Here is a 144179-nt window from a genome sequence, read left to right on the forward strand (position 1 = left end):
AGACATTTTAATTTTCCTGGAAATTACCTCTCAGAAAGGCTTCCTGGGATAGAAAGTTATATTTAAAAACCACTTCCCTGGGCCCGGCATGATGGCGTAGTGGTTAAGGTCCTAGCCTTGCACACGCCGGGATCCCATATGGGTGCCAGTTCTAATTCCGGCGGCCCCGCTTCCCATCCAGCTCCCTGCCTGTGGCCTGGGAACAGTCAAGGACGGCCCAAAGCTTTTGGGACCCTGCACCCACTTGGGAGACCCAGAAGAGGCTCCTGGCTCCGGATTGGCTCAGCTCCAGCCGTTGCGGCTGCTTGGGGAGTGAATCATTGGATGGATGATCTTCCTCTCTGTCTCTCCTCCTCTCTGTATATCTGCCTTTGCAATAAAAAAATAAAAAAATAATAAAATCTTTAAAAACCACTTCCCATTAATAAAATGTTATTTATTAAAGTTGTATACCTAATTGGAATTTTATGACATGAAAATAAGGATTTAGGTTAAGAAACATCAACAAAACAATAGAAAAGTGCTATAATTTCTGTTTGTGGTAAACTAGAGAAGTTTTATTTCAGCATTACTACTTATTCTATTTTTGATAATGTGTAACTTATCAAACTGAATCCTAACTGCCTGATGGGCTGTGTGTTAGATTACTAGAAGAGGAGTTAGTCTCAAAGTTGTAGCTGGGTGATTACACCCCTCATGATATCACAGTGAGTAGAAAAAGCACAGGTACCTATTGAGAAGAAGTGGAACAACCATGATTCATGATTAGTCAGTTAAAAGATGCTATATGAACTGATACTGTGGCCCAGTGAGCTAAGTTGCCACCAGTAAGGCTAGCATCTCATATTCAAGTGCCAGTTTTGCCCTGGATGCTCTACTTCAATCCAGTTTACTGTTAATGACCCTCAATCGCATCAGTCTGTGGCCATTTAACTATCTAATGCAGCTTAAAGACATGACCTGACTAAAAGATGGCTTATGAAAAATCACTGATGAGAGAAAATTAGCAAATGGATCTTAGAATGCATATGGAAATGCAGGGGACAGAATATAGCCAAAACAATCTTGATCAACAAGAACAAGAGTTGTGGATGCATGGTGTGTCACAGGAAGCTATTCGTTGAAGGAGTCAAGGTCAAAATGTCAGAAATGTAATATGACATTTTCAACCAAGAATGCTTGTACTTAAACCTTACTAGGTCCTTCCACAAGTGCTTCTTTGTAAGCATTTCACCATTTTCTTCACACAGTTTTGCCAAATAACTGTTTAGAGAAGATCCATTGAATAGATTTTTTATATATCACACATATCTTTAGAATAGAAGAATGCAATATGTCCATTATCTTTATATATTCAATTTTGGAGAAGAAAAATTCCACAAGACCCCTACTAAAATTCCAACAATATTGTTTGCAGCATTAGGAAAAACAATCTTAAAATTTATATGAAATCCCAGAAGACCCAGAATAGCCAAAGCAATCATGACCAACAAAAACAAAGCTGGAGACTTCACAATACCTAACTTGAAAGCATACTACAATGTTTATTTAAAAAATAAAAGAAGCGGCTGGCAGCAGGACAAGTTGGGGTGGATTCCGATCTTGGGGCTGGGGGCGGTCTGAAGAGGCATGTTACTAAGTGGGCAAACTGGGCTAACGGAGACGCTATGATGGACTATGTTGATCAGTGGAATCTCCAACAACCACATTGTGCTTGGAATGGTGAGAGTGGCAGCAATTCAGAACTGTTGAATTATTAGAACCACTTGGGCAAGACCTGCGGAGCATGCCCCACATCTGGGGTAGGTGGGAGTCTGGGCGGGGCTTCTTCCTTAAAATCTTCTTTTACATCAGATATATTAAGGAAACAATACAGAACTAGTTGTTTTGCACATCTTCCTGTAGTGCTTGAACCGTTTTACCCTAACTATGTCAAGATTGTCAAAATAATAAATTAAAAAATTCATAAAAAAAAGCAATGGATAGTGTACCATGAGGCATCACACCTACCTTCAAGGCATGCGTGCCACAATGCTCATTAAAAAGCAAACAAACAAACAAAAACAGAATGGAGGGTGTGCCGTGCTGAGGAGGGTGAAGGTACTGCTTAGGATCTCTGCATCCTACCACAGAGTGCTGGTTCTATTCTTGGCCACTCTGCTTCTGCCCCAGCTCTCTATTAATGTGCCTGGGAAGCAGTAGAGGATGTCTTCAGTACTTGAGTGCATTCCATCTGTGTGAATGTCTTAACTTTAGCATGGCCCTGCCCTGGCCACTATAGACACTTTGGATGGAAGATATGCCTTTCTATCTCACTCTACCTTTCAAAAATATTTTATTAAAATGATTGAATAGAACAGTATTGTGCTGTTTTATTTTGTGCTGGCATAAGGGCCGACATACAGATAAATGGAACAGAACAGAGAGCCCAGAAATGAATCCATACGTAGTGATCCAGCTGATGTTTGACAAAAGTGCAAAGAATATGCATGGAGCAAAGGACAGTCTTTGGTGTAGGCAACACTAGAAGTATATATATGTGGAAGAATAAAACTAGATTGCCTACTTTTCACCATAGCCCAAAAGTAACTCAAAGTGAATTAAAAGTCTAAATATAAGACCTGAATCCATGAAATTGGTAGAAGAAAATACAGGAGAAACACTCCAAGGCATTGGTATAGGTAATGTTCTTTTATGAAAGACCCCAAAAGAACACATATCAAGAACAAAACCAGGCAGATTGGATTATATCACACTCAGCAGCCCCTGTTCAGCAAAGAAAACCATCAACAGAGTGAAGATACTCACAGCATGAAAAGATACTTGCAAGCTACTCACCTGACAAAGGATTAACATGCAGAATCTATCAGCAAATCAAAAACGCAGCAACAATACAACCCATCCTATTAAGAAATGAGTAAGTGGCCTAAAGGGCCTGAACAGACTGTTCTCACAGGAAGAAATGCAAATGGCTAATAAATACCTCAGAGGTTGTTCTGTGTCACTAGCCATCAAGGGAATGCCAGTCAGAACTCCTTACCAAAAAAAAAAAAAAAGACAGAAAGTGACAAATAACAGCAAGGATATGGAGAAGGGAACTCAGGCACACTGTCGTGGGAAGGTAAATCAGTACAGCCATTGTAGCAGTCAATACTATACCTGCCACATGACCCATGAATCCCACTACAATTTGACATCATAATTCAGACACATGCCTGTCTCACCATGTTATTGCAGCACTTTCACAATGGCCAAGATACAGTAACAACCCAGGTTTCCATCATCATATGAAAGGATGAAGAAGATGTAATATATACATAAAACAATCCACCACATTCCAGCCATAAAAAGAAGAAAATCCTACAGTTACAGCAAAATGGATGGTACAAGAGGGCATCAGTTTCTATGAAGGAAGCAGAGACAGAAAAAGAAATACTGCCCGCCTCCCTATTGTGTGGGAGCTAAATAAGCAAATCAATCAATAAAAATCCTTAAAGTGAACCCAGAATGGAAGCCATCAAGGAAGTTGGCATTAAAAATATATATAGGCGAAGCTAGGTGTGGGTCAATAAATGTAGCAAATTCATCAGACTATTATTAGATGTTAGTAATTAGGGAAATCAGGTGTGGAGTCTAAAGAACTCATTAGATGTTGGTAAAGAGAGGAGCTCGGTGTGGCGTATAAAGAACTCTGTACTCTTTCACAATATTTGTCTTGCAAGCTGCAAACTATCCTGAAATAAACTGTGATGGGGATGATCCCCTTGAGACTCACCAAAAACAATGTGAATTTTAGGAACTCTTACTTATTGCTGGTGTTAACGAAAGTGGTGCAGGCATGTTGGAAGAAAGTGTGGCAGCTTTCTATAAAATACCCTTTCACTGAACAACCACTCTCTTGAGTACATTCCTGCATTTGCCTGTTCATAGCGACCTCATCATAATTGCCAGCACTTGTAAGCAGCCAGAGTGTTACTCAGTAGGTGAATAGGCCCAGAGCTTGCCGTACATTTGACAATAGCAAACTTCTCAGTGCTAAAAGGAGATGAGCTATCAAGTCAAGCAACACATGGAGGGATCCCAGAGGCATGTTACTACGTGGACGAACCCAGTCAATAAAAAGTGCATATTGTGTGATCCCACTCTAGAACATTCTGGGAAAGGCATAATTACAGAGAGCGTGAAATCATCAGTGGCTTCTGGGGGTTAGGACAAAAGAGGGCTGAACAGGTGGAACACAAAGGACAAGGCCTGACCTGTGAATACTAAATGAAACCACACCATGAGCATAAGTAAAACCATAATGCTGAGTAATAAGATATAGCCAGAAGAACAAGCAAGAATCATCAAAGGGAGTCATGCCTCTCACAGCGAGAAGCAATGGTGTCTTTAAAAAGTGTCTTCCTTTTAGAGGCAGAGAGTAGGAGAAAGACAGAGTGTTCCCATTCACTGTCTCGTTCTCAAAATGCCCACAACATTTAAGCATTGGCCATGCTGAGGCCAAGAGCCTAGAATTCACTCCAGGTGTTCCAACCACTTGAACCATTACCTTTCACTGGCCTCCTGGGCTGCAGGATTGGCTTCACTCAGCCTGTACTCCAGACCTTACCTCCAGTAAAATGTGTGCCACCAGGCTCTAGCTTATGTTTTTAGAGCTGTAATATCCCTCTGGAATAGTAATAGTATCAACTCAAAGGATTATTGTATAAGAACTAAATGAGAAAATCTGTGGCATGTAGTTTCTGTAGGCCTCGGTACAGGAGAAAACCAAGTAGTGCCCAGCAGCTACTTATTCATTATTAAAATTTTTTCAACTGCAATACATTAATATAGAAGAAGTCAAAAAGAAAAGAAAAGCTTAAGCAGTCAGTGATGCTAGGTGCCTGAACAGTTAGCCAAGGAAAGTACCAGAAATCCTTCGTTGAACTTAGGACAAAGAAGTAGTTAGCAAGCGTGACCAGAACACTCACAGTGCTGTCTTCACCATTTTGCCGTAGAACTCCATGTACATGATATTACTATTAGGAAACACCTGAGCTATTCCCTAAAAACAACTATGTACATGTTTTCTTCCTTTTCTGCATGCCATTTGATCTCTCTCCAAAAGGTTCCATATCTTACTTTGAAAGAAATGAAACCCTTGTCGTGTGCTGATAGTACTGTGACTTACGGGAAAGCTGCTGATAGAATCCAGGACCCTGCCGCCTAGAGAGGACATTTTGGATTTTGTGATACCTAAGCATCTTCCTCTTGGTAAATAAGGAAGATGCCAAAAGAGCTTCACGCAAGATACCGTCCTGTGCTCCTCTCTCTACAGGGTAAATTTCTGTGGCCATCTCTAAAAGGGCATAAAAGAGGTTGGTACAAAGTTCTACTTGACATCAAGACCCCAATTCTACACATGATGGCCCCTAATAAGACTGGGAGTGGTCATTCATCCCACATTTTCCAAGCACAAGACACTGGGATTGGGACTAAAGAATAATATAGTTGAGTTACAAGTTTTATCTTCATGCTCCACAACCTTAGGCTATGTTGTTGAAACTATACAGAATGTTCTTTGAGGTCTGGCATGTCTTTGCCACCTCTTCCCCTCCCTACTCAGCAGCAGTCATTAAACAACTGTCTGAATGCAGCATCTTCCTTTTGTAGCATACTTGGCCCTAGTCAAAACACCCCCTGGGTGAGAGCCCCAATAGGGCTCGGGTGCAGTTGTGGATGGCAAACAACTGGTTCACCTCTCCTTTTCCAAAGTGGAGCAAATGCGTCTCCTCATACATCACACATGAAAGGAAAAGAGAAAATGTGTTTGGGTTGCTTGTCTCCCTGCTTGTTTTCACCATGAGTTTCTTGTTGTTTACTCAACCTTTGCTTCAGAGAAAATCTGTGGGGGCTGGAATTCAACCTCGGGACAAAGTTCTGCACTGTTGTTTAGACACTGTTCAACCAACTGCAACCAAAGCACACAATTCTGAAGCTCCCTAAGCCTGGGGCTTGGATCCATTTGGAGAAGTTGCCTGCTTAGTGGCAGTCTCAGCCCCGATTCTGGAAGAAAACTATGGAGCCCCAAAGAGAGGACATGAAGACAGCGCTGCCATGGTCCTTGGGGAAGTACCACATTTCTGAAGAATGTGGATTTCTCCTTCCAAACCCACTGGTAAGGGGAGAGGCGTGGCCCGTGTCATAGAAAATTTTTGAGATGCCATTTGGTTTGTGTGTTTGCCGTTAATTGCATGTGTTTATTAATATCAAGATATTAACTTAAGAAAGACAAAGAAACGACTTACAGTGTAACTGTGAATAAAAGAGAAAGGAAAGCAACAGCAGAAGAGCATTCATAAGGAGTGTTTGTTCAAGTTTCTTCAACAAATTGTCAGGCAGACCAGAAAAGGATAAGAAAATCTGTAGAGGTCAAGAAAATAGATGCTGGACTTTGATATACTGCACAGGAAAGCAGAACCTCAGAAAAACAGAGTCCTTTCCAGGTATATTCTACCACATGGTATAGCATGGAGTTTCTACATCACAGAGCCAATCCTTGGCACTGAACACATGTTGGGAACGCAAACCCCTATCTCCACTTGCTGCTATGAGAAGAAAGGAGTGTGAAGGAGTAGTAGCAAATGCCGTTAGCGCTGGTCAAGGAGATGAGGCTGTCTTGGGAGTTCCCAAGAGACTTTGAGAACCACAGTGTCCACCTTTAGGTTTTATTGAGCTCAACCTGTAACACTCTGCTGCTTCTTCACCTAGTGCTTAGCAACACTGTTGTTCTCAGTAGATGTGGACTGAGGCCTAGAATATGAAAACCAAAAGAGGGGCCCGGCGGCGTGGCCTAGCGGCTAAAGTCCTCGCCTTGAACGCGCCCCGGGATCCCATATGGGTGCCGGTTCTAATCCCGGCAGCTCCGCTTGCCATCCAGCTCCCTGCTTGTGACCTGGGAAAGCAGTCGAGGATGGCCCAAAGCTTTGGGACCCTGCACCCACGTGCGAGACCCGGAAGAGGTTCCTGGTCCCGGCATCGGATTGGCACACACTGGCCCGTTGCGGCTCACTTGGGGAGTAAAACATCGGATGGAAGATCTTCCTTTCTGTCTCTCCTCCTCTCTGTATATCCGGCTTTCCAATAATAATAAAATCTTTAAAAAAAAAAAAAAGAAAAGAAAACCAAAGGAAAATGTACAGACCATCTGATTTTTCACATTTTCACTTTTTTTGTTGTTGTTTTTGTTTTTAAACTGGGCTGGATAAAGTCCAGATGAAGTGACTTGCTCAAAGTCATGTTAACCTTAAAAGCAGAACTAACAGCGAGAACACTGGACAGCTTCAGCAACATCATAAATGCGATCACCAAGAGAACAGTTAAAAATTTTTTGCAAAAAAGGGGATCCAAAATTGAAGTATTTATAGAAATTGTTTTAAGATTGATAGATTTTATTGGGAAGGTAGATTTATAGAAGTGAGAAAGAGAGACAGAAAGAGCGATTTTCTATCCAATGGTTCACTCCCCAAATGACCATGATGTCCAGAGTTGAGCTGATCTGAAGCCAGGAGCAATGAGATTCTTCAGTCTCATACATGGGTGCAGGGTCCCAAAGCTTTAGGCCATTCTCCACCGCTATCCCAGGCCATTAACAGGGAATTGGATGTGAAGCGCAGTGCCCAGGACATAAACTGGCACCTATATGGGATGCCAGTACATGGAGGTAGAGGATTCGCCAATTGAGCTATTTCACTGGACCCTGTAGAAACTTCTTAGACTAATGTTTGCCCTCCTCTAATTTCATTGGCAGTGTAACTATGATTAAAGAATAACCTGGATTTCAACAATGTTTCATTGAATACTCACTCTGACAGTTGCTTACTCTTGAGTGTTACTGGAGGAATAAAAGTGAAGATAAGGGACCTGGCACAATAGCCTAGTGGCTAAACTCCTTGCCTTACATGCAGCGAGATCCCATATGGGTGCCATTTTATGTCCCAGTTGCCCCATTTTTCATCCAGCACCCTGCTTGTGGCCTGGGAAAGCAGTAGAGGACTGCACAAAGCCTTTGGACCCTGCACCCGCATGGGAGACCTGGAAGAAGCTCCAGGTTCAAGCCTTCAGACTGGCTCAGCTCCGGCTATTGCGGACAGTTAGGGAGTAAACCAGCAGATGGAAGATGTTCCCCTCTGTCTCTCCTTCTCTCTGTAAATCTGACTTGTCGATAAAAATAAGTAAATTATTTATTTTAAAAAAAGAAAGAAATGAAGGTAAGAACTATTCACTATTCTCAAAACTTTGTCATAGAGAGACCAAACAACAGCTCAGCAAGTGACTTGCGTGTTGGAAGTTATGACACGGCGTGTGGGACAGAGGAGTGCTGTGGTGCAGACAATGCAGCCCTGTTCTCTGAGCAGCAGAACTTTACATGCTCAGCTAGGAAAGTCCTGGGCAAACTAGAGTGAGTCAGAGATTAATTTGTATTTTCTAGCTCTTGTGACCTTCGTACATTCCAAGCATTGATTCATCCACAGCTTTTGTGGAAGGTCTGGTGCCACTCCTGCTGGGTTGCCGTGGAACATGAATGTGAAAGGACTTCAATAAATCCAGTGTAAACTCCTACTCTTGGCCCTCAACCTAGTCCTTATTAAAATCTGCCTTTGGGGTTGGTTTAGTGGGTTAAGTGACTGCCTGTACCACTGGCAAATCACAGATTTGTTTTCATTTCCAACCCAGCTCCCCGCTAATGAGACTGGGAAAACAGTGGATAATGGTCCAAGGGTTTGGAACCCTAAGTCCATATGTGAAACCCAGAGGAAATTCCAAGTTCCTGACTTTGGACTGGCATAGCCACAGATGTTGTGGTCACTTGAGGGGAGCAAACCAGTGGATGGAGGATATCTCTCTCTAAGTCTGTGAATGCAGTTGTTTGGTCAGTTTCACCCTCAGCCCCATATCCTGTGCAGACGTACAGGTGCCTCAGGCTAACCCAATCCAGTCTTCCACAAACTCAGATCGCATTTATGATGTTGCCTTTAGGCACACCAGTGGGAACTGCAGCCCAGTCAGGGTAACCCCCAATAACCCAAGCAGGTCTATCTCCAGCCTAGTTCCTGCATGTGCTGCTATGTGCATGAGACTGGTCCAGCTTATTCCTCATTCTATCTAGATGTCATATACACCCATGGGTATGATGCTTAGCTCAGCCTGACCCCCCCACAGACCAGGCCCGCACATTTGCTTCCAATCCCAACATTTACTAGTGGATACTGTCACAAAGCCCAGCCAGGCCACGTTTATTCTGGCTCATGCATGTGACAGCAGATGCAGTGGCCCAGCCTAGTCTGGCCCTCCCTGCCAATCCAGCTCACATGTTGACCTATGGGTGTTGCAACTCTGCCTAGTCCAGCCCACCTACAGTCCCAGCTCTCATGTTCACCAGTGAGAATAGTGACCCAACAAGGGAGTCCCTGAAGCTCTCTCTCCCGGCCTGGGGTCTTACACATGCTGATGAGTGCTACATCCCAGTTTGGCATGGCCCACATCGCCTCATCATTAGCTGGCATGTGCTACAGCCTGACTCTATCCAGCCTGCCCCCAGTCCCAGCTCATGCTGGCAGGTGCCATAGCCTAGTTCAGTCTGGCCAGCCCACAGTCCTGGCCCTCATGTGAACTGGCATGTGTTGTGGCCCAACCTGGCCCAGCCTGCAACCCATCCTGACTCTCACATCTGCCAGCAAGTGCTGCAGATGGGCCTAGCCCAGTACATCGCCAGACTGGACCAACACTTACGTCAACAGATACTATAACCCAGACTGACCTTGGCTGCTCCAGCCTTGGCTCTTTTTTTTTTTCTAGGATTTATTTATTTTTATTGCAAAATCAGATATACAGAGAGAAGAGACAGAGTGGAAGATCTTCCATCCGATGATTCACTCCCCCAAGCGGCTGCAATGGATGGAGCTTAGCCAATCCGAAGCCAGGAGTCAGGAGCTTCTTCCAGGTCTCTCATGCTGGTGCAGGGTCCCAAGGCTTTGAGCCATCCTCGAAGGCTTTCCAAGCCCACAAGCATGGAGCTGGATGAGAATCAGGGCTGCTGGGATTAGAACCAGCGACCATATGGAATCTTGAGCATGCAAGGCGAGGACTTTAATCACTATGATACTGCGCCTGGCCCCGGCCTTGGCTCTTGAACTCAGCAATGGGGACTGAGTTCTAACAGGGAGTTCCGCAAGTTCCCCTATCAGACCAGCTCCCAATTGCAGATCTTACGTGCACCAGTGGGTGCTCAGCCCAGTCTGACATGGCTAGCCTCCAGTTCTGACAATTCACCAGTGGTTACTGTGACCCTGCCCAAGCGGCCCACATTCATTCGAGCTTTTAGCAGTGGGTGCTACAGCCCACATTCATTCGAGTTTTGAACATTAGGTGCTACAGGGCTCGGCAGCGTGGCCTAGTGGCTAAGGTCCTCGCCTTGATCCCATGTGGCCGCTGGTTCTAATCCCGGCAGCTCCACTTCCTCTCTGTCTCTCCTCCTCTCAGTATATCTGACTTTGTAATAAAAAAATAAAATAAATCTAAAAAAAAAAAAAAACAAACATTAGGTGCTACAGCCCAGACTCACCTGGTTCACTTGCAGACCTAACTCTCAAGTGGATCAGCAAGTGCCGCCATATAAACTAACTTGTTCTGCATCTGCTCTGGCTCTCTGGAGCACCAGCAAGTGCTTGGGGCCTAGCCTAGTCTGGCATGACCCTGGATTCAGCCCACACACATGCCAAAGGGCACTAGAGCCATGTTCAACCCAGTCCACCCTGGTCCTTGTACTCAACAGTGGGAAATACAACCTAATAGGGAAGTCCCTTCAGTTACCCTACCAGGCCCACTCCATCTCAGATCGTGTACCTGGAGGTGGTTGCTCTGACCCAGCCTAACATGGCCCAACCCCACACCCAGCACTTCCTGGCTGGGCTGCAGCCTAGCCCAGTCTGGCTCACCTCCAACCCTGGCTCTCATATGAACTAATGTAGTAGACTAGTCTGGCCTAGCCCACCCCCAGGCCTAGCTCTTTTGCTCACCAGGGGGAGCTACAGCCTAGTAGGGGAGATCCCCAAGTTCCCCCAGCAAGCCTGCTCCCAGCCCAGATCTCATGGGTGCCAGCAGGTGCCAGACAAAGCCCACCCCTACTCTTGACCTTTGTGTGTGCTCTTGGGTACTGAGGCCCAGCCTGTACTTGGACCCAGTTATCAAGCACTGTAACTTGGACCATCCCAGCCTGCTCCTAATGCCAGATCCGGTGAGTGTCAGTGAGCTCTGTGGTTGTGCCTGGTTCAGCCTGTCACCACCCTCAGCTCTTGTGCAAACCAAGGAATACTACAATCCCACAAAAAGTAAGCCCACATATCCCCTTCAAAATCTGTCCCCACATTGAGAGACCTGGTTCTCTCGTGTGCCAGTTAGTATCATGGCCAAGCCTCACATGGTCCACTCCCTGCCCTGACAGTCACTAGCAGGTACTGTGGTCTAGCCCTGCCAGGCAAGCCCTCCAGCTCTAGATTTGTGTGCGCTGGTGGGCAGCTCAAGATGCCATCTAGCCCAGCCCAGGTCTCCAATGTGGGTAAGTGCATTGGTCCGACCCAGACAAGTCTTCTGGTTTCTTCCCCCTTCAAGCCACCTGGTATCAGTTCCTTTGTTTATGTGAGAATGCAGTGGCCTGGTCTATGAAACCCCCAGAAGTCTTTCCACACTTGGTGATCACTAATCCCATACATCCCCAAATCTCTTCCCCCGGGCAATGCACAGCCCCCACATCAGTCACAGGTTCTGAATTTGCTCTTCCAGCAGCAGCCTGCCAGAGGTCAGAATGCTTTGTTCTCATGAAGATATATACACTGAGCTCAGGAATGAAAGCACGACAATATTGGCTAACATTGAACAGTACCACAATGGTCAAGTTCTCTTCTTCGATGCTTCCCTTTCACAGATATGGGAAGCCCAGAAAGAAACAGCAACCTGTCTTCTTGTCAGGCTTTTTTGACCTTCTGAGCCAGACAGAAATATGTGCTATGGCTTGGCATATGGAAACCTCTTAGAAATTTCCCTCATTGAAAAACAAGAAAAGATTCTAAGCCAACAATTTCAACTCTGTCCCAGTCATAACCATGAGGCATCTCAAAATACAGTTCTGTTTCAGTTTCAGTTTTTCCTATGCTGATTGAAGATTTTAAATCTCTCTTTTCTGGGAAGAAGTAGGGTTGATTGAAGGGGTGGGCATGCTGCCTGGTTGGCATGATAGTTCGTTATTGCCCTAATCAACACATCACCAGACAGCAGGTCAGCAACAAATCAGATCAGCAAGTAAGTTCTGGGGCTCAGCCAGGCGAGGCTCAGCATTGGTTCATGGCTGTTTCTTCCCAGCCACTGGTCTCAATGAAGCTCTCCCAACACCTCTTGATGCTACCTTTTGGTTTTCTTACTCTGTGCAGTTCCTTGCAAGTCCTTTTGTGGTCAAGCCAGTGGAAAAAAAAACATGCTGGCTGGGAATGAAGAGAATGTCTAGGTTTGAGATCAATCGTTTCCACGTTTTGATGCCTCACAGACCCATATGCAGAAATGTGCCACCAGAATTCTTTGCTAGGTCAGGGGTCCTAAGGCGATATGTGTGCAGCTGGGTCAGTGGTGTTGCAAAGGGAGACACTTTGTAGATACAAACAATCATCAAAGGGAATTCATTTGACAAAAAGTGAGCAGACAAGGTAGATTGGGGCAGGAATACCAGAAGAGGTGAGAACCCAGAGGTTTCCATGCCGAGCTCTGGACATTGGATTTAACACACCAGGTGAATGAAATAATTCAGCTGGAACTTAGCTGGTTCCTTGGCAGGGTGCTTTGGAGACCATTGAGGATTTCTATAGAAGGTCAATGCCACAGCCCCACTCACGGAACTCAAACTCTCTAGTCTATAACTGGCATCACTACCGCAAAGTGAGCAAAAGACAAATCATGGGCACCAACAAGGCACAGGGGAGCCCCATGGGGTGCCGTGACAAGGATAAGCAGCGAGTGGGGGTTGCAAGGACTTTACACAGTATCTTGAAGCGAAGGACACTTTCTTCCTGTACTACGGAGGTTAAGGAAAGGGCTGGTGCAGATCGTACAGCAGTGGGGTGCTGGAAGCTCTTTTCTCTTTTCTTTTTTTCTCACTTTTTTTTCTCCTTTCTTCTGTCTTCTTGATCCAACAACTACTCAGGCAAAAAAAAAAAAAAAAAAAACACTTTTGTGAGTGTCCTCCCCTGTGACAAGTCAAAGCACCGGGCAGAGGCAGGTAGTGAGAAACATAAGAAAGCTCATTGTTGTGGTAACAGCTCCCAGACACGATGGGGTACGGGTGAGAAGGGTTCTGCCATTTCCCTGAAAACTTCCTGCCTTCTCTCTAGTGACTGGAGTGTGCCTGATTATGTTGGATATGGGGTTGAGACAATGATGAAACTGTGGCAGGGACAGAGAAAAACATGTCTAATCTCATGGAAGTAATTCTGGACCGGGTGTTGATTTTGTTACTGCTGTTATGAGAGCCAAGAAAGGTGGACAAAGAGGAGGTGGACAGATGAGGATAAGAAAGTGGTAGTAGAAATTGCCAAGGTACTGTCCGGAAGCTGGAGTTTGAAATAATGAATCAGCCTTCACCGTTCCACAACTAGGTCAGCTGCCCTTGGAAGACACCAGAGAGGAAGGACAGAAAGGGAGAGGGTAACACAGATGAAACATGTGACACAAGAAATACCTCCCTGACACCAGGTCAACCCAAAACCCAGGCGACGGCAGGAGAGCACCTCAGAAAGCTCGCAGAAAAACAAATTTGTCAGAAAAAAAATTGAAATTCACTTACAGAAAAGTCTTCAAAAAGCTCATAAAATCCATGTTATTAAAAAGGTAGGCACGGATTTCAAATTTTCCTTTGCATCAAAGTGAACTTTTCATTTTTCCCCCCACAAACGTTTTGAAGTATTGTTTTAATTTTCCAGTATAGTCAGAATAAATCACCACAGTGTCTTATAATTCTATGTTCTGGAGTTCACTGTGTTAGGAGGTCCACACTCGGCCCTAAGGTTCTAGGGGATAATTTTCCTGGCCTCTTCCACATCTCTTTAAAGACTTATTTATTTATTTATTTATTTATTTATGTATATTTGTTTGTTGTTTGCGTATTGAAAAGGCAGAGTGACAGAGCAGAGAGATCGTCCACCTGCTGATTCACTCCCCAGCTGTCAGCAGCCAGGTCTGGGCCAAACTGAAGCCCACATCTAGGTGCTCAGAGAAGGTTTCCTACATGAGCAGCAGAGGCCCATGTGTGTGGGGCCATCACATATTGTCTCACCAGGTGCATCAGTAGGAAGCTGGATTGGAGCAGATGTGCAGGTGCTCTTATAGACACTGTCTGTGTTGCGAATGAATCCACTACAGAGATCCCACGCTTCTTCCATCTTCTGGGAGATCGGAAGTGCGTAGGTTGCACCCTCTGCTTGCAGCTTCACATGGTCCTTTTGGTGGCTATGCCTTTACCTGCACTATCTGTGTCCCCCTTTTGATAAGGATACGCATAGCTGGATTTTAAACTCACTGGCATCTCATCAAAGACTCTTTTTCCAAATAAGGTCACATCCAAGTTGATTTTTTGGGGGGAGGGGGACAGAAGTGGTGGTGGAGGATCAACAGTGTATAGAAAAGAAACTCTGGGTTGGAAGGGCTTCAGCAACTGTAACTAATACTGTGTTGCTCTGAGATTCCCTAACCTGGCCAAGAAATACTTGTATAGTTGCCTTGGTTAGTGTTGGTATTTCAAGGGCTGCTCTTGAGATGCCATTTTCTGCATAAGGTAAATTAGATGTCTTCCATCTTCTTCTGTCCACTGGAACAGATTCTACATCAGGTAACAGATGTTTCATAGATCTTTAGACCAAATACATTTTTTTAAAAAAAAATCTCTTTATTTGTTCATTTGAAAGGCAGAGTGACGGAATAGCACTCTGAAACAAGCTACTTTTGTTGTAGGGAGTAGATTAAGTTGCCTGTGCTCCAATGCCACCCCTAAATCACAAACATTTTAGATAGTCAAACCTAAAGTATTTTCCCCTCTACAATTCTTCATTATTTCACTTAATTTAAATACATTTAATAAAAATAACAATGCTTTATTCATGCTATTTTCTCATGTTTTGTCAGGAATTGAAATTTTCTTATATCCTGTTATATAACAAATCTTCCGAACATATAATATAGTAATAACTGTACAAAAATTGTGCTACAAAAGTTGTTTTATTCTTGTTACTGAACAATCCCCCAAACAAAATTGGGGTTTATTCTTTATGACCCTCAAACTGGGTCCAATTGCCCTAACCACAGAAAAGTCAATCTCTGCTATCGGGTTGGTGGAAGACAGTAGTCATTTATTGCAAAGTGCAGAGCAAAGAGCAAGGCAGCTATTCCTTAATTTCCAGCCTCTGTGAGGAATTAGGGACGAAGGTTCTTGTATATTGGAATTAGAACTGAGAGGTGTGTGATCAGCTTGTGTCCAAGTTCCTGGTTGGTCAGAGGGACTCATGACCTTCCTTTAATGCCATGCTCTTGAAGGAATTTGTAATGTCCAGGTGGGTTTCAGTTGATTTGTCCATTGCAGATTGTGGCCCACTACATTCTGCCCAGACCTGAAATTCCCCCAACTAAATGACTCCAGGACAACAATGGCCATTAAGATTCATACCCATTGGAGAAGCAAATGATTCCTTGAGTCACATTATTAAAAGTCTATAAGGCCTGTTGGATCAGCCCCTGAAGTCAGTGGTTCCTTCAGGTAAACAGCAGGTGGGACACCTGGGGCTAGGGGAAGGGGTCTTTGTCAGGTCACGCTTTTAAAGTATAGGCATTAGATTTCTTTCTGAGCAGTGCTAATCATGACCATTCATAGTTTATCAAATCCTTGCAATGATATTCACCATTTACGAAACAACACATTTGATGCTGAATGGACTCAAACATGTTTATCTTTGCTAGAACTTTTATTTCTGAACTTCTTTCACTAATATTTTAAAGGAGCCAACTGTTTATCTGAGTTTACTGCTTCCCTAAAGCACATTTAAAGCAGCTACTTTCCTTTATATTGTGTGTTAAGAATATTCAAAATCAAGTCAAAAACAATCTGTACTCCCTTTCAATATCTACAAATCTCACTTTAAATGCTTTAATCAATGATCTCCACCTGTTTGTTTCCTGCGTGACTTCTATTGATTGAGTTCAAGGGTCTAAAGTCACAAGTGAATTTATTGATTATACAGAAGAGTTGCAAATAATTTCTTCTGAATGGAAACCCTGACTCCTGTACTGATAAGCATCCTGCCTGGAAAGAACGAATGGGTTCCGGTTTTAACTGAGTCATTGCATTTCAACATTCCTTTTTGAAACCTCTGTGAATGTTCAGTTTATCAAGTGCTCTTGAAACTCGCTTTACCTCCTGCTACAATCAACATTAATGATCGTAAACGCACTTTTTGATACACTTCTTGCTTGTATGAGCCATTTATTTTAACTTTTTAGAAAGTGTATTTTGTAATAGAAATCTTACCCCCCCACACACAAACACACAAAAAGCAGGAACTTTGTTTTCATAAGGAAAGGAAGGCTGAAGATTTTAATATTTCTGTCCAATCCTGCCTGATGGTTCTGGCTTTTTCAAATAAGTGGTCACTTAAAGTTTTTGCAATTTACTGGCTTTTGCAATAGACATCCACCCTGTTCCTGGCCTTCGTTTGTATTTACTCAGAGGAGGACTTGGAAACTACCATGAATTTTGAGTCAGAGGAGATCTTTGCTGGCCACTAACCAGATGTGAAAACTGAAACAAATAGTCAGCTTTCTAAGTTCTAGCTTCCTCCGTTCCAACCTGCTGCTAATGAGATCAGAAAATGAAGCTAACAGAGAAGTTTATTTGGATGCAAAAACTTTTGAAGGACCTGTATAGTGTTGTTGTTGTTGTTGTTATAATATACAGGTTCTGTGACATTTTTCAAGAATGCTTATATGCACAAATTCCAACATCTTTTTGCAGCAAAAATAAACTTTTTGAAGTACCCTTCTAGGATATAAGTCGTAACACCTACAAAGCAAATGAAGACATCTGAAAGATTTACCCATCCATAATAAAACCAAAAATGATGTTGAGCTGGAGACAACTTGCTCAGTGTGACCTAAAATTTAGAAGCATGAACAAAATACTGATTTGTGGAGTAACAATTTCAAACACATACCCACACACACATGCAAAGGCCAAAGAATGTGACATGCTTTTGAAGCTCAGTAACACAAAATAGTGATGTTAAGTGTGAGTAACAAGAGTGATGATGTGTGTAAATTACATGCATTTACAGGTGAAATGTCTAGAAGATTATGCAAAAAAAACTTTCAAGGTTCAAAACTGCAAGACAGGGAGTTGAGAACTTGGACTCTTCTTCTCTGTTTCATAAACTCTGGGATGTTAGCAATGCTAGGCTGCAGGCACCCACCACCATGAGCTGGAATTAGGCACAGACTGAGCCTACCAGGCTGCATTTTCAGCCAGCAAATGCCAAGGTGAGATAGGTCATGCCAGACTGGGCTGCAGCAGTCACCAGTACACATGAGACCATAGGGGAAAGGTTGCAAGCCTGGAGCGGGTACTGCACGGGCTCCCGTGCTGGACAACTGTTCTCCCTGCACCCTTGCAAGGCCACATGTTTCATCCTGGCTGTTACTCTGCTTCCTCCAGTCTCGCATGACTGCAGCCTCTAACTACACTCCTCTCTGTTCTGTCCTCAGTCTCTCCCTCTTGCAGAGCAAAGTGGTAGACTGCTGCGGGTTCGTGCTTTTCAAAGGGAATCACTCTCAAACATAACTTCCTCCTGCTCCCTGTGAGGATGCATCTCCTAGAGATGTAACCTCTATTTTCTGACTCTCCTCTGTGTGGTAAAATTTGAATCATGCTTCCATGACCCAAGTCTTAATTACGGTGCTGCGAATGCAGACACTAAATGTATTTATGACTTCCTCATTTCTGTTTCTTTGACTTTGAAGTGCAGCAATCTTCCTTGAACTTCCCAGTCTGATTTGATTGACTCGGTTTCTATGAAACCCTCTCAGGCTTAGCTTCTGTAAGACCATTCTATTCCAGCTTACGGAACTTCCATAACCACAGTTCATTTTGTTGTTGTTTTGTTTTGTTTTGCTTTTTTCCTATCCGTGGATTCAGTTCCCCGGCAGGCTTAGTGATTGCTCTTCTGTGTGTAAAACAAGCTCTCTCCTCATTTGACTTTGTGTATTCCTCTGATTGACTGTATATACTTTCTAATTTTAACCACAAAGGGTGGTTTCTACTATAGTTCTGCTTTCTAATTGTGAAAATCTCTCTCTTCCTTCTTCCCTCCCTCCCTCTCTGGTTAAAAGGCAGAGATACAGAGAGAGGAGAGACAGACAAAAAAAAAGACATCTTCAGCAGCAGATTCAGTCTGCACATGGCCACAACAGCAGTGCCTGGATCAGGACCAAGCCAGGAACCTTGAACTTGTTCCAGGTAGTCCATTAGGTGGTAGAGGCCCAAGAAATCAGGTCATCTTATGCTGTTTTCCAGGTGTATTAACAGGGAGCTCAATAATAAGCAGAGCAGCTGGGACTCACATGACACTCCAATATACGATGAAAGTGCTGCAAGAAATAGCTTAACCTGCTGCGCTTTAACACTGGCCTCAAAATTGTGTACTTCTAAGAGAACTTCTCTCCAGAATTTTAAGTTGTATGTTAAAATACTCAGTGCATAGCCACACCTTTAGATTTCACACACATTTTAAACTCAATATGTTCTAAAATAACTCATTTTTATAAAGCCTACTCTTTGACTTTAGCCTGGATTTCTGTTCGAATCTAAGCTCCCATCCATTCAGTCAGTCAGCCACCCAATTCATGAACATGGAAACCATTCAGCCTTGTTCTTCTTAGCTCAGAAATGACAATCGGTTGCACAGGTTGTAAGCTGAAAAAGGAGAATAGACAGGGATTGATAAGCATATTTTTTAATGGCTGAACAGTAAGTACATTAAGATTTGTATTTCATTTCTGTTCTTTCATAACCTCCCAATTTTCAGCTGTCATACAAGAGTCACCACAGAAAATAAATGAATGAAAAGTGACCATCACCTCCTCCAACCCCGCCCCCCCCAAAAAATGTATTCACTCAGATAGGTGGAATGTGCCTTCTCCCAGCTTAAAGTTTGGGCCGTTGAAATCCAGACTAAGTTCTGTTTGGCTAACTGTGGGCCCGAGTGAGCAGACAAGTGGAGCTTCTGGGCCTGGAGAAGTTCTTGTTTGAAGTCTCACCTCCAAGCTACATCCTGCTAGCAATTCCACTTTAGTTTCCACATTGATCTTAATGACACGCCTTCTTTGCACATTCACAGCCACTACTAAAGTTTATTTCTTGAACAGTATTTCAAAAGCTTCCTTCCTCATCTCACTTTACATCTTAAACCCCCCAAACGTACTTACCTTTCTAAAATTCTAATCAAAACATGCCATCAACTTATCTAACAGGAAAATTCTCATGTATTCTACACAAAGTACGTTTCATCTGATTTTCTGGATTTATTTTCCATCATCCTTTCTCTTGAGTTTTTCGTCTTAGCAGCACTGTATCACTTTCAGACACGGAGGATGGGCTCGACACCATATTTTTGTAAGTAGTTTATGCCGGAGACCAGCTCCGGCTGACTCGAGAGCTTGCAAAAGGATGCGTGGATCAGCGAGAAGACAGGAAGTGGAGACATGGGCAGCTACAGTGTGATACTCACAACATTCAACCCAGAAAAGATGCCTGCTTTATTTATACACAAATCGTCACAAGCTTTTGCACAACATCCAATTGTTCCATTTTTACTTCATTATAAAAGAATGATTACAAAAACAATCCTAAAAAAATCATTATTATTATTTTACTTCAGAGAAAATATTTTCAGCAAGCTATTACTCATTCAAACCTGCAGTGACCTGGCTGAAGCCAGGAACTCCACGGTTGGCAGCACATGCGGTTACGTAGTGCCAAGTGGTTTACTTATATCCCAAATCAGCTTTCTCTAAGCCTAAACTAATATTACTTAAAATATCAAGAGTCAAGAATTAAAAGCAAAGCTCAAAAATGTAAGGAATTTATAAAGGCATATCTCATAGATTCTTTATTAAATCTTATAATCAATCATGCATTAATTAACATCACTTTCACTTAGTACTGATTCAATTGTTTTTTGTTCTTTTGTTAAAGCGCAGTGAAAGGAGTCAGGACAATTCAGTCTTTCTGCAAACAGAGAGCCTTTACAAAAAACTCCTTTTTGTCTTCATAAAGTTTCCTTTCCCTAAATATAAGTGCCAATATAAGGTAGAAATTTCAAACCATTTTCTCGTGAAGGCTCACGATATTTGTTTCCCTTAGAAGATGCCCCATATACTTTCTGCCAAAATGCGTCATTTCATGTAACGCAGCAGTGTGAGGTTGTGTGGTACATGAGCTATTTGTACCTCCACGATTGCCATCTACATGCAAGATATTATCAAGCCATTTCTCAATGAGATCATTACTTATATTAGGGTGTATTCCAGGACAAAGGTGAGCACGTAACAGGATATTTGGGGATGATGTGGGTGCAATGTTCTGTTGTATGCTTTTAGCTGTGTGTCATTGCCTTAAGTTGCTAGGGACTCTTTTACCATAACATGATTGATCCGTTTGAGGTGTTATACCAGTTACAGGAATCTTCACATCTGCAGAAAAACAGCAACACAGGAGAATTGTATGAAGTATCAGAGAGGTGACTGGGTGTCCTTATGCCGGGGTGAGGCAGCAATGAGGTGACCAGAGACATTCTGCCAGGCCTTGTCACGCAGCCAGAAATGCTGCATTAACCTTGCTAACTGAGGAGCGGTGCTAGTCACACCCTGCTCCATCTGTCCCAGCTGCATGGCTTCCCACAAGTTTAATTCCCCACATAGCTGACAACATTAACTAAAGTGCTTCCTCTTTCTCCTAAGATTGCACATGGTTTCACAATCAAGCATACCACTCCTCCCTTGGATACTCCGACTGTATGCATTTCTTCCTCACTATAAAATCATTTGTTTCATAAAAACAAGGTGTGTCTCAGCCACCCTTATGTCTGCAGTGTTTGGCCCGGGAAATGGTCAATGCTAGTTAAAGTGAACCGACTAGCACTGTGCTTTGGGAAGAAGTCAGAAGGCAGCAATTCCCCAAAGCTTTAAAATTGTGACGTGTTTCTCTCTCACATGCAGAAAGAACTTCCAGATCATTACAGGCCGTGGATGGAAATTGCCAAGAAGCTTGTACATTTAATTGAGAGTCACCAGCTACGAGCTCATGTGAACGAGGTAATTCATGTTTGACCCTTCTCCTTAACCCCTCTCACCATCTCATTGTCATTCCTCATGCCAGTTCCCTTTCTTAGCCGGAAGCAGGTAAGACAGTTGACCTGGGAACCTGTTAATGCTGCTGAGCTTGTCAACAAAGTTAGCTCATTCTTCTTGGTCATGGGTTTTCCCAGAATTCCTAGAGGTTGCACAAATGATACCTGGAACTTATTAGGAGCTCACCCCATAACTACATGAATAGAAATTTGGCTGGAATTTTTAAAAAGATTTATTTATTTTGGGGCCCGGCGGCGTGGCCTAGAGACTAAAGTCCTCGCCTTGAAAGCCCCGGGATCCCATATGGGCGCCGGTTCTAATCCCGGCAGCTCCACTTCCCATCCAGCTCCCTGCTTGTGGCCTGGGAAAGCAGTCGAGGACGGCCCAATGCATTGGGACCCTGCACCCATGTGGGAGACCTGGAAGAGGTTCCTGGTTCCCGGCATCGGATTGGCGCATACCGGCCCATTGCGGCTCACTTGGGGAGTGAAACATCGGATGAAAGATCTTCCTCTCTGTCTCTCCTCCTCTGTGTATATCTGGCTTTCCAATAACAATAAAATCTTTAAAAAAAAAAAGATGAATTCATTTTTATTGCAAAATCACGTATACGGAGAGGAGAAGAGACAGAGAGGAAGATCTTCCATCTGATGATTCACTCCCCAAACAGCCACAACAGACAGAGCTGAGTTGATCTGAAGCCAGGAGCCAGGAGTGCCGTATTGGCTCCCCTGAGTGGGTTTTATTGTGGCTGTTATAGAAGGGTTGAATTGAGAGGGTTACTGATTACAGAGACAGGGCTGACCAGAGAATTCATAGAAACAATTGATCATTTATGATGTTATAAAACTATCTTCATGTATTTATGTATTTCATGAACAAGATACAAAATGATCAATTTTTAACAAGAGGGTGTAGGGAATAGTGACAGTTCTTGGTCTCAGGAAAATGGCATTATTTCATGTGGAATAAGATGCTGGAATAGAAAGGAACACAGCTTTTGATTCAGAAGCCCTGGTTTGAATCTTGGTTGCTCTGCAGTCACAGGAAGAGTTACTTCGCCCTGTGATCCCACTTACTTCTCACATAAACTGATGGTAGTATGATTTAGACCAGCCCTAACACTGGTGAGCAGAGTTGTTATCAAATCCTCAAAACTGGGTCCAGTTACCTGCACATGCTGCAAGGCTATCACCCACACACGGAGGGTGAAAGAAAGAAGGTGTTTGTTGCAAAGTATAGAACACGTCACTGGTCAGACCTCACTTCATTCTTGATTTCCCGGAGGATTCAAGATGAAAGGGTCTTTTTTTTTTTTTTTTTAAAGATTTTACTATTATTGGAAAGCCGGATATACAGAGAGGAGGAGAGACAGAGAGGAAGATCTTCCATCCGATGTTTCACTCCCCAAGTGAGCCGCAACGGCCGATGCGCGCCAATCCGATGCCGGGACCAGGAACCTCTTCCGGGTCTCCCACACGGGTGCAGGGTCCCAATGCATTGGGCCGTCCTCAACTGCCTTCCCAGGCCACAGGCAGGGAGCTGGATGGCAAGCGGAGCTGCCGGGATTAGAACCGGCACCCATATGGGATCCCAGGGCTTTCAAGGCGAGGACTTTAGCTGCTAGGCCACGCCGCCGGGCCTGTGGATGAAGGGTCTTAACAGACTGAAGTAGTAATGGACTACCCAGGTTCCTAGTTACTCACTGCTTCTCTCGGCCTTCTTTGGATGGGTCAGCAACACTGTGTTCTGCAGGGAAATCCGATGATGGCCGAATCGGTTTCAGTCTCAGGTCAGTCACATACAGGTGCTAGCCACAATTGGTTCTGGGCCTAGAGTTACTGAAAAATTAGCCCTTCAAGGCAAAACAGATATACCAAGATGTTACCTAATGGGAAGGCAAACGACCTTATGAGTCCAGTGTGACATTCTTTAGGGTTGGTGATTAGGGACACATTTAGGGTCATCTGTCCCACTTCCTCATTTCAGCAAGCTAGTATTAATAAGAACACGGCCAGGAAGCTTTAAGCCAAGGGAGAAAGACTGGGAGACTGGGGGCATCTGCCTACAAGGCACTTTCTCCGGTTCCATTCCAAGACAAAAAGACTCTTGAAGTGGCCCTTTCATATCTTCTGCCATAGAATAATGTTCAAGGAATGTTCATGCTCCCTTCTATTTTCTTCATGAATCGTTTTAATCACATTCATTTATAGAGCTGCATGAGTCACGTTAGTTTATACAGCTGAATGATTTTAGAGATACACAACAATTTTTCGGTCATCTCATGTCTAATGACTGTAACTATAAGATTTCTTTTAAAAGTTTGTTGGATTTTTGTTCCATGCCCAGCACAGACTCCAAACTCTATGAAAGATGAACAAGAGATGGTTGAGGGAGACATCTATGAGGACAGCAAATGAAACCTAGCTATTTGTCTGTGGCATAAAAAGTTGCATTGGTGTAATCAAAGAAATACATAAAGAAGAGAAAAATAACCCAGTGAATAAGTTTAGAAAAATGAAAGAAAGTATTAATGACAGAATAAAAATTTGAAGAACTATTGTACCATGTTATGCAGAGTGTGTCTCAGATTTATGTCTGTGGCAGGCATTCAGCTGAAGCTAAGGAAAGCATTCCTCATAACCATCTCTCTCCCATATCAGCAAAGCAGAGAGGGAAGCCAAGGTTATCTGGGGCCATGGATGGGGGCAGGTGAGGAATCAACATGGAGTCCCTATGGTCCCAGGCCTGCTTTCTCCAGGTTTCAGTTAATTAAGATGCTGAAGAGCAAAGGAAGAACTTGTTAAACTGGCACTTCTTGCGGCACAAGACTGCCCTCAGTGCCTGAACATTTGCAGCAGCACCAACAGAGTCTCCCAGTCAGGGGCAAGTGTAATAGTTTCTAGAATCCCACTCAGCTATGACATCTGTCCTCTGGAGACCTTTACTTAGTACAGATGACACAGCAAGTGAATTGACAGCTTTGATTTAAAGCATGATCAGGCCAACCCCTCTAAACTTTAAGAGCCCTAACTTATTTTTTGTATATCTTGAAACAAAACTTACTCAATGCCTCAGACCATCTGCTTGCATTTCTCAGAAAGATCTGCTCCAGACAGCTATGCAAGAAGAACTTCAGCAGCATTCTAGAAATGCAATAACACAGTCACTAAGCTTCTAAATTTAAAAAAAATTTCAAAACCCTCCAATTATTAATATGAAGGATAAATATTAATAATATAAGGGAAATGGAGATTTCAAAATGGAGTGAATGGCTTACCGGGCATTCAAAGCCAGTAGCCTTCAATGAGTAACTAAAGATGCAACTGGAGTTGTTAATCCCTTAATTGGGATTCCAGTGTATTGCTTTCCCAAGTGAAGACTGAACTATTGGAAAGAAAGAAAAGAACTATTGGAAAGAACTATTAAAAAAGAACTATTGGAAAGAAAGATGTACTTATACAAAATAATCTCAACACAAACACAATTACATCAGTGATACATTAATTGTAAGACATATATAATGGCTTAGAGAAATATCATGAAGAATACAGCAAAAATCAAAGAAATGCAATCCTGTTAGAAAAATCAAAGTACATATAAAAATCAATTCAGATGGTCCAAATTCCATGTACTAGTTCCATGTCATAGAGGTCATACAAGCAGATTAATAGAAAAAGCAAAGCTTCAAACATGCAAAAACATTTTTTTTTCCAATCTTAAGAAATGTTTGAAGGACAATGTTTGGGGAGGGGAGGAATGGGAGGAAGGCTGATGTGATGTGTAAATTCCTTAATAACATCTGAGATTGCATAATAGTTTATGCAAATTCTGCAAATTCTCAGAAAACAATAAAAATGAAAAATAACTTATGTAGTAACCACAGACAGTTACCACACAGTTAACTTCTAGGTAACTAACTACAGGATTAGTCATCGATCATATCTGAAGGATGACTTGATACTTAAATGAACGCAATTTTAAAAAATGTAGTCACTACATTGCTGGAAATGGTCAGTATCTCACATGAAGAAATTGATTCATTACACAGCATGATAAAGCCAAATTAGAAGCCAGCTTGACAAGCTCTTCTGAAGTTAAGCATAGACCTATCACATAACCCAGCAACAGAATTCCTAAGTGTGGGTGAATTTATAGTAATCTTTTTCTTACCCAACAAAAACAAAAAACAAGAACTTCCAGCAATAATACGTCTCTCAGTAGGTGAACAGAAAAACTGAATGATGGCAATTCTATACAGTGAAGTATATGGTGGTATTGCATCCTCTCCACTGCTAAAACACAATGTTACATTCACCAGTGACAGGCACAACAAAATTTTATTACGAACAAAAGGCAAGGCAACCAACTGACTGACTGACCAGCCAACTGCCCAGCCAGGACCAACACGCCTTACTGGAGTGTGGCCCCAAATAGCACATTCAAAGGGTTTTTATAGGGGCAGTCCACAATAGAATGCAAGGTGAAGAGGAAATACCATACATTCCCTACCTATCTCAGCTGGACAGCCCATGCCTGGCTCTTCTCCAGCCCAGCAATTAAGGTAACCACCCACTTAATTACTTGGAGCACCCTATGAGACTTGGGACTTGATTTACGAGGATTGGGGCCCATCGATGCTAAACGTCACATATGCCGTTTGGCCTGCAAGCTCACCCAGTTTCTTCGTAATGAGCCATGTTTACTCCATTTTGCTTTCAATTCTGCAGAGGAACACTGTTCAGTGAGATAAATAGATGGACTGTGCCATACTGTAGTTGAACCTTACTTTCATGTACCTAAATAAAAGACATCAGACCCCCAAAACTATATAGTGTGTGATTCCACTTATATCCTGGAATAAGCAAAATGAAAAGCACAAAAAAACCAGATCATTATTTGCCAGAGATGGGCAAGGAAATGATAGTTGATTATAAAGAGATTTGTAGGGAGATGTCAAGAGTGATGTTTTGCATAGAACTCTCATGACGCACAGTTGAATCAAAAACCATAAACTGTAAGTCATAAGGAAGTAGTTCTCATATCTACATTTAAAAGATAACCCAGCATTTTTTGGGGGGGGGGGGAGGCGGTGGTAATGCAGGCTGTGACAAAGAAATTCGAAATGAAGCATGGATAGCAATAGGCAGCATAACCCCAAACAAAGAGAGATTAAGGAAGAGTGAGCTGACCCAAGCTACTTTGGAAAATAATGTTTCTGCTAGAAGGCCAAAGAAATAAAAAAGAACTACGTATAACCACTGTGCCCTAGCTGATATTTGGTTTGTGCTGGATATAGGTTAGTAATTCTGAAATTGCTTTACAAATACATGTTGATTGAACAGGTTAATGGAAACTGAATACCGTTTGACTTTAAGAGAGGAAGTTTATGGGGTGGGAGAAGCTAGAATTGAGGGTGGTGATGAGTTTCAGTTGGTGACATCGGCATGAAGTCAGTTGTAGACACATGGTCGACAGATACGTGCACATACAACATGTGGCATGCATGTACACACACACATCCCAGCTCTGTCCACTGCAAGGATCTGGAAGTAATAACATCCTGATATCAATGAGTAAACCCACTGCCCAGACGGTACAATTCTGTTCTACAACAACAACAAAAAGAATCAGAACGCTGGCTATAAACCTGAGCTATAGGAAGAAGACTATGACTGCAGAATATGCTATGCTGCCAGAAAGCAAGGGCAGCTTGGTGATAAGTCAATTAGAACACAAACATATCTTGAGAAAATGATATCATATTTCTACCATTGCCAATACCTACAATGCTATGATACACTTAAACAGCAGAATGTTAGACTTGTGGCTGTTGCTGAAGGATTACACTATTGTAATAACAGAGGGTAAACAGCTGGTGGGGTCGGGGGAGAACAGGCAGGGAGGTCCCTATACCTGCACAATTGTATCATGGAAAATAATAACAATTAAAAAAAACCACAAAAATTAAAAAGAAGGCATAAGAAGTGAGAGTCAAGGGGGATAGAATGTTTAAATTACTGAAATGTTATGGAGAGCAGGAGAGATTACACCAGACACAAGTGTGGGTTGTATGAGGGAGTCCTTATTAGCCAAGCTTTGTGATGGCAGCACCCGGTTAAACTCTAGGAATTATCAGCATGTTTGGAATCATACCTTCCTAATACTAGCTACAGTTCTCATCATCTGATGATAGCAGAAATTAGTAAATCAAAACCCTGAGACGAAGAATTGGTCATTACCATGAAATCCATCCATTAGACTGGACTATGTTCCGGCTTCCCAGCAATATCAAGTATGCTAAAAGACATGGAACCAACAACCTGGACATACTTACGTAACTGCAAACATCCACAAACTCATTCACCTTTTTCTGGCTTCTCTGCCCACATTCCATTGACGCTAGTAGTCTGCATAGGCCTCACTTTCCTGGAACTCGTGAAAGAGCACAAATTAGAAAGACAAAGTAGCTGGCCCAAACAGTGAACAGAGCGTGAGAAATACAGACATATGTGGGCCATGTTCAGTGGCTACTTCTGTCCTTGTAGTCCATCCATGGGAAAGCAATGAGTCAGTGCACAAGATGCCAAGAGCTGGAAGGATGAAGCAGGTTAAGAAGCAGAGAGAGCGACTCCCCTCCCCAAAGCAGGCTTGGGAGGGTAGTGATTATGCAATAATGCAACACAGCCCTTCCCCTCAGAGTGTGACTTCTAAAATCATGACCCTGAACTAGCTGCCTTAGACCATATCAGTATGAACTTCGTTATTTACATGTAAATAATATTGTAACAAAAATACAGAGAATTTTTGCAAGGTAAAACCAAAAACAAAACAAGAGGCAAACCATTGAATGTATAAAGTGCTGCGTAGAAATAAAAACCATTGAATAAGAAAGTGCATATAGGCTTGAAACAAGAACAGGAAATAAAAATGAATAAAAGATCTGTGAAAGATATTGTTATCAATAAAATGAAAATTAAACCTCAATGGAGTCATATTTTACAACCACACAAATGAAAAGGAAATCCATCCTCCCAGTGTTAGCAGGTTTATGAAACACCTGATCTCCCATGCATTCCCTACAAAGCCTCACAGCAATGCTGAAGAACCATGTTCCCATGATCCAGGGATCCCATGCACGGGAGTATAAATGCCTTGGCACTTCTAGGAATCTGTATACTCCGAGAGGCATGAATGTGGTGTTTGTCAGAGCTAAACAAAATTCAGTAATACTGAAGAAGGATGAACTACAGCGGCATGCAGCATTAGATGTTTTAGCCCTTTCCTGTTTGCTGCAACAAACCGGAACACCAGACTCAAAGGCTTTATTTCAGCAGGGTAGAAGCCATGGGACTGCAGCAGAGAGAGAGAGAGAGAGAGAGAGAGAGAGAGAGAGAGAGAGAGAGACGTTTCCTGCCATGGCGTCAAGAGGAGGCTCCAAGGGAGGGGGAGCAAGAAAGAGGATGAGGGAAGGGCAGCACGCAAAGGGAGGCTTGCACACAGCAGTGTGGCTTTTTGTGTGTGTGAGGGGGAGGCGGCATGGCCACCGGGGGTTGGTAGGTGTGGCTGTGGACAAGGACTACAGGGAGGAGGAGGAGCCATGAGGGGTTCCTGGAAAGGGCTGTCCAGCACAGCACCATGAGGTTACAGTGGATTGGTGGGAACTGGGTTATGTGAAGTTACAGTGGTTTGGCAGACAACCAAATTTTAACCTAAAGGGCACGCAAATCTTGAGGAAGCTGAGAGCTTCGGGAAGCAGACATTTAAAATCACATTGAGTCCAAAATGGGGCATTCAGGGCTGATGTTTGAGCCATTCCTCATGTGCAGTGATGAGGCAGAATACCATAAGGTAGCGTGGGAAAGGAATCAGTGACAGAATGCATTCAGTATGGATCGATCACAGAAAGTTCCTTCCAGCTACATAACAAGCTGCTTAGTGGCCATAGATACATGGATTTCACATGACATATGAATTGTTAGGGGGTGCCGCCAGTGATAGCCAGGACCCCTTGACAGTGGGCAAATGGAATGTGACTGTGTCCCCCACCCTCTGTCCTGAAGATGGGGTCTAATGGCAATGGAGGCCCTCAGCCACTCCCCCACCACCTAGGTGTTCCCTCCTGCCCACCTGTGACTCTCACCTATCATCTGAGAGGGGGCAGTATTGCATTGTTGTGTAACCACTCCCCTCACAAGCCCTTATAAAGGCTTATGATGAGGAGGGGCTCGCTCTCTTGATTGCTTCCATTGCTCTGGCCCTCCCCGGGACCGGTAATACCCTGCGCATGACCGTTCTGTGTCTGTGTTCCCCTCCCTCTGTCTACTGCTTAGGGAGAACAATGAAGTAGCAAGGTTGTTTCTCGTTTGCATGCTGTTGCAAGTTCCAGGAGAGGTGAGGCCTGATAGTAGTAGAATATGGGCAGAGAGGCCAGGTGGGGTGAATGTTTGCAGCTTTGTAAGTATGTCCAGGTTATTTGTTGCATGTCTGTTAGGATAACTTATTGTTGAGAAAGCTGGGACATGGGTCTTCAGCTTAATGGATGGACTTAACGGTAATGACCATTTGTTCCTCTTGGGGTTATGTTTGGATTGATTATGATTCATTGGATTATGATTGGTTGGATTGCCATATGGACTTATGATTTGCTATTTCTAGTGTGCTCTGTTATCACCAAGCTTGGTTGATAAAAACTCCTTCATAAACCTTAGACATGTCTGGTGTGATCTCACTCGCACTCCCCAATTTTTTTTTTTTTTTAAAACAGCAAGGGAATAAATACACGAGGCAGGAAATCAGCACTCCGGAGAAGTAGGCAGGGAGAGGTCACCAGTAGAAGCTCACACTTGAAAACGTTTTTGGTCAACTTGCATTTGTTAGGTTGGATGATGCATTTGTTTTTATATATGTCTTTGGACATGATCTTCAAGCTATCAACAGATCATACGGTTACTTAATTTGTATAGATATGACATAAGCCCCAAGTGTTTATAATATGTAAAAAAATGTGTAAGAAGCACATCCACGCGTTGAATGGGAAAATACGACATGCCATGTCACCCCAATTCTTGTGTGGACGCAGAGTAAGGTTCACATTGCACCTACAAACTCCTCATCCCGTGTGCTTGCTATAAGAGAGAGCGATGGTCTTGCACAGGGAGGGACTGCCTGGTACTCAGGTGCTTCAGTTGGACTTCAAAAAGAATTCAGAAGGAAGTCGGGGGATAACGACCAGCGGGCAGCAAATGTTTGGTAGGAAAAGCAAATGCAGTCCAAAGACCTGCTTCCAGCGTAGTGACCCCACTGCTGGGCTGCGTTTACCTTGAATTGGGTTCTTTAAGGGGAGAGAAATGCGTTCTAACAAAGGGGAAGTGTACTAGGTGGAGATTTCCTGAATCCAGCTACTGCCCCTTTGTGTTCCTTCTATAGTACAGATTTCCTGTCTGAGTGGCTGGCAGCTGCATCATATGTCGTGAAAGTATTCAAATAGGCTTCTTGGAACTCGGGGTCAATCTAGGGCACCCTTCGCCCCCCTAAGATATCTGAGCCCAATCCAAGCAGAAGGTCTGTTTGGCTTCACGGCAATAGGAACCAGACTCCTACCCAGTCAGGGATGGGAAGCTTTTTCTCCAAAATGGTGATTACCATTCCCTCCTCCCACCCCCAGATGCTGGTGAGATTTGACAGCCACGAGGCCCCCTCTGCTTCCTCTGCCTGCAGATAAAGAAGATTTTGTCCCGCTCATGTTCCTCCATACCTGGCCCTTCTACCCTAACGAAGACTCACACAGGCATGCATCCTCTGTTGTGTAAGCAATGTTAAAAATACAATAAAATAGAAGAGCCATTTGAAGTCTTATAATTAAATCCTTTACAACAAAGTGATCAACTGGAAAGCTTGGCATGCTTTCCCTAGGTTTACTGCATTTCTAGTTCTGCCTCTGGCTGCCTTAGCAGTCCAAGGTTTCCCCACCTCAAATGCTACCTCTGCCTCCCCACCTCAAGACGACAGGCACAGGTCCTAACCTGCAACCGCAAACTGCCAAAATAGTAGTGCAGACTCACTGAGGAAGACAAGCATTCACTGGTAATGAACATTAGCCCTACCAAGGAAATTCACACAGGAGTTTCCTTTCATTTTCTATCTTACATCATTTACACAAAAATCCACAAAATTGGGTCCAGTCTGGTAGCTTAGCAGCTAAAGTCCTTGCCTTGAATCTGCCAAGATCCCATATGAGTGCCGGTTCTAATCCCAGCAGCCCTGCTTCCCATCCAGCTCCCTGCTTGCAGCCTGGGAAAGCAGTGGAGGACAGCCCAAAGCCTTGAGACCCTACATCCATGTGGGAGACCCGGAGGAGACTCTGGGTTCCTGGCCTCAGCTCAGCTCAGCTCTGGCCATTACAGTCACTTGGGGAGTGAATTATCAGATAGAAGATCGTCCTTTCTGTCTTTCCTCCTCTCTGTATATCTGACTTTGCAATAAAAATAAGTAAATCTTAAAAAAAAAACTCCACAAATTGCAATACCCCTTTGGCGGACACTTAGAGTCATAGGTGGCTTAAGAGTAAAATGGAATTGATTCGGATTTCACTTTTTAAAAAAGTATGAACAATGACTCCTTAATATCTTTCCAATGCACTTGACTAATACAAATGTTTAGATAATTTCTCCAAACACATGACTAAAAAACATAGAAGGGGTCAGCTCTGTGGCATGGTGGGCAAAGCCAACGTTCGTGATGCCAGGGATCCTATTTTGATGCCAGTTCGAGTTTTGGCTGCTCTACTTGCAGTCCAGCTCCCTGTTGACCTAGGAAGGCTCTTGTCATTCACCTTACAAGTGCCGAGTTGCAGATGAAATGCCTAACTTCTAGTTGAGTTAGGCCCAGCCCTGGCCATTGCTGCCATCTGGCCATCCGCCATCAGTAGATAGAAGATTCTCCATCTCTGCTTCTTTCTCTCTAAACAAATCTAATTCCACCCCCTGCCCCCAAAAAAACTTTTTAAAAGACAAATAAGTACTTGTACAGTATATAAACTTAACATTTAATATGCTTGAAGCCCTGAGTCTGAGGAAGACATTTAGACTAGAACATGAAACGTAGCACTGAAAACATTTCGTTGTAAGTCTTACATGAGTCATAGTGTAGACAGAAAAACAATTAGGATAGCTGTGATTTGCAAGAACCCAGCATTTTATAGTATTCTAGCAAGGTTTCACAAAACTTCACACACTTTAGCACAGTGGCAAGTGACTAAACAATTGTACAGTTTTAGCAAGCCACATACTGACAATCGGAGAATGAAAGAGTCCAAAGTACATGTGCAGAGAAATCCCCAATAACTTGGCAAGCAAGGAAGACATGAACTCTGCATCAGGGCAGTGAGGGTGTCCTACCCCAGCGAAGTCTAGCAAAAACTAAAGAGAGAGATTGCCAAGCACAGGCTGAGCAGTTAGAGGCCAGTCACTTCCCCTTGGATATTCTGAACTATTTCTATCACCTGAGCTAATTTGAGGCTCCCAAGAGACCTTTATGGTTGCTGTAAGGTGAAGGGGGCAAGGAGTAAAGCCAGAGCTGAAAACAGAGAATGTTGCTCTCCTGTGTCCAAAAAGAAGTTTATGGGTTCCCTTCCACTTTGAGAACCACCCGGGACTCCTGGATGCTGATCCATTGTGTCACTGGAGCATGTGGCAGGCCTTGGGCTGCTTCAGTCCCATGTGGGAGATCCAATAGGACATGGCTGAGCCCAAAGTTCAGGACATTCAGATCTCCAAGGATCTCAGCAACATGAATAACCCATACCTATGGTTTACTGTTGAACTTTATCTGTAATGAATCCAATAGGTCTGTTGGAACCTAGAAGATGAAGCATCCATGGTTAGAATTATAAACCAACAAACATGTAGAGACATCTATATTTCACACAGCACTGTGAAACCATCTGTAGGATTTTGCACACACTTGTAATTTTTAGGCCTCTAGGCCTTGTTCACTAGGATCACAATTGTGAGTAATAACACAACAACATCATTAGACTTTTGTGACTTTTGGGCATTTGTATCAGCAGCAGTTGTTTGATCATTTCATTAGTATAACCTAAACTTTGTATCACTTCACATCTTGACAGTATCTTTAATATAATCCAAATAGCTTAATCAGTGGTCATCTCTACAAAATGAGAGAAAAATTCCCTGACATTTCCAGGAGGCCTCAAGGAAAATACCAAAGTGCACACATTTGAAACTTTTGAGCTTTTAAAAGACTGTCAAGGATGCCAAGAAGGCACAATATTAACCGGCACAAAGTGATCACTCAAATGCTTTCAATAAGTACACAACTTTTGCTATTTCTAAACAAAGAGAATTCGATGAAAGACAGAGAACACAAAGATTTCCTCAGTAGGACCCAAACTATGTATCTGGTTTGTCACCAAAATTTAAAAAATGAAAAAGAAGAACAACAACGTGAATAAGAGCTAGCACATTGGTTTATATCATACCTTGATGCTGCTTAACAGTCAGGACCAGAACTTACTGCAGCTAGCTAGATTTAGTCACCAATAAGCTGAAAATCACTTAAAAGGAAATATTAAAACTGTGTTGCTTTAACAGAGGGTCATGTAACAAAGATAAATATTTAAAATGTCGTAGACAATATGATCAATTATACCACACAGCCTTTAAGAATTTGCTGTTTTCCTATAGGACAAAATATCTTACAATGCTTTTTGCAGATAAAAACACATGCATTTAACCCAAAATGTGGAACAATTTTCCAATTAGAACACATCTTGACCAGCAAACATAAGCACTAATACACTTTAGCCACTTATGAAACTTTACCAAAGGCCCATATAACCATGTGAGTATTTGATGACTTTGGTAGAATTTGCTTCTCTTTATAACACAACTCTAGGTATAAGCAGTGTTAGGGCAACATATTTGGCATAATTTTATAACCTTACAATGTACTTTGCATGATCTGTGTTAACTCAAATGACTGTCATATCATCCAAGTTTAGTCTCTTTCTGTGAGAGTTCCAGGGATCCTACTGGCATCCACAAAGTCAGGAGAGTTGGTTTGCAACTTTGAAGAATTCAGAGGTCCAAAAAATTTTACAAAAATAAAGTGCATTTAACTGAGGATTTTAACAAATCTTACAGGCCAGATCTGATCCGATTAGGATAATATTTTTAAACTTATCTGTGAGTAACTAACTTCTTTCAGGATTCAATACCAGTAACAAGCACAGGGAGCCTTACAAGACACATGAAAGCTCATTACTGAAGTCAGTTATGATTGCAGAGAAACTGCAGAGAAAGGAGGAAAAAAGCATCCCCCAGGTTAGGAAAGGTTCATGGACTCGCCCCAGCTGGGGTGGGGAGTCCGGCCTGGCCAGTGGTTAACTAGCATCATTCCCCTTTTGTCCTGGAGATCAGTGACCAATGAGAGACAAAATGAGTTTGTATCTCCTGCTAGATATTTCTGATAATGCCTGAAGGGATACAGCCAAGAGACTTTGGCTAAAAGCAAGACAGAACAGGGAAGGGCCAAGGTGAGACTAACTCTTTTCATCCTATAGATTGTAGCAGGACCAGGCTGTGGTGTAGAAAAAGGTCACACACTTTCTCGTTAGATTCTTGGGGGAGTCAAAGGAATAAGCCCCAAGAGGGTGTTTGTGGTGGATGGCTTGTTTCCTGTCTGAAATGAGAGGACAGAAACAGAAGAGTCCTCAGTTCTTATCTCTCCCAAGTTTGAAATGTCTCTCGAACCTATAGCCAGCCTGTGGCGTTCAGGTGTGCACTGAAGCCCACAGGTAAGGTAGGAAGGTGAGGGTAATAATTAGATCCACGGTCACTCAGCCTTCCACTCCTTCTGGGATATGTCCATCAGAACAGCATGTTCCTGTCTCCTGTGCCATGCTAGATCTGGAACTCCTGCCTGGTCAGATATATCCTGGTCTTGCTTTGAGGATCTACAAATCATAACAGCATGTGCCAAGAGTAATCAGTTCCCATTTCCTGTGCCAGCTACATCTGGGACTCCTGTCTGATCAACTAGATCCTTGCTTTGCCTCGATAAGAAGTTGTTCTAACCTCGGGTTGACAGCAAGCTTGATTTCAATAATAAACCTTAGCAAAGGTGTTTAGAGCTGACAGGAATCAATCTGGTGTTTTCTGAAAGAGAATTACTAATGGTGGAGAACAAGAGTCTCCAAAGAACAGAAGCTAGAGAACAGTCCACTTGCTCACCATTCAATGAGGTGGCAGGATGTTCAGATGCTGGCTGGAGCTGAACTCAGCTTGTACTGGCAAAATCCATGTCACAGCAGCGAAACTGTTCCAGGGAAGAATGCAATGCAAAACATGGCAGCAATCTTATTTCTTATCTCACACAAAAGAATTTTCATCTGAACAACTCTAGTTTGCAAATCAGGATTTATTAAGGAAAAGGGGAGAAAAGGGCTCCTGCCGTAGTGATAGGAGGGGGCTCCAAGGGAGGAAACGTCTTAGGTATAGTAGAAACGGTGTCTTTTATGCACCCTCTCAGGGGAGTCACATAAAGGAAAAAGAAGAAGGAGGGGGAAAAAAAACACCTCATTCATAATGGGCAGGAAAGCTGAGCACCTTGTCCAGAACCAAAAACAATGGAATGGTGGGACTGGTAACTTCCTCCTCCTATTCTGATTATGATAAGAGAAGGGAAATTGATATGGTGATTCTGTCCTTTGGTTGCCCTCCAAGGGGAGAAGGTGCTTTGGGAAGGGTTAAAAACGGGAGAAGCACAGCTTCACCACGGACCAGAGATCCTAACAGACTACTTTCTGACTCTTCATAAAACCATTGAGTTTTTATAATTTATAGATATTTATGTAGCTAGATGATTATAACAATTTAAGCTTTGAATGGTGACTGTTCATAAAAGGGGTATCAAGTCTAAGATTTCAAAAAAGATTCATTAATTTACATATAGAGGAAGTGGATGACAAAGAGACCCCATCCTCAGTGGCACAACATAGCCAGGGCTGAGTCAAGGAGAAGTCAGGAGTCAGGAGCTGCTTCCGGGTCTCCCACATGGGTGGCAAGGGCCCAAGTACCTGGGCCATCTTCTACTGTTTTTAAAGCTGGATGGAAAGTAGAGCAGCAGTGACTTGTACTGCTGTGCATAGGGAAGCTGGCAGGTGGCAGCTTTGCATGCTATCCCACAACACTGGTCCCAAGAGAAGCCATTTCATACTTGGAAGGTGTGTCTGACTTGTATAGATATGAATCTGTATTTACTATTTTGGTAGGGACCTATTATTGTCACAACTTCAGAAATGACAACATTGTAAAAGCCATTCTCCAGAAAGTCCCTAGACACGCAATAAGAAAAAGGTGACTTGCAGACCTTTTTGGAGTTATAACCTCACACCAGCAAAAACAACTTCTTAGCTCACTGTTGAGATGTAGAAAGATTTTTTTTTTGTAGTTAAGTGAAACCAAACTTGACTGTCTCTGCAAAGAATATATTTTGCAATCTATACTGAAGCAACAAGGAGTCCAGTCAATTACCTTAGCTGAGAGAAAGAGGGGAAGAAAAAAAGGTTATTCCTCTCTCTCCAATCCCATCACCTTTGGAAAGGGAAAAATCAACTTCCACTACAAAATGTCTCCCTTTATGTTTATGTTTCTGTTTCTGTTTTAATTTCATGTAACAGGAAGATTCTAGAATGAGCCAGAAGTTTCCAGAGAAGTTTCTCTGTAATCAAGAGGAACATTCTCACCGCAGACTTCCTTCCTTGTCTCCAGGATACACGGTGTGTGGCCCTTGAAATGAAAATGAGACCAATCAAGAAGACACTGATTGGATTTTGAGGAAGTTGAAAGAGTGATGACAAAACAGCTTAATGATTTTCTGTTGATTTTGTGTTGATAACACTTAGATGTATTGACTGTGACAAACACATACATGCTTTTAAAGCTGATTCCATTAAAAAAAAGTAACAGTCAGCATTTGAAACTAATATATGGCACCTATTCTTTATAATAGAATAGCATGGGAGAAGGAATACAGAACAGAATTCAGTAGGAAAACACAGAGTATTGAGTAGAACAGTCCATTGAGTAGAATAAACAATAGAAAAGCTAGAATAGTAACATAGAAGGACAGAATGAAATATAGAATAGAAGAGACTAAATACAGGTGAGAGGAGACACGGAGCACTGAGCCTGAGCAGGCTGATGCAGGTGGTTCTCTGCCACAGGGCTTCTGCCCACCTGGACCAGGAGTGGGCAGGTTAGTGCTCTCCTGTTTGAATTGCCTTGTTGTGCCCAACATGAGGTGCCTGGGCTCAGTGAGTGGAAAATGCCATGTGTGGTTGTGACGGAGGTCAAAGAGGAGCCCTCCACTAAAAGAGAGCATTAACCAGTTAAAGTTTTGGCAACAGAAACTGTTAAGTCATGAGGCTTTAATAGTGCAATTCCAACAGAAAACGTGGATGGAACATGCTGTTATGTTACTACCTACAAAGCTCAGCCATACTTTGGGCTCTACTCAGTAGAAAATCCAACAAACAAGCTGACAAAAGACTTATTTCTTTTTACTTTCAAACGAATTTTTTTGGGGGGAATATTGAACAAGACTTCAAACCAGATCCGCAGTGTTGGATACCAGCAAAGAAAATAGGACAATTTAATGGGAATCTGATTTCTGATGAAAATGGACACATTCCTGGCTGGGTACCAGTGGAAAAAGACAACAAGCAGTGTGTGTTCTTGTGTGGTTAATTATGAATTTTGAATTGCCTTGGTGTTAAAGCATTACCCTGCAGATCCTGGGCCCTTGGAAGCCAGTGCAGTGCCACTAGCAGATCTCAGAACAAACACTGGAGCTCCGAGGAACAAATATCAATGGAAATCTATATGGATTGGGGAGCAGGAAGCATCTATTGCATCTTCTTATACTGCAAGGAGTATTTCAGATAGGAAATCTTACATTGAAGCACAGTGATCTATTGCCCTGGTTTGAAGGTTGCAGAGAAGGCAAAATTGAAAGAATAGTATAGCATTCGGAAATGGCTGTTAATGTCCATCAGCATCATCTTGGTTTACGCTGGCCAATTCCAGACATATACATAAATTCAAAACCAGTTGTTGTCAACATGAACTTGAATAAATATGACTGCACATTTGATACTAGGCATTTGTTTAGTTAATTTTCAAAAATAGATCATCAGAAATTTGGTAGACTCAAAGATAACACTTGATGTATAAATGGAAATATAATTAAAATTAGCTTTCTTACTATATTTGAATCCTAAATATTTTGTGTTCAAAAGGTGAAAAGATTGTGAAATATCAATATGTTTTCTAATTTTTGAAAAAAAATGATGTACCAGATGCAAATACCCATTCAAAATTTTATTTGACATTGACAAATTTTAATCCCTGGACATAAAAATGTATGTAACAGTACCTCCAAGCTTGTCCAAAGGGTAAATTCTGCTCACTCTAACTGGGTGAACATTTAAGGACGGCAAATGGAAACATCTGAAAATATTTACTTATAAATAAGCATATACAAAATCCTAGTTGTGAATGTTACAGTTGTTAAAGCTTTAAAAAAAAAACTGAATCCAAACACTATGAACATAGAGAAATTTTTTATCTTAGCTTATTTGAAAAATTTAAGTCTTCAAAATATAATTTTCTAATAAGTTAAAATTCCACAGAATTTTATTTGCTGAAAATTTCATTCACTTTTGTAATGGTACTATATAGAGAGGAAGAAATGCTTTAGTTGGGGTTTGCTTAATATCATGCAGAATTTTAACTTGTAAATAAGCAAAACTACTATTATTGAGGGATCTTAACATTTACAGAAATTATCAGGGCTGCATTTTCCATTTTCATACCATTCAGAAGCAACAAGGCTAGTTAATGTAACACCAAATTGCTCAGAATTTTTTTTAGCTTTTCTTCTAAGAGAATACATCTTTTTTAAACTTCTTCCTTATACTTATACTTTGGATCTTCAATTTCTTCAAAAAATGAAGGATCAAAATTTTCCAGTTTTTTCTTGAGCTATTTAATTTCATCCTAATAGAAATATATTGCCTTTAAAAGTCATGTACATGAATACACTTTGTATTTGAACTAAAGACATTTAATTATAAGAAAGCCAATGTAACCTAAATAGTAAATGTTATACGTGCAGTATTTTCTTAATATTGTTAATAAGGTGTCACTGTAATATAAGCAACATAATTGTCAAATGACGTATTCTGTGAGTTTGACTGAACAAATTGTTCAGCTTTTAGATTATGGTAGTATTTCACATAACATACTTACTGAAAGAAATGAAAAAATGTTAATCACGCCATGGGTATTTTGGTTGAATTCTTTAACTTCGTTTACATTTCCATTTGAGTTAAGTTTGTTTACATTTCCTCTTTAAATATTCTAATTGTTAATGAGTGGTGGTCAATTTTCATAAATATATTTATGATCAGGGAACTCCTGGGACTTCTGACTCTCTAAGTTAGGCATCTGGTGGGGATAGAGAATTTGAGCTTTAATGATTATTTAGAATAGCCTATTCCATTTCTGCATCCATGCTGTGTTGTTCAATTACATTGCCTTAAAAGAAGTAAAGCATAATAAAACTTTCAGGGTGATAACATCATCCCCAAAAGCTAATTAAGAAAGTATTCAAGTAATAAGCTATGTGTGTTACAATCTAAAAATAAATTTACCCTTTAATAAAAAATACAGATGAGAACAGGAGGACAGAATAGAATATAGAATAGAATAGGAAAAGAGAATAGGATAGGATAGGATGATAGCGTAATACAGACGATATGCTATAGAACAGAACAGAATGGAATATGAAATATAATGGGAAAGAACAGAGTGGAATGCAAAATAGATTAGAATAGGGCAGAAAATATAATGGACTAGAATACAGAATATAGTAGAATAATAAAATGTAGACTAGAACAGAATATAGAATAGAAAATAGAACAGAGTAGAATACAGTAAAATAGGATAGGATAGGATAGGATAGGATAGAATAGAATAGAATAGAATAGAATAGAATAGAATAGAATAGAATAGAATAGAATAGAATAGAATAGAACAGAACATAGAATAGAAGACAGCAACAGTAAAATGGGAAAGAGAAGGGAAGGAAAAGGGAAAGGAAGGATAGAATATAAAATTGAACAGAACGGAAAGGAAACAGGAGCGTGAACCCCATCGCAGCTAGCAGAGAGCAGAATGAAGTCAGCTCACCCGGCTCCTAACCCCGGGTGGGTCTCAGTTTCGCCCTGAGGCTTTGATGAGCCCTGCTTTCCACCATGGTCCATCGGGCTAGCCTAGTAAATGGCTGCAAACAAACTCTTCGCAAGCAACTGCTGTCACCTCGCTCAGCAGGTGCATCCCACAGCATCTCCCCCAGTCCCGCGCCCGGCATTGGCAGCCCAACGGGAGATGCGGGCAACAGGACGCTGGGGAGACACCGCATCCCGCGTGGGCGAAGGCCGCTGTGCAAGACCAGCCGGATGAGCTGGGAGGTCACTGAGGTCACCGCACGAACGACAGGGCTTTCACTCACGTATGAAAGTGTGGGTGGCAGGTGGAAGGAGGTGGGGGTGGGAGCAGATAACACGTGGAGGTATGCGGCTCTTGCCTTGAGACAGATCAGTTTCCTCACACCTGAAAGAGCACACCAGGACCCCTTCCACTTCTCTGGCCCCTGACCACCTCTGGGACTCTGCCGCCCATAGATGCCCCTGCTGAGCTGCGAGTTCCTGAGGAGTTACCGAGAGCAGCGCCTGGCACATCTGCTCCTGAGCTCTATAACCATGGGCTACGTGTGGCAGGAAGGAGAGGCTCAGCCCCCAGAGGTAAGATGTGCCACCTGGCAGGGCACCAGCACCTGCAGCTGCGTTGTACTTGGTCCTGGAATCTTGCAAAATGGGTGCTTTGCTCAGTTCTTGCTGGTTGCCCGTTGGAAGGAAGCAGAAAGACTCCATTGTAATGAAGGACTCTGTTTCCTGCCAGGAAGGCCAATTTTGATTTCTACTGGCAACCATTTCTCCATTTATTATTACTTCTCTAAGACAGGTGTTTTTTTTTTTTTTATGTTTATTTGATAGGCAGAATCGCAGAGAGAAGGAGAGACACAAAGAGGAATAGTCCATTTACTGTTTCATTCCCCCAATGTCTATAATGACTGGAGCTATGCTCACCCAAAACCAGGAGCCAGCAGCATCTTCTGGGTCTCGCCCATGGGTGCAGGGGGCCCAAGCACTTGAGCCATCCTCTGCTGCTTTCCCAAGGCCATCAGCGTGGAGCTCGATGGAAAGTGGAGCATCCAGAACATGAACTGTCGCCTGTATTAGATGCCAGTAGTGCAGGTGGAGGCTTGGCCTGCCAAGCCACCGCACCAGCCCTATTAGTTAGGTTTTGGACCTGTAGTTAGGCCTTCTCTGGCATCATTTTCCACAAACAAAAAGCTACGTTGAAAGGGGGATTCTGAAACATGGATTTCTCCACAGGTTCCTAGTCAGAAAGTCAGAAAGTGGCCAACATCACATTATTCCCACTGTATAGATGACAGAAGAGTACAAAAGTTAAATTCCTTGGCCACAGTCCGAGGGTGGGATGGAGAGGACAGTCATATTTACAATGCAGCCCTCCCAACCTCATAAACACAGCGTTCTCTCCACAGAACACACCCGTATTTGCAACATTGATCTTTTTCCAACACTGCTTTTCCCTTTAGCCAGTTGTCTCAACAGTACTTCAAAATCTCTCCAGGACCCGTGAATCACATTGCTTTGTGCCTAGGATCCAGCCGAGCTCTGTGTCCCGCGTTGTAGATTCTTTATCAGTATCCCTTTCCTGTAAGCAAGTGTGTGCCCTGTTTTAGGACACTCGTTGTGTTTGCTGAGTCAATGGTCCCTTGTGTGCCCTTCTGATAAACGCTTCAGCCTCTAGGAAAAGGAAAGTGCAGAGCTGCCTTGGGCATCTTCTGTGTCAGTCCTGCCACCCGGTGTCTGATGTCACCAAGACTGATGCCCAGCCCCACACGTGTGTGTGCTCCTGTACCATCTGCCCTCCAATTGTTCCAAGCAAGGAGTGGACAAGGGTGATGGGAGAGGCGGCCTCCTGCTCCTGCTGTGTCCAGGCTGTTCTAGGCTGGCTGCCGTGGAAGCTCTGCCTTTCCAGCTGCCCTTCCATTCCCCTCTGCCTTCACACAGGTTCAAATGTTCTCTTTCTTTCCATCTTCTCTCCATCTCCTGCCTTTGGAGGAAAGCTTGTCTTAGGCTCCAATTTCAAAACTCTTTAAAGTATTTCCATGTTTTCCAAACTAAACGTCTAAGGGAAAACAAGGGCCAAAGTGAAGCTCTCTTAGCAGGTATTTCTCTCTTGAGGAGAAATGAAAAGGCACATGAAGGAATGGGTGAAGGGATGACAGACAGTGGGAGGATGGCATTTCATTTTATTTTAGTCTATTTTATTCCATTGTTATGATTGTTATTATCGTTTTGGCATTGATGTTCGCTCAGCCTTGACCACGAGTAGAGATTCCATGGGTCCAAATGTTTTTTGGGGGGACCATGAGCAGGTAAGGCTTGTTGGAGGAATCCTCAGATAGAAGAAGGTGACTCCGCGTGTGATGGGGTAGCTTGCTGAAAGTGGTTGTTGGGTTTGATGGATGAAGCGGCTGACAGTGTTGGCTTCCACTGGACTCGAGAGGGTCTGTCTTCCTCCTTCCCCTCTCAGGTGCTCTGGTCTCCGTGATCGACACGTAATTGTACACACAGAGAGAGTTATTGATATATATCAATCTCCGTCCAGCACAGTTACAACACCACTTCTGATGCCTTTATCCTACATCACAATGCCTGTGCACTTAATTCTAGCTCCATGCTCAGTGCAGACCCTGGGAAACAACAGGTAATAATTCAAATAGTTGGGTCTCTGCTTCTCATGTAAAAGACTCAAATTGAGATCTTAGCTCCCCACTTTGGTCCTGGCCCAGACTCAACCCTTGACAGCATTTGGGGCAGGAGGCAGGCAGTGGTGAGGGTGTTACTGACAGATTTCACACTTGTATTGCTCCAAAGCATAAACTTACATTTTGCATTTCATTTTCCACAAGCAGTGCGAAACACAACGCTAGGCATAGCTTTCAGCATTTTTTCCCCCCAGCAAATTAAACTTACCTTTAAGTTCCGTTTTCTCCAAGGATTTTTAAAACACCTTGGTAAGTATGTGTGGACAGACTGTTAATTTCTATTGTCGGTCTACTCGGTCACAAGTTGATCTTCAAACGTTTTGGTAACACCTTACTTTGCATAGTCATTCTCCAAGGCTTATTGTACATTCTGTGTGTGTAAGTACGTTCCAGAATTGTCACTTCCACCCAACCTGCAGTGCACACTCATCAATCACAATTCTACGGAGTTGGTCACAGCAAGGCGTGTGTGATGTGTGCGAAGGTGGGACCCTTCTGGTGATGGAAGAAGCTTTCCGCCAGAGATTTCCGAGCTAAAAAACATCCATGACCGTTGTTTCCCCAGGAGGTGCTAACTGCCTGAGCTTCTTTCTGAAAGGTGCTGCCCAGAAATCTGGCCCTTCCATTTGTCGAAGTCTCCGGCATCTTGGGGCTCCCTCCTATTCTGGTCCACTCGGACTTGGTGTTGACGAACTGGATGAAGAGGAATCCAGAGGGGTAAGGAAAGGAAAAAAGGCTGCATGTGTGCACCAACTGAAGCTCAGCTCTTCCCGCAGCAAAGACCCAAGACTTTTCAGCTAGTGATGGTCAGGAAGCATTCATAGTTATTGCCTGTTTATGGTTCCAAAGAAAGAGATGAATTTAAACACAGGCTCAAAAAACAGGCTCAGGAGTGTCCATCCTGTATCTAGACTCATCCAAGCTGGTTTTCGCGTTTGCTCCACATCACAGCTGACTTTCAAGCTCCGGTATATCAGGCTGCACTCACATTTTTGATCAGCAGGTTGTTTATGCCTATCAGGTTCTCCATGCAAATCAGCTTAGGACAGAGATGAATGTAAGTGGTCATTATATTGTGGCCCAAACAGGAGATTGGGCTAGGACGGATCGGAGATGCTCCAGATCTGTCAGGTTGAGAATTTAGTTAATCATGTCATCTCTTCCACCTAGTGAACACCACCTCTCATCTTTACATTGGGTTGGAAATAGAACCCTTGGTTTGTAGCAGAAGAATGTGGGTTTTGATAGAAAGGAAAGGCAGTAGATAGAATGAAATGGAAGGCAAGCTGTTGCATTTCCCTTGGACTCCATTGCCACGGGTAAATTTAGTCAAGGCCGTAAGTGTAGGATACAGTGAAGAGCAGAAGGGTTGTAGGAACTCCGGAGCATGTGATGGGAATTAGTACTTGATTGGACAGGTTAGCTTTCAGGGCTAACCAGTGCGCCCCTGGGAAGAAGAAAGATGGGGGTTCATCTCATCTTTTTGATTCCTCTGGGCTCTGAAACTTTGTTCGTTGTCACAAAATTGAAGGCTACGAATCTGCCAAGAATTTGGAGGGAAAGAAGTTATACATATAATTGCATACATTATTCTGATCATGTCCTTTTTTAAAAAAAAAATTTTTATTTGAGAGGCAAGTTTTCCACCCACTGGTTCATTCCCCAAGTGGCAGAAACGGCTGGGTGAAGCTGAAGCCAAGAGCCTGGAACTTCCTCTAGGTCTCCCATGTGGGCTCAGGGGCCCATGCACTTGGGCCATCTTCCCTGCTCTTCCAGGCACAAATACCAAGGAGCTGAACTGGAAGTGAAGCAACTGGGATGCAAACCAGTGAGCCTATGGGATGCTGGTGCTACAGACAGTAACTTAACCTGTTGTGCCAGAGTCCCAGGTCTTTGAATGGTGACTAAATTGGATTCATGATTCCATGAGGAGAAGGGAAGAAGCGAAAGAGGAGAGGGAGACGGCCGTACTGAGCAGGCAACGTAGAAAGTGCAGCGACAAGGGAGATTCCTGGCATGTGAATGTGCACTCTAGTTTGATTCCAGAGGTGGATGTGGTCCTGGGTCTCGCCGGTTGCTTTTGCTAGATAATTACACTTTGGATTCTTTTACATATGCCTTGTACAGAGTAAGAGCTTGAAAGCGAGAGGCAATGGAAATAACAGGACACAGCAGCACACTGCGAATGCAGAGGCTGACCCACACGATGTGTCCTTGAGAATGTCCTAGAAATGACATGAGCACACACACTGGGCATCAGGAAAAATGGGATGAGAGGGCAGAATCTACCAAGAGCAAGGAGGAGCAGGAGTAGAATAGCTCCACTGAAGCATGTGAGTTCGTGCAATCAGAGGCATGTTAGAGGAGCGAAATGTTTCACCACAGCCACGGGCCATGCACTCCAGATTTGGCTCACTCTGGGATATTTGGCCCATGAGCCCACCATATGTGTGTGTGATGTGGCTGATGCATGTGCTTTGTACGAGTGTGCTCGTGTGTTCCTGTACGTGCAGCCCTAGGGGTAGACCTGGTTTACAAGCTGAATCGGTCTTGTCTTTTCTTTTTCTCTTTGTGGTTGTCAATAACCGGAATTTGGCTAGACCCCTGGAAATGAGGTGAGTTCTCAAAATTCCTTTTCTCACCTAAGCTATGACTTAAGAGCCTGAACCCACACGTATCTTTCAGTCCATCTTATATGCACATTTTAACGTAGGCTTCCTTATGTGCAACAGAATATCAGCTGCATAAAAACGCATGCAGAATAGCAGGGACAGTCCACATGTTATCAGTGGTGACTTCTGCCTTGCAGAAAGGAAGGGATGGCTTTCCTTTTTTATGTTTCCCTGTCAGTATGTAATAAAGCACATGAAGTATGTCACAAGAGAACACGAAAACCTGGCCATGTCTCTAAGGCTCTCTGAAGCCTGCCTGTCTGGAAGAGACTTCTCCTCTCAGCCCAGGTCTGTGAGCAGCCACTCGGCAGGCAGCGGCCACGGCTGCAGGAGCATCCCCAGGGATGCCCACTTACCGGTTACTGTGAGAAGTTACTGAGAACAGAGGGTTAGAAAAGGGAATAAGGAACCAGGAGTCGTAGGAAACCTGGCAGCTGGTCAGACAAATGGCACCTCCCTGAGCAAATGAGACTGGTGGTCAGGGAACACAGTGGATCCCATCCTCCCCTTGTCCCAGATAACCCCGTGAGAAGCTAGGACCAAGGAGCACATCCTCAGTGTGTAGCGTGAGGGCATGTGGTCATCACCTGTCCCCGCGGGTCGGGTCAACGCTATTGCTCGGCCGTCATACCTCCCAAGTGGCCAACATGATGGGAGTCACAAGGACTTGGAGCCCAGCAATACTCTCCATGAAAAATGAAGCCTGGGGCAGCGCGGAGCAGGGCTTCACTTTCCAGAGAGAGGCTTCCTTTTCTACCTGTTAAACAGCAAGCCTGGGACCTGCTGCTGGTTGACCCTTCACCTGGAGGGCTCTATAACTCCTGCCAAGGGTGTTGTGCTGGTCTGCAGCACTGGTCCGTCAAGCAGCCAGCAACACCTCTTGCTGAGCTCCACCCGCCATGCTTCGGCTGCAGGCAGGGACCAGAGAACCAGAAGCACCATGCTGGACTCTCTGGGCGTTCATGGCAAGGAGTTGGCCAGGGACTGCTCTGTCCTCTGTTGTGTGAGCACTAGCGAAGCTGGAAGTGCATCCTCAGGGCTGTGTTAGCACCAATTAATGGTGTTACCCGATGGTTACTTACAGATATCTAGCCGGCTCAGGTTGCCAGGCAGTCATGGCAGCCTCCAGAGGGCTAACCTTGTGACCATGTTCCTGCCCTAGGAACTTGGAGACCATCGTCTCATTCCCCGGAGGAGAGAGCCTGCGTGGCTTTATCTTGGTGACGGTTTTGGTGGAGAAGGCAGCAGTGCCCGGAATAATGGTATCTTTTTTTTAAAATGTATCTATTTATTTGAAAGTAAGAGCTATTGAAGCTACTGAAACGTGAGAGAGACACAGAGAAAAAAAAATCTCTGTTTACTGGTTCACGCCCCAAATGGCTGTCACAGCTAGAACTGAGCCAGACCAAAGTCAGGAGCTTCTTTTGGATCTCCTACGTGGGTGCAGGGCCAGCACCTGGGCCATCCTCCACTGCTTTCCCAAGCACGTTATCATGTGGCTGGATCAGTAGTGAAGACTGAGACTCGAATTGGCACCCATATGAGATGTTCTTGCTACACGCAGCTACCGGCCCCCAGGATAACAGCATCTTTACTTCACAGCCCTTTTTGTTTTTGCGTGAGAATCAGTCTGAGCTTCGATCCCTCTGTCCCCCTTTGCCCACAGTCCATTTCCCCCACAGAGGTGTTCATGGCTCTCTTTTCTCCTTTGCCGGTGACTGAGATAAGAGCCCTACATTGCAGCCCACAATATCAGCCCCTCTGTCTTGACTCATGGAGCTTGGAATTCACCATGTGGATTCAAAAAATGGACTGGGTCTAGGCAGTGGGAAATCAAGGCAAACAGCACGAACAGTCCCAGCCTCAACAGAAGCTGTTGCTCCAATGCAGGAAGACAGATGAACGTCGGGCAATAAGGGCACCAATGGGAATGTGACTGGCGCCAACTCTACCTCCAAGCTCAGCTAGGGCCTCCTGTGGGGAAACAGAGTCACACGAGTTATCTGTCCTCAGGGAGCAGGGTTGGGGGAGAGAATGGAAAGAGGAAAAGGAAGACAGGGAGGAAGGAGTGAGGAAGAGACTGGGAAGGGGAGAAAAGAGAGGAGAGAAGGGGGAGGAAGTTAAGAGAGGAAAGGAAAGATGTCAAGAGAAAATGAGATAGGAAGGAAGGAAGGAAGGAAGGAAGGAAGGAAGGAAGGAAAGAAAATAAAGGACGAAAGAAAGAATGGGGAGGGAGGAAGATGAGGATTGAGCAAGAGGAGGAGGGATGAGAGAGAATGAAGGGTGGGAGGGAGGGAGAGAGGGGAGGAAACCTACTTGGCAGGCACCAGAGAGAAATAAAACATTTAGAGGTGCAAGGCTTAGCACTTGAGGATTGCAAAGTTGAACTCAGCCAGGGGTTTTCAGGTACCAGACAAGCCAAATGGGAGACCAGGAAGTGGAGCTGCCAGCTTGGGCCCTGGCTCACCACCTTTCCTGTTAAGCACAGGCCAGAGCTAAGGGCAGGCCAGGGCAGTCTGTCACCGCCACCAGGAAGCTGCCGTGGTTGCTCGGGTTCCCACCATTGCGTCTAGTCATCAGTCCCCATAGGCAAGAGACAACTTCAAAGATGAGGAGCAACATTGTGTCTCGGCTCCGTGGGAGGGAGTGGGGCTGTGGCCTCGGGGGAAGTGGAAGGGACTCTGATGGGCTTCAAAGTTTGACCAAGTCCATGTGACCTAACATGGGATACATCCAGAGCAAGGACAAAGTGAGGGACAAGAAGTGGGCACCAGTAGAAGGATCCAGAACACCCAGGGGTGTGAGAGGGAGGGCCCCAGAGAGCTCCTGGCAGCCCCTACAACCCACCCCAGGACCCTGGAGAAGGCTGGTAAGTTGTGTGCACGTGGTCTGCTCTCCAGGCACTCATCCAGGCTCTGAACGCCGGCTCTCCGCCCCACCACGACACCCTGCTTCAGGCCCTGCAGCGGCTGAGAGGCTCCATCCAGGACATGACCAGAACCTTGGGACAAATGCACGGTACGATGGGCCAGCGGGTCCACCAGATGGCGCTGCTGCATCGCCTTAGGGACAGGAGGGCGCAGGTGCCGCTGGTGTCTGTGGTTTCGCCCTTTGCACTGTCCGTGGTTAGCACTCTTTTTGGTGGTCACACGTAGATTTCATTTGTTTCCTTGTAAATGTTCAGTCTTGCCTGAGGCTTGCGAGGAGTGCAGGGGTCCATAGTAATAGCAAAATCAGGCCGGGAACCCTTAAGCTTGTGCAGAGCAGAGATGGTGTAGCGTGAGGGAGCCTGTGTTAGCAACTATGACTTTTATTCTGTTCTCTGGGTTGGTTTCCACAATGGCTGACCTTGACTTTAAGGCTTCCCTAACGAATCATCCAATAGATGTTACCAGGAATGTGGCTCACACTGTGGGCTTGGTTAGAGCTTATTGTGGTCCTGCCTTCTGTCTCTTGCGCCTGGGAGGGTCAACTTTCGGTGTCAGAGGGGTCTAAAGAGCTTACCTAGAGAGTGCGTGAAGAAGTGTGGGACAGGGTGTGATGCATTAACCAGAGAGGCAGAGCCAGGCTTGTGTCTTCCCCATCAGGTGAGACCCCAACCCATCTGGCTCCTCCTGGGTGTGAGTCCCAGGTCCTCTTCCAATTCCAGCTTCCCATTGTTGTACACCCTCCTGGGAGGCAGCAGGCATGTGCTGGGTCGACTGAATCTCCATCAAACATATGGGAGACTTCTGTTCAATTTCTGGCTCCTATACATTTTCTCAGTGAATGAACCAATAGAAGTTCTTTCTGTCTCCCTGCCTCAATTTCCCTGTCTCTGTCTGCCTTTCAAGTAAATATAAATAAATATACATTTGAAGGTAAGAAAAAGCACCTGGCGTTGTGGTGCAGTGGGTAATGCCACTGCCTACGGAACTCACATCTTCTACTGGCGTGGGTTCGAGTCCTGGTTGCTCCACTTCCAATCCAGCTCCCTGCTAATGGCCTTGGAAGGTGGAGCAGAAGATGGCCCGAGTGCTTGGGCCACTGAACCCACATCCCTGGAGGGAGCTCCTGGCTCCTGCCCCAGCCCTGATCCCTGCAGCCATCCGGGGAGGGAAACAGCAGATAGGGGCTTTCTCTCTGTGTGTCTCTGCCTCTTTTTCTGTGTCTCTGACTGAAAAAGAAAAACCAAATAAATAAAAACAATAAAGAGCAGAAGCTATGTATCCATTTCTCTATGTCCTGCTCCAGGGAAGGCAGAAGGGGTCAGCACCGGTAATGGCTCTGCGGGAGTTTTGCCACCTCTAAGCAGTTTTGTATCCCAGGCTCTCTGCGTCAGAGAAAGCCTGTCCGAGGTCACACAGGATGCTTGCATTCAGTCTCCTGGCTCCTCGCTTTTGTATTTGTGTTTCTTCCCCTTTCCTTGACTGTAACTTCACAGTGCTTGTAATCACAACACACAGGTCTCTAGCTCAGTAATATCCCCTAGCTTGGTGAGATGCATTTCAGCTCTGTCAATGGCTCCCTGGCGACTCCACACTGCTGGCACAGGCTGTCCAGGTCACACAAGGGAGTGCTGGTGAGCTATGCAAGGATAGAGGTGATTCCCTTCATATCGCAGAACACCAACTGAAGCGCTCTCATGGAACTCAGTGGCACTAGTGAGTCCCCACTCAGCCCCAGCACTGCTCTGAGCATCCAGAAGGTCCCAGGTCTCCACAGAGAGAAGGGGACAGACAGAGAGAGGTTTCCCATTTGCCTGTTCAGTCTTCAGGTGCTGCACCTGCTGGGGCTGGGCCAGACTGAAACCAAGAGCCAGGAGCTTCTTCCAGGTCTCTCAAGCAAGGGACCAAAGCATCTTCCATCACCTTCTGGATGCATTAGCAGGGAGCTGGATCATAAGTGGAGCAACGGGACTTAAACTGGTGCCCATGAGGGACACAAGCAGCAGTTTTACCTGCTACACCACAGTACTGGCCTCACATTTTTTTTTCCTTTGGCAAAGCAGACAGTGTGGCCAACTGTGCTTTCCAAAGGCAATCACAACCACCCCCTCCAAACCATCGACCCCACACTGCTGTGCCATCCCACACACCCCTCCACAGCATCATGAGCAAAACAACCCTCCCTCCCCTCTGATGCCTCGGGGAAACCCCTCTGCGAGGAAGGGCAGAGGAGTATCCCCACAAAGGCCCCCGTCTCCCATATCTTGTCCAGAGCACTGGCCAGGAGCACAGAATCACTGCCGTACACCAAAGGGTTTTGAATGAGCCGTAATACAGCCATGGTACACACGAAGTCCCGAGCGCAGCTGTGCTGGAAGCCACAGGGTTAGCAGTCACTTGCTGACTTTCTCCTGCTGGCCCGCCTTCCCCTGCTTTCATTTCATCAAGAAATTGCTTCTGTTTTTTTTTAATTAAAAGAAAATCAAAATGCTTTATGAAGACATAATGAAAAGCTACATCTATAAAGTGAACCGTAACACTGATTATCCCTAAAGAGTAGGGATATGGGTGGCTCATTTTCATTTTTGCTGTTCTTGGTGTTTTTATAATTTTTAGATTTGACATCATATTATCTTTCATTAAGGCAAGCATATGATATCTGACCTTTTGGGATCGGCTCAGTTCCCTTAGCATAATGGTCTCCAGTTGGGCCCATTTGGCCACAAGCAAATGTGCAAGAAATTGCTTCTTTCAGAACCCAAGTTCAGCAAGAGTTGTGCTTGTACGCCCTCCTTCCACGAATGCCCCATTGTGCAGGCATGGAGGAGAGAAAACACGCCTCTGTTGAATTCTGACATGAGACCCAGGTCAGCAGGAGCGTCTGCAGCCTCCCACAGCACTGTGCATGGCTCGCAACCGACGGTAAACAGACCCTCTGCACACTCTGATGCTTCATACAGTGTGGCCAGAATCCCTAAGAGTGCTGGTGAGAATCCCCACCTGCCGCTTCGAGCTGCGTGTCTCCGCTGTTCATCTGCACGCTGAGTGTCTCAGCCACCTTCGCCTCCACGCTCCGCACAGCACCGAACTCGGCTGGTGCTCTGTTACTGCCACAACGCTGCTATCAGACTTGCAGCCATTTTTGATGAAGAACACACATGTTTAATTTAAAAAAATTATTTTATTTTTGTTGGAAAGGCAGACTTACAGAGGGAAGGAGAGACAAAGATGTTTTATCCATTTGTTCACTCCCCAAATGACTACAATGGCCAAAGCTGAGCTGATCTGCCGCCAGGAGCCAAGAACTTCTTCTGGGTCTCCCACACGGGTACAGGGTCTCAAGGCTCTGGGCCATCCTCGGCTGCTTTCCCAGGCCACACGCAGGCCACACGCAGCGAGCTGGATGGGAAGTGGAGCAGCCAGGATATGAAGCAGTGCCCATGTGGGATGCCAGTACTTCAGTCAGAGGATCAGTCAACTGAGCCATCACACTGACTCCACATGTTTAACTCCTGTTCTTAAGACATCATTTTCTTTACAACTTATATATATTTTTTCAAAACATCTTAGATGTCTTTGTCTTTATTTTCTTCTGAATCCAAAGGATTTCCAGCTTTCTGCTTGAACTATTGGCAACTCTGAGATTTTCTTTCAATAATTACGAGGAGTCAGGCTTCTCATCATTTGGTGGGCATGTTTCCTACAGAGAGAGTTGGGGGTACCCTGAACTGTGATCTTCTGCTAACTATCTTCTCCAACCAGTTCATCCAGTTGTGTTGGAGGGATTTTCCATTGTAACTGGTGAGTTTATTTTGTCTACAACGAACTGGAAAACAGTTAACAGTGGAATTTTTCTCTAGTAAATTCCATATGGTTACAAACTCATATTAGTATTTTCTTTCTTTTAAAAAAAGATTTATCTATTTGTATTGGAAAGTCAGATATACAGAAAGGAGGAGAGACAGAGAGGAAGAGCTTCTGTCCAATGATTCACTCCCCAAGTGAGCCGCAACAGCCAGAACTGAGACGATCCAAAGCCAGGAGCCTGGAGTCTCTTCCAGGTCTCCCATGTGCATGCAGGTGCAGGATCCCAAAGCTTTTGGCCATCCTTGACTGCTTTCCCAGGCCACAAGCAAGGAACTGGATGGGAAGTGGGGCTGCTGGGATTAGAACCGGTGCCCATACGGGATCCTGGCGTGTGACTTTAGCCGCTAGGCCACCTGCACCGGGCCCATTAGCATTATCTAATGTTAGTGTTTCCCAGGGATTAATCTTGCGATCTAAATGCTTACGTTAAACTATTAAGTCATCTCCAACTATACTGTGTCTGGGCATGGACTCTGGAAACACACAGACACAGATGATTAAGTTTCAAGACATTACAAAAGTTTGTGTATCTATGGAAGAGTTCTGAGTGAGACGGGAAGTATGTAAATTGTGAAACGTCGGGGCTGGCACTGTGGTGTAGAAAGCTAAGCAGCATGTGGGAACTCTGTATGTCTGTGTCTCAAAAGGAAAAAAATATTTTTACAAATGATCCCTGTTCTTCTTCTCTGTCGCTGTATATCTAACTTAGCAATAAAAATAAATAAATCTTCAAAAGGGGGAGTGGTGCGGTAGCCTAACAGCTAAAGTCCTCACATTGCAATCGCCAGGATCCTGTAGGAACACTGGTTCTTATCCCTATAACCCCGCTTCCCATCCAGCTCCCTGCTTGTGGCCTGGGAAAGCAGTCAAAGATGGCCCAAAGCGTTGGGACCCTGCACCCACATGGGAGACCTCGCAGAGGCTCCTGGCTCCTGGTTTTGGATTGGTTCAGCTGTGGCCATTGCAGTCACTTGGAGAGTGAATCAATGGACGGAAGATCTTCCTCTCTGTCTCTCCTCCTTTCTGTATATCTGACTTTCCAATGCAGATAAATAAACGTTAAAAAAAAAAAAAGGTCCCTATTGGGGCCAACATCATGGCATAGCAGGCTAATCCTCCAGCTTCCAATACCAGCCTCCCACATGGATGCCAGCTGCTCCACTTCCCATCCAGCTCCCTGCTTACCGTCTGGGAAAGCAGAGGAGGACAGCCCAAGGCCTTGGGACTCTGAATCCACGTGGGCAACCTGGAAGAAGCTCCTGGTTCCTGGCTCCTGGCTTTGACTGGCCCAGCTCCAGCCTTTACAGCCATGTAGGGAGATAACCAGCATATGGAAGATCTCACTATAACTCTGCTTTCAAAAAAATAAAATTAATATTTTTGAGTCAAAATGACAGAGAGAAGGAGACAGGTTCACTTCCCACATGTTCACAACAGTAAGGACTGGCTATGTCAAAGCTACAAGCCAGAAACTCATCCTGGTCTCATGTGGTTGGCAGGAACTCAAGTGTATGCTAATTCCTTAGAAGCCAGATGGAAAGCAAAGATGGGGCTCCATGTCAGGCACCCAGAACTGGCCTCCCAACCCACAGCTTGCCTTGCCTTCCTCTCCCACGAGCTTCTGTGCCGCGCTTAACCTCCTGCCCTGCTTCATCCACACTGTGGGAACCAGCCTGTCAAATTCTATGAAAACACAATCGTTATGGGGAATTTTGTCCACATTGCACAAAGTGTGTGTATTAATTTGAAGGGCAATTATAGGATTTGGAAATTATATCCAGCCTTCCTGTGTTTGGGGAACATGAAAAGACAAGGACGATCGTAAAATACTAACTCAGGTTCCTGGGTGGACTGCTGCGTATTTCTTAGCCTTGGCGTGGCCCCAAGGATGGCCAGCCAGCACTCTCCACATTTATCCTCTGTTGATACAGACACGTGTTGGTTAGTGAGCATTTTGTCTAAAGGCACCTTTTCCTTTATCCATTTTTTTCTTTTAAGGTTTTACCTATCTTTGTTTTTTTTTGAAACTTGCTTTGTTTGTATAGAATGGACCGATTTTACCTATTTTACCATGTAGATTTAGAAGCCTAATGATACTCCCAGCCAATCCTCCTTGCTGCCTGTATTCCCTACTTACTCTCCTTCCTTCTTTTTTTTAAAATTTTTTGTAAAGGAATACTTTCATTTAATTTCACAATCACAGGCTTAACACTCCATTGAGTAAAGATTTCAACAAGTAACAAGTAGGGGAAAAAAGCTCCACTATTCCTCAAGAGCCTAGACACAGGTCGTGAGCAGTAACCAAAGCATCAGATGCCAGGCTTGCTCAAACACATTACATTTTTTGTGCTCTGAGTACTAGTCATTACAGATTAGGGAAAACACACACTATTTGTCTTTTGGGGACTGGCTTATTTCACTCAGTGTAATGATTTCCAGTTGCACATAAAAGATAGGATTTTATTCTCTCATTTTTTTTAAAGTGGCTGAGTAGTATTCCATTGTGTGTGTGTGTTACACATTTTCCTAAGTCTTCCGTTTTAGCTAACTGCAGCTAAAACTGTCCCCAAACTGTTCATTGCTGCTTTATAAAATGACATTGATATTTGGATATTAACCATGAATGCAACATCTTGGCAAACACTATGTTTAATTCTAAAATAATTATGCATCAATTGTGCTTTCTGGATAGACATTATATTTAGGAAGAATGTTTTTTCATGTATAATACTGAAAACTTTTTTCTCTCTTCATTTTCTTTGGAATAAAATTTCTTAAAGAATATTGAGTTGAAATGCTAATCCTTGCTCAAATTCACACAACCAAAGAATTGTTTTCAACATTTTGTACCAGGTTAGGTGTATGCTGTGTGACTTCAAGCATCCTTAGTATCTACTGCAAGGTGTTTCCTTCTGCTGCTAACTAATAGGGTTTTTAAATTTTCAATTGAACTTTTTACATCTGTGGGTACGATTTTATGTGAAGGAAGAATGTGCCTCTGTGAAATGACTGTGTGGCTCATCACAAGGTCTTTCTTCAATGCGGAACCGAGAGACAAAGGAAGGGCATGGATAACATCAACCTGGGGCGTGCGACAGAGCTAAGAGGGAAAGAAATCCCCAAATAGGTGCATATGCTTCCTTATACAAAAGCTAATAAACTTGTGGACTCGGTTCCCCCAAGTGTTGCGTAGATTCAAGCAGAGCTTCAGGCACACATGCAGGGGAAGGCAGCTGGATCTGACCTGGGTGGCAGTCCCCAGGCAGGGACCACTGCGCCCATCTGTTCATTCCGCAGACTTCACAATGGCCTTGCTGGACTCGGTTTTCCCATTACAAAAGCCTGGGTCCAGCTTATTCCCTGATTTAGCTTCCAGCTTTTCCCACAGTCCCTCCAATCTAGTGTCTGTTAAAAATATTAAATGCTGAGAGATGACCTTGATTTCTCTCTTTGGTTGTTGTTGTTGTTGCTGCTGCTCTTGCTCAGTACAGAAAGAAAAATACCACAAATAGGAAAGCCAGCATATGGAATAGCTTAAAAGCGCAGGACACGCCCTTGAGGGAGACCACGGCAAGGAACATTCCTTGCTCCTTCCAGTTCTCTGTGCACATGCGACACAGGAGCCTGCCCTGGGGGAGCAGTGGGCCCACGCATGTGCAATCAATTGCCTTGTTTGCCTGCAGTGAAACTCACATGCTGATTGCTTTTTCAGATTATGTAGATCCAGACATATTTTATGCAGTCATCCGGATCTTTCTCTCTGGGTGAGTACAGGTCAGCTGTTTTCCCACGTGTTCCCACATGAGGCCTCGGAGCACTTTCCTTGTGCAGGAGGGAAGATGGAAGAAACTTCCTAGAGTAAGAAACAGTGCAGGTGGCCCCAACAAGCCATCGCTTGTAGGCATTCTTCTCAAAAGACGTGGGGGTTGAGGGGGAAACTGCCTGTGTGACCAGGGACCCCAAGGGCTCAACACTCAAGTTCAGAGAGATCCTCCTTATGCCATTTGAGATCAACTTTCTCAGAATTCCACTTTCAAAAGCCCCACAAGCACCAGTCCCATGGGACTGTTGCGCGTATCCATTCTCTGCTCCTGTAAGTGGCATTAGAGTTCTTTCCTAAGGATCTTGGGAGAGTCTCCTGCTGTGGCTAGAATGCATGCATTCCCTCTGCAAATGCTTTTTGCCACCAAGTCCCCCAGGAGATCCCATCAGAAAGTGAGGCTTCTAGGCGATGATTACACTCCGTGTGTTCTGCCATTAGCCGCTGGGATTAATATGTTACCAAGGTGCTGGAAGGACCAGCTGGCCTTCTGAGCCCCTTTATCCATCTGTTCTTCCACTGTGTGAGGACTCAGGCTTCAAGGGACCACCTTGCACCTCCCCCCAGCCCAGCCACAGAACTTTCCAGCACCTCGATCCTGGACTTTGCAACACTGAGAACCATGAAAAATAAATTTATAGTATTATGTACTACCCTGGGTGTGTACTTTTGTGATAGCAACAAGAATGGACCAAGACACTACCTCAGACTTTTTTTAAAATTTTTTTTCATATTCTAGAAATTCACTTTGTCACATCCCTTCACATTTCTCCAAGATACCAGACACATAATATTCCCTAAACGTGTTTCTCATTCTTACCTCAACAAGTTTGATTCAGGTTACCTACCGAGGAATGTCAGCCAAGATGAGCTAAGCTTGCTGGTTTCCCTTAAATGATGAGGTATGAGAGGCAGAGCTGGTAGATGGTGAGGCCCATGTCATCCAGCATCCCCCCTTGTTAACATGGAGATGCTGGAAGCTCTATCAATAGAATGTGAGGGCGCACCTGCACTCGGCAAAAGACAGCCTATATCGAGTTGATCACATAGTCCATAGGCTTAAGAAAGGAGTGGCAACATGCACTCAGCATTCTCTCCACATAAGGTAGGTCTGGAGAGTGAGACAATAGAAGGGTAGTCCAGCTTAGTGGGAGGGAATTCTTGGAGCAGGAGCCAACAGCAAGGATTCCAAAGAGTAACTTGAGAATATTGGTTATGGTTATGCAATTTATGGAACAAAACGGGAAAGGGAGGGGACAGGCAGGAATACGGGGGCATGTGGCTGGGTGGTTGAAAGACTCATGGTCTGTGTCAGAGTGCCTAAGCTTGGTACCTTGATTGCAGTGTCTGGACCACGCAGTCACATTCCTTCCAACCACAAGAGGAGACCTGGACAAAATAGCCAGCTTCAACCTCATTGCAGTCCTGGCTGTTGCGAGATGAGAAAGGTCTCTCTGCGTGTCTTGTTGCCTCTCAAATAAACAAAGAGAAAGGAAAATTAGAGAAGTGAAAATAGGAATTGAGTCTTAGAATTCAGTCTTATTCTACCTTTAGTAGAATTAGATAAAGAAGATAAGGGCCATTTTTTATGTGTACTATCATGCAGTCATCCTGCACTAGATGCAAAAATAGACTGGACATTAACACCTGCCCATTCTTGGAAAATCTCTGCACCTAATTTTGCCTTGTCTATATTAGTTTTGCATTGCTCTGTGACAAACAACCTCAGGTACGAGTTCCAAACAACATTCATCTGACAGTTCTGGAGACTAGAATTGTCAGGGGCCAATGCCGTGGGGTAGTGAGTTAGGCTGGGAATCTATGCCCAGCTGGGAATCTATGCTCACAAGGGTGAAATCAGGTACAAAAAGTTACCTGCTAGTTTAAGCTCTCCACAGAGGGCCTGGGGAAGCGTTTGCTGCCAAATTCACTTAGGGTTCTCCAGCTGAGACGTTCTTTCAGACGACAGCCATCCACACCCGGGGACCACATGCCTTCCCTGTGGGCGACTGCATCTCAGCTGTAACACACCTACACCTGCCTGTGAGGACTCTTGAATATCTCTGACCTCTCCTTTAAAAGAATGATTCATGCCAGGACTTAAAACGTGGGAGAGACTAGGAGGGTTGGGGGCCCATGGTCTCAGACCGCCACTCCATCATTTGCTGCTTTCCTAGGCACATTAGTGGGAAGCTGGGTTGGAGACAGACACTCCAACTGGCACTCTGACGTGAAATACAAGCATCACCATTGGCAGCCTAACTCACTACCCCATAACATTGGCCCCTGACGTCTTACGTCATTAACCAGTAAGAACACCCTTCTGTTTATATCTTACTTGTTAGATCAAGCTCACCTAAGGTAGTCGCAGATAACTTCCTGTATCATGGTCAGCTCATGAAGAGCCTGAATTATAATTGGCCCTTTTTGCCTTGCAATATAACATTACCATTTTAATAGCACAGAATCTCATAATATTATCAGTTTGGCATTAGCATTGGAATCTTGGGAAGTAATTTATAAGTTTACTTCCTGAAATCACTTTCAAGGGAATAAAGGAATTTTGATTATTCCTAATGTCAGAGGCATCCAAGGGGCCAAGTGTTCATTCCCAAACCTTTATGCTTGCATGGATGCCAGGGGTAACTTTAGTTTCATTGAATTATGTTCTGTGTCAGAGATGTGTTTTATCATGATCCATACAAATATTCCCCCGTGGATCTTCAAAATATGTTCCCTGTCGCCAAGTAGCCAGTAGCAAATCCTTGGGTACACTGATAAGCACAAATGACCCAAAACGTTTGGTTTGTTAAATATTCCCCATAGGGCTACACATTTGCCCCTTTGTTTTTGATTTGTTCCATGCTTGTTTTATAACTTGTTCACTTCAGTGAAAACATGTTTACTTAGAACAGTTGGGAGATGTCCTCTATAGATGAAATGTGTTTCTTTTAGATCCCACTCATGCTACATTTCTGGGGGAGCTAGTCAGCCTCTTGCAAAGAGAAATGACATCTCAGTGTTGTTTTCTGTTTAAGTTCTTGGAGCTGCTAGAAATATGCTGCAGCCAAGACTAAAAATAACATTGACAAGAGTAATTTGGAAGGCAAATCTTGTTCTTTCAAAAACAGCACCATAGGACCTTGGGGCCCAGGAGTAACCCTTTGTGGGACCTCCATGTTGGTGCTTTGTGTCTCCTTCAATGTGACTTGATTCTATCCTGCTCAGGGCGGGGTGCTATAAAACAGAGTCATGGCTTCCTTGGCCATTGGAGGTTTCTCATGGCTCCAGGAAACAGCCCCAACCCTGTCACATTCTGAGTCTGTAATTCAGACTTACAGAATGGTGTTGTTTTCACTTACCTTTTCATGATAAATACAGTGTCTTGGCAATATGGTGGGTGCTGGCAAGGGAGCTGTAAGACAAGATAGCTTCATCCCTCTGGGGTTTACACGGTAAAAATGGAGGAGAGACAGTAAACAAACAAACACATCTCTTCAAGGCAAACATCCTGTAAGGTGATACAGAAACAAGGTGGGATACAGGAGATTTGGGAGTGTTGCGTGTGGTGGCCGAGGTCTCATTTATCATGACGATTCAAGAAAGCCACAAAGCTAAGTGCCATTCCAAAAAAAACCAAAAAAAGCAGGTTTATTTTGTTTCTTTGAAACCAGAACTACAGAAAGACACGGGAAGTCAGAGATCTATCTACACGCTCGCTCCCCAAATGATTGCAATACCCCCGGCCAGCCAAAATCTGAAACTCCACTCGGACATCTCGTGTGAGTGGTAGGGGTCCAAGCATCTGTTCCATCACCCACTGCATCCAGGTACATTGGCGAGAACAGGAAGTAGGGCAGCTGGAACAGCCACTTCACCTGCAATGCCACAACACTGGCCCCACAGAGTTCCATTTGAACAGGTACCTTATGGCAGTGAGGCAGGGAGCAGAGTCACATCCCAAGCCAACAGAACAGCAATGGAGACGACTCCGAGATGGGAATACATTTGTCTGAAGTTTTCCCGCAGGCAGAGGCTGATGGCAACATTGGCAAGTTTTAAGAAGCATGACATGATTTGTCTCAAGTATCAAATCTGCATTGTATCTGCTGAGTGGCAAATATACACCGAGTGGCAACTTGAGACCCAGAACCCAGCAGGGCTCTGGGAGAGTCTTTCCCTGTGGTTGTGAGAAGATATTGAGACATATCAGACAGATCCCACATACAGACTGAAGAATTGGCTGTTGGATCAGACATGCAATTGAAGAGAGGGGTCAATTAAAGATGAATCTAAATTCCCTTGGCCAGATCCACCGATTGAGGAGTTGTTTACCATGACCGGGAAGAAAACAGGAGGTACACACTTATCAAAGGGGAGACCGAAGCCTAACGTGGGAGTGTACCCATCCCTGTGGGGGCATCAAGGGGGCAGCTAGGGACATGACTCTGGAACAGAGCTAGAGATGCACATTTGTAAACAGGATTTCTAAATCGGTGAGGCCACATAAGATCACTCGGGGAATGAAAGCCGTTGAGAGGCATAAGGACTGACTCCTGTGAGTGTCCAACATTTAGAACCAATCGCGATGGGAAGAGACTGAGCAGAAGGCCATTCTGCTGCTTAATCGGAAAGAAACTCAAGCCATCCCAGCCCCTTGGAGCCTTTGCCACCACAGGGTGTTGTTGAGAGAGCAAGCACAGCGTGCCGAGTCCTACACGCCTGCTGTACCTGTGGGTCCCTTCCCTCCAGCAAAATGACTTAGAATCACAGGAGGTAGCGAAACATCAGTGGATGTCTGTTATCTCAACTGCGGCGGAAGCAAAGGAAACGTGCTCCTGGTCATAAGAAGAAATGATTTTTTTTTTCTTTAGTGAAAAATAGAAAATCTGCACATGGGGAACTTGGGAAAATTAGAATTAGAATTAGAAAATTAGAACCCCTAAATTACATGTTTGGGGTTCAATTAGAACCCCTAATTACATGTTTGGGGTTCAAGCTCCGGTGTCACAGTTTCTAGCAAAGTGCACAGAAAACTGAGCTGATCTGAGGTTTCCAAAGCAACAGTGAGCGCCTGCCCAAGTCTGTGAGGGTGCTTCCAAAGGTCTGTGGAAAACACAGGAAAACAGGACTTCTCATCACTTGGCACAATTTTTTAAAAGATTTCTTCATTTTTATTACAGCCAGATATACACAGAGGAGGAGAGACAGAGAGGAAGATCTTCAGTCCGATGATTCACTCCCCAAGTGAGCTGCAACGGGCCGATGCGTGCTGATCTGAAGCCGGGAACCTGGAACCTCTTCCGGGTCTCCCACACATGGGTGCAGGGTCCCAAAACTTTGGGCCCTCCTCGACTGCTTTCCCAGGCCACAAGCAGGGAGCTGGATGGGAAGTGGAGCTGCCGGGATTAGAGCCGGAGCCCCTATGGGATCCCGGGGCTTTCAAGGCGAGGACTTTAGCCACTAGGCCACACCGCCGGGCCCACTTGGCACATTTTCTCCTAATTAAATATTATGCATGTAAGATAGATCTAGCAATATCACACAATGTGAGATTCACAACAAACATCATAAAGTGAGGGGAGAAGGACGTGCTATTTTTTATAAGGTGTAAGCCAATGAAGACAACATTCATAATTAGCTGAATAGTACCAAACAACATGGCATACATACTTTCTGTGTCTGGGTTATTCATTTAGTATAATAACATGCACGTTTTGTCCATTTCGTTGCAAATGTCAAAAATGTTGGTGCTTTATTGACGGTTGGATAGTATTCCTTCATGTAGATGCTCCACTTTTTTTTTTTTTGCATTCATCCATTTATGACGATGCAAATTGGTGCTTTTTGTTTGTCTGCTTTTGCTGTTGTAAGTTAGGCTTCAAGGAGCCTGGGAATGCAATTTTCTCTTTCTGGTATTGCCCTGGTATCTTTTGGATATGTTCGGCAATGTGGGATACCTGGCTGTAAACAGCTGTATTTTCAGATTTCTTTCGTAAGGATCTCATCACTGTCTTCCACCATGGTTGTATTAACTTGCGTTCAGAAGCACAGTGGCTGACGGTTCCCTTTTCCCCACGTCCTCACCTCACCAGCATTTGTTCTAACTTGACAGCAGTTGCATCTTCCTGATGGATAGTACTTTATTAATTTTGTTTTCATGTGTCTGATTGGCCTTTTGTATTTCTTTTGAAAAATGTTCAGACCTTCTCTGTATTGCTTAATTATGTTTCTTATTTATTGATGAATTTTGGAGTATTTATATATTTTATTATCTTTCATCATATTCGTAATTTGCAAATGCTTTCTCGTTCTGTAGATTGTATCTTCATCGTGTTGATTTTTTCCTTTGCTATGCAGGACCTTTTTCGTTTGAAATAATCTCATTTGTCTGTTTTTGCTTTTACTCTCTGTGATTGGAGAATCTTATTCAGGAAAATCTTTGCTTTTATCAGTGTCTTAGAGTGCTTTCCTTTAGAGGTCTCACGGTTTCAGGTATGGCCTTTAGATCTTTGAAATATTCTGAGTTGCTTTAGGCATAGCATGTACAATAGTGGTCTCATCTTCAACCTGCTTATGCAGAAATCCAATTTTCCAGTCAGTACTTACGGAAGACATTGTCCTTTGTCAGGAAGTGCCTTCAGCATGTGTGTTAAAGGTAAGCTGATGGAAAATGCGCTGGCTTGTTTGTGGGCTTTGTGTTTGGTTTCATCACTCTGCCTACAACCATGCTAGTATCATGCTGTCTTGGTTCCAACAGCCTTGTAGCAGGTCTTACAGACTGGTAATGGGATGCCTCTGGGTTTTTTTTTTTTTTATTATTATTTCCCGCAAAATTGTTTTGGCTGTTCTGGAGATGTCTGTTTTTCCATATGAATTTTAGGGGTTTGTTTGTTGTTGTTGCTGGTTTTCCTTAATCCTGTGAAGAAAGTCGTTGGTGTGTTGACAGGCAGTGCGCTGAATCTTTAAATCACTTTAGGCAGCCTGGATGATTTAACAACAGTTTCCCTTTCACTCCATGAGCATGAGAGGCCTTTCCATTTTTGTGTATTTTTTTTTAACATTTCTTCCATGTGTTTTGTAATCTTCTTTGTGGAGAACTTTCACAGCCAAGACATTTATTTCCTTTTCTACCTATTGTGAAGGAGATTACTCCCACCCGTAAGACCTTTTTCAGCAAGATAACAGAGGTGTACTTGTTGTGTGTTTGCTTTCCATCCTGCAGGATTCCTGAATTCTCTTATTAGTTCTAATAGTCTCGTGGCGGAGCCTGTCTGTAGAATTACATCACCTACACAAAGGGATAACTTGACTTCCTCCTTCCCTCTTTGTGTGCTTCTAAGTCCTTCTTGGACCGATGGCTCCAGATAAAACTCCCAGAACAATATTGAAGGTGAGTGCTGAGAGTGGGCTTGCTCGTCTGCTTCCAGACCTCAGTGGAAATGCTGCTACCTTCGGTCCACTCAGTACAATGCTGGCTGTGGGCTCGTCATACATAATCTGTATTGTGTTAAGGAATGCTCCCTTCAAATATTATTTATTGTTCTTTTGATTTGAAAAACACATTCGGAGAGAGATTGAGAGAGAGCGAGAGAAAAAAAAGTTCTTCTATTCATTGATTCATTCCCCAAACGGCAGAGCTGATCAAGGCTGGGAGCCAGGAGCTTCTTCCCAGTCTCTCAAATAGGTGCAAGGACCCAAGGACTTGAGCAACCTTCCTCCACTTTCCCAGGTTGAAAGTGGGAATCTGGATTGGAAGTGGAGCAGCTGAGACATGAACAGGTGCCCATATGGAATGCCAGCACTGGCAGGTGGAGGATTAGCCTGTTGAGTCATGGCACTGGCCCCAGTATATTCTTTCTCCACCTAATTTGTTTCAGGTTTTTAAAAGGAGTGGAATTTGTGGTTTAGCAAATGTTTTCTCTGAATCGATTGAGATGATCAGATGGCTTTTATCCTGCACTCTGTTGATGGCAGCATCCATGCTTCCTTGGGAAAAAGTGCAGTTGGTCACAGTGAAACATCTTTCTGATGCATTGGATTTGATTTGTCAGATTCTGTTTGGGATTTCAGCATCTATATTCAGCATAAATACTGATCTACGGTTTTTATTTTTAGGGTAGTCTTGTCTGGCTTTCAAATTAAGGCCGTGTGACCTCATAGGAGGAGTTTGGTTGGTTTTCCTTCGTTTTCATCATTCCAAACCATTTGAGAAGGATCTGTGTTAGCGCTTCCTTACAAGTTTGATAGAATTCATCGGTGAAACCATTTGGTCCCAGGTTTTCCATTGTTGTGAGACTATTAATGATTCAACTTCATCATGGACTATTGGTCTTACCTGGTTTTATGTGCCTTCACAACTTAGTTTACATAAGTTGCATGTCCAGAAATTCATCTGTTTCTGACTTATTGGCATATAATTATACTCAGCAGTTCTTAAATGGGGTGTGTGTGTGTGTGTGTTTCTGCAGTATCAATGTTATGTCTTCCTTTTAGTTTCTGACATAATTGATTTAAATAGTCTCTTTTTTCTTGGCTAATTTGTCTGACAGTTGATCAGTCTTGCTTAACTTTTCAGAGAACCAATTCTTCATTTAATTAATCTTTTATGGTTACTAAACTTCTGATTTTTCTCCAATTTTTATTCTTTTCCTGCTACTAATTTGTATTTGGTTTATTCTTCATTAAGTGTACTATTGGTTAATTATTTTATGCCCTTCCATTTCTTTTTTCTGTTGATGTAGGAACTTATTTATAAACTTTCCCATTAGCACTTCTTTTGCTGTATCATACATTAGCCACGTGATGTTCACATGTTCGCTTCTTTCAGCAAATTTTTTTAATTTCCCTTTTGATTTCTTTAGTGGCTCATTGTTCAGTCTTTGCGTGTTTGTCTAATTCCCTGATTTTTCTTTAGTTGGTAATATCCAGCTCTACCTCACTGTACTCAGAAAAGAGAACATCATATGATTTCAACTTTTTTTTTGAAAAGAAGTTTTGTTATAACTCTGTGTTAAGTCTATGGAATGTACCATGTGTAGAATGTAAATTATACAGATATAGAATGAATGGTCTGTTGATTACGTCCATTTCATCTACAGTGTAGATTAACTTTATTTTTGTTGCTTTATCCAGTTATCTGTTCATTTAATGAATCAGGAATATTGAAGTCTTCCAATAACAGTGCATTGGAATTCATACTTCCTTTTAAATTAAGTAATATTTCTTCTATAAAACTGGGGGTTCCAGCATTAGGTGTATGCACATGTATGATGATCATGTCTTTTTTTCAGTGACTGATTATTTGACCCTTATATAGTGATCTTGTTTCTTAGCAGCGTTGTCTGAGTGTATATTTTGTCTAGTGTAAGTATATCTACTCTTGCTCACTTTTGATTTCCGTTTGCATGGAAAATCTTTTCCATCTTGTCACTTTCAACCTGTGCCTTTGCAGGTGAAGTAACTTTCTTATAGGTAGTAGGTTATTGGGTCTTTTTAAAAATCCATTCAGTCAACCTGTAACCTTCAATTGGGAAATTTAATCATTTTCATTTAAAATGTTGATTGATAAGTGATATTTCTTATTGTGTTATTCTTACTTAAAAATTTATGTTGTTCAATTTGAATATCTTTTATTCTTTTTCTAGTAGTTTCCATAATTCTTTTCTAATGAAGGTTACTTTTCTTTGTGCCTCTGCATGCTACATCCCTAATATGATTTATAAAGCTGGTTATATGGTGGTAAATTCCTTCAGTTTTTACTTGCCTTGGGAAGTATTCCACCTTCATTTATGAAAAAAATGATTCCACCAGGTAAAAGATTCTGGGATGGACATCATTTTTTTCAGGACTTAGACTATCTCTAGCTGATCTTTCAATGTGACCAGATAGTTCAAAAATAAAATGTCCCCTGCGTGTTCTCCATTTTGAAAGTTTGTCTGCAGCGATGAGATGCTTGGCTGATCATGTCCCTTTGGGATCCTTCGAAGTGTTTGTATTTGGATGCTGCATCTTTTTCCAAATTTGGGGATTTTTCCGCCACTGAAAAAACTTTCTCAGCCGTTCCTTGTGTCTGTTCGTTTGGAGACTCTCACAACTTGAATGTTGGTTTGTTTGATGGTATCCCAGAGACACTGGACTCTGTTTACATTCTTCTCAGCTCTTTTTCTTTTGTTTTTCTGGCCCAACTGAGATATTTCAAAGACCTGTCTTCATGATAAGATATTCTGTCTCTGCAGGATCTAGTCTGTCATTGTGGTTTGAGGCTGTATTTTATATTTGCTTCACGTCTTTTATTTCTGTTTGCTTCTCAGTATTTTTCTCTTTGCTAAGTTACTCATTCATATCAAGCATTGGTTTCCTAAGTTCATTTAGTTGTCCATCCTCTTCTATCTTTGTCAGGCATTTCATCAATATCTCGTTTCGTGGTCTGAATTCAAAGCATGAACGTGTCCTTTGGGGGCATAATATTGCTTTGTTTTATTCGTATTTTTCATGTTCCTATGATGCCCTAGGGGAGTCTGGGGAATTGGCTGTTTCTGTCCCTTGTGGAGGATGGCTTTAGTGGCTTGAAGGTAGCTTCCTGAAGATACACCTTTAGATATGGATTTCCAGAGACATTTGGCTTGGGTTCTGGTTGTATTCTTCCTTTACTTATTTTTCTCGTAGTCCCAGCAGTGGCTCTAGGGATCTGGGATATTCTTGAGACCTCCTGAGGTTGCTGTGATCCCTGTCACACAAGGATGTGTCTCTCAAAGCTGGGACTGGAGTTAGGATCCCCTCAGTTGATGGGAGCAGGTCCTGCTGGTGCCACAAGGGGACCTGAGGCACAGGCTCCCACATGCTATACCAGGAGCCAGAGATCAGTTTCCAATTTTGGAGCCGACTTGACTCAAGACTCCTAACCACTGCTGGACTCAGGGCCCCAAGAGTAGTTCTAGTGCTTAAGCGGAGAAAACAAGTCCCTGAGATGCTGTCTGAGTGAATCCTTTGGCCTTAGGACAATGCAGCAAGCATCTGCAGACCCCTCTCAGTGAGCCTTGTGCTCAGCTGGGCAGGGTGCAGGGACCCCAGGTGAGAACCATGAGCAAGCAGCAGCACACTAGCCTTCTAAAGGTATAGACACCTGGCATCTTCTGAGAGGGATTGGAGCCCTGGTGTTGGACCTGGGCAGGGTGCATAAACCCAGAACCAGAGCTCCCAGCAAAGGAGCTGGCTCACAAGACAGCAGCAGCCCAGGAAACCTAAGCCAGAGCCCTGAATGACATGTTGTGTGCTCTGCTGGCAGGGACACAGAAAGCCCATGTCAAATCTAAGGCTGCTTAGGACCAGCAAATCCAGGGGCTGTATGTGGGGAAGGAGAGCCCAGGAAGGGTGGGGTCCAGAAGCCATGCTGAAAACTTTGGAACAAATACATATCGCTTGGACTGGCATTGTGGAATAGCAGGTAAACTGCCACCCACAATGCCAGCGTCCTATATGGACACCTATTCGAGTCCCAGCTGCTCCACTTTGGTCCTGCTGATGCGCTCGGGAAAGCAGCACAAGATGGCCCAAGTGTTTGGATCCCTGTCACCCACATGGAAGACCTAAAGAAGCTCCTGGCTCCTGACTTCCTCCTGGTCCAGCTCTGGGAATTTGGGAAATTAACCAATGGATGGAATATCTCTCTAGCTTCCTCTTTCTCTCCATCTGTGGAACTCGGCCTTTCAAATACATTAATAAATTTTAAAAATTGAAATCCATGCATACATCTTCAAAAAGTTGATGAAAGCTAGTATTACAGGATCAAAAACTGTGAATTTCAAAGATCTGGCAAACAACAAAGATAGAATGATCTTGTATCTATATTTTCCATGAAATCTTTCAAGTGCCTTTATACTCACAAGAGGTCAAATGAGGAAACAACGCCAAAGGTACTTTATAAAGTGCAAAGTATTGTAAATGCAAGTGTAATGTTTTCTTTTTGTGCCTGTTTTGTCTCATCTCGGAATCACACTCACTCTGTTATTGTCCAAGATGCCAAGAAAAGTCACTCTCAGAGAAACGAGGAAAACAGATGGAGACAGAAAGAGGGAGGACTAGAAGCCAACAGGGAAGGAAGGGGTCAAGGAGGGAGAAGGGAAGGAAAGGGAATGGCAGGCAGGGGGTTAAAGCTTAGTTAATGAGCATGACCAAGAGCCCCTGTCCCAGCCATCCTTACCTTCCCTGACCACGGCTTCTGTTGTTCTTGTCGGGGCACCTTACTATTTACCCTTAATCTCAACACCTGGAGGTGACAAAGTAGCTGACAAAGGCAATCTTACAAAGCCATCCAAGCACTGAGGTGGTTGTTTCAGGGAAGGGCAAAGGTGACTGTGTGGGTGCACCCATGTGCACATGTATGTGCAAGTGTGTTGTGTAAGTGCATGTATGCCCATGAGCACCTGTGCACACACCTCTGTAAGCACGCACATGTACGTGCATGTGGGTGCATGTGTGTATATGCATGAGTGTTCGCATGTGAGGCGACGTATGTGCATACCTGTGTTGCCCTTATGTATGAGCATGTGTATTCATGTATGTGCACCTTTGTGTCATGCACACATGTGTGTGAACCTGTGTATGTGTGCGTGCATGTGTGTTTGTGCCTCTCTGCGTTCATGCACACATGTGTGTGAACTTCTGTGTGTGTAGCTGCACGTGTGTGATTGTGTGTGTTTCTGTGCTGGTGAAGCTCAGGTGCCTGGTCATCAAGGTGGGGATCAGAAGAGAAGATGAAGGAGGTTTGCTAGGTCCCCTGAAGCATTCCTGGCGATCCACACCAACAGCACCTTTCCATCAAAGCCTCCTCAGTGGAGATGTCATGGCAGCAGGGCTGAACACTACACAGCTGTTGTTTCTCTGGGCGACACCTTCACGTGAGAATGGGAAGGGCCATGGTTTTAGGACCTTGCACGAAGCTGGGTCCAGGAGATGCTTCATATTTTTCCAGTACCAACCCCTTACCCCACAACCACCACTAGCAATGTGTTCACTTGCTATCTGCTCTCAATGTCTGTATCAGAAAACATACCACAGACCCTAGCACCCCCTTCTTCTCTCTGACTTCTGCTGTCCTGCAGATGGAAAGATAACCCCGCACTGCCTGCAGGGCTGATCTATGATGGCGTTTCCAGAGAGCCCTTACAGTATTCCGGAGGGAGCGCAGCTCAGAGCACCGTGCTACATGCCTTTGATGAGTTCTTGGGTGTTCACCATAGCCAGGAAAATGGTAAGCTACTTGATTTTCTTTTTTTTGCTTTTGCTTCCCCCCCCCCTTTTTTTCTCTTAAAGAGCAGAGGAAGGGAAAACCAGAGTGGCATTTCTAACCAAATGGTCAGATCGAGTCTTATGTAAAATGTTGTGAAGTCTCTACTTCCTTTAATCAGTCAGGAAGCTGTAGGTATGTCATGTGTGACTGGGTCGGGTCCACTAGTATATAATCTCAGTGGGTGTTAGGTTGCATTTCCACACCTGAATTCTCAACTATTGGCTGATGTGGGATGGGATTCCACGACACTAGATCTGTTATCTGAAATGGAAATGAGATCTGGAGTTGAAGCCTGGGAAGGTATGTTATATGTCATTGAGCCTGACTCTGGACTGCCTTGGGTCTCGCCTTGTCAGATGAAGCCCATCCCATCAACGATATAGACTACAGGGAAATCCTCTTGGACCAGACAAGGAGTTTGTCATTTCAGAGGCATGGAATTGGTCAACCTGAAAGCAAAGCTTTCACAGATGCGAAACAATTGAAAAAAAAAAAAGGAATCTCCTATTATGAAGTTTTCCAGTTGAATTAGGAAAAAAATGACTGGGACGTCATGTTAGAGTGTTCCGTGTCACCCACAAAAGGCCATTCTCTAGAACTGTGATAATTTTTCATGGATTTGTACTTTTGTTGATGTTAGTAGTTGATGTGCCATGAACAGTGGATTGTCTAACAACATCTGTTCTTTTTAAATGATTTGGCTTCCCAAGGCTGTTATGAAATGGCTGTGCATAATTTGTCTCTCTGCTGTTTTACACCCTATAACTTCCCTCCTCCTTAGCGCAAAGCAAAGTGCTTAGGAAATAAAATTCACCAGAACACTTAGCCTATCAGTTCAAAATCCATGTCTTATATTTGTGAATGCCTCTCCCAGTGGATAACAACTGGTAATGTGGCCCACCTTTGGTGGATGGTAATTATTTACACACTGGTTGGTGGATCTGGTTCCAACTCAGTTACCTGAGGTGTGCTTACTTCTTGTAACGTCCATGATCAATGATGATTACTCAAGTTGAATATCTGCAGTTTGCAAGCGAGAGGACACTAGCAACTGTGTCTGGTGCCTACCTGGCTATGAAAACAGGTAGGTTGCCCTGCATTTCCGTGTGCAGCTCTGACACTGCTCTGGCCTCTTTCAGCTGACTTCCTGTCTAGGATGAGAGACTACATGCCTCCTTCCCATAAGACCTTCCTGGAAGATATTCGCTCAGCTCCTTCCCTGAGGGACTACATCCTGTCCTCCGGCCACGGACCCCTGCGGACAGTCTATAATCAGTGTCTGGAAGCCCTGGCAGATCTGCGTAGCTATCACATTACCATAGTGACCAAATACTTCGTCACAGCAGCAAGGAAGGCCAAGAGCACAGGGCTGAACCACCTCCCTGAACCACCGCGGGCTTTGGAAGACAGGGGCACAGGAGGAACTGCAGTGATGAGCTTCCTGAAAAGTGTCAGAAACAGGACCTTGCAGATGATCCTCCAGCCCAGTGACTGAGCACCCACCTGCTCCCCAGCCTTGCAGGGCCCCTGGTGGAGGACAAGTTCCTGTTCTCCATTCTCAAGAGTTTGCACCACACAGAACATCCCCCTCCCGGCGCCCTGTCCCCATCAGTGCTTTACAGCGGGTAGCCTGGATGGTTCCCTGTTGAGAACCCTGAAGGGTAGGAGAGGTGGCCCATCCTCTGCCAAACCACAGAAACTGAAACTTCACCAGCCAAATAAAACCACCAATAGACATATTGCTTCTTCATTTCATTCACAAAGCAAATTTACTCAGCAATCTGGTGAATTCCTAGAGCACAGAGCAGATTTCTGCCCCTCATCCAGTGCTCTTCCCCCGAACAGGCTGGGATTCATGGCAGAAGGATGACAATGTGGAGGAAGGAGGATGTGGTCAATGCAGGCTTGAAAATCGCCTGCGCAAAAGAAATGTCCGTGATGGGGGAAGAGATGAGACTTTTCCACCTGGTAGACAGACTTGCAAAGTCTATGTTAACTCCTCTGTTTTGAGAAGAACCATTCTTTCTCCTTACACTGAAAAATCTGTCATTGCAAAATGAGCTAAGTGACTTTTTGAAAGTAAATACGTCAGATTGGAAGGGGTCAGGGATAGTCAATCCTCATGTTTAGTGTGTAGATAAGTGCAACTGTTATTATTGACTTAGTTTCTAGATCAAGATCTCACTCAGTCTGACAATACAAAACCAGAAATGTTGAGCCACACGAATTTCGAGTAAATTCTGTTCATTTGGAATTGCCTTCCTCCATGCACACAGAAATGGACTGGAATAGCATTTAAATGGCAGTGGCCTACCCAGTGTGACAGTGTCAGGGAGAGGCTCCTGACCACTGAGAAGGCTCTGCCCAAGCTGGTCTCTGTTAAGGAGTCCCATGGACATTGGTCATGTTGGACATCCGACATGCCCTCTCCTGCCCGAAGAAGACTTTGAGGGTCAGACATGGGTTAGGATGCCAAGATTTTTCATGGGTTGAATTCCAAGTCCGACTCCTGATTCCAACCTCAAGCACTTGCAGACTCTGGTAGACAAATGGCTCAAGAAGCTGGGTTTGGCTAGTTATGCCAGAGACCTGGATTGAGTTTCCTGGTATTGACCCTGACCCAAACTCTACATTGTGAACCTTTGGGGAGTAAACCAACACATAAGAGACCTCTTTCTCTTTCTGTCTCTCACCCTTTCAGATACAGAGATGTTTTTCAGTCCTCAGGGTCACACCATGACACTTGGGAAAATACGTTATTCCTTCTTATACTTCCCAGGAGTATTTGGATATCACAGGACTAGCTCTTGGCATCTGCCCAAGATCCATCGATATCACAATTGTTTCCACCCTCCAGTGCCAATGGGAGCAGGAGAAGTCTGACTGTCGTCACCTCTCAGGGCCCTTGACAGGAAGACATAAGCCAGTAACTTTCCCTTGGGTATTGGATGGCCTCTCGGTGTCCCTTATATCCAGGGTTTGATCTGACAAGTGCGTGGACATAGGCATGACAGAGCAAGTGCTTCTCATTAGCACCAGTGTTCCCTTCATCTGTCTGTGCTCTTTCTCCTGTAGCCAAAGAGAAGCATCTTCTGGAGTCTGAATGAATCAAGGAAAAACACTGCACGTGGTAATGTCTCCTTGACATTGATTACAAGAGGGCTTCAGCTCCAAATGATGTGGGATAAGCAAGTAGCTACGATAGAGTAGCTACAGGCCATACCGCCCTTCAGTCCATATCATCCTATCCACCCACCTGTCCTCCAGTGACTTCCCAGGAGATACTTCCCTTCACCTAAGATCTGGGGGTCATATCTCATGACTCCCCTTTCTGGTCAGGGAACCTGAGAAGAGAAAAGGGCTCTTTCTCTCTTTCCACGGGCACACTTGGTCTCTCTGCCCCCTCTATCCATAGGCATGACCCACGTGTATCTGATTTACTCACCTTCTCAAAAAAAAAAAAAAACTTTACACTTCATAGGTTGTTTTTTTTTTGCCTGAACTTAGAATGCTTTTCTAAGTAAGAGGTTAGAGCCTCCAACAGAGATTCTAGACCCAACCCAGTCCTAGCCCACTACCAAGACTTAGGTTGTCATATCTCAAAGCATCTGCTCACACCATATGCTGTCTTTGTCTTCTGTTTGAAAAACCCACTTTGAATTTGAAAAAAAAAAAAAGTGAGCATGGATGTGAGGCTCACTCTTAAAGTTGCCCTTGTGGCCTGCCTGGGCTGTGTGTGTGTGTGATGTAGGTCACCCAGGGCAGCCGACTGGCAGGAGGAAAGGAGGAGTATGTCGGTTGATGCTTCAACACTTTGTCTCTTGCTGTTCACAACCTTCGCACGAGGCCCTAGGTGTGAGTTCTGGCTTCCCACTTTGTTTTGTTGTCACAGTATGGCTTTTGATCGATTTCAGAAAATAGCTAATCCTCAGCTTCCTTTCTCTTACAAAACCAGGATGATCCGATGGGTAACAAGGAAATAAAATGACAGAAGGATGGTATCTGGCACACAGATTTCATGACTTAGCAGTACAGCCCAGGGTGGGATTCAGAGCATGGCACAGATCAAGACGTTCCCCAGACCTTTTGAGCTCACAGTCTGCAAGATAAAATAGCAATAATGATGCTGATTTGCCCTCTGAGGATGCTGGAAGAGGAAAGCGAGGAGTCCGCAGGTTGGAGTCCAGCTTTGTCACCTGCTCTGCCTACAGGCTTGTTGCTGAGGCTTTTGGAGCCACACTTCACTTGCTCACAAACAAGGGATCTTGCAGTTGCTGGAGAGAGCTAACATGGAGCAGGTGGTGAAACACGGCTGCTCTGCTGCTGCTCTTTCATCCTTGAACTTGAGAGAACCATTTTTAGGAGCTCCTAAGGGAGAGTGGCCCCAGGAGTCTGCCTCTCTGTGCTTGATGCAGAAACCAGATAACAAGATCCCCATGCAGGCAGAATCTGGATTATTTATTGAAACTATGTAGGTATTATGTGGTGAGCAATGACAAGAATCTTTGCAAACTCTGGAATGCCACAGCTCCTTCAGGCTTTGTCCCGCAGAGCAGCAGGATTAACGCAGAATCATCTTAAGCGGTTTACCTTGCACAGATTCAAGCCTTCTCAGAGACACCACAAAGCCTGACACATAATTTTCCACAGATGTTGGTTAAGTGGAAAACCAGACAGATCAAACAGTGTGGGAAGAGAGAAAGACCATGCCTTTTTTGTTCCCTTCAAAACATGTTTTTTGCTGTTTGTTGTCACTAGCCTTATACACGGGATGGAATACATGCAAATTTGTGGAGGGCTTTTGTATTTTAATGTTTGTGTTTTTAAATTTTAACCGTTTCAATATAATTAAATACAGTATGCAATTCCAAGAATATGACGATATTTCCTTTCTCCCCCCTCTCTTCTCTCTCAACTTACTCCCTCTCCCATTCCCCCTTCTCTCCTTCACTTTAGAGAGAACAAAGCTTTAAAGGTTTATTAACTTTAATTGGAAAGGCAGATCAGGTTTATGGAGAGAAGGAGAAACAGAAACAGCTTCTATCCCCTGGTTCACTCCCCAAATGACTCTAGCAGCCAGAGCTGAGCTGATCCAAAGCCAGGAGCCAGGAACTTCTTTCAGGTCTCCCAGGTGGCTGCAGCACCCCAAGGCTTTGGGCCATCCTCTACTGCTTTCCCAGCCATAAGTAGAAAGCTGGATAATAAGAGGAGCAGCTGAGACGTGAACAAGCACCCACATGGGATCTCAAGGGTGAGGATTTATCCATTGAACCGTTATTCTTGGCCTGAGCTAACAAAGTTTTAATTTTCATTGTTGGCAGGGGCTTAAAGTTCAAGCAAACAAAGAGTTCAACAAGTAAAAAGTAAAAACAAAACAAAACAAAACAAAAAAACCCACATAGCTTAGTGTAACTGTAGGCAACAGCTATAAGCAACAATCCAATGGAAAAATGACTGTATACACATGACTCACGTATTATGAATTTCAAAGTAATCCCAGATTATGAAAACTACAGTGGAATAGCATTCTTAGCCATTAATTTAAGCAAGGTGGAAAACAGGGTTTGACAAAAACCATTGCAAATGACAGTTTCTATTGTCTTTTCTCATGAGCTAGCGTGAGCCAGTAAACCTAGCTCTTGGATAAACGCAGCTGTGAAGTCCTCCATGACTTGGGTATGATGGTAAAAGCAAAGTTTCCAGCACATGAAAGACAAGATCTCCAGGGACAAAAGCAGTGCCCCTCAGTGAGGAAATGACTAACTGTGGAAATCGTGTCTTCTGTGTCGTGTGTGCATGCGTGGAGCCACAGGAGCAACAGTGTGTCGTGTGTGCATGCGTGGAGCCACAGGAGCAACAGTATCAGTTCTCAGTGTGTTGTTCGGGGCAGATATTTATTTGTAATGCAGGCTGTTGACTTGGCTTCATATTTCTGAGTGATGGTGATCTCATTTGTAAATGGTTTTCCTGGAAAATAAAGCTAATTACATTGTGGGACAGGAAGGCCTAGTAACCTAGAGCTGTGATGATACTCTCTGTTCCTTGATCTGGATAAAGTTTAACAGACCTTCAGAAAATGGTCCCAGCCTTACTGCTGTGGGTGAGCAGCATGCCTGTTTTTGTCCTATGTTAGTGGAAGGCTGGGAAGGGATTCCTGCTGGCTTGGCCAGGAGCTTCTGAGAGGAAAAGGGTCAGGTCCTGGACAGCCTGGCTTCGTTTACAACCAGAGGGTATCCACGTAAGGAGAGCTGTGCAGAAAGATAATGCTGTGCTTTAGCGAAAATAAACACTCAGAGGTCTGAGGTTGGCATTGTGGGGTACATATTGACCTTCGAATGAGATGCCAAGATTCACCTTTGCCCTGGCTGCCCACGCATCTAACCACTGCTGGTAGGAAACCCTGATCCCTTTTCTTCAGTGGAGATACAAAGAGAGAGAGAGAGAAAGAATGAGAGCAGCTGACATCCCCAAATGCCTGTGATGGCTGGGGCTTTGGCAGCCAGTAACTGACTCCCAGTCCTCTGCATGGGTGATGGAGACACAGCACTTTGAGCCATGGCCTGATGCCTTGCAGGGTCTGCGTGAGCAAACAGATAGAGGCGGGAACCAGAATCGAGGCTCTCTACTGTGGAACCTAGGCATGTTAACCACCCAACACTCATCCCTGACTCCTTTCAGTCTTAGTCTAACGTTCAACTGAGGCTAGCTGTAGTTAAAATTGAGGATGATTTTCAAGACAAGCGAGCAAGGACATTGACGGAACTGCCATTGGGCAGCATAGCTCATACATGACAGTTACTATGTGGCCCCTGGGCCACAGCAATGGGTGGACAGGACCCCCTTCAACTAAACATGGATACTGCTTACACAAGTGAAGTCATCACAGGGAAGCCACATCACAGCCTGAAACTTGCTGTTGTTGTCTCCACTGAAAGCAGAGCTAAAATTGAAGTTGAACTAACCAAGAAAGAAAGAAGAGAGGTAGACAGGAGGAGAGGGGAATTAAAGGGTGGAGAGAGGCATGGTGGGATGGAGAAGGGAGATACCTACAAAGATTAGGTCCCATTCAACTGAAGATCTGGAATATAGAACCTTGTATACCCTCAGGTGCCTTATGCCTCCCACAGCAGTCCCTTGTGTTTACTGAGTCTTGCCTTGCGTTTTCTAGTGTCCAGATGTCCTATTTGCTTTGCTAATGAAAGAAGTATTCTTTTCTTCTCTCTACCTGACAGTACACTTAATAAGGATGTTGGATATTGGCTATCCTACTTCCTACAGTTAATTTCTGCAGTTCAGCATCTGCTCCCCAGTAAAATTTTTAAGATTGGTTCTAGAGTGTAAACATCATCCAAAAAGAAATGCAGTTGTTTCTTGTTTTTTTTTTTTATGAAAACAATTTCCTTCATCAATTCACGAATCTGTTGAGCCACCAGCTTTGGCGACAGCTGTGTTGATACCAACCCAACTCTATGACACACTTGCCTCTTAGCATCTGTCAGCACTTTTCCTCCTTGTTCAAGATGCTGTTCTGAAGTTTCACCTGCACAGATGCTGGAAACCATACACAAGAGCGCCTGAGATCCAGTTCTCTCCGCCTAATACAAGGGCTCCTGGGCCCAAATGATTTGCCCTTGGGATGCCAACTGTTTAGACATCCAGCCAGGGACATGGATTAGCAGGCTCATAAGCTGACAAACCAAACCCCATGCTCGCAATTCAATCCATGGGCAGGGTCAAACTAACAGGGAAAGGATGCAATCGCCACAGGTTTCAGTCAAACACTTCAGTCACATCGCTCAGAATGAGCGACCTCTTCCTGAAAACCACACAATACAGCTACCAAAACCAGCTGTTGGGGGGACAACAAAGACAAGGGCTAGTTGTTGATTTAGCTTCTAATTCCCATTTTGCAGCCTGCCACACAGATACTGTACTTTTTCCTGAATTTGATGCGAGACCCTAAAGTAGGATTTTAGGGTCCTGCAGGGTGATTTTCCACAATATGGGACTTAATGCTAAGGCCAGGACTGACCTGTCAAGATATGTCAGTTGCCTGCCAAGAACCCATACCATCTTCAACACAATTGCCACCGCTGGATCACGTCCTGAATACCTGGAAAATTTCCACAGCGTGCACACCACAGCCTCCTCTCTCGCTTTGCCCTTGTCAGCACTGTTGTTATTTATTTGCCAGACTATGGAAGAAGGAGGAGGCTCTAGGGAGATGGGTGGGGTGTGTGTACAGATGGAACTTAGCCAGGTAGAAGCGGACGTCCACATGCATGGTGACACAGTCCTGGAGGCATTGCGAACCAGAGCCGAGTCGGGAAACTTGGAGCTGAGATCTGAGACCAGCCGCCTCCAGGTATCCATGTTTGAGATGCAATTCTAAGGAATCTGAGAATATAAATGTGAATGTTGGCTTCTTGGTCTTTATGCAAGTGAGAGTGCTAGGACATTTTTGTAGAGGTGGATTTTGTTGTTGCTGTTGTTCTTGTTTTTTGTTGTTTGTTTGCTTGTTTGTTTGTTTGTTTTTGTTTTCTAGAAATGGTATGCCACACTGTCCGGCAAGCATGAAGGCAATAGGGAATGGCCATCTGTGTATTGCAGCTTTGTCTTGCCTTGTAGGTCCGACCAATAACCACAAGAGGACAGTAGCAGACTGCAAAACTAAGCTCCACGCTCAGGCCAGATATATGTTCCTAAACCACCACATAGAGCAAAAAGTTTCCTTGATTCAAGAAAGATCTTTCGCCATAGTAGAACTGGGGGGATGAGGAGGGACTTTCAGAAGTTATCTGCCCAAGGTCCTTCCTCCAGATGGAAACACATTAAAACAACGCATTTGTATGTCACTGATTCCAAAGGGAAGTGGTATTTCATTTGCATACATTATAGGGATATTCTGGATAGTAAAATACTGATATTTCACATTCTGCTTTTCAATGTATTTCTTTATTGAAAAGGAAAAGTGCTACAATCTATCTGCTTGTTTCCATACATATGAAGTTGGACAAGATTTCTTCACCATACCTTAGTAGCTGGATTATCTGAGCAACTACGTTAGAGATGCTGAAATGCAATTGAACTGTGGAAAGAAGATGAGTAACGGGATGAGGTATGGAAAGGAACAGTCAAGCACAGCCCAACAGGAAAAATCAATGAATCACCTTGAGTTTTGATGGAGATTAGCTGGGTTTGTGTCTACAGGAATAGGCAAAGATTATCATGGAAATCAGGTCTCTCTTGTCTCCACACCAGTTCTAATGATGATGTGTTTGATGATGCATGACAACGAAAGAAAAACCCCCTGCTAGGTCAGTGGTGCGTTTGATATATGACCATCTTCTCAAAAATGTTCCCTGTGGCCATCACTGAAATTAGACCAGGGATGTGCTGTCTACCTAGTCTGTTCACTGTCCTCAAGTCGAACCTTTCTTTTGAAACACAAAATAAGCATGCAAGAACACCAGCTTCAAGAGTCCTTTTCCATCATCTGTCTTGACCCAATGACTCATCGGAATATAAACCAGAGAATGAAAATTTGCAAACAAAACTAATGAAAACAATACATCTAGCTGATGCACTGCTCAATCTCCATGGCCACGGAAAGAAAACAAGTCTGAGATTCGTGACAGCCATGCGGAGAGTGTAGCCTACGCAGTCCTTGTTGGGTATGGCAGCCTTGGCCTCTTGTCTTGCCTGCTCCTCTATTTGACACACTTGGAATACCTCAGGGCGTCAACGCTAGGGCAAGAGCAATAGTGAGACTGTGGAGAATGTTGATAAGAAAATGTAGAGCCACGTGTATGTGGAGCAAACCATATGCAACGAGTTGCTGCCACTCTTACTTAAAGGCATTGTTAGGGACATAATTAAGCAGTGTGGAAGGAAAGCTTGCTGCCTTGAATTCAAGACAGAAAGTCACTGCAGAGTTCCACTTCATTCTCTCCTCTCAGGTGGTACTTGAGAGAGAAGTTCAGGATCCAGCACCTCAGAGGAAGGTTGGAAAAATTAAGAACTGCCTGTGGATTGCCTTCTCGTCTTTGAGGGGAAATATTTCTCAGCACTGATTACTGTCATGTTTGTTACAACATTTATCCTAATCCTATCCACAAATTCCAAACGACATAAACCATCCTCTTTAAGTGTCAGACTGAAATGGTGTCTGTTTTATGGTGGGACATCATGATACTCTTAAGGGAACTGTAGATACTGTGGAATTGGAAGCAGTCTAAGCAAGGGTTTACAGAGCTGAAGACTCATCAAGACATTAGCAGGAGGTTGTGCTGAGTGAAGGAATGGGCCCAGAAGGTGGAAGTTCAGCTCTCATGCCTCTGACCTGCTTTTCTGTGCTCCCAGCACCCCAGATGGTGACATCACTGTCAGTGCAGGCAGCGTGATATTTTACATAATAAAAATAATATCAAAAACATAGATTGAAATTTGTTTGTGCCTCTTGTTTTAAAGCATCCAGGGAGGGAATGGTGGTGAGGTACCATTACTAGCGATTCCAAGTGTTTTCTCTATTGTGACATGCATTCTTCTACCTCACAGTTTAAGCAGGCTGTTGAAACTCCAGCCTTGGCATCTGCATTCCAAGATGTGGGAAGATAGAGACATGAAGATGAACTTCTCCTTTGCGAAGAGAGTACCAATAAGATCCCTACATATCTGTTGCTGTCTGTTGTCTATATCCTCACTTCTTCATTTCCCAGATACAAGGGAGAGGAGGCAACATAGAATTTCAATAGAACAACCAGGCGATCGGCCAAAAAGTAGAAAAGTTCTTTTCAAAAGAAAGGAAGACACAAGCGCACTCATGTTGCAGGAGGCAAGGGAAGCAATTTCTGTTTCATGCATCGTTCTTCATTTGTGCAATTTTCCAGTGCCCTTCTTGTTTCCTGAAAGGAATCTAAAACTCACTCCATTGCATAAGAGATGGATGCAAGGTGAAAGAATTAGCACTGCCTAAGGAACTCACACTTAATGGGATTGGAAATGAGGTAGAGTTTTCGCACTCTGCTTGGAAAATGTCAAGGGGAGAGAAGGGATTGCAGGCGGGGTCTGATAAGAATGCAGCACACACACCACTCACTCCTTCCCACTCAGCTGCACGGACAGTGGAGGCTCTGAGAAACAGCTGCCGTCACATTGCAAGAGAAGAGAGTGAATTTTGTTTCCACCCCCACAGTGTCACCATTTATTAAAGAAGATGCACCAGGTTTTAGTACCAGAAGAATTACGAACTACAGTAGGAAACACAGCAAACCATCTAGACAGCCAAGTTTCCCGTTTACAAACACATCCTCTTGCTGCGTTAGGAAACTGCAAAAATGTCAGCTGCCAAAACTACCAACCGCCCGTTACAAAGCTTTTTTGAGAACCATTTAAGGAACCGAATGATTGTCAGTATATAGACTTCATATACCCTCAGTGTAGATGAAGATACTCGGAAAGTGCAGCGGGATTGCCATATCTCATGGCGGTGTTGGGCCACTGTGACACCAGCATGTCATATGGGTGCCACTGTGAGTTCTGGATGCTTCTCTTCCAATCCAGCTCCCTGCTAATCCATCTGGCAAAGGAGCAGAAGGCGCCCCAAGTGGATATCCGCCCCTCACCCCACCTACGTGGGAGACTCTGCTAGAGTTCCTGCCTCCTGGCCCCGTCCTGGCTCAGTTCCAGTAGCTGTGGCCATTTGCAGATTGAACCAGCAGATCCAAGATCTCTCATTCTGCCACTCCTCCTTTCAAATAATTAAGCAAATCTATTTTTAAAGTGTATGGAAATGTCGACATAAAGATGGGCTTATGTTGACTTGGAAAATGTTGAAATTTATAGTTTTTTCGTAATGCTCGTTTTCCATAAGCTTTTTAAAGACTACTTCTTTGCATGAGTTTCAAGCATTTTTATACACTAAAACAACTGATTTTTTTTTTTCTTAAAAAAAAGTCTCACTTTAAAAGCTAAAATTGTGGGGAAGGCAAGGTGGAGAGGGAGAAAGAGATCGCCCAGTCTCTGGTTCATTCCCCAGATGGCTGTAATGACCATGGCTGAGACAGGCTGAAGCCAGAGACTAGGAGTCCCAGCCAGGCTCCCGCTTAGCTACAGGGCACCAAACACCAGGACCATCCTCTGTTGCTGCTCCCAGGACGTTACCATGGAGCTACGTGGAGAGGCAGAGCAGTCAGGACACGGATCATACAGTGCCCGTGAGGAATACCCGTGTCACAAGCAGTGACTTTACTCACTATGCCACAATGCTGGCCCCAACAAATGAGTTTTAAGTCCATGTGCCATGGTGTTTTAGAAATACCCACTTTGAACATAGCAGAGGACAAGAATTTGGTAGTTTCAGGAAAATATCAAAACAATAGAGTCTAAATTTTATGCTTCTCATCAAGGACATATTCCACATACCTGATCCTCAGAAAATTCATCTGTAGATCATCAACTGATCATATTCAGAGCACTGGATAAGCAGCACACACGTATGGGTCCATGCCTCTGGAGGTACACATGGGTCGATAGGTGTGCCTGCGTTCATGTATGAGTCTCAAAGCTTGCCACATGCAACATGTGGCCTTGACTTACGTCTTCAAAGTGTTGTTAGCCTCTCCCAGAGACCAGACGAACAGGGAGGCCCACATAGCTATGGACCCCTCTTCGAGCACTTTGGCTGATCTCTCTTACCTGGTACCTGCAGACCACAAGCCTTAGATACAAGATGACCATTGACCTTCCACCATCACACCGCGAGTAGTAAATACTGGAGCAGGGTTTGTGTTCTGGGTTGTGTTTCTGACTCATTTGTTGATGTCTTCATTCAGTTTTAAGGAGAGCAGGAAGCGAATTGACGACCTAAGATTTTTTCTATTTCCTTCCTAACTGTTTCGAGAAGCCTGCTCAGCTTGGCCTCCTCTGTCTGGTCTCTGTTTTCTCTTGACTCCTGGAGTCCTTCCTCTCCGTACATAAACCCTGGCACAAGTTAAATCTGTAGAAAGCCCTGTGTGACCCTGGGGAAGTTTAGACCTCTCTTTTGTCGTCCTTGGATGTTTTCTGCAGCCTTCTTACTCTGACATCTGTACCAAGCTGCTCCCGCTGTGGCCCCCTCCACATCACTGTTGCCCTTGGCATTTCCTGCTACAGATCTCTCTCACATTCTAACTCCTAATTCCCCACATACCACTTTGTAAGGCCACTAGGATTCATGTGAGAACAATTTTTCCCTCTTGTGTGTTCCCAGTGGGGCCAACGCCAGCTCCCTTGCCCTCTGAGTAAGCGCATGCCATGACCATGATAAACAGATCCTTCTGTGGCTCCTTCCACCCTGGATATGAGATTCCCATGGAACCCATCATACTCTTCTCTAATTTTTTAATGCCTAGCTGTTATACAGATTCAGGAAAATACAGCCTTAAAGCTGAATGTGGAAGGATATGGCTAAGAGCATCCCATTCAGCTTTCATACAGATCAATGGCTATCAAAACCTAGTTCGGCCCAGTGACCTCACTATCCAGCCCACACTTAATGCTGGCAGGTGCCAATGCCTGTCCAGCCAGACCCACCTCCCCAGACCTGGTTCCCATGCTCACCAGTGGGAGTTGCAGCCCATCAGATGGATGCCCACAATTTCGCTACTGGCCCCACTCCCATCTCTGGATCTTGCACTTTCCAGGCGGTCCTGCAGTCTAGCCTGACAGGACTTGCCCCCATTCCCAGCAATTGCGAGCTGATGCTGTGGCAAAAACCCAACCAAGCAGCACTTACTGTGACTCACGCATGCACCAGTGGTTACTTAGCCCAGCCTGGCTCACATGCAGGCTAATGGGTGTTGTAGTCCTTCCCAAACTGGTCTGCCCCCAGTCACAGTTCCATGCTCACCAGTGCAAGCAGTTGTCCAGCAGGGCAGTCCTCGCTGCCCCCACACCAGGCTTGCCCTCCAACCACACCACCGAGTCGTACTTGTGCTGGTGGTTGCTGTAGCCCAGTCTGGCATGTCTTGCCTCACCTTGCATCCACTGGCGGTTGCTACAGCCTAGCCCAGCCCAGACCAACCAGCCCCCCAGTCCCAGCTCTAACGTGAACTCTAGTGTTGTGGCCCAACCTGGTCTGGCCTGTACTCCATCTTGATTCTCAAGTCTGCTAGTGGGTGTTATGAACTTGCCCAGGTTGGCTCACCCCCAGACCTGACCATTACATATGCTGACATGTACTGTAACCCAACCTGGTCCAGGCTGCTCCAAGCCTTGGTTTTGTGTTTACCTGGAGCCTGCTTCAGCTTGGCAAAACCCAGACCCAGTGCATACCCATACCAGGTAATGCTACAGCCATGTACAGCCCAGTTTACTGCCCCCATTCCAGCTCTTGTGCTCGCTAGTGGGACCCGCCGCCTAGCTGGGGTGCCCTCTTAACTCCCCAACAAGACCTGCTCCCAGCAACAGACCTTGCATGTGCCAATGGTTGCTCTAACCCAGCCCAATATAACACATTACCCAGCTTGGCCTTTGCCATTGGATACTGCAGCCTGGCCTGGCCTGGTCTGCTCACAGTCTAAACTTTCACTGGTTGTTGCTGCAGCCTAACCCTGCCCAGCCTGCCTCCACCCCTAGCTTTCATGCAAACTGTAGGTGTGACAATCTAGCCTAGCCCATCATGGCCCACACCCCATCCTGCACCCTGTGCATGCCAGTGTGCTACAGTTTGTCCTAGCTCTGTTCAGTTCCCATCCCCCCGCCCACCACCAAGCCAACCCACACAACTGCCAACAAGTAAAGTCGCCCTGCCTGGCCTGTCCAAAACCTACCCAACTCACATGCTACAGAAGCAATGGCTCACCAGGGGAGTTCCCCAATTTCTGCCACCAAGCCCTCTTCCAGACCTAGAACTCAAGCATGCCAGCAGGTGTTAGGCCCTTACCCAGCACAGTCTGCCTGCACCTCAACCAAGTCTCGGACCTTGTGTGTGCTGGTGGATGCTGCAGCCCAGCCCAGCTTAGGCCCAGTTCTCGGGTGCACCTCCAGGTGCTATAGCCTGGACCAGCCCGGTCTTTTCCCATCCCTAGTGCTCATGAGTGTTGGTGAGTCCCATGGCGATGCTCAGCTCGACCCATTACCTCTCTCAACCTTCGAGCATGTCAGCCCACAGAGATCAGTCCACAAATCCCCCACAGAATCTGCTCCTTGACCCAGATCCCTTAAATTCTGGTTAGTGTCTTGGTCCAGTCTAATATAGTTCAGCTCCTGCCCCATCACTCACCGGCATGTATTATGGTCAAGCCCTGCCAGACAGGCCCCTAACCTTGGCTTCTGTGTGTGCCAGTAGATGATGGCTGATACCAACAAGCCCAACTCAGGTCTCCCATGTGGATGGGTGTATTGGTTTGGTCCCAAAATATACTCTGGTTTCGTTCCTCTAAGCCACCCACTCTCAGCCCCCTCGCTTACCTCCAGGAACAGAATCCTGGTTGGTAGAAGTCCCCCAGAAGTCACACATCACCTGTCACATTCTCCCTCAGCAGTCCTCCCTCCTACACATCCCTAGACTCCCTACTCTGAGAAATCTACAGTCCCTGTCTCCATGCCCATGAGTGCACAGGTCCCCAAAGCCAGTCCTCCAACGGTGCGTCATGCTGCCCAGGGACTCTATCTGCCTGACTGGGGCCCATGCACGCTCAGGCTTGAGTTCCCAGACGCTGTTTGCTGGTGTGCTGGTGTCTGCCATGCATACCTTAAAAAAAAATAAAACGTGCAACTCCACTGACATGATGATATAGTGTTATAGTTACCACAAGTTTGGCATTAGCCCAGAATGCCTACCAGCTATTAGCTACTTATCACATATGCAGGTAGCTATGGTTTTCATTCCTTCTTTTACATTAGCATGTCTTTACTTCCATTTCCTGACTCATTATGCGGCCTTGAACTTCCAGGACTATGTTGCCCAGTTAAGGATATCCTGACCGCACTCCAGCAGCAGCCAGCTTGCGTCTCGGTCAGCACCGGGTTTGTTTCCAGGTGGTTGTCTGTGTCGTTTTTGGACCTGTCATCGATGTTGTGAGATGTCTGCATGTGTCTCAGTGGCTAGCCTGCAGTGTTTATGGGACACCAGCACCTCGGCCCAGCCTCTGGGAGCTGTCCGAGAAACAGGCGCAGCAGGAGACAGCCACTGCAAGAGAGCTTATTGTGAGCTGTGGGCTTGTGAGGTTATGGAGCCTGAGGACGCCGTCATCCGCCATCAGCTAGAGATGCAACCAAGTCCTGCAAAGCGATGGAGGCGAGGCTGCACTCCGGTCCATGGAGCACTGCTGGTGTGCTCCTCTGTGCTCACCATTTTGTTCCATCCAAAGCATCAGTGCACTGAGTGCTGCCCCTTGCCACTGGAAGAGCAGTACCCCAAACCAAACGCCCATCTCCTCCAGAAACACACCCAAGGCACTCCCAAAAATACTTAAATTGGGGCTTGCCACGTCCAGGCAAGCTGATGCGTAAATGATCACAGCTTGTCACCACTGAGTGTAACATTTCCTGCAGGTGTTTTTTTAAACATTCCTAAATGTGGCTGAGATGGTTTGCCCTTATTCCTAGCTTTCTGAGAGCTTTAGTATGAAGAGATGACTCTTGCCATTTCTTTGTCATATAACAATTCATGTAACTACATGATTTTCTTTTCTTCACCTATTGATAGAGTAAATTAATTTGGCTGATTTTCAAATGTTAAAACAGACTTACATCCTTCTTTGTCAAGATATATAATTATTTCTCTGTGTTGCTAAATTCTACTTGCTAACATTTTTGTAGTGCCTTTGTTTGATTTTTATTTCAGATTAACACTGTCTTCATAAAAATAATCAGGTAATTGGGTAATTGTGCCCTCTTATTTTGTGGAACAACTTATCCAGAGTTTTAGTTCAGTCTTCTTTCGATGCTACAAAGAGTTCTCTGGTAACATCAAGCAAGTAGGTGGGTAACCTTGTGAGGTACGATTTAGGTTTCCAACTTTTTAAGAACCCTGTATTTTAGCTGCGGGTGAAACACTGTCATGTTGGGGTCACTGCTTCAAAGAGCTGACTGTATTCATAAGCCAGCATGGCTTTGGCCACAGCTGTGGGACAATCCTTTTATCAGAGTAAGAGGATGAAGTAGGAGATGCTTCCTTGTCTTACCGCTTTGACACTGAGGTGAGGCCCTCAAAATTATGAACCTGAGGGCTATTGTAACAGGATGTAAGGTCCTGGAATCTTACCTACAGATGACAATGCTTACAAAGGCATAAAAGAACAGGATAGAAACCATTCATTTAGAAAATGTGTGCCGGTCCTATCCAATCTACCCTCTTCCTAACAACAGGTGCCTAAGGGGCACTGACTAAAGGGATGCTGGATTCCCTCACCAACAGATGCTGATCTAAAAGCTTAATCTATGCTATGTGCTCAACAGTGGTGGCCTATTGGATGTTCAACAATGATCACTGGGGTGTCAGCTTTGGGTTGGGGGGTATCCTTGTGTCTGAGCAAAGGCATACCTTCCATCCCCACCATCAGGAGCTAGTCTGTTCACAAGTATATGGAGCAGACTGTAAGACATATAAAAAAGAACTTACTCATGTTCAAAAGCAAATCCTTCCACCTCATTACTAAAGTTCCCCCTCTAATGTGGCAAAGTGTTGGTGAGAATTTATATGAAAGAGATTGATGGTTTTACTTACAATACCAAGCCATTCAGCTAAAAAACTGGCACTCCTTAATAAACATAACGTCATTTAGTTTGCCATGGACCTAAATGAGATGTGCACAGAAACGTGCTATGAAATGTGGGAATGTGCCGGATACCTGTTTGAAGGAAGCAGACTCCACTCAAAGATGCTCTTGTTTTTGTTTGTTTGTCTGCTTTCTTGCCATTGCCTTACAACACAACTGTCTGGAGTTCCACCAGACATTTTGGACCACGAAGTGACAATGGTGGCAGTGGGATAATTACAGCAGTAGTCCTAGATGCTCACTGTGACTTCTACATAAGAACGGAAGATAAAATGAGATTCCAGGGCCCGGCGCCATGGCCTAGCGGCTAAAGTCCTCACCTTGAACGCACCAGGATCCCATATGGGCGCCGGTTCTAATCTCAGCAGCTCCACTTCCCATCCAGCTCCCTGCTTGTGGCCTGGGAAAGCAGTTGAGGACGGCCCAAAGCCTTGGGACCCTGCACCCACGTGGGAGACCTGGAAGAGGTTCCAGGTTCCTGGCTTCGGATCGGTGCAGTACCAGCCGTCACGCTCACTTGGGGAGTGAATCACCGGACGGAAGATCTTCCTCTCTGTCTCTCCCTTCTGTATATCTGACTTTCCAATAAAAATAAAATAAATCTTCTTTTGAAGTCCCAGCCACATGCATCATCTTGTTTCCCTGTCACAAATTCTTTGATCAGAAGCGTCTTCCCACTTTCTAATCATTGATCTGTGAACCACTGGTCATAGTTGAGAAAGGGTCTTAGCTCAGACTGTTGCTCTTCAGCACAGTCGATGAGACACACTCTTTGGAATCTGGTCCATAGGATTGACTTCATCCATTGTGCTTCAGCACCATGCCCAAGTGGAACAACAGTGACGTAAGAATCGATAGGGAGTGGTGGGGGGAATCCCAGTGCCTATAAAACTGTGTCACATAATGCAATGTAATCAATCAAAAAAAAAGAGTCAATAGAACAAACTCATAGCAGGAAAGAAATGAGACTCATGCATTCCAGTCATATTTTTACTGTTTCTGTCACTCCTGTCAAGACCTGACTTTCCAACAAGAAGTAGCTCATTGTTAAGTTGAAACCATGTGTCCGCATCTTGTACACAGAGTTTACTGACAACATTCTGTTCCCTTGGGTTTCTTTGGCTAAAGGTAGAAACACGGTTTCACACAATACTACCAACAATGTGAAGAGGTATTTTTCCCTTTTCCTCACAAACTAATAAACTGAAAAATCAAGATGTTGATAAGGAGACAACTGGCTACAACACAGACAAAGATTATAGACCTATGGCAATGTCTGCCTTATTGGACAGGCAGGAGTGATAAGAAAGCTCCAACAATACCACCATGTTCAATTTTATAAGAAGCAAAAAATGTGAGACTACAATCTCTGAGTCAGCATGTTGCAAAATTTGGCAATAGCTAGATAGAGTCACATTGACGTTCACCACAACTTACACTCCACAAAATCTTTTGTGATACACTATTGACCTATTAATTCACATTTCTTGAGTGCTCATTATGCACAGAACTAATTATTCAGGAAATATTTTCACAGCTTAAGCCTCAACCCTTCAAACTGGGAGAATTGTGCATAAATTCATTACTTCATCCATGCATGGATGAAAGATTTCAACAAGAACTGATGAATTACTGCTAAGTACCAGATAGTCTACTTGAGAAATAGGATGTGAAAATAAGTCACACACAAGTCATTGAAGTACTCAAGGTTGGAGCAAGTATAAGCCACCTGATACTGCGGCACACTTGCAGCTCTGCACCTGTGGCTTCTTCCTGTGGAGTGGACTGAGTGGGCAGGAGCTCATCAGGCTGAAGTGGTGCAACGTGAAGCAAACAGTAAGATGATGCCCGGGTGATGCTGCTATAGTATGTGCCCTCACACCTAGGCAGAGGCCAAGGGAGGACACAGGTCAGAAGTGGTGAAGGTGGCACTGACATGAATCAACGGCCTTGAATTTTGACCTTTGACCTTGAACAAACATTTAGCAAGTCTGAAAAAACTGGTTCCAGAAATAATCTTGTGCAATCCTTAACAAAAGGGCATTGGGTGCACTGTTCATCTGTGTTTGGCCACCTGAGTATGTCTTCTTGCTGTCCCCACCTCTGGTTGTCTGCTCTCTAAGGCTAAACATGCCTGTCTAGGGGTTAGGGTTTTCCTGCGCTGCTGGCTCTATCTGCCCCGGTTCATAGGTTGTGGACAGCCATGATTGTTTGAAACTTCTGTCCTTTCTTAGATATTCAGTCAGTGATTCAGTCAGGCCTGATAGACAGAGGGCAGAGAGAACTGGCACAACGGTTGGAAAAGATGCTTATTTTGGCAGGTTAGTGCCCTGTGGGTGCCAGAGTAGCCACAGGAAAACCACATTTATGGAACAATGACCTCCAAGCTTGACATTTGATGAACAGGTATACCTCACAGCCAAAGTTACCCCAAGGCATCACCTGTCAGGACACACATGAGCAAAAGGATTGGGAGAGTTTCCCAAGGATACTTAGCAATGAAGGCCTAGCGCAGTAGCCTAGTGGTTAAAGTCCTCACCTTGCATGTGCCAGAATCCCATATGGGCACCAATTCATATCCTGGATGCTCCAGCTCTCTTCCAGCTCCTTGCTTGTGGTCTCGGAAAGCAATTGCAGATGGACAGGACCTTGGGACCCTGCACCTGCATGGGAGACAAGGAGGAAGCTCCTGGCTCCTGGCTTCAGATAAGCTCAGATGTAGCTGTTGCACCCAGTTGGGAAATAACCCAGCGGATGGATGATCTTTCTCTCTGTCTCTCCATCTCTCTGTAAATCTGACTTTTCAATAATAATGATAAATAAATCTTTAAAAGATACTTAGGAAAGAACACACTGTTCTTTGCTTCTCTACTTAGCTTTAGGGATGTATCAGTCCCTTTAATTCTTTGAAAGAAATTTTTCATACAGGGCCTGAGTAGAAATCATTACAGGCAACTTAATAAACCATAATAAACACTGTGATTGTGGAAGTACAGTGTCCCTAGAACACATTGTCAACAAATACAGGGGCTAAAGAAAGTTTCATGGAGAAAGCAATGTGTAAACAGAGTCCTAAAAGATCTCATTTTTTCTTCATCATGTATTTGTTTAATTTGGATCAGCCAATTTTATTAATGGTCAGATGTGACGAGGTAGGTCTCCCTAAGCCCCTCCTCTTCTCCAGAGGGTCTGGAATGGGAACCACAGAGGACAGGCTCTCAGTGTGTTAAGGGCTGAGTAGGGGTATACCCCTTTCTCCCCTTTCCTGGTGCTCTCCTTGGGGTGGGTGGTCCAAGGATTGTGACTCCTTGGAGTCCATGCGGGACATGGGACTACTGCCTTGTTGATGTAGTCAAATTCATTGTCATACCCAAAAATGAGTTTGATAAAGTGGTCATGGATGGCAATTTCAGTTTCAGCAGTGAATATAAAGGAGTGACTGACACTTTTGTTAAAGATTATTTGTTTATTTGAAAGGCTAAGTTTCAGAGAGAGAGAGGGGAGATCTTCAATCTACTGGTTCATTCCACAAATGGCTGTAACATCACTTGCTAGGCCAGGCCATAGTTTGAAGCCAGAAACTCCACCTGGTTGGCAAAGGCCCATGCAACTTGAGTCATCTTTTGTTGCATTCTCTGGAGGGTTAGCAGAAAGGTCCATTGGAGGTAGAGCAGCTATTGCCCACATGGGATGCTGGCACCACAGGCAGCAGCTTAAGCAGCTGTACCACAATGCCAGCCCAATTGTCGCTAGTAAGCTTACAAGAGAGAACCGGCCCAACCCTGCTTGCCTCATCACTTTCTTGGTCATCACATTTGACAGCTTTCTCCAAACAGCAAGTCAGCCCCACCCCTGGCACATTGTAGATAGCTATGCCCACGAATTTCTCATGCAGCTCATGCAGGGCCTATGGCCCTAGCAGAGCCAGTGACTCATGGAGGGGATATTCTGGGAAATCTCATGGCCTTCATGCTAGTTTCTCAGTGGAGCTGTCCGCAGTTTCATGGGTGGCAGTGATGGTGCAGACTGTGGTCACAAGTCCCCTCCTTGACACCAAAGTTACTGTAGGTGACCTGAGGTGAGGCAGCTAAGCTGTTAGCGGTGCAGGGGAACATTGTTGACAACCTTGCAGGAGTTACCACACTTGTCATGGCTCACACCCATCATGGGGGCATCAGCAGAGGGGCAGAAATGATGACCCTTTCAGCTTCACTCTTCAAAGGAGCCCTAGCTTTCTCCATGGTGGAGAAGACCCCAGGGGACACCACACTGTATTCGGCACCAGCATCAGCCCAGTGAACGCTGGAAGGATCTCACTCTTTGAAGATGGAGGTGTCTTTGACATTGACAACGAGCTTCCCAAGCACAGCTATAACTGCACCACAACTCATCATGAAGGAAATCATGCCGGATCATGTAGACCATGTCGCTGAGGTCAATTAGTGGACAGATCCAGCAACAGCCGTATTCATCTCATCTTTGAATATACTCACATGGCTGTGGCACATGAAGGAGTTATTCACCTATGTCTTTATTTGAAGGCAGAGCATCAGAGAAAGGAAGGCAGGCAGAGATCTTTCTTTGTTCCTCAAAGACCTCAATGTTATGGGTTTGGCCAGGACGAAGCCAAGAGCACCAGGTTCCATCTGGGCCTCCCAAGAGGGTGGCAGGTGCTTAAGTAGTTGGACCATTTCTACTGCTTTCCCAGACACATTAGCAGGGAGGTGTATTAGAACTGAAGAGGAGAATAGCCTATGGTCAGGAGCCATGACTTCTTGAGTTAAATTCCTCAGGCTCAAATCCCACCATGGAATCTACTTCCCTAATGCTCAGCTCTCACAGTTGGAGGTGCATACTGTCTTCTTCCCCTCACTTTTCAGATGTTCACTCAAGACACAAGAACATCCATCTAGGTCTTTAACTCACAGATTTTTTTCTTAATGAATGAAATGGGAAATGGCATGTAAAATAGCAACAGTAGGGTCCATTCTCAGTACACACAAACATTGTTGTAATTGGTGATGGTGATAAGAGTAGCAGGACGGTCCGTGTGGGCTGCTGATCTAATGCGAGGCTGGGGTGACCTTGCCCTGAGGGAAGCTTGGCTGTGCTGTGACGTGATTTGCAGCCTGTCAGCTGCAAGGCCTCTGAGTCAGGAGCTGGTTCAGCAGGTTCCTCCAGCCCCGGCAGGTGGGGTGGGGAGATCTGTCTGGGATACATTGTAACAGGAGAACAGGATGAGATTGTCATTTACACACTCCAGACCAGCATTAAGGAGCAAGTTGGCAAAGTCAGAAGTAACCACTGAGACAGAACGCATGACTCCTCAGAAAGAATGAGCAGAAAAAACAGCATTTTTAAGGACTCAACCTGGTTTGGAAGTTAACCACCTCTATTCATCTTGAAATTCATTTGACTATGAATATCTACAAAGTGCCTAATAGATGCTAAGTGTTGCATACATAGTGACGCACAAAGTTCTTCATAGCAAATAGAGCTGTCATTTCAAACAGGATGCTGTGTATCTGTTAGTTTAAGCACAATGAGGTGGGCTAGAGGGTCATGGTGGAGAATAAGCAGGAAGCTGCTGCGTGTGTGGCCAATTAGAGATGGTGTCTGAAAGGGTTTTGTTAAAGCAGAGATGGAGTGTAGTGGTAAGTGGAAGCTATCATGGCCAAGAGAAGGGAAGCAAAGATTTCCCGATACAGGAAGCCACCTGCTGAGGATGTGGGGATGGAGGGATCTCGGCAGCCTGTGAGACAGAAGAGCAGAAGGCGTGGGCAGAGCAGCACAGTCAGTTAAGGACGGTAAAGAAGAGCAAGGTGGAAATGCTCACAGAGTACCGTTCGGCTTGTGTGCAGAGCATAAGTTACACACAGGCACGATCGGATTTAGACTGCAGTAACACTGCGGTAGGGGTCTCTCCTGCCCAGATCTCAGGAAGGGCTGGGATCCAAAAAAGTGCTGGGGAACCCTCTGAGGACATCTCTTGCCATTCATCACAGTGGCCAGGCTGAAGCCATGGGCCCGGATCTCAGTTTGACTCTTATGTGGGTGGCAGGGACACAAATACTTGAACTACCACCTGCTTCCTGTCAGGTTGCTCATTAGCAAGAAACTGAATCAGAAGTGGAGCTTGGGCTTGAACCCAGGCACTCCAACATGGGACCTGGGCATACCAGGTGGCTTATCCAATACACTAAATGCCCATTCCCTTGGTTTTTAGGATTCTTGAGTTTCCAAAGAAAACTGGCTGTTATTTGTTGTACACAAAACTTCAGCTTTGGCAGGGCCAGCAAGCTAAATGCAAACAGCCTATGAATCTAGGAGGATATATTTTAATATATACATAATATATATTATATATATATTTTAATGCCTTTCAAATGTGAAGAAATAAATCTTTAAAAAATTTAGAAAAAAAAACATTTTTGGGGCACAATAATAGGGGAGAGCTTATTAAATAAGAATTTAATAAAAATGATGGATAATTGAGCTACTTTGAAATAGTTTCATTAACTAGAAGACAGCATTTCTAGAAAGAAAAACAAGAGCACAATAAAAAAGAACTTTACTAACTAGTCAAGAATGACTATCCAAAATGCATAAGGAATTTTTACAAAAAAAAAAAAATTCCAAGGAAAGTGATGCTATCTACACATGGCCCACACACAAAGTCAAAATGGTGGGGCTGGTGCTGCGAGGCAGCAGGTTAAACCATGAAGTGCAATGTCAGTATCCCATATGAGCCCCGGTTTGAATCCCAGCTGTTCCACTTCTGAAACAAACCCCTGCTAATGTAGCTGTGTAAGCAACAAAAGGTTTGCCAAGTGCCTGGACCTGTGCTACCGATGGTGGAGGCCAGCTTCTGGCTTCAGTCCTGGCCTAGCCCCACCAGCTGTTGTGGCCATTGGACGGGTGAATCAGTGGATGAACCCTCTGTTCGTTGTTGTCTTTCTGTTACTCTGCTTTCCAGATAAATATGTGAATGAATATTTTTAAAAATTAAAATAGCTAATAAGCAGTTGAAAGTTTGTTGAACCTCAGTAATAATCCAGAAAGTGATGTTTAAAGACATAATAAAATGCTGCGGCCCCGGCATGGTGGCTTGGCGGCTAAAGTTCTAGCCTTGAATGTGCCGGGATCCCATATGGGTGCTGGTTCTGATCCCAGCAGCCCCGCTTCCCATCCAGCTCCCTGCTTGTGGCCTGGGAAAGCAGTGGAGGACAGCTCAAAGCCTTGGGACCCTGCACCTGAGTGGGAGACTCGGAGGAATCTCCTGGCTTCGGATTGGCTGAGTTCCAGCTGTTGCAGCCACTTGGGGAGTGAATCATCGGACGAAAGATCTTCCTCTCTATATATCTGACTTTGCCATAAAAAATATATATAAATCTTTAAAAAAAAATGCTGCCAAATGTCAGCAAAATTGATTATACCCAGTACTCTTGCTACTGACATTGGCACGGATATGTAGCAAGAGGAAGTGGTGATATTTGGTACTGCTGTTAGTTGGCAGAATGTTCTTACAAGTTCAAAGTGTGCATACTGAACAACTGCACCTTCAGCATGCAGGCGTGAACCTGTGCACCAGGACCTATGCACCGGCTCGTTCCCCAACAGAATATTTGCAGCGTACTTGAAAAAGCCTCAGCACTAGAATGAGCGCAAGTAGACTGCTATGCAGCAATACCAATAAGTAACTGAAGCTGCCTGTAGTAACACTGAACCAGAAGCCAGAAAACGGCGGCCTCGTTCCACATCAATTCAAGGGAGACGTGTCCGGGAGTATAGAAAGCCTGCAAAGACTGAACATTTTACTATCTGCCTCTTAAAGAGCCTGTTTCTCCATCCTTGCCCTAGGCAAGTGTGGAAATGCAATTCCTGATCAAAAGAACTAGGACCTAATGAAGAACACAGAATTGTTTCAGTGATATCAAGCACAAAATCAAGGAAAATCAATTCTTTTGATTCATCATTGACGAATGTGATAAAACCAACACCGAAAGGGAGGGAAAGCTCTGCCACAAGAACACTTGCTGAGGGCAGCTCCCGTGGCAGGTGGAGACGATGCCACCCACGGGAGAGGAAGGGAACTCCAGAGCTGCTCGTGCTTTTGCTCCATTTCTTGATCTGGAGCCTTTCACATCACACACAGAGAGAGAGAGTTTTTCTTTACACATATTTATTGCACAACAGCTCTTTTTAGAAGAACAAATCAAACCTGTGGCTCTCAGCACAAGGTATATTGAGGTATGTGACGATGTGTCTGCTACAAATACATGGAAATGTTTGGCCACATATAATGAAAACGCATAGCTCCATTCACATAAGTAATTAACAAGTTATTCAGACATTAATAAACGTATTCATGTATCAACACATACAGTCAGCAGAGATGCAGACGGTGGCTCAGTCCTCTGGACCTGCTCCTTCCGACTCATCACTTGCCACCTCACAGGATCCGAACTGGCGGGAAGCCAGGGTGAAGCTGTAAGTCCAACCTAGGAGCTCCAAGGGTATCTTAATGGGCACCTTCACTGCCAAGCCAAATGCTCTATTAATATGCACTTAACCTAAAAGGAACGGAAAATCCTTAGAGGCCAGACACAGCAGATTGTAAAGGCATAGCGGACTACTTACGAATGGGGACAGGAGGGAACTGAATCCCTCTGAGACGTCATCACTCACACCAAGGGCAAAGGCACAGGGCTCCTGATTGGAGGCACATTGTAAGTAATGCAGGACGCAACCCAGAGGCCAACAGAGCACTCAGCAGAGGAGAGTCCCTCACCGAGTGCAAGGAGAGAGAAAGCTATCTACCGACTCAAGGAAAAGACCCTAGCCTCCTTCTGGAAATAGAAGTAGGAAAAAATGCTCACTGAGAAATGATAACACCAAAGAATGCTAGAGTTAAATGGGAGAACAAGCTGGCACCACATAGATTTTAGTTCTCAAATGAAGATAGTCTTGTCTCCCGCCTTGCTAAGTAAGCAGAAAAAAAAATGTTTACCGAATACACAAGCACACAGATTCACATATCCTTGCTGAACCAAAGAGTCCACACGAGAAAATAATGTGTCATGCAGGCAAGTTAACAACAAACACTAGGAGTAAGGTCAAAAGAATCAGAAGTTATAGAAAAATCATAAAATGGAATTAAAGTTGTGAAAGAATAAAAGCATGCAATGGAATTACAATAAAAGGCAACCTTTCAGAAATGGCATTTTGAAAGAAAAACAAAAGGCTTTGAAATGAGAATCTAGTCATTGAAATGAAATATTCAAAGGCTTCCAATATGGTGCACGCAAATGAATGCAGCGCTTGGAATACAAATGAATAATTAGTGAACTGAAAAATTAGTCTGGAAATTGCTATAGAAAATAACAACACGGTGAGATAAATAATTGGCAAAAGTGAAGGAAAGTGTCACAGTGAATGGAATAATGATGAACAAACACCACAACAAGAGACTGGGGAACAATCAGCTGAAAATAAGCAAAATGATAAATGACTAAGGGTTTTCTGAGCTGACGATCCTCACACCAGGTGTGGAGATCTTCATAATCAAGAACTACCCTTGCCTGGGGCTGCTTGTGGCACAGGGGGTTAAAGTACTGGCTGTGGCACTTGAGAGCACCGGGTCAAGCCCCTGCTCTGCTTTGGACCCAACTCCCTGCTAACTCACCTGGGAAGGCACCCAAGGTGGCCCCAGCAGTTGGGATCTTGTCACCCACATCAGGCCAGGCCAGAGCGGAGCTTCCAAGTCCTGGTTTGGGCCTGGCCCAGCACTGGCCATTGCAACCCTTTGGAAAGTGAACCAGTAGATGAAAGATTTTTTTAGTCTCTCCTCCCTCTGTCACCTTACCTTTCAAATAAACAATGTTTTTTAAAAAAAAGTCATCATTTCCTGGAAAGGATAGGAAAAAATGAAAGCTTAATGATCTGCAATGTAGTGAGACTGTGCAGGAAAGAGAAGCAGCCTAATTCTAACAAGGAATCAGAGAGGATAGATACCTATAAGAAAGTCATCCGTTGCTGACGCTCACTTAGCAAAAATAGCAAGTAGAGATAACTGAGCACCATTGTTGAGGATGCTAAGGTGCATAAAATGAACTTGCGCTTCTATGTCCATTTAAAGCACTTTTAAGAGCAGTGTTAAGGGCCTCAACATGATGGCTCATTTAGCTAATCCTCCCCTTACAAGCACCTGTATCACATATAGTTCTTGTCATGGTTGCTCAGCTTCCCAGTCAGCTCCCCCACTTTATGGCCCAGGAAATCAATGGAGGACATCCCAAAGTCTTGGGACCGTGTACCTACATTGGGATCTCTTTTAAAAAGAGAGCAAAATTAAAATGGAATTAATTTCACTCAAAGGCTAACCTTATCATACGTTTGTCCTACTGACTTACCAAAGGCAATTTCATAAAGATGAAAATTGAATCTCAGAAGGAAGAAACAAGAAGCAAACAACTAGGAAATAAATCAGAAAAAAATCTGAGGAAAGCTGAACAGAAATTATTACAAACTTCATACTATGAAGCAATGTTTAATTGGGATTAAGGGTGAAATATGATGTAGCTAAAACATTACACAACAAACACATAGCCCTTAATTGGTCATGACAAAAGGTATTTTAAAATTATATCATGTCAAAAAATAGATTTAGAGAGAGAAAAAAGAAGGTCTAATCACCCAATAGAAGGATGACTAAGAAAAAGAGAGTTAGAAAACAATCATAAAATTGCACAGGGGCCAGTAATGATGTAGTAGTTAAGACATTGGTTAGGATGGTCCTGTTTTTAAGGCAGCTTCTCAGAGATCAGCCCGTGTGTGTATTGGAGGACTGGGAAAATGAGGAAGTTTTGTGTGGTTGAATGAGGGGAGAGACGTAGGGGTCTTAGCAACAATCACATATCTGAAGCATTGCTTTTGCTCGGTGTCCCAATTTGGCAGGTGTGTGTGTGTGTGTGTGTGTGTGTGTGTGTGTGTGTGTGTACACTCGCACACGTTGTGCTTGAGCTGACATTAGTTTATAAAAAGTTTCCGCATTTTATACCAAGGGGATTATTAGGTCCATTTATGAAGGTCCAGGAGGAATTTCAGGAATTCTATTCCCAGGAGGCCCTCACCTAGACCTATCCCGGAGAGACAGAAAGACTCCTGTCTGAAGGCAGATTGGGCTCTTAGGTCTCTCCTGGACTCCCTCTCTGAAGCATCAGGTGTAGCTTTCTTCATTAAACATAGCCTCCCTATTTCCTCACCCTTCTGTGTGTTCACCTGTCTTTGCAGCGTCACTAACACGGATATTGAACCTAGTGTCCAGGTATGGTAACCCGTTGTTGCCTTATTGTCCCACACTGAGTCCCTGCTCTGGCTCCTGACCTCACCTTTGCTGCTAATGCAGATCCTAGGAGACAATGGGATGGCCCAGGGAAACAAGGCCCTCCACCCATGTAGGAGAGCTGGATTAAGTTCCGGCTCCCCACTTCCAACCCACGTTGGCACTGGCTTCACCCTGACCATTAAAGGCATGTAAGAAATGAACCAGCCAATGGGGGCCCTAATCTCTTTTCTCTTTCTCCTCTTTGTGTCGCTGCTTCCCCCCCAAAAAGACCTATTTAAGAAGAAATAGTGTAAATACACAAAAACCAGTTGTACAAAGAATTCCAAACATATCTATAATTTCCATAAATACACTATTTAAAAAAACAAGCATTCTATAAATGAGATCTATGAAAAGTGAAAGTATGCACAGTTTGGGATATTGTAGAGAAAAAATACTGAATATGTGGGAAAAGTCGAATAAGCAAATACTAATCCAATTGCAATGAAATATCAGTCAAGAAGATTGAAAGACAGTAACAAATGTGAATGATAAAGGTAAGATAGAAACGACGTGGAACAGCCCCCAAGCTGGCTGGAGCAGTTGTAGAGCTCCGAGGACTGGATTGGCTTGTCGGACTCTCAGAAGGCCCATCAGCAGCACGTGGCAATGGAAGAAAATAGGTAGAACAAAGAGTGAGTAGCTATGGCTTAATTCTGGCTCCCTCGGTGGTTTGAGTTTAAGGTTCCTTTGGATCGAAGCTGGAGCCAAAGGCACAGGTTCTACTCTTGTCGGGTCCCTGGGTGGGTCTGCTGTACTGTCTCCACTTGCTCACACCTGGATACGGTGTCCTCTAGGGAGTGCTGCGGATGGCGAACAGGCTTCAGATGGCCCGGAGAACTACATGCAGCGGGGTAGCTCCTTTTGGCTCAGAGACTGAAGTTCTTGGGACTCAAATCCCCCCAAACAAGGCAGAATCCCTTCTCCAGCAGCTTGCTGGGGGAGGTGCAACGTGCCACAGGGATTTGGGGAAGGTATGTGCTTGGTGCAGGGGGTAGCTCAAGATGGCTCCTCGGGGACGTTCATGGCGCATTGCTTTAGCAGCTTGGAATGTTCCGTGTTCACCTGAGCAATAAACATTCCACTGGCCTTAAGTTGACTTCTCTGCCCCCAGTTTGATCAGGCCTAAGGATTTAGTCCCCAGTGGTCTAACAGGTTCTAACAGAAAGCAAGCCAGCAAGCCGCCAAGAGTGTGCAGGTAGGCTGGGGGTGATGTGAGTGAGTGTGTACTTCTTGCAGGCATTTCTCCTCCTCCCCACCGCTTCTTCAGGGCTAGTGCAGGATAAAGGACTCTTTGAATATGCTTTGTTGCAAAGCATTATCAAACCAACAAGCTAGGCTGCTGGGCATTGGCAGGACCTCTGAAGCATTAACAGCAGGCTGCTTTCAAGCTATGTATCTAAGACTTCCCATTGTTCCCTTGGGCCTTGCTCCCTAACGGAACTTAAAGTTGTTTTTATGAAAAGACTGGTGACACAAGGAGGGAGAGAGAGAGAGAAAGACATAAAAAAGGAGTAAATAAGATTTTAATTTTGTTGATGATTTTGAGTGTTACTGAGGCCAGCACTGTGGCAACGGGAAATGGGTAGGCCAATTCCTGCAAAGCCAGGATCCCATTTAGGCACCAGTTAGGGTCCTGGGTGCTCCAACCCCAGTTTAGTTCCCTGTGCCCTAAGGAAGCAGTAAAAGATGAGTCAAGTGCTTGAGTTCCCACCACCCATGTGGGAGGAGACCTAGAAAAAGCTCCTGGCTCCTGGCTTCAGCCTGGCCTACCACTGGACATTGCAGCCATCTTGGGAGTAAGCCAGGAGGTAACAGACATCTCTCTCTCTCTCTCTCTCTCTCTCTCTCTCTCTCTCTCTCTCTCCCTTTCTTTGTCACTTGGACCTGCAAATAAATATGGTTTATTTATTTGAAAGACATAGTGACACAGAGAGAGAATCAGTTGAAAAAAGATAATTTATATACTAGGATAATACAAATAAACAAATATGGCTTAAGGAAAAATAAGAAACTAGTTGGAAATGATGTTATTATTCAGTTGCTGGTCAAATATCTTCCTATCTCTCTTCCACCACCTTAAAAAAAAAAGTCTTGCTGAAGAAATGGATAAAAACAACCCTAATATAAAATACACTGCAGTAAAAGGAAATGACTCTCAAATGCCCTCTATGAAGCTAGTGCAATCTTGATTATTAACCGGAACCAAAAAGTAGCTGAAGGGAAGGCTGCAGACTTAGCATATAGACATACAGATCAAACAAGCCTAAACAAAAATTAGTCACTTACATTGAATCCAGATTTTTTTAAACCATGAGCCAGTAGGGTATTTCCCAGTAATCTGTGAATACTTAAACAATACAACCAAAGGACATAGTCATCGTGGGTTGCCAGCTAGCCCACTGTTTACAACGCCCGAATCTGATACTCGAATGCTGTAATTCAAGTTCCACCTCTGCTTCTTGATGCTACACAGCCCAGGCAGCAGATGATGGCCCCAGGACCTGGGTTCCAGCCACTTGCAGGGGACAGCCAGTAGAGTTTTGGAGTTCTGGCTTTGGTCTGGTCCAACTCTAGCTGCTTTATACACCTGAGGAGTGAACCAGCAAATAGAAGATCTGTGTGTGTGTGTGTGTGTTTGTGTGTGTGTGTGTCACTTCCTTTCAAATAAGCCATAAAAGATACAATTTAAAAAATTACAAGTGCAATGAACTACTTCAATAGTTCCTGATTAAAAGGCATAAGGAGTATTTGCTAAAACTGAATTTTTACAAAATCCCCAAGCAAACTAAGCACCAAAATTATATGTATGCAGCTTATTACTAAAAATCTTAAATTGAATACATAACTCATGTTCAAACAGGAAAGCACCCATCTAAAGTCAAGAAGAAGGAAAGGGTGTCTGCCTGCCTTTTGTCTTAGCCCCCCTAAAGTTAGGTTAAATATGAAAGATGTGCTCCCCCCAGGAAAAACAAAATCGAATTGCTCACATGTAGCATGCTTATTTCCTGTAGAAAATAAATACACAAAGTTTTATACTTAATAAAAGTCCAGAATTGACGCTGTGGCATAGCAAGTTAAGCCTGTACCTGTAGCACAATTATCCCCATGTGGGAACCAGTTTGAGTCCAGGCTACTGCACTCTCAATCCTGCTCCTGGCTAACGTGCCTGCGAAAGAAGCAGAAAATGACCCGAGTGTTTGGGCAGGGCATTCCTGTGGGAGACTGGGAAGAAACTCTCGGCTTTCGGCTTTGGACTTGCCCAGCTGTGACTCTTATACCCATTTGGGGAGCGAACCAGTGGATAGAAGATTTCTCTCTTTCCATGTCTCTCTCTGTAACTTTGACTTTCAAATAAAAATCAATATTTTTAAAAAATAAAAGTATATCCACATTAGTAGATATAATAATATTTTATATTGACTATAAACATTTAATTGTGTGATATAGCAATAAAAGTATGCAAGAACATATATTAGGGATATAGAGAATAATGTTATGTAAAAGGTTATAAAACCTCAATGAAGAATATTCTAGAAAGACCCAAACAACTTGCAATCTAAACCATTTTTATGCGTGAGAGAACTAACCCTCCTCAGTGCAGTTCTACCCACTATCCCACAGTGGATTGTTTGCTTTTCTGAAAGGAATTTAACTAATGGATGCTAAAATAAATATGGGAAAATGGAGGAGCAGCAGTTTCCAAGTTTACCATAAAGCAGTAGAATGGAACTTGGAGTTGGCAATCTTGATACAAGGTTTATCATGAAGATGGCATGACGTGGAATCCTCTGGGAGCCAGTGTGCCCAGAAGGAGACCGAAACAGAAACGCATAAACAGAGAAGCTTGTAAGAGGGGCGGTTTTATAATCCGAAAGTAAAGAAGAAATGACTGTATCCTAAATGGAGCTGGAGTCATTATCCATTCATAATGAATTAATTGAACTTCCAATTTCCCAGGCCAACAAGAGCAACAACAGCAGCCAGTACTTGTTGAATTGTTCATCAGGTGCCAGGGAACTGCTCTGGTCAACGTGTTAAGTGCTGGCTTTGTATATGTTCATGAGAGAGTTTGATGAAGGAACTGTTTCAGAAAGAGGCAGAACTTAAGAGTCACACAACAAGCGAGCAGCTAACGAACAGGCAGTGTGTGAGTAGGCAGGGCTATGCGACCAATAACCCTGGTCACATCCTACTGTGTCACAATGAGAACAGACCCCGGGATCAGCAATGGGAAAAACAAACCTTGAGCACACACACACACACACACACACACACACACACGTGCTTGGCCTAGTAGGATGCGTGTGTTCCGCTTGAAGTACCTAGTCGTGATTCCTGGATCAACCTCCTAACTTCAGGTTCCTTCTGTTGCAGATGCTGGGAGGCAGCGATGCCTACAGAAGCGGCTTCTTCTGCCATCTGTGTGGTTGACCTGAGTTGCATTCCCAGCGTCTAGGCTTTTCCCTAGCCCAGCACCTGCCTTTGCAGCCGCTTGGAAAGTGAACCAGCACATCAGAGCTCTCTGTCTCTCAAATAAATCGTGATGTTTAGAATCCTCAAGAAGTAATTTTAGCACAGACCATTGTATATCAGAAATAAAATCCACAAATAGAATTCAGTAATTTTATATACCTGAATGTGAAATTTCCTGTAACAACCTGCAAGTAATGGTTATGCATGTGTAAGAGAAGGGATGGGATAAAGGAGGGATTTTTGAAATCTCGTGTGTGTTCTTTAGATGGGTGAAAAAAACTGCAGGAAAAATGATATGTTAAAATTCAGTTGTTAGATGCCTCCATGCGTCTTGTTCTTGTGCATTCGACCTTACTTCAACATTCACATTTTAAAGGCATCAACACAAAGTATGTATTTTCAAAGAATAAACTGACAGTGAGGAAGCCAGGCCAGGGTGGACAGCACTGCCCAGACAAGGAGTCAGTACATGTGTGGTGGCTCTTCAGGAGCCTGCTAAGTGACAATCTTTCCTTTCCCAGTTTTCTTCTCATTCCGAATGTGATAAAATGCCCTCAGACATTCCATTCCCAGACTCTAGGGCACCTATTGCTGGGGGTATCTGAGGCCCTCAGTTGAATAGCTGTTGACTGAGCCATGTGCAATCTATTATTAAGTCCTAATAAAACAAATAAAGCCTTATTAATGCAGAACAGGCTGAGCAGGTGTTTCTCTGGTTCAAAATCGATTTTCCGATTTAACATTAGGTAAAGAGATGTGGTGGCCTTCTTCCCACTCCTGTCGGCAGCAAAACTGATTAGGAAGTGTGTGCAGACTGTGCTTTTAAAAGGGCTTCCTTGCAAAGTCTGGAGCACTTGTTTACTCTGCAAACATTGGCTCCCTACTCACACACTAGGCTAACCATCTCCTCAGCTAGCTTCCAGTAACCTTGAATGACCTCCTTCCCTGTTTGTAATTCCACAAAGACCAGTTTCCATTTTCAGCCAGCCTAGGCTGCAGCCACTGCTCCCAACCCCAGCAGTAGGATTCTGTTGCCACTTGCCTTCCTCGCTGGGTGTGCTCCAGTCCTGAGGCTGGACTACACAGAACACAGGTGTATGCTTCCAGATGCTATTCCTTAACTCTTACAGTCTCCATCATTGGAAATGAGACTGGCTGTGCAGCTCCAACAGTTGCTACCATGTTTGGCTCACTGCCTCCAGGTGGCTGCAGTAGATGCCCCTGCTGATTGATGCTTTGCTGGGGCTGTGTTCTTTGGCAGCCCATTGCCTAACAGATACTTTGGATGTAAGCCGGGAAGCGGTGCTTCCCAGAAATTTGGTGACATCACTGTACTTGTTCCACTTTGCCTGTCCATCCTTGAGTGATAGCTCTTTCTCTAGACCAACCCAAACCACCCTCCTTTTGTACATGGCTCAAACACTTCCTTACGGCACCGCCTGACCCTCTTCTGTCCATCAAGCTGCTCTTCTGAAAACCACCAACATACCCCTTCCACATGGCAGAAATCACAAGGTCCTGATTTTGCAGCTTAGAACCAGTGCCAGTCAGGAAAAAGTCAGTATGGCTACAGATTCTGCTGATGACTTTAACGTCATTATAACGTAATTATAATAAAGTTACTGTGGTGGACACACCCGCTCCCATCACACAACTGCTATCATGACATCATCAAGCTTTACAAAAATACTCATAAAGCCCCACCCCAAATTCCACTCTGAATATCCAGTTAAGTTCCACCTGCCTCAGACAGTATCCCCTTGGCCCAAGCCTGGGTGATTGTAATTCTGCCTCCAGAGTTTGCCTGCACAACTTCCTGTGTGTGTGCTTTGGTTTTGTGTGTACATCACTCTGGCTTCTCAGCTTACTGTAGTGCGTGCCTCCTTGAATTCTTTCTTGTGATACAGACATGCACCTGAATGACAATCTAACCAGGGCCACCACATGACAATTCTGACCCTAGCATTCAGAACCAGATTTGCTTTGGTGCTTTTTTTCTTTCTTTTGACATTTTATGGTGTCCCATTTGGCCAAGATCTTAAATGCTTGAAAAACTTCTCCAATTTGGAAAGTATTCTTGACCAAAGTTCCTAAAGGGTTTGATATTATCATAAAATTCTCTGGATTGCCTTCATGAGGCGTGCTTTTATTGAAATAAGCTCTCTTTTCTTCAAGCCATAATGTTATTTCCTTTTAGGGGTAACCATCGCAGTGCTACTGGCTAAGCTGCTACTTCACATGCTTGGAACCCAGGCCCACCTCCAGCTGTGATCCAGCTCAGAACCCAGGCCCACCTCCAGCTGTGATCCAGCTCGGGACCCAGGCCCACCTCCAGATGTGATCCAGCACTTATGTGGCAGCAAGTAGTGCCTCAAGAAATTGTGCCTGGATGGAATTTCTGCCTCCTGGCTTTTGCCTGGCCCAAGCCCATCTGTCATGAGTCTGTGGAATGAAGGCAGTGGGTAGAAGGCCCCTTCATATCTGTCTCTCCCTATCTCCCTAGCTTTCAAATAAATAAATAAAGCTGAAGATAAATAAATTAGCTGCTTAAATAGCTCTGCTTTGAACTGTCTTACCACATGCTCTAATACTCCTTCCAAGCAGTGACCATGAAACCTATGAGGTGTGCAAAGATGTCTTTGCAAAAACTAATCCGATCAGAACATGCTCAGCTATTGATTCTTCCAACTTTACCATTCTCCGCCTTTCTGTCACTTCTAACATTTACCAGGAATCTTTCAACTGTTTGGGAATACAGTATTTTCACACTCACAGGATGGTATAGTGCTCATGTATTTTGTTAGAAATTATCCCCTTTCACTCTTTCTCCCACTCTCACATTCCCCCACTTGTTTTCATTATGTATTTAAGTTCCCAAATGTCATCGCTACACTCCACAACAATGTCCAGATTCAATGTCCTGATTCAATGTTGAATCAGGTGTGCTACTGAACTTTCACTAACTCGTAGTCTGTTTACAGAGAACAATGTAGCAAATAACCATAATGTGTTCAGTTCTGTGACAGGATTTTGGGAGAGGTTGTGTCAAGTAGATATTAGAGGGCAAAACCCCTCTCCAGGAGAGGGACCAGCAACCCTGATCTCCTGTGCAGTCCACTGAAGACTGGCCACATAGTGGTTTAACTTGTGGTTCAATGTTCTGATGTGCTGGGGACTCTGCCAAACTATAGAAGTTTACAGCACATGAGCAATAAGACCTTGTTTGACATTGGAATGACCTTGTCCACCAGAATATCATTTGTCTTGCATCCCTTAACCCCACCCCAACCTGATACTCAGCATGTGCAGAGAGCTCAAGGTACACAATTCCCAAGCGCCAATCAAAAATGCCAAACATGAGCATCACGGCCACTTCACAAGTTAACAATAAAGCACCAAACCAGGGGGAAAAATATGCCATGTTCTCCCTCTATCTACCCAATCCTCCCTTAAAATGTACTTGAATAAAACATTTGCTTCACTATCCCTACTTTTATCTCCCTGAGCTATGATTCATTACCCTATTGGCCAAAAGGAATTGAGAGAAGCCAACCACTACAAGATGGGCAGTAATTCTCTTTCAAGACACCAAGAAAGGCACTTCAGTGGTACAATTGAATTTGGTCTAAGACAGAATTCAAGTTAAAGGACTTTGCGGGGGTCAGCGATGTGGGATGATGAGCAAAGCCACCACCAGTGACCTAGGCTCCCATACAGACACCAGTTCTAGTGCTGATTGCTTTATTCACAGTATGGATCCTTTTTAAGGGACTGGGAAAAGCAGCAGAAGATGGTCCAAGTGTTTGAGCCCCTGCCACACACGTGACAGACCCAGATGAAGCTTCTGACTTTAGCCTGGCCCGGCCCCAGCTGTGGTGGCCATCTGTGGGGTGAACCAATAGACAAAAGATCTCTCTCCATCCCTCCCTCTCTCTTTGTAATTCTGACTTTCAAATTAAAAAAAAAATCTTTAAAAAAAGGAGAGAGACTTTGGAGTCAGGCTTGGAATGCATTTAAGCTCTTCAATCTATTGGTTGTTCAAACATGAGCCTATTTTTTTTCTCTAAACCTCAGTGTCCTCACTGTCCACTCGCCCTAATGACATGTCTCAGAAGGCTGTGTGAGTTAAATTAGAGCATCCACAGAATGCATAGCACCATGGCTGGCACATGGTAGGCACTCATTTGAGAGGAGTGGTAGAGGGGCATTATGCTTTGTTACGCGTGTGAGCTGGTTGATGGAAAGGCCATTGCCAAAGAGATAGTGACTCCTGTGGAAAAGTGCAGCTGTGTCCATGACTTCCAGAATAGTGCTCCAGCCCCTGCAGTGTAAAGTCCTCTCCTCTACATCCCTCACCCTAAGATGTTCACACCTGCTCTTCAGCAAAAGAAATTTACTGGATTGGGCCCGGCGACGTGGCCTAGTGGCTAAAGTCCTCGCCTTGAAAGCCCCGGGATCCCATATGGGCACCGGTTCTAATCCCGGCAGCTCCACTTCCCATCCAGCTCCCTGCTTGTGGCCTGGGAAAGCAGGAGAGGACGGCCCAAAGCTTTGAGACCCTGCACCCATGTGGGAGACCCGGAAGAGGTTCCTGGTTCCCGGCATCGGATTGGCGCGTACCGACCCGTTGTGGCTCACTTGGGGAGTGAAACATCGGATGGAAGATCTTCCTCTCTGTCTCTCCTCCTGTGTGTATATCCGGCTTTCCAATAATAATAAAATCTTAAAAAAAAAAAAAAGAAATTTACTGGATTGGGAGAGTGGTACTGCTTGTCCAACAAGGACTCAAGGAGCCCTGTTGGCCTGTGTTATCGGAGGAATTTCTTTAGGGGGAATTTCATCTTCATGCAGGCAAATTTCAGAAGGTAATTACTGACAACCTTTATTGCCTGCCTCTCCCTGTCCCCAGTCCAACAGAAGCCCACCTGGGCATCATAAATTCTCAATCATGGCATCGTTGGCCACTCAAAAGAAGTTTGCAAGCACCACTGACCAACCAGGAACTTGAACAGGAGCTACACGAGCATCTCTTGGCCCCAATTTCACGCTATAAAAACTTCCATCCAGCACTTTGGAGAGCCTGGGAATTAACAACTGCCTGGCTCCTTACTCTGCACTCGTAAGTAAATCTCACTCCCATTCTACCACACTTATCTCAGTGATGTTTTCTACGTAACAGACAAGCAGATCCAGGTTTGTGGGTTTTAGGTCAATATCTCCAACTGGTTTAGGGGACTTGATCTCACAAGCTAAGCAAGAAAGGAAACAATTATTGGCAAATAATGTGTTAAAAATTTACTGGAAAACATAAACAGCCCTATTTTCAGAACAAAAGCTGCTCTGCACTGGACAGACAATACACCAGAGAGGAGAGCTCATGCATGAAGACAGTACATTTATTGGAGAAGTAAATTAAAGAAAGCTAGACACTAGGGTCCCTAGTATGCTGTTTCCAACTTGCAAGTCTAGGTGAGGACTTTTTATAGTAAGATATGGAGCCACGAAGAGTGATCAGGAAGGGTTCTGGGGTCCAGAGGAGGCTTATTTGAAATGAAATTTGAAGGCAGTGAAGATTATTGAAAAGAAAGGGGGTTTTGCTTATTTGTTTGTAATTGTAAATGTGTGACCGGCACCAAGGTTAGCAGGCAAAAAAGCAAGAGGAGAGTATTAGGGTGGTTACAGACTCAGTGGAGCATTAACTGGCTAAGGGGTTGAGTCTGAGTCTGTTTTAACTGAAGCCAAACTGAAGCCGGCAAGTAGCATAATCCACTTTAAACGTGGAGTCCTGTGGTGGGAGGGGCAAGGAAAGATGCAAATGTACGGCTCAGAGGTGCTGGCGATGGTCCAAGTGCAAGGTCATGAATTAAGACACTCCAGTTGGAGGAGAACAAAATAGAGTACTTAAATCATAGAATCAACAGACATCGGAAAGAGCTAAAATGTTTATGAGAATGTGAGTAACAGGATGCATTTCATTATGCCTGCCTCCAGGATATGTCTTCAGCTCAACCATTGACATAAAGAATTTGTTCAGCTGTCCGTTAAATCCTTTCCCCTCTTTTTTGGAGAGTACATTTAACAATCTTAGATGGACACTTATTTCAGGGGAACATAAAGAGATACAAAATGAGGGTAGGTGTTATGTCACAGTGGGTTGAATCATTCTAGACACACATCCCATATCAAAGTGCCAGCTTGCAACCTGGCTACTCCATTTCCAGTCCAACTTCCTGGCATTCTGAGAGGCAGCAGATGATTGTTAAGACAGCAAGGTAGACACCAGCCTATGTGTTGGAGGGGATGAAGAAAATGGGAAGGGAATTCTGAAAGCACATACATGTAAGTGCTTTGGAAGTAGAAACAAGGCTCGAAAGAACAGCAAGGTTTCCCCTGTAAGATTTTTTTATTTGAAAGAGAGAAGAGGAGACACAGAGAAGGAGATCTTCAATCCACAGATTCACTTCCCAGATGGCCAGAACTGGGCCAGGCTGAAACCAGAATCCAAGAGTTTCTTCTGGGTTTCCCATGTGGGGTCCAAACACTTGAATTATCTTCTACTGCTTTTCCCAGGCCTTTAGCAAGGAGCTGGATCAGAGGTGGAATAGCTGGGACTCAAATTAGTGCCCATAGGAATGCTGATGCTGCAGGCCACGGCTTAACCCATGGCAGGACGGTGCTAGCTCCCAGACCAACAATGACATCTGAAATAATTGCTCTTGTTCAGCATTCCTGGTAATTGGATGCCAGCCCTCTCCCTGGGGGCAGCTTAGGTGAGTCTCCAAGAGGGCTACTAGGTCTGGTAATGCTGTGTCGATAAGGCCCTTGGAGGATTTTGAGGAATTCCTAATCTGGGAACACACACCCCTTTCTCAGATGGAGGAGGGCAGAAGAAATGGAGAACCATATTCATGTCCATGTAATCTCTCCAGAGTGAATGAAACCTGGGTACTGAGTTCTTTCCTAAGATGCCCACCTGGTAGTTTACCAGGTATGTTTCTCCTCAATCCAACTTCACTATCAATACTTTCTCACATCTGAATTAATCCTTGTGTGAAGACAGAATCTTGGATCAGTCATCTCCAGGAGCAGCTTAAGTCCTTGGGCCTCTCTAACCCATGGTGGAGACCCAGATGGAGTTCGCTAGTTCTTGGGTTCAGCCTGAACCAGGACTAGTTGTTGAGCGCAGCTGGGGAGTGAATGGATGGATGGACAGAAGACCTTCCTCCCCCCCTTTGCTCTTTTAAGCCAATGAAAACAATAAATAAATAAATAAATAGACTATTTATACCTAAAAAGTCCTCTATAGCGATTTTGGTTGACTAGCAGTGAGAAAAGAGGTAACATTAATTTTGCTTTTAAAGATCTACTTACTTTCATTTGAAAAATAGAGTTCCAGAGAGAGACAAACAGAAAGAGTTCTTCCATCTGTTGTTCCCTTCCCAGATGGCAGCAATAGCTGGAGCTAGGACAGTCCAAGCCAGGAGCCAGAATCTGCCTCTGGATCTTCTATGTGGATGTAGTGGCCCAAGGGCCTGGGCCCTCTTCCATTGCCTTTCCAGGACAGTAGCATGGAGCCAGGTAAGCAGTATACCACAGGTTGAGGCAAAGCTTACATGCCACCGCACCAGCGCCTCATTTTCTTTGTTGGGGTTATGAAGTCAGAAAGTCCAAGAAGCTAACCCTTGTTTCTTTGAGAGTTTCCTGGTGTTCTGCTTTCTCATCTTCCCAGCTCAGGGAGTTCTAGGCAGTCTTCTTTTCCCTGACCTGCTGAACTGAGGGCTACCCTAGTTATTTTTGGATGACCATGAACTTTTCACAAAGCAACTTGAGCTAAGTTCACTTGCCCTCTTGTTTCCCCACACAGTCCTCTCCCAGAGGAAAATCATTCTTGTTTTCTTCCAGTTCACATCCAGACATCTCACCAGTCTTCCCTTATTTTTATACACTCTGACTATCTAGGGTAATAGCTCACAACACTTCTTTTAAAAAAATCCAATCACCGAACTCCTCTGGATAGGTGGGCCTGTGATGCATTAACAGGCAATACCAAAACCTCAGTGGTTGTATACAACAGGCTTAATTCTCCTTCCCAATCTGGTTCTAATGCAAGCACTATGAGTTGGTGCTTAGCCTTATTCCCAACCCCAGGCCGTGAGCTGATGGAGCACAAGTGGTATCACAGCAGACAGTACGGTGAACAGTACATTTTTTGAGCAATATGGGGTCATGGGCCCAGTGGCCTATGACAGTAGAGAATTCATTCCTTCTACAGGTCCACAAGTGAAACTGAATATTAATGAGTAGCAATAATGCCCAATCACAGTTCTCTCGTCACCTCATTTCCAAGTGCAGACAGCACAGACAATATGACCAATCAAGCCACCAGCTAACAGTGCAGTCATGCCATCGGAACAATGCAAATCATCTCATTCCCCAGGAGACAGGTGGGGCTCGCAAGCATCTGGGTGGCCTCAAGCATCTGGGACTCAGACCAGCACAGATACAGGCTGCTGGCATTGCAGGCAATGACTCAACTCGGTGAGTCACAACACCAACTCCTATATGGGTTAATGTAATACTTGACCAAACGCACTTTCCTTTACTCCAGGGAGATTTACTTTGGATAGGAAAATTTAAGAGTCTTGTTAGCTGGGGGCTTATCTCTTAGTTTGATGCAAACCTCTGCTACATGGGAAATTCGTCTGTGTGAATGCTTATGGAACCCAGTGAAGTAAAAAAATAACTTGTTAAATTTGCAATACTTAAACAGAAGTTATAACACGTATCTAGAGTGTCACAACTTTATGTCTTTATGTCTTTTAAAGAAAACAATTATTTCAGTCAGTGCTAGACAAAGAATGTAAGATCTCCAATGGCTACAACAGCCAGGGCTGGGCCAGGAGGACACCAGGAGCTCCATCCAGGTCTCCCATGAGGGGGCAGGAGCCCAAGCACTTGGCAATCTTCTGTTGTTTTTCCCAAGCACACTAGCAGGCACCAGCTGGGAATTCCAATATGTGCCCACATGCGATGCCATGCTGCAGGCAAGTGGCTTAACTTGTTACGTATGTGACTTTCTAAATGAATATCATATTGGAACTGTCTTTATTTGCATGTGTGTGTGTATAAATCTCCTCTCATTGGTATATTTGTCTTTAATTCCCCATGGTTCTTTCTTCCTAGCTGTATATCTGACTTCATTTACTCTTACCCCTTACCCCTTTCCTAGTATGTATACTTGGACTGTTTTGAACCTATTTTTCTGTTCCGGTTGCTCTAACTCTTGGGGATGAGGATGCCTTTGCTCCTGTCCTGGGCTTCAGAAGTGACTTTGAGGACAGAAGAGCCATCATTGTGATGTGTGCGGTCAGATGGGCAAAGACAAGCACTCAGTGACTGCAGGATGGAACGATATTTCTAGAAAATATGTGTACCCTTACTGCTATTTTTTTTTAACGACTCTTCAGTTGCCAAAACAATTCCTGTAAAGTTGCTGATGGTAGGGAGCTGGTGCTTTGGCATAACAGGTTAAGCTACTGCCTGCAGCCCCAACATTCCAGATGGGCACCCATTTGAGTCCTGGCTGCTCCACTACCAATCCATCTCATTCGGGCACACATCTGTTTGTATCATACAAGTTGTGTTCGCTGAGAACTTTTTTGATAGACATGTATTATTTCATCATAAATCTTTTTCTATCCCACTTACAAGGGTGCCTTACAGATGTGCACAGGCTAGCCATTTCAGGATATCTGATAATAATAGATAACTCTCATTATAACAAATAAATTGGTAAACTGTATCATTGTGTCTGTTTGGAACCCTGCAAGCGATAGTGGTCTGGAGCACAGATATTGGGACTAGAATGGCTCAAAGGTCTACATTTAAAAAAAAAAAAAGAAAAAATAGGCACTGCTACTTTAAAGATTTATTTAGTTCTATTGGAAAGTCAGATTTATACAGAGAAGCAGTGACATAAGGATCTTCCCTCTGCTGGCTCACTCCCCAAGTGGCTGCAACAGCCAGAGTGAGCTGATCCAAAGCCAGGAGCTTCTTCTGAGTCTCCCACGCAGGTGCAGGATGCCAAGGCTTTGGGCCGTCCTCGACTGCTTTTGCAGGCCACAAGCAGGGAGCTGAAAGGGAAATGGAGCATCCAGGATACAAACCATTGCCCAAATGGGATTCCGGTGCATACGCAAGGCAAGGACTTTAGCCACTAGGCTGTCACACTGGGCCCAGAACTGCTAAATTTTAACCAAACGTGGCAACACCAATTCACATTTTCACTTGGGATAGTCGTTTTCCATATATCTGTTAGGCTCTGTATTGTCTAACTTCTACCTTGTTACTAGAATATTGGGTGAGAAGGGTTCATCTTAATCCTCAGCTGCATTTTTTGGAGTACTAAGACAGCTACATTCCTTTATTTCCAAATGTTTAATGGCCACCTGTTTGTTCCTCTTCAGTTGCTGCTTAATTTTCATTGCTAGTTTTTTGATAGGTTGATCAATGTTTGCCTTTTTGTATCAATTTAGAAGAAAATAATTCGGGTATAGTTACTACATCAAGATTTGCCTACTTTACAACTGACAGTTTCATTTTTTTTCTGATTTTTTGCTTTATTAAGTTTGTAAGTTTGCAAAACCTAATACTTTCAGTTTTTCCATTGCATCCACTGTTTCACAGGTCCGGTTTAAGAGTTGCAACTGTGTGCTTGCTGCTGGAACTGCCACCCGCTCTGCTCACATTCATATGCTTTTTCACATAGATCTCTAAAATGCCTGAAAATAAAACAAAACAACTTAGGGCTATTAGGAATAATTGATCATTTTTAAAATTTTACAGAGGTGCAGCCAGGTGTTCCAATGTCTTTCAGTGTGTCGGAGTTTCTCTTCAGTGGAAAGGCCACGGTTACCAGGGAAGAGTCCCTTGGAAGTCAGGCTGTTGAACTCTGACATGGTCTACTGGCACTTTGATGTTCATTTGTTCCACTGCCATACTTCTTTGAAGTTCAAAAATTTACAATATGGAGATGTCATAATAAGCTAATCTGCTTGCAGTGCTGGCATCCTATATGGGCGTTGGTTCGTGTTCCGGCTGCTCTGTTTCTGATCTATCTGCTAGCGGCCGGGGAAAGCAGCAGAGGATGGCCCAAAGTCATGGAACCCCACATGCATGTGGGAGATTTGGAAAAATGCTCCTGGCCCCAGGCTTTGACCGGCCCAGCTTCAACAGTGACAGCCATTTGGGGAATGAACAAGTGGATGGAAGATTCTCTCTCTCTCTTTTTCTTCTTCTTCTCTCTCTTCTTCTCTCTTCCTTCTCTGTAATTCTACCTTTCTAATTAAAAACAGATCTTTTTAAAAAATCATATATTGTATGAGAAAATGTCTTTGCTTTTGATGGAGACTTATTTTTCCAATTGACTAAGATAATTCATGAAAAGCTTTACACACAGAGAGAATATGAAGAACCCTAACAATTCTTCAAAATGATTAACATGTGTTCTTGGCCTCGTGCCTTACCACATCCGGGTGTAGTAAGAAAACGATGTTGACAGTAGGAGTCTTGTAACAAGCAGGTGCACAATGACACTTTGTCCCTTTGTGTTCAGTGTGGAGTCTGTAACAACAGTGGCCAGGACAGTGATGGTCTCTGTGCAGTGTGTTGGCAGAACAAGTTCATGTCTGAACAAATGTGCAGTTTTGGCATTTAACGGCTGAAGATGGGTAAAGAGATACCAGGGGTTGACCTGGTTAATTTATAACAACAGGTCTCTAAAAGACATACATGCAGACAAGTCTGCTCTAGAAAGTTGAATGAATTCAAACCCAAGAATCACTCATTTGGAGTCCATATAGGATTTAAAGCACATTTTCCAAATTAGTCAAGTGCAGTTTCTTTGCTCATGGAATTGCAAAGCACCAAGAAAACATAGGGTTTGACTCAATACAATCTTTGGGCACCTTGTGATCCCATTAATGAATCTTCAAAGAACAAGGCATAAGTGAAGGAGGGATATTTTTATGGGAAGGCCAACCAAATGGATATTATTTTTCCTTGAATCCAGTGACATAATGTTTTACATAAACAGGAAATGGAGTTGTTTGAGCTTCCTCGTTACTGGAAATGCAGACTTGATTGAAGAAAGATGTCCAGTGTCTATTTTCTCCCTGGGATTCTCGGAAAGAAAACTTATTTTAGGCTTGCCCTGTGTGATCATTAATACCCATAACGGCCTGGTGAGGTAATGACCCACGCTTTTTCTTAAATCCTTGTTCAGGTTTTTTGCCTCAATTGCTTTAAAATTACTGAGTTTCCATTAAGAAATAAGCCTAACGCTCTGTGGGAATGAACAAGACCTGAACCGATGGGATGGTTCTGACTTGCTTGCTCTACTGCTGGGCCCTTCTTCATCCTTCCTCCTGTTCTGTTTCCAACAGTTATGTCAGTCTGTTCATTCACTGCTTCCCTTACTCAGTGTGTCTGCAGGCAGGTGTTCATAGAGAACCTGCTGGAGGTTGGTTGCTGCTGGAAACACTGGAAAGGAAACGTAGCTTGCAACACAGTGCGTCTGACTGATTCAGAATCTTGCAAAACCATGCTCTAGCGACATTAATATCCCATTCTTCTGTTATTCACTGATTTCTGAATTGTACAACCTGAGCCAAGTCAGAATTCAAATGGCTTTCATTGTTACAGCAACTGTAAGTTTGTGTCAGGGACAGACCAACAGAGATGTGGAGGTTGAGATGAACGATCAATGTGAATCAAGTGAAATTGAGTCACGTAACTCTCTCTCCAAGTTGAACTCCTTGCTGACTATATCCAAAGAGCGGAACACAAAGCCTTCCCCTATCTTCTCTGTTTTCCCTTCTTCTTCTCCCTTCTTCCTTCCAACATGTTGCTGGGTGTAGCAGAGAGATGTTGTCCATGATTTTCTATCATGATTCTGAGAATGGGATGATTTAGTATGCAGAACTGAGGAAGATTCTGCTCCCAATCATGACAGTACCCTCTATCACCTTTGCCATTCCCTCTATGGTTTTACAGCTCAACCATTATAGTATTTTTAGTTGACTTTTAAATTTATTGAAGAGTCAGACGGAGGGAAAGGAAGGGAGAAAGAGAGCATCCTTGCTTACTTGTTCACTCTCGTAAGTGTGCACAATGGAAGGGCCCTGGCCTGGAGTGGGAACACAATCCAAGCTTCCCACATGGGGAACAGGAGCCCAACTCCTGCCTCGCTGAGTCTGCATCATCAGAGAGCTGGAGTTAGGAGCGCAGCCTGAGGTCAAACTCAAGCATTCTGTGGTGGGATGTGGGTGTATAAACGGTTGCCCAAATGGAAGGAAAGCATGCACTACACAAACGAATCTCAAAGAGACTTCTGGGCAGTCAATGATGGTTCAAGTGCTTGGATTCCTATCACTCACATAGGAGACCTGCTTGGGGTTGCTGGCACCTGGCTTGAGAGTACTGAGAAGTGAAACAACAGATGGAAGATTTTCTCTCTCTCCCTCTGCCTTTCAAAGAAATAAGCAGGGGTCTGGTGCAGTAGCTTAGTGGCTAAAGTCCTCACCTTGCATGTGCCAGGATCCCATATGGGTGCCAGTTTGGATACCAGCTGCTCCAATTCCCTTCCACCTCCCTGCTTGTGGCCTGGGATAGTAGTCAAGGATGGCTCAAAGCCTTAGCATCCTGCACCCGTGTTGGAGACCTGGAATAGCTTCCTGTTTGCTGGCTTTGGATAGGCTTAGCCCGGGCTGATGTGGTCACTTGGAGAGTGAACCATTGGGTGGAAGATCTTTATCTCTGTCCTCCTCCTCTCCATAAATCTGTGTTTCCAATAAGGAAAGAAAGAAAGAGAAAGAAAGAAAGAAAGAAAGAAAGAAAGAAAGAAAGAAAGAAAGAAAGAAAGAAAGAAAGAAAGAAAGTTAGTTTTAACTAAGAACTATGAAGAAGTTTCTTTGATAAGAAGGGGTCCATTTTCAGAAGGATGGTACTCTCTGGTTGTGGGTAAGCTGATGACACTAGCAAGATACGCAAAGCTACTTTCCTGTCTTTCCCTGGTCTCCTTTAAGCACACAGAAGTGTTGAAATCCAAACACTTCTTGGCTCCTACTCAAATAAGCTTGTAGAGAGAGTCAGAAATGAGATCATGTGAAGGGTTATTTCAAATTTATTTTCAATTGATTTCTTATACATTCTTGGTAAAACGTACCACTGTCTAACTGGGTTTATCATAAGGGAATAACAATGTCAACAGAAAACTAAGTCCATTTGCCAACAGTCATTTTTAACCCAAAAAAGTCAAAGTTGAAAAGTTTCCCATCGGCCAAGTCAGCGAGAGGTTTTGTGTCTGCTGTTCTGCATTGCCTGTGGCTCCTGGTTCATTCAGCCCTTGAGCTTCATGTCATAAACAGAGCCGTCTCCTCTCCTATAGGGCTGAGTCCTGCCCTGGACTCTGAACCTTCTTAAGCCCTGACAAACACCAGAAACTTTAGGGTTGCACACAGTCTAACCTCTATATGACACCACTTTCTGTGTTAGTGCTTAAGCCCAATTGCTTTTCATTTCAAAGTAATAATAATAAACTGGGTCAGCGTGATTATTCAGTTAGTGAACTCTCCACCTGCAAGCATCAGCATCCTATGTAGTACAGGTTCACGTCCTAGCTGCTCCACTTCCCATCTAACTCCCTCCTAATGGCCTGGTAAAGAAGCACAGGATAGCCCAAAGCTTGGAACCTTGCACCCACGTGGGTATCTCAGAGGAAATTTCTGACTCCTGCCTTTGGGTCAGCTCAGCTGCAATCACTGGAATTTTTGGGCGTAAATCAGCAGATGGAAGATCTTTCTCTCTTTCTTTCCCTCCCTCTGTAAATCTTCCTTTCCCCATAAGAATAACATTTACAAAATAATAATCATAAACAGGATGAAGTAGAAGTACATGCGATGTGCTGTAAAGAGCAGGAGGAAGAAGGGGTAAGAGCTCTAAATCAAGAACACTGAAAGGTACTTCAACAGTTTAATCATTCATGAACTTTATTATATTTGATAGGCTGGTATCCATGTTCAGGATCCGAGCTCTAAGGGACATCCAGCTGGAGCCAGTGAGAAACCAGACTGCTCAATAACTACAATATCCTGTTTGACCTGGGAGTTGGCCCGAGGTTCCATGAAACCAGTCCTGCGGCCTTCATTTACCTCTTCTGTCCTGAGACAGATGTGTCACCCAAGGGACTCTAAGGCTATCTGCAAAGTCCCTCCTGCTGGGCCTTTCTCCATGAGAAACAAATTTGGGGAGCTTATCCTAAACTTCATGCAAATAAAATAAAATTTTTGAAAATACATGAATAAAATTACTAGGGAGAAATTTTTTTAAAAAAAGTTGTTTTGCCTTAAGTTTATTTTTATTAGAAAGGCAAATATACAGAGAAAAAGAGAGATGGAAAAATGATATTCTACTTGCTGTTTCACTCCTCAAATGGCCACAATGGCCAAAGCTGAGCTGATTATAACCCAAGAGCCAGGAGTTTCTTTCAGATCTCCAAAGAGCATACAGGGTCCCAAGGGCTTGACCCATCCTTTGCTATATTTTCAGGCCGTTAAGGATAGGAAGTGGAGCAGCCAGGACATGAACCACACCCATATGGGATACTGGTGTTTGATGGTTATTCTATTGAGCCACAGCCTTGGTCCCTACATTTTTTATGTCCTTAAACATATAGCTTTAATTCTCAAAGTTGAAACCAACATCAAAATCTGGTATTCATGGGAAACTTAAGGTGGATTCTCTTTGAGATGAGCTGAGTGGACTAACAAGGACCAGTCCAGTGTTGGTTATTTTCTTAGAGGGGAAGGGCAGGGGTGGCGAACATCCAGTATATAGGCCATATAAGGGTCTGGAAAAATCATCTGGTCAGACCCTGCCAAGACAGCCGCAGGTGGGACTTCAACTTCAATAAATCTGTAGCAGGTTGATTTTTCAGTTGCTAATTTTGTAGGGCTTAGGAAGGATGTCATAAATATCCAAATGTTCCTTGTCAGAATAAAAAAGTGCCGTGTGCCTGGAATCTGGGGCCGTGCTCATCATGCGGTCCCAGCACCGCTCTCCGACAGCTGGTTCCCCCTTCGTCTCTGAGTGTCCTGGGCTTTGGCCCTCATCACATCCTATTCCCGCACAGCAAGTGGCTGTTGATGTCAGGATTTCACAACCCCGAGGTCCAGAGTCCATCAATCACATTGAATGGAGAGTGGGAAGACTAATTGAATGCCTTTTCTACATTCTTGGAATAGCCTTATGAAGGGAGTATCCTGACTCTTCATCACCAAGCTTGGCAGGATTTTCATGTAACTTGGCAGGATTTTTATGTTACCCTTTTAAGTTGCCACAGACATTAGCTTTGCTGATATTTGAAGAGTTGGGCATTGAGAGTCAACATGGAGAGAAACGCCCTTCTTGAGTTTTGCCAACAGGGACAGACATGTGTGAACCTTTGCCAAAGATGTTGAAAGGGAGGGAGAGAGGTTTTCTATTGATTGGTTCATTCTCCCAATGGTCACAAAATTCCAGGCTTAGTCCAGGTTGAAGCCAGGAGCCTGGAACTCCATCTGGTCTCCTATATGGGTGGCAGGGGCCCCAATACTTGCAACTTCTGCTACTTTGCCAGGCACATGAATAGGGGCGTGGATTGGAAGCAGAAGCAGGTAGGATTTGAACTTAGATTTGAAAGGCAGGCACTGCAGGCCTTGTGTTAGCCTGCTGTATCACAATGCCAGCCCTGATGTGAAATTTTTAAAAATGAACTTTCTGGATAGATCGACAGAATCATCATGGTGGTACAGCACTTATTTTAAGTTGGTTTACTTGGTCACTAACTTTATATTCATGCGATATGTTTGTCACCATTGCCGGAACAATACTATGGAGCCTAGTGATATATGACTGTTAAAGTAACCAGTTCATTCAGGTTTCCTCAGTTTCCCCCTCATGGTCTGTTGTTATTTCAGCCCAGACACCATGTTATGATTGGTCACCCAGTTCCCATCAACTACTTCGGATTATGACTTTCTACCTTCGACTGCTGGTGTTGGCTGGATGGCCTGCAGGGAGGTATTATCTGTCACTTCCTCCCTTCCAGCCCTTTCCCCAACTTTTTGCTTGTCTGGAAAAAGTCACTATGCAGTTTACCTTTAATGCGTGAGGGTTGCAATATACCTCCTTAACAACAGTGAAGCCACATAGATGATTTGGGAAGTCTAGCTAATCTTTTCTTTTATTGATTTATTCACCCTTGTGCTCAGACACCTGTCTATTCGTGAGTATTAACTTGACATTTTAGACTATAATCCAGTACTACCTTATTTATATTTTTGTTTGCTTTTTGGTTTAGATCATTCCAGCTTGGGCCACAGGGAGCTCTGCATTTTCTCCCCCGTGTTCTTTTGACGTGCCCCATCTATGTGTGGTCTTCCTATTTTGATAAATTCCCTACTTTCTGGTACAAGATGATCCAGACTCATTGTGTGAATTTCCTGCCCTCACCCAAGAATCTGCCGTTCCTCCAGGGATCCCTGGCTCCTTGCATCCAAGAGTCAGAAACCAGAACCTGGGTGGTAGCCATGCTCACTGCTGTTGGGTACATGTAAACCTTGAAAAACCAAAGTCTCATCTGGAACTTCCACACTGATATTTTAGGAGTGAAATCTGGCTTTACACTTTCCAGGACTCTTAACAGTTTTGTTGAGAGAGTTTACGTGTACTTTATTGACATCAATTCCTAGAATTCTTGAAATAGCATAAGGAGACTTAATCCGGTCTCCAGAGGTAGATGAGAACAAAAGGGAATTTGGGAGTGGCAGTCCGGGAAATGTGGAAACTTCTCTTTATGTCAATATTCATCAAGAAGGCATCCTTAAAGTATAAAAATGACATCTCGTTTATAAAAGGCAGACGGAACTAGAGCTATTTTGCATAGGGAGGCTTTCTTGTATTACTATTTTCAGAATATTTCTTCATTAGGATTGATTTGACTCAAACATTATGGTTCAAATCTATTCATGCAAATGGTCTTCAAACATGCAAATAAATGTGTACTGTCAGGAAAAAAAAATGTATGCAAGGATTTCAAAAATTTTTTGTTCCTAAACATGTCTTTAAAAATATATATTCACTGTGTTAGAAAGGTGGAGGGACAGAGGCAGACTGTCAGAAAAATCTGCATCTGCTGGTTCGCTCCCCAAAATGTTCACAGTGGCTCGGGCTAGGCCAGGCCAAAGCTGAAATCTAGAAACTCAGGGGGCCAAACACTTGGGCTATCCCCTGCTGCCTTCCTAGCAGGAAGCTGGAACTAGAAATAGAGCATGGGCCTGGATGTAAGTACTCTGTCATGAAGCGACATCTCAAACACGTCACCAAACACCAGTCCCCAAAGCTATCTTTTTAAAATGAATGAATTACTTTTTAGTTTGGAAAATCAGATGAACAGAGAGGAGGAGAGACAGAGAGGAAGATCTTTTATCCGATGATTCACTCCCCAGGTGGCCGCAATGTTAGGAGCTGAGCTGATCAGAAGTCAGGAGCCAGGAGCTTCTTCCCGGGTCTCCCATGTGGGTGCAGGGTCCCAAAGCTTTTAGTCACCCTCGACTGCTTTCCCAGGCCACAAGCAGAGGGAGCTGGATGAGAAATGGAGCTGCCAGGCCACAAACTGGCGCCCATATGGGATGGGCACACATGCAAGATGAGGACTTCTGCTGTTAGGCTATTGCACCAGGCCCCCAAAATCATCTTTTCATTCTATTTTTTTCCATGACCATTTTGAAGTGTCTGTGCACCACTGGGAGTCTGCCATCACCATTTGTTCTCTTTGAATTCACACTTTTACTCAGTAAACATTATTTGAGCATTTCCTATGAGGGCAAGTCAGAAGCATGAGGTGATTATCATCGACATCTATGATGGTACCCATAAGCTCGATGGAAGCAGAGGGCAGACACTTTATTCTGCACATGCATTGTGGATCAGGAGTTCAGAGAGGGCTCAGCTGCAGGAAATGCTAGGGGAATGCACAGGCTGTGCCCTCTGTCTGTTGCTGCTTGGGGAGGACCACTGTGGGATGGGTTACCATGGGGCGGGGGCTGCAAAACGTGAAGCAGAGCCGGCTTCATTTCTCCACTGTCCTCTCTTTCTGCCAGGTCGTGTTTAGAAGCAAGATGGCCAGGGAATCTCCAACTCCAGCATCACACCCCAGGAGAGAAGGGAAGATGGTAGGCAACAAGCGCAGCTCCCAGGATGAGTTTAATTTTCTCTTGGGCTCATGACAGGGTTTGCAGGAGTGTGTTTGCTGTGTCCATGTGACTGTTTCTGCTCCGTGGGTCCCTGGGGCTTGTCTTATCTGAAAGTCCCTGCTTCTCTTTCAGCATCAAATGTTCTATGCATTTCTGTCCTGTGCTGTCCTCCCTCCTTTCCTTCCTGACCCCTTACCTTGTTCTTTTCCTTTCATTTCCTCTTTCCTGTTAAATTCTTTCTGTCTTTCATTCTTCTTTCCCTTTCATGTCTCGTTCTGCTACCAGGCACGTGCAGCTTCTACATCAGTGCCTAGTTTCAGCTTTGCCCATTCCTATATTGCAGTTTCCATGTTTAAAAATGATGCTGGCTCTGCTATTACATATAAAAGCATTTAAACAGTAGAAACCAACTGTAAATGGGCTTGAATACCCTCCTAAAATGTGTCTGCAAGACAAGTGAATGATTCAACTATCACCACCATCATCTGCAGCTACTTGGAGCTTAGGGGATTTCAGCTTCCTAGACAGCCAACCCCCGACTCGAAGTAGTGTTAATGTGGGGAATATTTTCAATATTTCTATTTCTTTAAAAATCTTTTTGAAAGCCAGATTACAGAGAGAATGAGAGACACGGAGAAGGAATCCATTCTCTGGTTTACTCCCCCAAGTGGCTGCAATGGCCATAGCTGAGCTGATGCAAAGGTGAAAGCCAGGAGCTTCTTTGGGGTTTTCCACATGGGTACAAGGTCCCAGGCCTTAGGCCATCCTCTGCTGCTTTCCCAAGCCATATTCAGGGATCTGGATTCGACGTGGGGTATCCAGGACATGAACTGGTGCCCATACGGTATGCTGATGCTTGCAGGTGGAGGATTAGCCTGTAGAGCCACTGTGTTGGCATCAGCATTTCTACTTCTTTGCTTTCTCTTTCTATTTAGGAAAAAACACAAATATAAGAAACAGAGAAAAAGAATTTCACTTTGCGCACAAGTATGCATCCAGTACCTACTTGTGCTTTGCCAGAGAGTGGGTATTTTTTAAAAATACAATAACTTAACATTTACATGTGATTCAGCTAGTCCTCGGAGTCCTTCAAGCAGCCGTCAGCTTCGCAGGTGAGCCTTCTCCGTGTTCTCAGGTTGTTGAGAGCAAGTCTCAGTGGGTTATGATCAGCCAGCTGTATTTCTGCCACCAGGATCTGACTGCTTCTCTTCTTGCACTCCTGTGTCTCAGGATGGTCATTAGGCCCAGAGGTTAAGCAACCACAGCACCCGGCTCTGTCTCCACATCCTGTTTCCAGATCCTGGGAGGCAGTTTGGACTGGGGTTCCCGACACCCATACTGGAGGTCTGGATGGAGGGCTGGAGTTCTTTGCTTCCGGCTTCCATCCACAGCTGTTGGGGTGTGAATGGGCACTCTGTCTCTTTTTCCTCTGCTTCCCAAATAAATGCATACTTTTTTTTTTAAAGAAGTATGACAACTTAACAGAAGAAAAGCATTTCTCCATAGTTGGTAAATCACGCAGAAATACCTAAGTTTAAAATGGATCTGATATACTTTCCTCAAAGAAAATGCCTTGACTTAGCAAAGGCTATTTAAACACAAAGGGAAATCACTTCTCTTTGATGAATTGCAACTTTGATTTTTTTTACCAGTTAAATCTTTTATCCCAGTCCTCAGGAAGGTCATTCATTTTCCGATTGTTTAGTAAGTTAGGAGATGCCTGTCTCAGTGCTAAAATATGTCCAAGTGACCTATTTTTTAACCCTAGTATCTGAACTTTCTTTCAGAGATCATTTTATGATACTAATCTCCCTGTTGATGGATAGCTGAGAAGCTGGCTAAATATCAAAGTGAAAAGTTAGTTACATACCAAATTGCAAAATATCATCTTTTTTTTAAAAGATTTATTTATTTTTATTGGAAAGTCAGATACACAAAGAAGAGGAGAGACAAAGAAAAGATCCTCCATCCACTGATTCATTGCCCAAGTGGCCGCAAAGGCCAGAGCTAAACCAATCCGAAGCCAGGAGCCTGGAGCCTCTTCCGGATCTCCTGTGTGGGTGTAGGATCCCAAGCCTTTGGCCGTCCTCCATTGCTTTCCCAGACCACAAGCAAGAAGCTGGATGGGAAGCGGGGCTGCCAGAAAACGAACCAGTGAAGACTTTAGTCACTAGGCTACCGCGACAGGCCCGCAAAATATCTTTAAACTCAAAAAATCCCAGACCTCGGAAAGAGCTGTTTGATTCCTAATATCATTCAGTGAAACATAAGGCGTTTTGCAAGAGGTGACATGGGCAATGGTTCCATACAGATGGCACACAGAAAGAATTCTCATTAATTTGCAAATATACCCACAGTGATTAGTCAAGAATTAAGTGATTCCCTGGAAAACCACCTTACGTCCCCAAATCCATCATAATATTCTGATGGGAGGTATCAAATTTCCTCATTCTGCCCTCATGGAACTAGTAAGGAGGCCTCTAAAGAAATTAGGTGTGGGCTGTTGACACGGTAAGAGTACGTGAAAACGCGAGGGAAAAAAGGGATAGAAAAGAGAACTGAAGAAATGTTCAGAGTTTTACAAGGAGAATTGAAGGAAGGGTAGAGGACCCGTTAAAACAAATGGGGGTATAAAAATAGCAGAACATTGGCAACTCACATCTCTTCCATCTGACCCTACACAGATAAAATGTGAAAGCTCAACCTACCCTGAGATGTGTAATTCGAAAGATCTTTCCAATCGTACCATGCTACTGTTGCACTCTCGGTTTTGGACCAAATGTTTATTTTCTAGATTCTTGGTCTTATTTAAAAGCATTTTAAGCACAGGCACCAACATGGCGTAAGAAACTGATGAAGTTTATTCAGAGGGCGAGGAATACATACATACATGGGTCATGGTCAGGGGGAGTGGGCCAGAAAGGAAGAGGATCAGGGAGAGAGATTGTTGCCCCTGTCCTCAGAGTCCATCCACAGGACAGCAGGACAGCAGGCAGGTGTGAGGCACACGACCAGAGAGAGCCCTGCGCCCCTCCCCATCATGGGTTAGGGGGCTTGAGAGGGGAATGACTATGCAACAAAGCAAGACCACCTTTGTCCTTTGTGATTCCAGGTGATAGGTAAATTTCATTTGACTCACAGGTGGGCACAAAGGATTATATCACTTGACTCACAGGTGGGCACAAAGGATTATGTTGGTCAGGGAGATGTGGCTTCCAAAATCATGACCCTGGGTTAGCTACCTAAGACCATATCACTACCAGATGTTAAAAGCAGCCAAAGTTGAGATTCTGAAAACACAAGTCAAACTCCTTCATCGTGATTGCTTTTGCAACACGGATTGTGGCAAAGGAAGAGGGTGTGACGGTGGACCCCTTCAGAGCTGCTGATCTGGTGAAACAGTTAGATGGCAGTCAACTATTCATGGATAATTAGCGTTAGGGGAGCAAAGCAGCGTGGATGGTGACCACAGCAATCAACAGCAGGAGACACACGGAGGGGGATCCAATCTGGTGTGACCTTCCGTTAGGTCAGCCTTGAGCCCTCAGCAAATGTGTCACTGAGTCGGGATGGACTGGGAAGAGCCCAGGAGTGATAAAGCAGTTACTGTAAAGTGGAAAGAAGCCTGGTTGGAAAACTCTGCAGAGAACAAACTCCGACAAACCTGCTAAGCCATGTTCCAAGGTCACAGTTTAAACAAAGGGAGCAGCCTTCACACAGCATCAGCATCATATTTAGTTTCCACAACATGTTTCTGACTCACATCTTTCAGAGGCCCTTACCAGTGCATAGCATTGCCTCAAATTCTGTAGCATGTTATTTAGCTTCATGTTGTTGTTAATTTCCTATTTGTTCCTCCTGCTGTTAATTTTGTTTTATGGCTTTTCATTGAAGGGGATGTGCAGTAACTGTGCAACAGAGGCTATCACATACAGATGTGAAGCTACAATGCAGTATGCATCTCTACTTTCAAATCAAAGATGGACTCCCAATGAAACTGTCCAATGTATCTTGACAATAGGATGTTGGACTCTTTGCCACTGTCCATAACTACAATATGGATATGGATGAAGGACTACACTACTGTAATGATGTAGGGGAAATCAGTGGAGGAACGGGTGGGGGCTTGGGGAGAGGGAGGGGAAATTTCAGAGTCCATGGAACTGTATCGTAACATTTTTAAATAAATGAATAATTTTTTAAAAATTAAAATTGAACAATTCTAAAAATAATGTAAAAAAATTTTGCTGATAAAAAGGGAAGGAAGAAAAGAAAGAAGGAAGGAAGCAAAGGGGAAGAAAGAAAGAAAGAAAGAAAGAAAAAAAGAAAGAAAGACAAACAGGTGATTTTTTTTTTCCTTTTCCCTAGATCAAAGTGGCACTTACTGGATTTACCTTGCTAGAGATTAGCATCACAATAGCTCCTGCTTGGCAAGAGTCCTGGTGGTGAGGCTCTGAGAACACCGCTGCCACAGTTCATCCTTGTGGACCCAGCCCCACCAAGGCTGCACGGGATCCAAGCACAGAAGGAAATCCCCCAAGTGACAGCTGACCCTGCCAAGAGCTGTGTACATAACATGCACTCCTGCCAAGTGTGTGCATACTTTTCTTGCAAAGAAGGTGGTATCAAACCTGTCTGGCAGGAATTTCTCTAAGGTTCCTCTTGTAGGCAGAGTATTGTTTTCCACAGGAATCTACCTGGGATACAGAAACCAGCTTATCTGGCTGCAGAGGCAGAGGTGGGAGGCTCCTCTGTTTGGATTGTGAGTCCAGCGGTTACTTCGCTTCTTTCTCCTGTTTCCTGGACCCACCCAGACCCAGTCACTCTCAACATCTCAACGCCTGTGTTTGTTCCTCTTTTTTTTTTTTTTAATCTTTACAATTGTTGAGCAAGGCGCCATGTGCCTCATGGCTTCATCATCCACTCTACATTTGTCTCACCTTCAGCTTGGTCCTCTTCTCCAAGCTGTAATTTCACGTTGTCAATCACTTACTGGGTGCACTTTTAGATGACCACCTGTTACAAGCTGCACTGCGTCCCCTTCAAACCCATGTGTTGAAGTTCTCAATCCCTGAGCCTCAGAAGACGATTGCGTTTGGAGACGAGGAACAGTGGTCATAAAATAAAATGAGTCCTTTTAAAACACAGGAGTGTCCTTATATAAAAAAGAGGTTATGACAGATGGAAGGACTTATGAAAGTAGAGGAGACAGGGAGGCGTAAGTCAAGGTGAGAGGGCTTAGAAGAATCAGCCTGGGTATCATATTGGTCTTGAATTTCAACTTTGCACAATGTTGAGAAAATGTATTTCTGTTGCTTAAACACCCAGACAGTGGTACTTAGTTTTAGCAGCCTGTGAAAACGAATAGATTAGGTTCCTTACGTCAAGTTCATTCTGCAGAGCTGGGGGTCTCTCCTTCTGAAAGTGATTCGAAAGGGAGGAGATCTGTCCTGGTAGTTAAGCCTCCCACATCCCACGTGAAATGCTTTTGTTCAATACCCAACTTCTGTCCTTGAGTCCAGCGTCCTGCCACGGCAGACCAGCAGGCATCAATGATGGCTTAAATGATTTGGTTCCTGCCTCAATGGAAGACCTGGATTGCATACCCAGTGCCCAGTTTCGGCTCAGCCTAGTTCTTGTCGTCATGTGCATTTAGGGAATGCTGAATTGGAAGTGGTACAGCCGAGATGTGAACCGGGGCCCAGATGGGAAGCCTGTGCTATAGGTAGAGAATTAGCCTGCTATATCAGTGTGCCAGCCGCTTCAATACCTCCTTTAGGAGGTACTGTAACATACGATTTGGATCTGAACTTCCTGGACTCAAATACTGGTGCTGAAGTCTACTAAACTGGCTTTTCTAGGCTGGCTACAACTTTTTCAGTCTCTTATTTCTGATTATAATGATACCTAATTGTGTAGGGTTCCTGTGAGGGTTAAGGAAATTGGTAAGTGTAAGGTGTACATAACAACGTTCCTAATAAAATAATTTATTGTGCCCCTGTAAGCTCAGGAATAAAGGAAGAGGTCTCCTGCCTCACCTGTTCTCTGGATGGATGCATTGGTATCCCCAAGTTTCTTTGTCTCCAACATCCACATGTGGTTCAAGTCTCCTCCACCAAACCACTCTCATGCTGTCACGCTGGGTGACAGAAGGTCTGGCAAACCAGTTCAAACAGGCCAAGTGGCGATGTCATGGTAGAGTCTCTTCTGAAGATTCAGCTGGCTTCATGGAAGGACAGAACACCCGAGGCAAAGCCAGGCTACACAAGCAAGCCAGGCTGGTGTCAGGTAAGGAGGAAGATCTAACAAATCTTTTCCTCCGGTTTCAGGAAACAGCAGACCTCGTCAGACCCACATGCGAGATCCCTGGAGGCCAGTGTGAAGCAATGCTGTCCTTCAGACAAAATGCCTTATTTCTGACTTAGTCTCAGGGTCCCAAGACATAGCAAAAGTTTCTTCCACGTTTCTCTCTCTCTCTCTGTTAAAGGCTTTGTATAAAACTACCCTCTACAAAAAAAACAAAACAGAAGACAGATCCATGAAAAATCACTCTTTTCTTTTGCAGGTATCCTAATTTTTCTTTTTCATTTTTTTTCTCTCCCAGATATCAGCTATTTCATCTCCAACTTGAGAAATCTGGCTCCACACCCTCTGAAGTGGTGTCCACATCATCTTAGGATCTCTGTTGCTGTGCGTCTAATTCTCTGTCAGGAGTTACGGGAATGGTTGGCAGGTATTGGAAAGGCAGTAAGGATGACTCAACCAAGAAACCACCTTTTCACTAGGGGTGTACTTGTTACTAATGGCAAAGAATGTGCAAGAAATTACAGACATGGCAAAGAAGAATTACCAAGGGGATTCTGTTGCAGCTGAGTTTATTTGAATGGAACTTTGAAAGCCACAGGAGAGGTGTAGTGGAGGCAGAACATTCCAGGAGGGGAAACTGAGGAAAGCATTGTGGAGCACTTGGGACTCTGGGGGATCCTGGTGGAGGTATGCCAAATGGAAGAACAGTACAACAGTTAAAAGAGGGATATCAAATCTATGTTATGAAGAATTTTAAACATCAGGCTGGGAGTCTGTGTTGCACTGTTAGGCTGATGCATCACCGAAGTGTCCACGGAAATACCCAAAGGGTGATGGGAATATCTACACACTCCCATTCTCATCTGACTGCAAAAGAGTGGGGCTGGGATTGTGGCATAGCTGCAAAGTCACTGTTTGCAAGACCAGCAGCCTGTGTGGGTGCCAATCTGTGTCCCAGTGGCTCCTGTTCATATTGAGCTACCTGCTAATGGCCTGGGAAAGCAGTGGAAGATTGCCCCAATGTTTAGGCCCCTGTCACCTATCTGGGAGGCCTGGATAAAAATCCTGTCTCCTGGCTTGATCCTGGCCCATCCCTGGATGTTGCGGTCATCTGTGGAGTGAATCAGCAGGTACATGGTACTTCTCTCTCTGATTTTCTCTCTCAGTGAAGCCACTGCTTGTGACACTGGTATCCCAGATGGTCACTGGTTCAACTCCCAGATACTCTACTACAGCTTCCTGCTAATGAATCTTGGGAAGCAGTTGAATATGGTCCAAATCCATGGGCTCTTGCCCACCCACACGAGCGACCAAGCTGGAGTTCCAAGGTCCTGAATTCAGCCTGACTCAGGACTCTTGGTTGTAGCCATGTAGAGATAGAACTAACAAGTGGATAGATCTTTCTGTGTCTCTGTTCATCCATTTCTTCGTAACTCAGCCTTTCAAATAAATAAATAGATCTTTTTAAAAAGTAAGGTACATGCATGTTTCATTCTATTTTATAATATTGGTTTCATCATACTATAACACTTGTGAGTTTCTTTCACCCAAACAATGCATTTTATAAAAATGTATGTGGGTTTCAATTTTTTTGCACCGAAGATAACCCTGCTTACTTGTTACAACATTTCTGAATGGATCCTGTTGGTGGCACTCAGTAGATACGGCATTAGTTTCAAAAGAACTACTATGAGAGCAACATGAATTATCTGAGCCCTGAAGCACAATCATGCAAAGATGGATGAAATCATCCATGTCCTTTCAAAAAAGTTATGAGAACAAGGTCGTAAAGGTATCAGACATTAGTAGATGGTTAATGCTGACAAAGGAACACAATCAAAGCAATGGCTACTAAGAGGAAGATCTGATTCAGTTAAACCAAAGATGCACTGGTAAAGAGCATAGGTTACGGCAGCAGGTTTGAGGGATGCTCAAAGCCTTTCCATTGCCTTTCTGGGGGGAAGAAGAATGGCAACACCTGCTCATTCAAAGAACAAGAGCACCTGCATTGTAATGCTGGAGAACGCTTCACCAGAGTTCAACTCTTCAGCAATGAGCACACTGGAGCTCATTCCTCTCACTAAATAAACAAGGGCAATTGCATGAGTTTCCACGGAAAATCATGAGGCATCCACCCGATAGCCCTGATGAGGCGGCTTCCAATTTCTTTTTGTTTCCTATCCTTAAAAAGTCAATTAATGATATTAAAAAGACTGCATTGGCATGGTGCAATTACCAAGAGCTTTAGGTTTGAACTGAATGGTTTGGTAACCTCAGTTACCAAAGTGTTTTAAACTTGATGGGGTTTATATTGTGAAACAAGGTTTATATATGTATACACATGTAGGTAAATTAGTATATATCTGCATTATTTTAATCTTCTCATTTTTATTTTCCATAAACTAAAGTTTCCTCATTTATACACACACACACACATTTACTCATTTAAGGTACAATGAATTGTTAACTGAACGTTAATACTGCTCATGCATATTTGAAATGATAAGATCTGATGTATTTTCCTAACTTTCTTTTATATTTCTCATCAGCAACTTTGCCATTTGCTTAAAAGCAACATAGCTATTTTCTGAATAAAATAAAGAGAAACAATTGATTAGTACATTGTTGTATTTTAATACACACTGGCTGAATTGAAACTTGGTGGTGAAAATGAAGCATTGCCTAGGTCTTTTAAGATTAAATAGACTAAAAGGAAAGATTTTCAGGGTGGTCTAAAAGAAGTAATGGAAATAAATTAATCAAAAGGTTAAAGCTGAATTTAGCAAATAAAACTCAGACAGCCACTGAATGGCACAAGTGAGCCACAAGTGATGTGGCAGGAGTCAATTACTTGAGTCAGGTTGAGAAAAAAAATGAATACCACCAAACCACTCTTATCTGTTCCAGGTTCTAAGCACTGACTTCTCAGAGACCAAACTATATCATCCTTTCGTTGTAAGAGGACTGAGTAGGGTCAGGTTGGTATGTTGGATTCCTCCTGAGTGAGGTAAGCTGAGGGACAAGCCCCTCTGTGGGGGACAACTGGCACCCGCCAGCTCGCCTGCCACAACACAGTGTTTTGCTCCCTGGCAATGTGTTCTTCGTAAAGTTCAGGCCTGGGGGATTGTGGCTACTCCCAGCCTCATAAGAGCATCATGGAAAATGAATGCCAGTATTAGCGACACGTGGGCTATATTCAAACAATATGTTGTGGCCTCCTGCTTGTGTGTAGGTTGGAGAAGGTCAGAGCACATCTGGTTCTAGTCTAACCTCATTGTTTGGGGCCTGAACATGCCAGTTTCCAATCAGTAAGAAAGGGTATGAGGTTGACATTTTGGAAATTCTCTCATCTCCCCCCACGTCCCCTTTCTGTGAACTGATCTTCAAAATTCAGCATCACAAGCCAGAAGCATAAAGCCAAGTTCCATTTGCTGTATTAGACTCATTCTCAGGTCATCGTGGCACTTTTCATGCCAGTTCTGTGTTTGGAAAATATCTGTATGTACTAGCTTGACCTCTGACTCAAACTAATTCCCATGTCTCGAGAATCCCAAGTCATCTAGAACAAACACCCCAGCTGTAGGCAACTGCCTTGGCTGCCTTTTACCTAGGCAAGTGCTTCACTGCTGGAAGAAGAGCAGCCAGCAGCTGGGGGGCATTCTGGGCCTGGTTAATCCCAAATTTGTAGTCTCCAGTGCGCCAGCATGATTGCTTTCTCTCTTTATCTCTGTGTCTCTGTCTCAGGCAGGGAACAGGGATGCTGGGCTGTAGCACACTACCCTGGTCCCTACTGGGGAGTTGCAGATGGCCTGGGCGAGGGGTTCTGAGGACATTTTACAGTGGAAACATCTGCAGGCAGGTTTGACAGGGGAGGAATGATTTCTGGGATCTTTCACTGACCAGGCCACTGCACTTGCAGGTAGGAAAAAGAGCTGAGAAGGAGTAGTTCAGAGGGGAAAAAATTGATGGGCATGTCTGGGTTAGGCCAAGGCACCTGCCCGTGTCAGAGATCTGGGGTGGATTAAGTAACATCACTCATGAAATTTTGACACATGCAATTTGAGTTGGAGGGAGTATGCCTGGATGAGCTAGGCTGTAGTACCTGCCCATGAGTGTTGGAGCAGGGTGTTAGCCATGTTAGGCTAGGCCACAGAACCCACTAGAATGTGAGAGAACCAGATTTGGGACAGATTCTGTAGATGACTCATGGCTCACCTCTGTGAGACTACAGCACTCAACAGTTTGTATGGAGACCTTGAGGTGGTGAGGACCAAGCCAGTCTGGACCACAGAACTCACCTTACAGGAACCTACCTGACACAGCTGGGCTGGGAGGAGGCCAATCAGGGCCAGGCTGCACCATCCAGTGTCACATGCAAAGGCTGGGACTAAGAGTAGACCATGCCAAGCAGGGCTACTGCCCCTGATGACAGGCGTAAAATCCAAGGCTGGGAGCATGCGTGGTAGGGGAATGGAAAGGGAACTTGGGGAATTCCCGTGCTAGGCCGCAGTTACTGCTGAGGAGCACAAGAAATGTGGTTAAATGTGGGTCAGACCAGGCAAGGCTGCAGCACTCTGTCAGCTTTTGTGTGGGCTGAACCTGGGGACAGGTTGGGCTGGGCCAGGCCTTAGCACCCACTGGCATGTACAAGAGCCAGGACAGGGTATGGGCTGGGCTAGGCTGTAACACCAGCAAGACCTGAGACTGGGAGCAAGTCATGCCTGGATAGGTCAAAGTACCAACCAGCATATTTAAGATGTAGGCGGGGCTGGGAACAGACCTGATAGGGGAACTCTGGGGACTCCCCTGCTAGGCTGCAGCTCCCACTGGTAAGTACATGAGTTGGTGCTATGGGCAGACCAGGTTGGGTAAAGCTGCAGCACCCATCCTTGGCATGCATGTGGGCTGGGTCTGGGGGTTGACCAGACCGGGCTAGGCTTCAGCACTCACTGAAGACCACGAGAATATATGTGGGACAAGGCTGTGTCAGCCTAGGTTGCATGAGAGCCAGGTCTGGGGACAGGCCAATTTGAGCTAGGCTGTAGTATTCATCAGTGTGAGCTAGAATGGGTGCAGTATGGTTAGGATAGTAACTGCCAGTTAGTGCCAAGATTGGGGACCGGCCTTTTCCAACTTGACCACAACACCTGTTGGCACATGCGAGGTCTAGGGCTGCAAATGGGCTTGATAGGGGTACTTAGGGAACTCTCCTGCTAGGCTGCAGCTCCTTCTCCTGAGCATGAGAGATGAGGCTGGGAGCGTACCTGGCACAGGAACTGTGGAAATTCTCACAGTAGGCTCTGCCTCCTGCTGATGAGCATAAGAACCAGGACTGTGGGCGGACCAGGTTGTACAAGCTGCTGGCACATATCACCATATGTGTGGGCTGGGTCCGGGGGAGGGTTGGGATAAGCTAAGCCATAGCTCCCATGGATATGCCCAAGAGCCTGATGGGATGCAAGATGGACTGGGCTGGGCTGGGCTGGGCTGGGTTGGGCTAGGTCACAGCAGAGGTTACCACGTGCTAGTGGGGATTACTGCATATCACCCCAACTAGGCCACGGCACTGGCTTGTATATGTGACTGGCTGGTTAGGCTAAGGCACAGAGCCTGTGGTTCATGTGAGATATGGAGCTGGGGCAGAACTGACCAGGCAGCTGCATCCACTGGTGTATGCATTGGTTGGTGCAGGTGATAGGCTGAACCTGACCCTGCCCTTTCTGCTGCACACATAGTAAAGTCCGATGTCACCCTAGGTGGGGTTTTTTGGGGGGGATTTCCCAAACAGACTGCTAGACTCAGATGCCAGTCACCTTGGAAAATTATAGGATGTGTTCTTGGAGTTCTTGTATTGAGCCTGGGCCTCCTCAGTTGCTGCTGCCTGCAAGGTGTACAGCATGTCCAGATGCACATGGGAGACATGACAGACAGCTCAGCTAAGCCAGCAGGAGACGTGGACAACCTCATCAGAGGGTGGAAAGCAGAAAAGGTTAGCTCATTCTCCTGGCCAAGCTAACAGCATGTTCCTGGGCCTGTGGATGCGCTAAGGTAGACTTTGTCAATCTATAGACCTTGGAAAGATTTTCTCAGCCCTGCAAGAACAGACCAATAACTTCTCGGAACACTCTTCCTCACATTGGCATCATCAAAGGACCGTCTCCCATCCCCAGGTGCTGATGTAGTGTGACTGCAAGGAGCAGCCCTCTTCTTCATCTCCCCCATGGGCACAGGAGGAAAAAAAAGGAAAAAAAGAAAGGTTGATACGTTTGTCCTACCTATCTTTCTCCATGCCTGACCCTCCGCCACTCTAAGTAGAGGCTCACATGTAAATATTTCTAAAATGAAAAGTTTAATAAAACGAAAACCAACAAAACATCTTGAGCTGCAGTCTCCGTTCACCTCCTCATCCCCCAACACGCCCTGCCTGGACACGCCCTGCCAGCTTCTCCCTGCTCCCGCCCTTCCTGATCTATTTTCACTGTGAGTGCCAACTTCGTGCTTAAACATCCATGCTTTTTCCTTCAAGCTCCACCACTCCACCCAGGGTGCTTAGCCTGCGATTTTGTGCTTAGCGTGCGATTCTGTCTGTGACGTCGTTAGCTGGTTGGACTCTGGGACACCTCCCCTTCTCACAGCTCTTCTCTGTTTCCATGGGACTGGGACTGCCTGCTCCTGATTGTCCTTTACCTTCATTCAGCTTTCAGGGCATATTCTTACATTTGCTTGAAGATCTTTCTTTACCACGCGTCTCTTCTTTCTCACTCCAATTCCTTTGGAGAATTAGGCACATTTGATATTTCCACACAGTTGGCCACAACCCTGCTCTCACCATCCAGGGAAAAAAAAAAAAAGAAAAAAAAAACACCCTACTGGTTACTTCACAACACTACAAACTCAACAACCTGGAGTCAAATGAGTCTTCATTTTCTCAATCTCTAAAAACATGCTAAATGCATTCCCAGTGATCGCTTTCTTTGAAACCACACTCAAATGTATCTCCCTGTACATCACTCCTCCCATATGAATCCGCAGCTGTCTCTCTGCCAGGTCATCACCCCAAAAGCCTGTCCTCTAGGCTCACGATGTCACTGTCAGGCCATGCAAGAGTTCCACAAGGAAAACACGGAAAAAAATCCCCCAACTTTGTCCGGAGATGCAAATGCGCTATCTGGTGCGAGAAGCTTGTACCCTAAGAAACTGAATCCGGTGATATACTGATATACGGCGGTTACAACTGTGGTTCTGGGATGGCAGTCCATATCATAATGAGCCCCTTTGTGTTGTTCTGTCCATGGCTCCTTTGCAAGCATATGGCAACGGTCATCTTAACTGCAAAAACATTTCCACTGTGGGCACACTCTCCGATGGCGATTGTCAGCACCGACAACTCCCTGCCCACGGCTCCCTTACAGTGTTTCCGTTCACGTGGCTCTGCTTACTGCTCTGACAACATCTTCAAAGCCTGCAACACCATCTTCAATTGATTCCTTATGACATGTTCTGTTTCTCAAATATATGTGATGACTTGCCACTGGTAAGTGAAAAAGACTAACTATTTAACTTCAATCGCTCAGTCCTCCAAAATATTCAATAGTCCCCACCTCCTTTTAACCTTTCCACTTACGATCCCAACTGAGGATTCAAGCAAGACTATGGAATTAGGTGTATTTTATTTCAGTCACCTTGGTGAATTCCTTGTATCTTCCAATTGTCTCTGAAACTCCAAATCTGTTACCTAAGCAACTTTTGTATGAGGGTGGAAGTGAGTGCAAATAGATAGCACCTTTCCCATGATATTATTCAGGATTTTATGTGACTTCAAACTCAATGACTAGTGGGAAGGAATTTTGCATATGGACTGTGGAGAAGAATTTTAAATGAGGAATAAAATACTTTGATCTTACTCTCTGCCTGCAGCATTCATGTATAAATCACAGAGAGAAGATTTATATGAATAAAGCATTTCCCCCTCACTTCTGAATTCACGTTGACCTTAAAATGCAACCAACATCAATAAGTATGAATGGTTGAAGGAAAACATGCAACCCAAAAGGGACTTAGCGATGCCTTTACTCATTTACATTCTCAGTAGGAAAGGAGAACCATAAGCGCTTTTCTGTTTTAATCCTTGAAATTATTCCCTGCTTCTGGGTCACTCTCAAGGGAGCCTTAAACACATATAGACTGGAGAACTTTGTGTTTCAAAGTCAGACATCAGGCCAGACTCCACCCCGGTTAGGTTCTGGTAGTCAGCCTACATTGTGGATGATTGAGACTACTCGAAATGTCTCTGCTTTTGGAAGAAGACTGCTAAAATATGGTAAACATTTCAACACTGAGTATTTTAAGGTGCACAAGCTGGTGATGTTTGGTTTTGCATGAATTGAACTTTAAGATTTCCTGTTAATGATTAAAGGCTGCTTTCAGAAGATGCTAACGACTTGCTCAAAGCACTTGGTCTGTGAGGAGATCTGAGACAGCGATTATGAATGTTTCTCAAGTGAGGCAAAACAATCTGCGACTTTCATTTTTTTCTAATCAGATTGTTTATAGACCATGAGCAGCTAGTGCATTCTACTTTGTTGCATTCTTGGGGGATACCTGAAATAAAAGCTGAATGTTTTGAACTCACAGTCCTGCTGTGAGATGAAACGACAGGAAAGGGTGTTAGAGGAGATCTGAACTACAGAAGTCCCATGTGACCGTGCTGATCAAGCGCGTGCTCACTCACTTGTGCCTTCCCGCGGGCTATGAAATGCATCACACATATGTAGCACTCTACAAAACACACCCCTGAGCGCATGCTCAGACTTAGCCATGAAGTGCACGCCTGCGCACTGGCTGTCAGATTAAGATGGCGAATATTTTCAGAACCTTAGGAGTCATATCCTTCTATGGGCTGAGAACTGAAATCTCATGCCTGTGCCTATCACTGCTCTTGCAAATGGTTTCCTAAACCTTTGCTAAACTTCCCTACTGAGTAGCCTCCAACTCTCCTCTTGCTCTGTGCTGGCCCAGTCTCCATGTCACCCCATGTTGTGCTTTCTGGAAACCTCCTCCTACCTGTTTCTGCACCTGTATCAGTCATCAGGAAGATTTTCTTCTTTTTTAAGCAAAGATTTGAGTATAATTTAAAGAAAGCAACACAAAAGAGCATATTATCCCTGGGCTAGCAGCTGAGATCTTGTCACCTCGGTATGAAGGGGTAAAAAAAAATGGGGTTTCTCTAGAGCTCATAATTAAAGACCAGGTGCAGCTTTTTACAACAGACATGGACATGTGGGTACCTAGCAGGACAGAGATTCTCACGTAGTGCATATTACAAACTCACTCCTTTAAATCCTCTCAGGGACCAGCACAGTAGCCTAGCAGCTAAAGTCCTCACCTTGCATGTGCCAGGATCCCATATGAATGCCATTTCTAATCCCTGCAGCCCTGCTTCCCATCCAGCTCCCTGGCCTGGGAAAGCAGTCGAGGATGGCCCAGAGCCTTGGGACCCTGCACCCACATGGGAGACCTGAAAGAAGCTCTGGGCTCCTGACCTCAGATCAGCTTAGCTCCAGCTGTTGTGGTCACTTGGGGAGTGAATCAGTGGACAGAAGATCTTCCTCTCTGTCTCTCCTCCTGTGTGTGTATCTGACTTTGCAATAAAAATAAATAGATCTCAAAAGAAAAATCCTCTCGTCTGCCAACATCTACTCTCACACCAATGACAAATACAAATGAAAGAGAGGAGGAATGCTTACGTATAAATTGTATGTATGTGCAATGCTAATATTTACATTATAAAAATGAACAGTAAACAAGCATGAATAAAAGTTCAAGATTGCACCGAGCTGGGAGTGGTGAAAATGGCAGCGATTCATAACTGAAGAACTATTAAAACCACTTAAGCAAGGATCTCAGAGCATGCCCCACATCCGGGACTTGGGGTGAGTGGGAAACTGGGTGGGGCTTCTCCCTCAATATCCCCCTTTACCTCAGATACAAGAAGCAAACAATACGGACATAATAGTGTTACCTACTTCCCTATAGCCCCTGAACCTTTTTACCGTACTTAACTATGTAAAGATTGTCAACAATATAATTTAAAAAAATTAAAAAAAAAAAGCTCAAGGTTGTTTTTATTGCCCTACTCGTTTTCAATTAGCTTGCTTCACTCTGACAACTCTAGATCTTTGCTGTATCTCTAGCCCTTGTTTCTGCTGCTTAGTGTTCATGCTACTTTGAGCTGTCTCCCATGCTCTTGTACTTCTAACTATTTATTTGGAGGCAGAAAGACAGAGAAAGAGGGATAGGAAGCTCTTGGCAGCTGGCTAACTCTTCAACCGTCCACAACAGCCGGGGTTGCGCTGGAGCTGGAAGCAGGAGCCAGGAACTCAATCCAGGTCTCTGAAGGGCGTGGAAGGAAACCTACTGCCTCACAAGGCACGCAGTAGCAGGAAGCTGGAATGAGGAGAGAGAGCTGGCACTCAGGTGCAGTCACTCCAGTGTGGGGCATGGCGCTCCCAGGAAGCACCTTAACTGCCAGGTCAAGCATCCAGCCCTGAGCTTTCTGAAGATAGCCAAATGCTAGGATTATCCAAATCACATTATTAAGAAAATGAGGTGGGACAGAAGTGTCACTGTGTGATAGGAGTGGTAAGTCTGTGTGTGTGTGTGTGTGTGTGTGTGTGTGTGTGTGTGTGTGTGTTTGAGAGAGAGGAAAGAGAAACTTTCTTTGTGTCACATCTATGAATTCCCTCGTTCTTTGAAGGCACTCACTGCATGGCCATTGTTGGGGAAATGCTGCTCCAGATCACAGCTGTCTCTGCTCTGTTCCCAGAGTTGAGCTGGACCCACGGATAACGCATCTCCTTGGCCACTGCAAGCCTAACTCAGCAGAGACCTAGAGCTGGTGTTCCTCTCCAGGTAGGTTCCCAGACTCCTAAAAGTGTGCACCTCACTTTCTCCCCAGTTAAAGTGCATTAGGTCCTTGCCACATGGGATGAAGTTCATATGTAACATGAATCCCCATTAGCTTCTTAGTGTGTGACTATCTGTTAATACACTGTCCCCAAACGAAAACTACAAAGGATTGATGATGGGAGGCTGTTAAAGATCGTTTCACTCCATCTGTCTTTCCTTAAGGAAAACAAAGAACAGTCACTTTCTTTTCTGAAAGTAATTCATCCTATAGACTCCTCGTGTAGCTTACATTTCCAGTATTTTTCTATGCCTGCTGCCTTTTATAACCAAGTAGGAATCACACTTTTTAAAAATCTTCTTGCCCTTACATCATGAACACACTTCCATATGTTAGTTATACTTCAAGAATATGATGCTAATCATTGTATAATACTCCGTCATGCAGATGTCTGTAATTTAAAGTTAGAAACAGGAAGTTACATCATTTTTTTTCCCAAATTCTCACTGCAATTAGCACTCATTATCGGTCATGCCTTCACACATCTTTTATACAATGGGAAGTCTTACAAGTGAAATAACTCTGTCTCCCCGACCCCCGAATGTGGCAGGTTAAGGTAAGGCTGACTTGATTCCTGGCTGCTTTACTTCTAATCCAACTTAACACAAATGCAGTTGGGAAAATAACAGAAGATGGTCCAAATTCTTGGGCCCCTGCATGAAGCACCAAGTTCCTGGCTTTGGTCCTGGCTGTTGCACTCATTTGGGGAATGACCCAGTGGATAGAAGGTCTCTCTCTCTGTAAGCTAGCCTTTCAAATAAATACTTTTAAAACTTGAATGTTTTTTTCAACCCTATAAGGTTTTTGAAGACAATGGCTTATGATACTCCGACTTTTATCATAAGGAACAAAACATCTTCCAAAGGAATAATATGTTGTTCTAACACACATACCAGTTGAGTAAATAAAAATTACTATTTCCTCAATCACACTTCTTAGATTGCTAATGAGGTTGAATACCTGTCCAAAATGTTTGTTGTCTCTGTGCATTCCCTTTGTTGTAAGTTGCTTGTTGAATATACTTTTCTCCTTCTTTTTCTGTAGTCATATCTTGATATTAGCAGTCCTTGTATATGAAAACCAAATCCTTTGACTGTTTCAAGCATTCCAGAGGCACGATTCTGAGTCTTCTAGACAAATAGGTCTCACCATGAAGCAGCCAGGCAGCGCCATCAATATTAGTAGAGGACTTTGCGGAGATCAGATCTTGCCAAGTAACAAGTCCTTTTAGGGACTCCATGCTTACACAAGAGGGGCGACCGTGCCATAGCTCATGGCTGGAATTAACTTTGTCTTTCTCTTCCCAGAAGTGGAACATCTGGGGGCCTCTGTGCTGGTTTGCATCCGCCTCTGTCCTTAGGTCCAACTCCCCTCTGCCATCTTCTCTGTCAGCAACAACAGAAGAAAATAATTCCTCCCGGAGTTACATGGCAACCAAACAGTCTCCTTTGATGGTTTATGACTCTGACACATTATATTAACAAAGAGTTCCCAACACCGCAGAGGAACCGAGTTCTCTTAAAACTGTAGCATAATCATGCACATAAATCATGCTAATCTGACACAGCGATCCAACAAGCAAAGCGTCTACATAGTTGGGACACAAAATAAGTGACCTGGGATGCATCAAGCGGTTATTCTTTTTTGAGTGAAGTCACCATTTCCTAGTCCCTGTTTCTCAGCATTCCCCATCCTTATACCTTCGGGAAAAGTGGGTGGATTGTTGGAGAATGTCATCAACACCCTGGTTCGGGGGAGTAGATTAAGTAATTTCTGTAATGTTCTCATTTTTTAAAATATTTATTTATTTATTTTGACAATCTTGACAGAATTAAGGTAAAAAGGTTCAAGCACTACAGGAAGATGGGCGAGACAATTAGTCTGTATTGTTTCCTTAATATATCTGATGTAAAAGGGGGTTTTAAGGGAGAAGCCCCATCCAGTCTCCCACACACCCCAGGTCCCAGATGTGGGGCATGCTCCGAGGGTCTTGTTCAAGTGGTTTTGATAGTTCAACATTTCTGAATTGCTGCTACTCTCACCACTCCAAACATGATGCGGTCGTTGGACAATCCACTGATTGACATAGTCCACCATAGAGTCTCCATTTGCCCGGTATTTTCATTGCCAACATATAGCTGAGGTGGTTGATTGACTTGTTCTGACCTCTGTCTTTTCATGGTTAGGGTTCTGAGTCTGGCATTTCGACTGGGGGGATCCCCAAAGAAACTTTGTCTGAGGTGTTCCCAGACCAGATTCCTGTATGTACTAGCAAGCACAGGGCCCGGCACAGTCCATTGCCCCGATCAGCTGGTGATTGTAATTGCCAGGTTGGTTCTGTTTCCATCCCTGTCTCCCACTGGAACCAATGGGTGTTTGCAGTCCAGCTTGGTTCTGCTCAGGACATACTCGGCCCTCACATAAACCAGTGGGAGCTGCAGCCTAGTCGGGGCAACCCACAATAACCCCCACCAGGCCTACCCCCTACCCTGGTTTGCCAGTATGTGTGGCAGACTAGTCCAGTCTGTCCCACATCCCCTTCTGCTCTCACACATGTCAATGGGTATTAAAACCTTGTTCCATCTAACCAGTTCAACTCTCCAGCCTTCACAGATGTTGTTGGGTGTCTCTGTCTAGCCACCCCAGCCCCTGTCCTAGTTTTTGTGCCCTCCTGGGGGATTGGCAGCCTAAGAGGGAGGAGCCCACTATTTCCCTCCCAGGCCACTCCCACTCCCAGATTATGCACTCAGCAGATGGTTCTGTGGTTTAACTTGACAGAACTAGCCCCCAGTGCCAGCTTCTGCCAGCTGATGCTGTGGCTAAGCCCCAACAACCCTCATCCACTCTAATTGTAGATTGCACCAGTAGGAATAATCAACCCATTCTGGTTTTTCCCTGATCTGGTCCGCATGAGGTGCACAGGTGTTGTTCTCATTTAAACAGGATCGACTCTAGGGTGTTGATCCAATTGCGTGGTTTGAGGCTTGATGAGATTGTTTTTTTTTTTATTATTATTATTTAACTTCATTAATTACATTGTATTATGTGACACAGTTACATAGATACTTGGGAGAGGGACTAGCAGGCGGCTAAATAGGTCTGCATGAGCTGGAATCTTTGAAAGCCACACACTTGTCATTCTGTCTTCTTAGCTGTCAATGAAAAATAAATAAATAAATAAATAAATAAATAAATAAATAAATAAATATATTTTTAAAAACCCTCCAATTTCCAGAATGCACCTGCTTCCTCTGGGAACTCAGGGGTTAATACCCTGAAATTACAGATATGAACTTCCAGGTGGAATTTGTGGAGGTGCTTTCTAATTCCCAGGTAGTCTAGTCTAGTAGAAGCACCACCCTTTACCTCACCAAAGAGGTCAGCAGCTTGGTGATGCCTCTCTCTCCTTTTCCCTGTCATGTTTTCTCCTGGTACTAAGGCTACAGGTGTTACTCAGGTGCCCTCTTCCGCCCCTCATCCCTCCTCCTTTCCGTTCATCCTCTGGCCCACTCACAGCAGGTATTCCTCTGTGTGGGACGGACCACAATCACATGGGAATATATACTTTCCCTTGCATGGCTAAACACATCCTGTTCCTGTTTGTATCCTTTTGTAAGTGCCTGCACTTAGAATGCTTTTTGTGTGAGCCAAGAGCCTAGAGAAAAATTGTTGCGACCACCCAAACCTACATCAGTAGGATCACTGCCTGAAGATGTTGGAAAGTCACTTCTCTCGAGGGTTGCTCTCAGTAACCTGTGAAGTGAACCCTGTATTCCCAACCCTCTGTGGCGCCTCTGTTGAGTCAGATCTAGTTCCAGCAGAGAAGAGGGCTCTGGGACTCTGCACATCTTGTATCTGTGGCTGAGCACTTTCTAAATATCTTGAATCAGATGCAGAGTTACCACCTAAGTCATCACCTATAGGTATAAAAATGA

At 44.3% G+C, this 144179-nt stretch overlaps 1 protein-coding gene and 1 pseudogene across 2 annotated transcripts; both read left to right on the forward strand.

Annotated features, from left to right (window-relative positions):
- Positions 1–6058: 6058 nt before the first annotated feature.
- Positions 6059–71639, forward strand: IDO2 (indoleamine 2,3-dioxygenase 2). Of its 2 annotated transcripts, XM_004592750.4 has the most exons (10): positions 6059–6157; positions 21337–21432; positions 41240–41359; positions 44078–44196; positions 46080–46094; positions 47314–47413; positions 49052–49169; positions 56658–56709; positions 69869–70017; positions 71196–71639. In XM_004592750.4, the coding sequence occupies exons 1-10, from the start codon at positions 6059–6061 to the stop codon at positions 71549–71551; spliced, it is 1224 nt and encodes a 407-aa protein (XP_004592807.2). In that variant the 3' UTR covers positions 71552–71639. The 2 variants fall into 2 exon arrangements, 1 of the variants encoding a protein (XP_004592807.2); XR_009246240.1 differs by lacking the exons at positions 6059–6157; positions 44078–44196; positions 46080–46094; ... (3 more) ...; positions 69869–70017; positions 71196–71639 and adding an exon at positions 21094–21180 and having other exon boundaries at positions 41240–41535.
- Positions 37819–38719, forward strand: LOC105942203 (RNA ligase 1-like; annotated as a pseudogene).
- Positions 71640–144179: the final 72540 nt, after the last annotated feature.

Source organism: Ochotona princeps, chromosome 11 (assembly GCF_030435755.1).
Source record: "Ochotona princeps isolate mOchPri1 chromosome 11, mOchPri1.hap1, whole genome shotgun sequence".
NCBI classification, from domain to species: domain Eukaryota; kingdom Metazoa; phylum Chordata; class Mammalia; order Lagomorpha; family Ochotonidae; genus Ochotona; species Ochotona princeps.

Bases quoted from the DNA above. Each gene is read 5' to 3' on its own strand.
- IDO2 (XM_004592750.4), top strand. From the start codon at position 6,059: ATGGAGCCCCAAAGAGAGGACATGAAGACAGCGCTGCCATGGTCCTTG. The intron at 47,414-49,051 runs GTATCTTTTTTT...TCTGCTCTCCAG, and splicing joins CAGCAGTGCCCGGAATAATG to GCACTCATCCAGGCTCTGAA. The intron at 56,710-69,868 runs GTGAGTACAGGT...GCTGTCCTGCAG, and splicing joins ATCCGGATCTTTCTCTCTGG to ATGGAAAGATAACCCCGCAC.